Raw genomic sequence first — 144,179 nt, 5'->3', positions numbered from 1 at the left:
TGTAGGAGTGAAAGGATGAGAAGGTGAGCCTGTTTGAGTGCATGTGTGAGTGTGTATGGGGGAGCATGTTAGCAAACTGTGTGAATGTGGACAGAGGAACTTTTGTGTGAGTATATGAGTGAGAGTGTGTGAATTTGTTTGAATGTAGACTTGTTCCGTATCTGCAAGTGTGTTCCTAGGAGAGTTTGAGAATGAGGGGGTGAGTATGTACTTGTGAGTATGTGTTTTTGAAGTGGGTGTGTTGAAGGTTAGAACTTCCAGTTTGGGGTAAGAGGGTAGACAGCCACATCTGCCATTAGTCACCATTTGATACCATCTTCTGGAATGTTCTAACATTCAGAGCAGACTGTAACTACTATGGACATGGTGCTATTTATATTCAGACTAGTGATCAAAAAGTCTTGTGTTTCCTCACACCAGCGTGGGCACTAAAGCCTGGGTACTCTCCCTGCCCTGATGCTCCCTTGGCTGTGTGGCCATGGGTCCATCATCTGTCCTGGAGAACTTCCTTTCCTCAGCTGAGGAATGGCAGGTACCACCTCACTGGGTTGTGCTGGGAGTTAAACAAGATGGCATACCTTGTGTGCTCTGTATGGCACCTGGCACATAGTTAACACTCATCCATGGCAACTCTTTTGCGTGCGTGCGTGCGTGTGTGTGTGTGTGTCCATGTGCATGCGCAAATGGAGCAAGAAGTCAACGTCAGAGTCTTCCTCAGTCACCTTCCACCTTATTATTTGAGACAGGGTCCTTATCTGAACATATAGCTCACCAATTCAGTGAGGCTAGCTAGGCAGGGATTTCCTGCCTCTACCTCCCTAGTGCTGGGATTACAGGCATGTACCACCATGCCTGGCATTTTACATGGGTACTGGGGATCCAAACTCAGGTCCTTGTGCTTAGACAGCAAGCACTTTCCGCACTGAGCTGTCTCCCCAGCTCTGTGGTGGCTGTTAAAATATTGACAGTGAGACCGGACATGGTGGGGCAAGCCTTTAGTCCCAGCACTTAGGAGGCAGAGGTACGAGTATCACTGTGAGTTCCAGGCCAACCTCAAACTACACAGTGAATTCCAGGACAGCCTGGACCAGGGGAGACCCTACCTTGAAAAACAAACAAACAAAAACATAAAATATTAACAGTGAACTTGGACAGCCTGGACCAGGAAATCTCCTCATGTAGGTCCAAGGGGCTGGGGGCTGTTGAGAAGAGAAACTGGGATGGAGAATCGAAGGAGAAGCCCCAGCCAGGATGGTTAGGACACCATATCAGACAGAGACTCGTGACATTTGCTGGTGGGAAACTGTGGTCCAGTCACATGGGCAGAGCTTAGTGAAGATACTGTGTATGATGGCATGGTCCAAACTAAGGAGCACAGCAAGGGACGAACAGGGGCACATTGAGTGACTGGTGATATTGGGGAGTCACTCCTGAGAAAGTAAAGAAGGGCTGTGGCATGAGCTCCAGAGGCAGGGGCTTCTGGTGGAAGCTGAGTCTGAGGGTCAAACCATCACCATCCTTGGACAATCTGTCAGCAATGGAGCCATAGGACTGAAGATGCCAGGTTTATTGTCCTCTAATCTTCTCATCCCCTTGCCTATACCTCCCATTGTCTGAATAGATGCCCCCCCAATTGATTCAGGAGTTTTATCAAGACAGTAACTTGATATCACAGTAGGTGTATCCTATGGTCCAGCCTAAGGTGTGTGTCCAGGGGTGGATTTGGAATTCCAGACTAAAGATATGCAGAGTACCTGAACTTTGCCTGGAGTTTGCCTGGAGTCTGCAGTGTGCTTGTGTGTGGGGCTGGTGGTGGCACTCCCTCTTTCTGTCTCCCTGGGCCTCTGAAAGTGGGCCAACTTCTTCTGCCACCATGGAACTTCCCCTCTATCTGTAAGCTTCAAGTAAATTCCCTTCCCCCATAATTGTGTCTTGTCTGGAGGTTCCTTCCAGCAACATGAGGCTGACTCCTACAGAACTGGTATCAGGAGTGGGGTGTGTTTGCTGCATGATGACTCTGATCATGTAGATTTGGGTTATTTATTTATTTATTGAGGTAAGAGTCTCACTGTAGCCCAGGATACTATGGAATTCACTATGTAGTCTCAGAGTGGCCTTGAACTCATAGTGATACTCCTACCTCTGCCTCTTGAGTGCTGGGATTAAAGGCATGTGCCACCACACCCAGTGATTTTGGTCTTTTGGAACTTTTGCCCACTTGCAACTGAAGATGCCCTCCAGAGTGGTAAGCCAAGTATTATGGACTATTATGATGAGAGTTTGAAAATGCTAAGTGCAGAGGGAATTGTATTTGGAGGTTTGGCTTATGAATGTTCTAAGGAGAAGGGAAAACAGCAGAAAACCTTGTTGGAATTGGGCTACTGGCATAAGGGCTGGCTGTGTTCTGCTGCCCAGGGCCAGAAGTTTGATCAAGGTTAAATTTGTAATGGACTGATATGCTTGCCTAAAGATATGGGACTGGAAGATACAAGATTTAAAATTGAAAAAACTCAAGCAAGTTTAAAACTACTGGCACAAGGCTGAAGAGATTTCTTAGTGGTTAAGGCACTTGCCTACAAAGCCAAAGGACCCAGGTTCAATTCCCCAAGACCCACATAAGCCAGATGCTCAAGATGCCACATGCGTCTGGAGTCCATTTGTAGCAGCTGCAGGCCATGGCATGTCCATTTTCTCTCTCTCTCTCTCAAATAAATAGATAATTTTAAAAAATAATAAATAAAATTACTGTCACAGAAACTGGTTGTTGAAGCTGCTATTGTCAAACACCTTATCCATTTTAAGGAAGAAGGCCCATCTGCTTTACCTTTGAACAATGGAGAGAATACCTGAGGTGATCCACCCCAGAAAGACTGAATGATGGGAATGCAAACTCTTTTGAAAAGAGATATCTGTAAGAAAGAAATTTGCTCTTCAAAGTCACTGATTTATTTCATCCCTTAATTAAGAAAATGATTGTGGGCAGGAGAGATGGCTTAGCGGTTAAGCGCTTGCCTGTGAAGCCTAAGGACCCTGGTTCGAGGCTCGGTTCCCTAGGTCCCACGTTAGCCAGATGCACAAGGGGGCGCATGCATCTGGAGTTCGTTTGCAGAGGCTGAAAGCCCTGGTGTGCCCATTCACTCTCTCTCCCTCTATCTGTCTTTCTATCTGTGTCTGTTGCTCTCAAATAAATAAATTTTAAAAATTAAAAAAAAAAAAAAGAAAATGATTGTGTCTTACACACTTGGCCTTGGTTCCAGAAGCATGAAGACTGCATGGGGGGATGAAGTGCGCACCGCTCCAGGAGCTGCTGCTGAGACACGGCATGAGGCAGGGCGTGATGGCCCTGATATGCTGGCAGAGCCATTGGAGGATGGACCACTGTTTGCATGGAGACCCAAGGATGCTTTGGATATACCAGGACTGCACAAGGGATACCATGGAGTGTATTGTTGTCCTGGGATTGAAATTTTCCCTGGCTATTCAACCCAGCTGGGGGGGTGGAACTGTAAAGTCCAGAGACTCCTCAGTGGTCAGTGGCTATAATATTGGACTTGAACTGCAGGGTTTTGATGTTTGCTTGCTGGTTGTTGAGTTTACATTATTCCACTCTCTTCTTGCTATGCCTTATAGAAATTGAAAACGTCCATTCTGTGCCCTTATATACTGAAAATATATAACTTGTTTTGATTTTACAGGACTCGCAGCTAAGAGATCATCTTAAATCTCAGAGGAGACTTGGAACTTTAGAACTATCTTAAGTTGGTAAGGACTGTGGGGTCCTTTGAAATCAGACTGAACACAATATACAATGTGAGATGGTTATGAATATACCAGCGACCAGGGGCAAAATGTGGTAGTTTGAGTGGGTGTCCTGCAATTGATTCAGGAGTTTTATCAAGCTTGTAACTTGCTGTCACAGTGGCCAGATCCTATGGTCCAGCCTAAGGTATGTGTGTGTGTGTGGGGGGGCGGTGGATTTGGAATTCCTGTCTAATGAGATGCAAAGTACCTGAGCTTTGCCTGGAGCCCCTGAAGTAGGCTTGTGTGTGGTGCTGGTGGTGGCACGCTCTCTCTCTTTCTCTCTGTCTCTGCCTGAGCCTGTGAAAGGGGGCCAATTTCTTCTGCCATTATGGAACCTCCCCTCTATCTGTAAGCCTCAAATAAATTCCCTTCCTCCATAACTGTCTCGTCTGAAGGTTCATCCCAGAAACATGAGGCTGACTACTACAGGGCTGGACTCTAGGATCTGCTCCCAGTGACACCTCCTCTAGCCAGGCAGCCAGAGACCCAAGTTACAAGCTTAATTTCTATTTATTTTATTTTGAGAGGTGGGGGGGGTAGATACAGAGAGAACGGATATGCCAGGGCCTCCAGCCACTGCAAATGAACTCCAGACACATGCACCACCTTGTACATCTGGCTTGCATGGGTCCTGGAGAATTGAATCTACTTCCTTAGGCTTTGTAGGCAAGTGCCTTAACTGCTAAGCCATCTCTCCAGCCCCCAAACTTACTTTTAATAAAATACCTGACTCTATGGGAACAAACATTTACCTATCACATTCAAACTACCACACTGGGAATCCCTGGGACAGGAGGCTAGCTAGACTGCCTAAATCAGTGAGTCCTGGGTTCAACTGAGGGACCCTACCTCTATAAATTAAAAAAAAAAGCAATTAAGGAAGACACCTGGAACCAACCTCTGGCCTCCATGTACATGTGCACAGACATGTGCCCACACGTACCTGGGTACACACACACACATGACACATAACCATGCCAAAAATAAGTGAGGTACCTAGAATGACCATAGAGATTTATCTTGTCTAATATAAGAAAGGTCTCCAGGGCCACCATGTTGCATAACTGCAACAGCCACCAGTCACAGCATAAACAAAAGGGTTCACACTCAGTTTCACCCTCCTTGGTGTCAGAACTGATGTCAAAGGAAGTGAAGTCTTTCTGTATGAAAAATAGCCTCTTGGGCTGGGGAGCTGGCTCCGTGGATAGAACACTCTCTGTGCAAACCTGATGACCCAAGTTCAGATGCTCTGAACCCACATGATTCCTGGGTGATGGTGAGTGTGGTAGCCACTTGTTATCCCAGCACAGGGAGGTGGGGCAGGGGATCCCCAGAGCAAGCTGGCCAGCTAGACTAGCCAAATCGATGAGCTCTGGGCTCAAGTGAAGAGACCCTGCCTCAGTAAGACAAAGAGGAAAGTGAGGGAGGAAGACATCTGGTGTCAACCACTGGCTCCTACATGCACTCACATGTTCTTGTGCCCCCCCCAGCACAGACACACACACACACACACACACACACACACACACAAATAAACAAATGAATAAATAAAATTTAAAGAAAAGACAAAGAAAGACCATCCCCAGACACCCCCCTCAAAAAAAAAAATCCAAAAGACCTAGTTGCACATTTTAGTTGTGGCTGACTGATGTCCATCAGTCCACCTTGAGCCATGTCCCCTCTACTGAGAGCACACTATCAAGTATCTTCCTCGCTTATTTGGGGTTTGGAAACAGCCTTCAAGATCAAAAGATTGCTTTCTTCTCTCCTGGTTAGAAAAAACAACAACACTTTCTTTTCTTTTTCTTTCTCTTTTTAATTTGAGGTAGGGTCTCACTGTTAGCCCAGGCTGACCTGGAATTCACTATGTAGTCTCAGGCTGGTCTTGAACTCATGGTGAGCCTCCTATCTCTGCCTCCCAAGTGCTGGGATTAAAGTTGTGCTCCACCATGCCGGGCCAAGAAGAACACTTTCAAAATCCCACAGTTTGGTTCTGTAGAGCCCATTAGAGACCTGCAGGCTGACAAGGTTTTATTAACTGAGTGACCCTATTTCTCAGTTTCCTCATCCAGAAAGAGGTCATAGCCTATGCACTAATAATGATTACCAATGTGAGTGTCATGGCCACGAGTTGCCATGGTGACTATGCTCCAGTGTGAGGGGTCTTCACTGTCAACCTGACGAGATTGGAACCACCTGGGTGATAGGTAGGCACATCTGTGAGTGTGTCTGTGAGGCACTTTCTGAGAGGATTAGCTGAGGGGAGACCCCTCCTGAATGTGAGTGGTACCATGCTATGAGCTGGGGTCTCAGGTGGAATACAGAAGGGGGGAAGACAAAGGTAGCCAAATGCTGGTCCTGCCCCTTTCTGACTCCAGTCCACCAAGAAGGGATGAACAACCTTTGCCACCTGTGTCCATCACCCTGATGGGTCCACCGTCACGATGGGTCCACAGCCTTGCTGGGTGTACCACATGGGGCCAAATGACCAAGGATAAAACTCTTTGAAATTGTGAGCCCAAATAAACCTTTTCTCCTTTAAGCTCTTCTCTCAGGAATGGGTCCCAGTGATGATAAGACTGAGGGCTGTACACCTGAACTCTGGGAGTGACGGTTCTTTGTGTTGTCCCATTTCTCAGATGAGCACACTGAGGTTCAGGCAACTTACATAACAGGGATTCCAGACTATCCTGGTAAGAGGTAGGGCCAGGATTTGAACCTGAGTCAATGAAATCCAAGAACCCAAAGCCTTAAAAAATATTTTATATTTATTTATTTGACAGAGAAAGAGGGAGGGGGGAGAGAGAGAGAGAGAATGAATGGGAGTACCAGGGTCTCCAGCCACTGCAAATTAACTCCAGATGTATGCGCCCCCCTTGTGCATCTGGTTAATGTGGGTCCTGGGGAATCGAACCTGGGTCCTCTGGCTTTGCAGGCAAAGGCCTTAACCATTAAGCCATCCCTCCAGCCCAGAGCCCAAAGCTTTAACTCCCCTTAACAAGCCAACAGTCATGAACTAGGATACCACGGTTATCCATGGCAACCAAGAATCCAGTAAGAAGGGTTGGGAAGATGACTCGATGGGGAAAGTGCTTGCTGGGCACGCATGAGCAGCTGAGCTCAGATCTCCCAGAACCTACACAAAAGTGGATGCTCTGGCTGGCATTTCAGCACACCTACGATGGAAAGGGACAAGAGACCTTTCCCCAACGAAGTGGAAGGTGAGGGCCACCACCTAAAAGCTGTCCTGTAACCTCCACACACACTCTACAGAACGTGTACTCCTGCAATCACACACGCGTGCCCGCATGCACGTGGCCAGCAAAAGGCTTCCCGCCCTTCCACCGCGGCTGGTCTGGGACGACAATCTTGGGACTCTGCTGGGTCTCCAGGCTTCATGTGCCCTGCTAGCCGGTTCCTTCTCCTAAAAGGAAGAGCTGGCAAATGGGCCACCCACACCCAGAAGGCTTCACCCACAGGCACCGCCGTCCCGGCCCCCTAAGCTCAACCCAGCTGTCACCTCCTCCGAGAAGCCGCCCCTGGTGCAGCCAGGACTCTACCCAGGAACACCGCAGCCTATCTCCCTACTTATGTCCTTCTCGTTATGAGAATCGCCCCTTTCGTTTGCATATTTGGTGGCTCCTGGCCAGCGTCCCTTTCGCAGGATGCAGGCCACAGAGGGAAGGATTCTCGCTTGCCTTCTTCACCTGTGTTTCCAGAATCCAGAATGGTGCTAGACTAGGAACGAGATCTACAGAATGAATGCAGTCAACATGTGACTCATTGGGAGCTGAACGCAGAGACATTCCACCGAGCTCAGGAAAGAGGGGAGGGGATGGTGGAGGCAAACAGTGGCCAGGCCACGTCTTCAAAGCTCCCTGTCCCCATTCTCTCCCCTCCCCCACACTCATTCTCAGCCCTTTGCTCAGCCTCTATGGAGTGACAGACGAGCTCTGGAAAGTGTTGCTTTATGTGCTTTTAATTGTTTAGTTATGTACTTAGTTATTTAAGAGAGACAGAATGGGTGCCCCCAGAGCCTCCAGCCACTGCAACCTCACTACAGATGCATGCCATGTGCCACCTTGTGCATCTGGCTTACTTGGGTTGTAGGGACTCAAGCCTGGGTTCTTAGGCTTCACAGGCAAGTTCCTTAACCGCTAAGCTATCTCTCTGGCCCTGTTCATTTTTTTTTGTTTGTTTGTTTTTACTTTTTAAAGAAGCTTTGTTTATTTATTTGAGAGAGAGAGAAGCAGATAAGAGAGAGAAAGAGAGAGAATGGGCATGCCAGGGCCTTCAGCCAATGCAAACGAACTCCAGACACATATGCTACCTTGTGTATTTGGCTTACATGGGCCTTGGAGAATCGAACCTGGGTCCTTTGGCTTTGTAGGTAAGTGCCTTAACCTCCAAGCCATCTCTCCAGCCCTGTTCATTTACTTTTACTTTAAGATGTGTGCGCGTGTAGTGTGTGTGATGTATACACTTGCATGTGCAAGAGTGCGTGCCCCGTGTGCACACTGTGGAGACAAGAGAAGAATGGCAGTATTCTCCTCTATTGATTTTCCACCTTATTTCCCCGAGACAGCCACTCCCTGAGCCTGGAGCTGTTGATTTTTGGTTAGGTTGGCTGGCCAACCAGCCCCATCAATTCCCCCGTCTCTGTCTCTCAGCACTGAGGTGACAGAATGCCCCATCTGGGGGTTCTGGACATCATAATCATGTCCTCAGGCTTCCACAGCAAGTGCGCTCTAACCCACTGAGTCATCTCCCCTGCATCTTATGCCTCCCCCCCCCCCTTTTTAAAAACAAATCCCAAAGTCAATCACAGAGCCAGGCATAGGCAGGCCAGGGACATCAGACGTTCTGGTTCCGAATGCCACTCACACTCATGTGTGATTGTGACACGTGACAGGGCTTTCTACAGCCTGTCAGTCAACGAGGATGCTGTCAGACCTTCCTCCACAGAATCTCGATGCAGATTAAATGGGACAGCTGTGTACAGTTTAGGCCCAGTTCCATCATTATAATCATGCTTATGGTCCCCCAATAAATGTCTAATGCCTTCAATGCATTATTACTAAGTGGTTTAATATGTGCAAATGTGATTATTAATGCTTAAAGTGTGTCAGCAAGATGGCTTAATGTTTAAATGTGCTGTTATTAATATGTATTATTATTAAGTATTTTCATGCCTTAAATATATTATGAACTCTTACTAGTAAGTGACTTAATGGTGTAAATGTATTTTTAATGCTTTCTAAATAAACAAAATTTTTACATACAGAATCAGAAAAAAGGAATTTCCATCAGGGAAATGCAAATTAAAATTACATTGAGATTCCATCTCACCCCAGTCAGAATGGCTACCATCAGGAGAGCAGAAACGGGGCTGGAGAGATGCTCAGTGGCGAAGGCTCTTGCCTACAAAACACAACCCAGGCTCAATTCCCCAGTGCCCATGTAAAGTCAGATACATGAAGTAGTACGTGGGTCCGGAGTTCATTTGTAGCAGCTGGAGGCCCTGGTGTGCCTGCTCTCTCTCTCTGTCTCTCTCTCTCTCTCTCTCTTTCTCTCTTCTACAAATAAATAAGTAATTCTTTTAAAGACACCAAATGTTGTGTTTTCCAAGTACCATTTAAATTGAGGTCTGGACATAAGACTGAAAGTGTTCTTTTGTTTCAGGCACCTGAATTGAAGCTCTGGAATAAGAAAGTAAACAGTCATAACAATCATAAATAAAGACGTTTTGTAAACTTGAAAAAAAAATAAAAAATAAAAAAATAAAGACACCAAAAATTAACACATGCTGGTGAGAATCTGGCGCCAAAGGAATCCTTACTCACTATCAGTGGGAATGTAATCTAACAATTACAGAAATCAGTATGGAGGTTGCTCAAGAAACTAAACGTCCATCTACACTATGACCCAGCTATAGCACTCCTGGGTATATACCGGAAGGAACTGAGTCAGCATAGCACAGCGATACCTGCACACCCGCGTTTATTGTGACATCATTCATAAGAGCCAAAATGTGGAACCTGCCTTGATGCCCATTAACGGGCAAATGGACACAGGCTGTGATTCACGTATTCACTGGAGCACTGCTCACCCTTAAAGAGGGGTGAAATCCTGCTGCAGTAAGAACATGTGTATGCTGGTCACAGTGCATCCACAGGAAGCACACGATGAACAGGAAGTGGGGCTGGTCTCTCATACCTCCAAGCCTATCCCCAGTGACCTGCTTCCTGCAGTGAGGCTCCGCCTCCTGGAGCTTCCCCAAGTTTCCCAAGCAGCACCTGACCTGTGGCCAAGTGTTCAAACACATGAGCCTGTGAGGGACGTTTCACTCTTGAACCACCTAAAAACTACCACACTGGGCCCGGGACTAAAACCAGGGGATGGCTCAGAGAACCTGAGGCCTGGAGTCCCTGCAGTCACACAGACTCTGAGTAGCAAGTTACTGAAGGTTTCTTCTCTGAGCACTTGACTCCATACTCCCTGGGAGCCCAGGTGTTCAAGTCTTATGGGGCAAGATGGGCTGTTTGCCTCCTCTGACTTTCTTTCTTCCCACCACCCATCTCTCCTTCTAGTGTGCTTCACCCGTGCTCCAGGTTGGTATAAAGTTTCACTATGGAAGACTTGTGCACTGGGGACTCGGTCTCCAGCTGGTGGTGCGTTTTTTTTTTCTCAATTTTTATTAAAATTTTCCATGATTATAAAACATATCCCATGGTAATACCCTCCCTCCCCCCCCAACTTTCCCCTTTGAAATTCCATTCTCCATCATATCCCCTCCCCATCTCAATCAGTCTCTCTTTTATTTTGATGTCATCATCTTTTCCTCCTCTTATGATGGTCTTGTGTAGGTAGTGTCAGGCACTGTGAGGTCATGGATATCCAGGCCATTTAATGTCTGGAGGGAGCATGTTGTAAGGAGTCCTACCCTTCCTTTGGCTCTTAAATTCTTTCCACCACCTCTTCCGCATTAGACCCTGAGCCTTGGAAGGTATGATCGAGATGTCACTCAGTACTTCAGTCACTTCTTTCCAGCACTATGATGCCTTTTGAGTCATCCCAAGGTCACTGCCATCTGAAAAGAGAAGATTCTCTATCCAAAGTGAGAGTTGCGTTAGTATAAGGGTATAAATAATAAGAGAAGTGCTCACTGGGAAGTTTGATAAGCATAGTATATACATTTATGCAGACATCAGCAGGTGTTACACCCCTAGGGTTCATGCCTACCCCTGTTTTAATTTTTCAGTATCAGGGATGTGATTCCCCCCATGGAGCGGGCCTCCAGTCAGGTGGTGCATTTTTTAAAAATTATTTTTTAAATTTATTTATTTATTTGACAAAGAAAGAGGGGGAAGAGAGTGAGAGGATGAGCGCGCCAGGGCTTCCAGCCACTGCAAACGAACTTCAGACGCATGCACCCCTTTGTGCATCTGGCTAACATGGGTCCTGGGGAATCGAACCTGGGTCCTTTGGCTTTGCAGGCAAATGCCTTAACCACTAAGCAATCCCTCCGGCCCTGGTGGTACATTTTTGTAGGCTCTGGAACCTTTAGAAAGTGGGGCCTAGGTAGAAATCAGGTACTTGGGACAGGTCATTCAGGGAATCATGTCCCTGCTCCTCTCTCGTCATGCACTCCCAAGCGCATGGGGCCAAACCACCATGGACACAATCCTCTGAAACTGTGAGCCAGGAGAAATCCTTCCTCCCTCATGCTGTTTCTGCCTGGTGATTTTGACCACAGGACAAGAAGTGACTATTACGATGGAACTCGCTGTGACAGACATGTGAGACATGTGGCAAGTATGAAGGCACATCAACCCAGATGCGTCTGTGTTGTCATGGATACTGAGCCACATGGTCTGCATGCCCCCCCCCCCCGTGGCCCCTGGGACTGAAAGACTCACTCCCTACCTGCTGGGAGTGCTGCTGGGGGAGCGCTGCTTGCTGACAGTCACTCAGGAATTACCTGTGGCTGGAGGGAGCCCCTTCCCTCAAGGTCACATGCCCCACACCGCCTCAGCATCTTATACCCAGCGGCAGCTCCATGGTGATTCCGTCTACCAACTCAGGGCGACTCGGAAAAACTCTTGCAGTTCCTGCAGTGGGTGTGGGGGGCTGGGGGGAGCAGAGGCCCTGCTGTGACCACATCTCGGCTCCATTTCTCACGCTCCCTGTTCTTGGTTCTTTCCCTCGTGTTTCCTCAGCTGTTCGTCCCCAAGGTCCTTCCTAATAGGCCATCTTGAGCACTGACCTCCCCGTCAAAAGCAGTCTCCCAGCGACCCCACCCTGCAGCCCAGTGGGACGCCTCAAACTGCTATCCTAGCATACAATTGGAGGTCCATCAATATTCGCAGAAACATGGTCTGTTATTTGGGATTCTCCATGATGATAAGCAACAGAACCCCAACACAAGCCCATCCAAGCAGTAGGGGAGGAGTAACTCAAGGAAGGAGCACGTCAGCGTCCTGAAGGCCCATCCAGGTGCCCGTGGCGATCCCTCCTCCTCGTTAGCTTCATTCTTAGTCTGACCCTAGGAGTCTGAGACTCTTAAGTCCGCATCCATCAGTCCCACTTTTATCCTTTTATTCATTTATTTTTAGATATTGTTATTTAATTATTTGCAAACACGGAGGGAGAGAGTGAATTGGGTGCACCAGGGCATCTTGCCACTGCTGATGAACTCCAGATGCATGCACCACTTTGTGCATGTGGCTTTTTATGGGTACTGCTTTCAAAGCCTGCCTACCAAAAGTCTAGTCTCCAGCACCCACGTAAAGTCAGAAGCACAAAGTTACACATGCATCTGGAGTTCATTTGCAGTGGCAAGAAGCTCTGGTGCCCTTATATGCTGCCCTCCCCTCCCCCCTCTCTCTGTCTTTTTCCTTCTCTTTCCCTCAAGTATATAAGTAAAAATGTTTATTTTTATTGTTTTAAGTAGGGTCTCACTCTATAGCCCAGGCTGATCTGGAACTCACTCTGGAGTCCAGGCTGGCCTCCACCTCACAGCACTTCTCCTACCCCTTCCTCCCGAGTGCTGGGACTAAAAGCAAGCACCTTCACACCAGGCAAATAAAAATTTAAAATTTTTTCTTGATGTATCTCTTTAGGGCACACAACAGGATGCTTTGAAGTGTGTGGAATAACTCAATTGAGCTGATAATGCAACAGCAAACAGAACATTCAGTGGTCCCCAGACAGTGGAGTGATCTCTCTGCTCAGCTTTCAGATCTGACATTACGGGACTTTCTTTGCCAGCAGCATCCATAAAAGTTCCAAAGTTGAATTTCATTGGCCTGACTGAAAATCACAGGATCATCCCTAAACTAATCACTGCTTCAGAGGGATGGAATTTTCTAGGCCTGAGGTGCTATGCATTCTGGGAACTCAAAGAAACAGTGACTGCCCCTAAACCACAATGAAGTTGAGACTCAGGATTTTTTAAAAAAAAAAATAGTCTTGGGCTGGAGAGATGGCTTAGCGGTTAAGCACTTGCCTGTGAAGCCTAAGGACCCCGGTTCGAGGCTCGGTTCCCCAGGTCCCACGTTAGCCAGATGCACAAGGGGGCGCACGCGTCTGGAGTTCGTTTGCAGAGGCTGGAAGCCCTGGCGCGCCCATTCTCTCTCTCTCCCTCTATCTGTCTTTCTCTCTGTGTCTGTCGCTCTCAAATAAATAAATAAAAAATTAAAAAAAAATAGTCTTCCAGAAAAGCACATTCCATCACCTACATTTTCAAATGTGCAAGTAAGTGTTTCTGGAGCATCTTAAGTCTTCCCTGAAGGTGACAGTGGCCCTATCAGCCAGGAAACTAGGTAAGTACTGCCAGGAGTGGTGACTAATCCCAGCACTCAGGAGGCAGAAGTAGGAGGACCACTGTGAGTTCAAGGGCAGCCTGAGACTACATAGTGAATTCCAGGTCAGCCTGGCAAAGAGAGAGCCCCTACTTGGTAAAACCAAAGTCAAAAAAATAAAAATAAAAATAAAACAGTGCTTGTCAAATTCCTGGTTTCCTTGTGAGCTCAGTACTACTGTCACAGCCTTCTGGATTCATTCCCGAGATCATTCTAGAAGATGCCTTTCTGATCATTCCTTTTCAGGGTTATCTTTGTCTGCCATTCTAATGACTCTATGAGGCATCTTTATCACACCCTCTTGTCACTCATTTTTTAAAGTCTCTTCTGAGCACCCCAAGTATGAGATACTCTGGCTCAGGGCAGCTAGGTATGGATGGATTCAGGCTCCATCCTACAACTGACCACCAAGAGTTTGACCAAGATGTGGAACCTGCTCCAAGAGTCCTTGAAAAGGTTTATAGAGATTCCAGAACTTCACTCCCTAACACGGGTGTAACAGTAGCTTAGGATTGGAAACTTTCTTGTACCCTTCCTTGGGATCTCTGTCCATATGTCTCACTGATTTAGTTCATGTGCAGCCCTTCAGGTAAATACCAATTTATTTGTTATGAACAAAACAGGTATGTGTAAGAGGAGCTTCTTTAAAATACACTCTGGAGCTGTAGAGATGGCTTAATGGTTAAGGCTATTGCCTGTGAAGTCTGAGGGCACAGGTTTGATACCCCAGCACACACATAAGCCAGATTGTCTGGAGTTTGCTTGCAGTGGCTAGAGGCCCTGGTGCACCTATTCTCTCCCTCCCTCCCTCCTCTCTCAAATAAATAAAGAAAATATTTTTTTTAGAAAGACACTGTGGTTTGCTCAACGCTGGACAATTAGTGGGGAATGGAGCCAGGACTCAACCCAATGTCTCTTTGGCACAAATTCCCTTGTTGTTTTATTTTTATTAGCATGTATTCATTGTAAAAAATACTAGACTAGTTCTGAATTTTGAGTGTTGTGAGTAGTCCTGTGATAGACGTGGTTACTCGAGTATCTCTGTGGTATGCTGACTTGGAATCCTTTAGGTATACACCCAGGAGTAGCATAGCTGGATTATATGGTGAGCCACTTTTAGTTTTCTGAGGAACCTCTATACTGATTTCCATGGTGTGAAAATATGTGACAAACAACAAACACTAACTAGGACAGTAAAGTAGTGACTTTCCCATTGCTATGAAAGAAATTAAGGGAGGACGGGTTTATTTCATTCTCCGTTTGAGTCCCTCCATCACGGCAGGGAAGGCAGCAGTGGGTGGCAGCTGGTCACACTGCTCTCACCCAGTGACCAAGGGTCCTTTCCCTTCCTACACTGTGAGGACTCATCTTCATTGGCAACTTGACAATTTTGAATCATCATTCATGGAAGCATGCTTCTGGCTGAGTCTATGAAAGTGTTTCCAGAGCATGTAACCAAGGAGGGGAAGACTCAGGCTGAATGTGGGTTGCACCATCCCATGGACTGAGGTCTCCGTCTAAATAAAAATGAGAAAGTGGGCTGGAGAGATGGCTTAGAGGTTAAGGCATTTGCCTGCAAAGCCAAAGGATCCCGGTTCAATTCTCCAGGACCCATGTAAGCCAGATACACAAGGGTGAGGGGGTGGAAAGCATCTGGAGTTCGTTTGCAGTGGCTGGAGGCCTTGGTGTGCACAAGGTTGCAGACAGACCTGCCGTGGAGATGGGCACAAGGTTGCAGACAGACCTACAGTGGAAATGGGTACAGAAGGAGTTTGCAATATAGACAGTTACAAAGAAGCTGATGCAAAGTCACAAATATAACTGAAGATCACATAGATCATGTAAGTTTCTGCATGGCAATGTTCTTATTAACTCATAAAAAGAGCTGGGCATGGTAGTTCCCACCTGTAATTTTAGCACTTGGGAGGCTGAGGAAGGAGGATTGCTAGGAGTCTGAGGCCAGTCTGAACTGCACAGGACGTTTTGGAAACACAAAAGTAAAACAGTAACACGAAGCACGCAGGAAGAGTGAGCAAGGTGTGGAGAGCCAAAAGCCAGAGAGCTTCCTCTCCCGGCGATGTCTGTTTTCTGACACGTGTGTGAATTAAGCACTTGGCGCAAAGTAGCAGCTGGACAGACCTGTGCTGAAGGCAGCGAGATGGACTAAGGCGAGCTCAAAGGCCTCCTGACAGATGTGATGCTGCATGCGGGACCATTCTTCCACATGATGAATGTGAGGCAGCCAGGGTCCCCTAGAAACAGGATCCACAGAGAAGCACCCCCATCCCACTGCCCCTCCCCACTGGGCCCCAGAGGCAGCACTCAACCTCCCTCCTTTCAGGATGGAACCTTCTCAAGTGTTTCCTGACCCATTCTAAGTCTCTCACATCTCCCGCCTCCCCCCACAGCCGGCGCACCCTAGCCACAATATCGCCATGTCATAAATCACCGCAGCCATGTTAACTGCTTCTCAATCAATCTCTTCCAGGTGTTGCCTCAGATGGTCTCTCAAGGAGGGTGTCTCTCCCCCAAGGCTTTGGCGCTGAGAGCCTGCTTGTCTGGGAGCAGTTTAAATTCAGATAGTGCCTCTTCCTTCTGTGAGTCCCCTTGGTTAAAACCCAAGACTCAACAGATCGTCGGGGAGTTTTGGAAAACACCAGAAAGGACCAGATTGATTCTGGTGAGGCCCAAGGTGTAGGCTATCCACACCCTGAGGCTGGCTAGACATGACCAATATTTGACCCCCACCCCCACGTGCTCCACATGGACAGTCTCACCCCAAAACAGGGGCACGGAGTGGAAGATGTTAGGTCTATCCCAACTGGAAACTTGTTAAATTCAGAGTTTAGCATTTGACATGGACTGTCCTCTTTATGAACACTGAAGGCAAGAAGAGAGCTTTGCCCCCATAAAATTCCATTTTACGTTTCTTCTTTCCCTTCCTAGGTCGAAGACTTGAAAGTAGATCTTTGCTGAGGGGAGGCAGGCAGGGGCATGTCCATCCTTTCCATGACACCCCCTCTTACAGGACCACATCATCCATGATGTCTCTTGGCTGTCCTTCAGGATGAAAGGAGACTGAATCACTGAATTATCCCTTGGTACAGACCTGTCAAAAACGGTTTCCCAACCCTGTTGGACAATGATGGATCTAAGAAGGCTAAACCGGTGAGCTCCAGACCCATTGCTGCTGCACAACTGCCTTTAGCAAAGGTCAGGTTAACAGTCTACCACCCACTTATAGGGCCCTTACACAGGCACTTTTCACCTGTAAACCCACAGCAGTGTAAGCCCCAGAGCCAGCTCTCAATACCCTTCTTTCCAGCACAGAACCTTCTCAAGTGATTCCTGACCCAGCATAAGTCTCTCACATCTCCCGCCTGCCCCCACAGCAAGAAACTCTGCCTCAAAAGAGTAAGGTGGAGGGCTGGAGAGATGGCTTAGTGGTTAAGGCGCTTGCCTGCAACGCCAAAGGACCCAGGTTCAACTCCCCAGGACCCAAGTAAGCCAGATGCATGAGAGGACGGCATGCATCTGGAGTTCATTTGCAGTGGCTGGAGACCCTGATGCACCCATTCTCTCTCTCTCTTTCTCTGTCTCTCTCTCAAATAAATAAATGTACTTTTAAAAAAAGAGTAGAGAGTAACTAAGAGCAAAAAAATCTGGCCTCCATAAACACACACACACACACACACACGTGCACATGCACTCACAAGCACATAATGCACATATGAACATGTATACACACACACACACACACATACATTTTTGAAAAGCCTCAACTGTGGAAATATAAGTGACTTACTGCAAGTCAGGCCATCTGTTCATCCCATGATCAGACTTGAAATCCCAGCTGAGAATCAGATCGCGGATGGAGCTTCTGGGCACTAGACTCAGGTAGATGGAGGTGGGAAGGCACAAACGTGGCCGGGTCCCTCACTCCTGTGGATGTGGCAAGGCCTTGCTTTCAAGACTTACATCCCCAGGGGCCCGCACTCGGTAGCCGCAGGTGTTGGCTGCATACCTGCGTGGTGGCCGTGTGCCTGGGATTTTCCTGGACTTCCCCTTTGGAACTGAAGGACAGAGTCTCCCTCTAGGATCATGGTGTCAGAAATCACTTCATCAGCAGAAAGACATCTCTGCCAAGGTCATGCAGTCTTTTCTTGGCGTGGCTCAGATCCAAGGACGGCTTGATGGGGAGATACGAAGAACTGATTCTCTTGTCCCCAAATTCCAACTTGAAATCATTCTAGAGGGTCACTCCAGCTTCAAAGCTTGTGGTAGACAGACGCTAAGGGACGTCCAGTTATCCCTGTCTTTATTCTCATGTCTTTGGAGAGTACCCTCCAACGAATGCAGACGGGATCTATGACTCGTGTGTAGAATGTTGTAGAATGATACTGTCGCTTCTGTGATTATGTCTCAAATCACTGTAATGTCCACCCTGCCCCAGATAGCTCTGTTGGCCTTGATGAAGAAGGTGGCCATGTTGGAGGCCTCAAAAGTTGGAGAGATGACTCAGCAGTTAAGGTGCTTGCCTGAAATCCTAACCACCCGAGTTCGATTCCCTGGTACCCACACATATGTCTAGAGATTGTTTGCAGTGCCTAGAGGCCCTTGCATGACAATTCTCTCTCTCTCTCTCTCTTCTGTCTTTCTCTGCTTTGTCTAAACAAGGCCTGTTCTATGAGTGTAGGGCTTGGGGGGGGGGTAGGGGAACCTTAATCACATGTACTGATACACAGGAGGTCAAAGCCATAAGAATCAAGGTTCCTGGAAATAAAATCAGTGAAAAGGCATATTTTCTTAAAATATGTATCTTTAAAATGTGTGTTTTCCACCAAAGGATAACAGCAATTCCTAACCTGTTTCTTAGTTATCGCACCATAGGAAGATACTATCATGTTGAAGTCTAGTGTGTGTCTCATCACTGGTCTTTATAGTATAGAACAGATCAAAAGGAGAATCTCTGGTATCATCATGTACAAATGCCTCCATTCTCTTTGTGTTTTTGGTGCATATCTGCTAAGAAATAAATTTTTTAAAATTCAATAACAAATGTTACCAATATTCACAAGGTAATCATCATTTGGGTGCTGCTAAACTTTTACCTAGTATGTCAGGCTCATCAACTGGTGTAAGAGAATGCATTCAGTCAAGTATCTATTAAAACCTAGAGATATAAGTAAAACAATGTAGTAGTTTAATGAAGATTGTTTACATAACTGCTATACCAGAAAGCCATGGTGGAAACCCATCTGCATCCACAGGAACATACTTTGTTCTTCTGGCTGTAAATAAGTTGGATCAAACTGTCTTATTCACAATTCCAGCCAGGGGAAGGAACTAGTATTGAAAGACATAATGGCCAATTCTGTCTATAACTGATGTTTAGGAAAAAGCACTTTTCACTGTTTTAAACCGTCAAACAGTGATTTGTGAGAGATAATATTAACCTAAGCAGTCACTTTACAAGTCATGTTGAGACTTGGGTTGAGGTGTTATATTCTGAGCACATGTTATATTCATGAAAAACAAAAATATGGGAGAACCTTCTAAAAGAACCAGTATTTTAACTGTATAGTGTTGGGGACTTCAAAGTAGCAACAAAGGATGCTGAAAATGTGTTACTTTTACTTTGGTCAAAATTTTTATGATCCAATTTCTTAAAATTTTGTATTTTCAGTCTTAGAATTAGGAATATCTGTATGGATACATACATAATTAAAAGTGTAATTCTGAAATATTCAATAACTAAATTTGTTTTCCGGAAAACATCTAGTTTATTGTATCCAAGTTACATATTACATTAATCTGGCAAATGTCCTAAAAACAGTGTTTAAGCTATTTTAGCTTCTTTCCCTCTCCCTCAGGACATAAAAAAAGTGATCTTATATTAAACCGTATGTAGCCTCCTGTGAAAACAAATAATAATAAAATAAAATAAAATGAAATGAAAAAAAAAATAAACCAAAAAAGAAATAGACAACTCACCCAGGGCTCTCTATGGGGTCGGCTTCATGAGGACCTCACTGTAGCCCACCTCCCCCTCTCTCCACTCCTGCTTCCTCTCTTTCTCACCTCCTCATGGCACCAAACCATCACAGAGTCTACACTTCCCAGAGAACCCACTCTGGGACATATCCAATACCCACACTTCCCCTTTCCATTTTAAGGCTCAATCCCTGACTTTGTTTCCTTGATTGGGCTCAAAATGATGTTAGCCTTTAGGGGAGGCTGGCCCCAGCCTGTATGTAGATCAGTGGGTGGGTGGGTGGATCGATGGCTAGGTGGATGAGTGGGTAGGTAGGTAGAAGGATGGGTGGGTAGATAACTGGGTGGACAGGCATACTGGTGAATGGATGTGTAGTAGCTCTTCCTTCCTTGTTTCTGGGTGTCCCTTCCCTCCCTGGCTCCGCCACAGGTAGGATAGTTTCAACCCTGACCTACAAAGCCTCAACTAACATGCACGATCACATCAGGGCTCCCCAGTCCCTGTAGGTGAGCAGCGACATGAATGACCAGAGCTCTCTGGCTTTCCATAAGGTGTCTGACGTCCTCGTTGATGGGGAAGCGAGGGAGAGCTTGCGGTCCCCGCATGTGATGTGCCTGCCACCCGCTCCCAGCCGCCCCCGGAGGCACAGACAGAAGTGTCAAGCTGAGATGTCACAGAATCTCTTTTCAATTTTCCCGTGGCTTGCTCTGCTCCCTTAGGTCAGCTCACTCCCCTTCTGAACCTCCGGTTCGTCCTCTGTCCAATACGGCACTGGGCGGGGGTCCCTCGGGGTCCCTCCCCCCCAAATTGTCACTCTCCCCCCCCAATTGCCATGCTGTCATTCAGAATGTGCTTGTCTGTAAGTGACAAGTGAAACGTAACAATGTTAAAACACATTGTAGACAAGGAAGTAAACCTAACAGTATTAAAACATCGTACGCAAAAATGTCACTTGAAGAAAATGTCTGAAGATGAACATTCGCAGAGCAGTTGCCAGTGCTGGACAGTTCTATCAACTATGTAGGCATTTCCACTGCATTCTCTCTCCCGTACTTATTGCATTGGCTTCGTCTCACCCCTTTTTTCTCATAGTTCTATGATAGCTGCCAGAGTGCCCAATGTCACATGTCACCCCCGTGCCCACATCAGGAAGAACCAAGAGAAACATGTTTCCTTCCAACAAGGAGGAGTGCTTTCCTCAGAATACGGAGATGACTTCTTTATGCCAGGAAAACACACACACACACACACACACACACACACACACACACACACACACAGAGAGAGAGAGAGAGAGAGAGAGAGAGAGAGAGAGAGAGAAACAGAATTAAAGGACCTTCCCCATCACACACTTCTTGTCCTTCTCTAGCCTCTGAAAGTACCTCAGGTCTGAGAGCTCTGATAAGAATCCACACTTAGGGGGCTGGAGAGATGGCTTAGCCGTTAAAGTGTTTGTCTGCAAACCCAAAGGACCTCGGTTCGATTCCCCAGGACCCATGTAAGCCAGATGCACAAGGTGGCACATGCATCTGGAGTTCATTTGCAGTGGCTAGAAGTGCGCCCATTCTCCCCCTGCCCCATCTTTCTGTCTCTCAAATAAGCAAATAGAAATAAAAATAAAAAATATTTTTAAAAAGAATCTACACTTAGGAACTCAAGGTAGATAATTACATCTTTCATTTCTTTTTTAAGATTTATTTTTATTTATTTATCTGTTTGTTTGTTTGTTGAGACAGAGAGAGAGAGAGAGAGAATGGGTGTGCCAGGGCCTCCAGCCACTGCAAATGAACTCCAGACACATGTGCCCCTTGTGCATCTGGCTTACCTGGGACCTGGAGAGTTGAACCTGGGTTTTTAGGCTTCACAGGCACACACCTTACATCACTAAGCCACATCTCTCCAGCCCACATCTTTGAGTTCTTGATCAGTGCTTGGAGCAGGACCCAGCACACACTAGGCACACAGTAAAGCGAGGTATAACTGAGGACACGAAGGTGGAAATCACCTCCCCCACCCTGAGCTCCAGGGATTCCAGCATCATCCTCTGCTTTGAGCCCTTTCCCTTCCTTCTAGAGTCCAGATGGAGATCCTCAGCTGCTGGCCAGGGATGGGACAGCCTCCCTGGATCCCCATGTTCCCTCCCAGCCAGACACAGAGCAGCGCTGACTGATGGCAGAGGCAGTCTATGAAGCAAGGAAGAGAGAGAAATGAAGCAATTAAGCTCCTGGGTGTGACATTTATTAATGAGATGAGAGGCTGTCAGCTTGCTCTCCCATCAGCTGGCCTTGCTTGGGGCAGACATGGTGGCTAAGAAAACTGGGCTGTGTGTGGGGTGAGGGGAGGAGAAGAAGTCACTGCCCTCAGATTTGAGACACGCTGACTAGCCTGGGCCTGGGCCATGTGACTGAGAAAGGCAGGGCCTTGAATCCTTCCATCTCCCTGGACTTAAAAAATATATATATTTATTTATTTTATTTTATTTTTTGGAGAGGGAGAAAGAGGCAGAGAGAGGAAGAGAATGGGCATGCCAGAGCCTCTAGCCACTACAAACTCTAGATGCATGCACCCCCTTGTGTATCTGGCTTACGTGGGTCCTGGGGATTCGAACCTAGGTCCTTTGGCTTTGCAGGCAAACGCCTTAACCGCTAAGCCATCTCTCCAGCCCCTCCCTGGACTTTTAAAACCATTTTTATGTATGTATGTATCTATGTATGTAAGTGTGCACCAGGGTCTTTTGCAACTACAAATGAATACCAGATACATGTGCCACTTTTTGTATCTGGCTTTACATGGGTGCTGGAGAATCACACCCAGGCCAGCAGGCTTTGCAAGCAAGCACCTTTAACCACTGAGCCATCTTTTCAGCCCATGGACTCTTGGCAGCCTTACGTGACAAGGGAAAATCCCAATTTTCTCCTGTTTTGCCACTAAGTGTTAAAAACACAATTGACAACATGACTATATTCTCCTGGCTTGGAGGAAAACTGAGGGCCTGGGGATGAAGCTCAGTGGAAGGGCACTTGCCTAGTCTTGCAGTTACTTTCTCGTGCTGCACAAAGCACCCATTTAAAAGCAGCTGATGGGCTGGAGACATGGCTCAGCAGTTAAGACGCTTGTCTACAAAGCCTAAAGACCAGAGTTCAATTCCCTGGTGTCCACGTAAGGACAGATGCAAAAGGTAGCGCATGTAGCTGGAGTTTATTTGCAGTGGCTGGAGGTCCTGGTGCATCCATTCTCTCTGTTGGTCTCTCTCTTCTCTCTGTCTCTCCCCTTGCAAATAAATAAATAAATAAAATATTTTAAAAAATATTAAAAGCAGCTGATGGGAGGGAAGGATTTATTTTGGCTTACAGTCTCACTGGGTCACTTTATCACAGCGGGGAAAAATTGGCAGAGCAGAGGCCGGGTATCACCTCTTGTCACAGCAACTAACAGAAATCAGCAAGAGAATAAGTTGCGCTCTGGCATGGAGAAGCTGGCTAGAACACCCCTAAGCCCAACCCCAGCAATACACTTTCTCTAGCAAGGTTCTACCTCCAGCTGGGGAGCAAGCGTTCAAAACACACGATCTATGGGGAACATCTGATCCAAACCACCACACCTAACATTCAGAAGGCACTGGGTTTCATCGGCAGCACTGCTCACATACAAAGAATAAAAGAGAGAGAGGAAGGAAGGAGGAAGAACAAGCGGTAGGAACCCACTTCATCTTATGCCCTTGACGTCTCCCCAGAAGCCACCTGACAGGTTGCCAACACTGAGATGTACCCCCGGAATAGGTATAGTCTAAGCCTGTCCCATCAGGAGACATTCTGTCTCTTTGTTCCTATGGGTCTGGATTTTGAATTGGGACTAGAGCCCCAAGGTCTCTCTCCCTGTCCACATTGATTTCCACTGTCCTCAAATCCAGGAAGAGCTTCCTGCTTTGAAAGGCGATTCTAGAATCTAGAGTGGTAACAGCCCCCCAGGCTGGAGTGGATGGGCTGTGAACTAAAACAAGGATCTGATCTCTCTCTCTCTCTCTTTCCTTCTCTCTCTTCCCCTTTCTCTTCTCTGTCCTCCTTTTCTTTGTTCTCTTTTCCTTTCTTTCCTCTTTTTCCTCCCCCCCCCCCCACAGATAACCCGAGCTCAGGGAAGAGAGGAGTCCTCCTCTTCCTTCACATTTCTAGAGTTGGCCCTCAGCCTCTTTGAGAGCAGGGCAGTGTCCTGGCTCTGTCAGACTTTGTAAGCTTTGAACCATGCTGGAGAGAGAGGGAGGGAGGGAGGGAGGCCAGGTAAGAGCTGCGCCCGACAGGAAGGATAAGGGCGCCCGCCTGCCTAGTCTGGAGGAAGGCGAGATTCCCAGGCTCGGAAGGAAGGGGCCGGGAGGGTGGGGAGAGAAACCCCAGTGTCCAGCCAGCCTTGTCTCTTCAGCAAGATAAGCCAGTCCCATCCATCTCTCCTGACACTATCGCTGTTGTCTGCAGGACTGGCTGCTCCTCCTGGGAGAGGAGGAGGAGGAGGAAGCCTTGGGGGCGATGCTGGGGGAGGGAGGAGGGTGGGACGTGGGATAGATGTTGGGGACAGGGTACCCTACCTAGCCAGCTTCCCCCAAAGAATTGGAGTTGCAGATTGAAGAGATCACACCCTCCTTTCAGCCTTCCCCCAGCTGGCCTGAGTGCTGGGTACAGGGTGCTGGGTACCAGGTACAGGGGATGTGGTCCTGTCCTGGCACCGTACCTGGGCCACTCTCAGAGGACTAGAATCACTTGAAACTGCGACTTGTCTTCCTCAGGGTGTGAAGGTGGGAGCCGCAAAGAGAGAGGGAAGGAGGGAGAGGAGACAAAAGCCTGGTGCAGAGGCCCTGGTGGCCTCAGCTCTCGCAGCTCCAACTTCAGCCTTGGTTCTCATTGTGAAGTGGGTGGACTGCTCTCTCTGTCCCAGAGAGAATGAACCAGAGACCCAGGGAAGTTAAGTAACTTGCCTGGGGTTACACAGCTGATCAGAGGTCTTCCTGGCCCAGAATGGACTTCTGACCACATCACCCAGTTGTTTCGAGAAATATCACTGTTAGGAGACATCACACGGAGAAAGGGCTGCCTGAGCTGATCTAGACAAGACCACTGATCAAACTTGAAATCAGCCTCCTGAACCTTCTAGATCAACCCATGTGTTTCTAGTCAAATCCAGTTGGAGTAGCAATCCTGTTAAATTAGTGGAGACAGAATGCTACTCTCCCCCCCACATCTCCCCCCAACACACACACACACACGTCTCACCACCCTCCGGATCTGGTCACTGTGCCTTGTCCTTTCCCTGTCCTCTAGGGCATGTCTGACTACCCTTCAGCAGGATCCTGGTGGGTGAGAGTAACCAGTGTCCCCACTCAAGTCCCCGAGGTCTCCTCTCCATCTTGCCCATGGACCCTGTGGCCCCTCGGCTGAAATTTCCATACATCACTACCACCATCACCTCATGCTATATATAGAGCTGGGCCCAATCTCTCTCCCTCATTGTAGAACCCATCATGTGGTCCCTATTGCATATCACAATAGCACCCCCTCAGCCTTGAATGAAGCCCATATGACCATGTTTTAAAAGTATCATAACACACCTGGGTATGTGGTGCATGCCTTTCTTTAATCCCAGCACTCAGGAGGCTGAGGTAAGAGGATCACTGTGAGTTCGAGGCCAGTCTGGGACTACAGAGTGAATTTCAGGTCTGCCCGGGCTAGAGGGAGACCCTGTCTCCAAAGGGGAAAAATGTTTCATGAAGACTAGGGAGATGGCTTAGTCGGTAGAATGCTTTCTGTGCAAACATGAGGGTCTGAGGTCGGATCTCCAGTGCCCCTGCAAAAGCAGGGCAGTGGTGATCCGTGTCTGTAACCCAGTGCTTGGAAAGTGGAGATGGAACCCTTGTGCCTGCTGACTAGTTAGTCAGCTGAATCAGTGAGCTCTGGGCTCAAACAAAAGAGGCTTGGGGCTGGAGGGATGGCTTAGAGGATAAGGTGCTTGCCTGCAAAGCAAAGGACTCAGGTTCGATTCCCCAGGACCCACATAAGCCAGATGCACAAGGTGGTACATGCTTCTGGAGTTCATTTGCAGTGGCTGAAGGCCCATTCTCTCTCTCAAATAAATTAAATAAAAATGAAAAAAATTTAAAAAGATGTTTGATTAAAAAAATAAGGTGGAGTGCTCACTTCGGCAGCACATATACTAAAATTGAAACGATACAGAGAAGATTAGCATGGCCCCTGCACAAGGATGACATGCAAATTTGTAAAACATTAAAAGAGATACTAATGGAGAGAGGAAGGCGATATGATGGAGAGCAGAGTTGTGAAGGGGAAAGTGGGGGAGGGGAGGGAAACATCATGGTTTATTGTCTGTAAGCATAGAAGTTGTCAATTAAAATATATGTATATATGTGCGTGCATATATATATATGTGCATATATATATGGAGAGCTATTGAAGAAGACGCCTGATATTGACCTCTGGTCTCTATATACATTCATGTGTGTGGACCTATACACATGTGCCACACACATGCACTCATTCATGAAAGTATCATGAATGCTTGATTTCACACTGAACAGCCATGTGTCCTTTCTTCATGCCACAAACATTTCTGGAGCATGCTCTTCTCCAGCTGGGCTCTGAGCACTAGGGGCCAAAGACCTCACACAACTGCTTTCCCATTTCTGGCAAATGTCTCCCTAGATTTAAGCCAGACATACCGAGGTCTTGGTGACCCAATGTCATCATGCTGGCCTCTGGAACATTTGAGTCTGCTAAATCCTGATTGGGGTTTGGAGGTACATCAAAGGACTCAGGAGACACAGTCCTATAATCTTTGTTGTTAGGGTGATTATGCTGGTGTCATCAAATATATCCGCAAGCTGTGTGTGCTGGCACATACTTATCATCCCTGTACCACTGGGCAGCCTGAGGCAGGAGGATGGCAAGGTCAAGGCCCGCCTGGTCTACATAGCAAGGCCATCAATAAAACAAACACAACAGGGCTGGAGAGATGGCTTAGCGGTTAAGCGCTTGCCTGTGAAGCCTAAGGACCCCGGTTCGAGGCTCAGTTCCCCAGGACCCACGTTAGCCAGATGCACAAGGGGGTGCACGCGTCTGGAGTTTGCTTGCAGAGGCTGGAAGCCCTGGCGCGCCCATTCTCTCTCTCTCCCTCTATCTGTCTTTCTCTCTGTGTCTATCGCTCTCAAATAAATAAATAAAAAAATTTTTAAAAAGCAAAAAAAAAAAAAAAAAAAAAAAACACAACATACCACATCATGTTCAGAGAGCCCACGGGGTCCCCCATCCTCCTCCTGGCTCTTCACAACTTCTCCATCTGTCTCTGATAAACTTGCCAGCTCTCGGAGAGGACTATAACTGTCCCTTGGTTTGGCAGCTAGGAAGTTTAGGGACAAATCTACTTCTCCTACCTACACAGGGTGAAGGGTGAGGAGCACACATTTCTAAAATGCAGTGGGAGGGCTGGAGAGATGGCTTAGCGGTTAAGCACTTGCCTGTGAAGCCTAAGGACCCCAGTTCGAGGCTCGGTTCCCCAGGTCCCACGTTAGCCAGATGCACAAGGGGGCGCACGCGTCTGGAGTTCGTTTGCAGAGGCTGGAAGCCCTGGCGCGCCCATTCTCTCTCTCTCCCTCTATCTGTCTTTCTCTCTGTGTCTGTCGCTCTCAAATAAATAAATAAAAATTAAAAAAATAAAATAAAATAAAATGCAGTGGGATAAAGCCACTGTTTACGAAGCTCCTGGATTCTGGGGTTGGGGTGGGGACAGGATGGAGCTGGGTAGTTTGTCACAGTGCCATGACAGCCATTGAAAGAAGGGCTGGAGCAACCTGAAGCTTTCTGGCCCCATGGCTAGTGGAGAAGGCTGGCTTTAGACTGGGGAATGAGGGGGGGCTTCAAGGCCTCTTCTCTGGGCTCCTCTCCGTCAGCCTCCCTCAGGCCAGGCCCTACTTCCTCCCAGCATGACGGCTGGTGTCAAGACGGAGCGTTAGGCAGAAGTGGCACCATTTTTATTGTTGTTGACACGAGCTGGCTTCAGACTCACTATTTGGCCAAGGCTGGCCTTCAACGCCTGATCCTCCTGCCTCCACCTCCATAGTGCTGGCATCACAGGTGTGTACCGCCACGCCTGGCTATCCACCTCTGACGACTCAGCCTCCGCAGATTTGCAGAGAAGAGTGGAGTGTGCCTCTGCGATCCAAGACCCTCCCTGGCTTCCATCCTCAGCACTGAAAAACAGAAGGGGCTGGAGAGACGGCTCAGCAGTTAAGGTGTTTGCCTGCTGGAAAAGCCTAATGACCAGGATTTGATTCCCCAGTACCCATGTAAAGCCAGATACACAAGGAGGTACGTGCATCTGGAGTTCATTTGCAGCAGCTAGAGGCCCTGGTGTGCCCATTTTTTTTTTTTCTGTCTCCCTTCTATTTCTCTCTGATGGCAAATAAATAAATAAATAGATATTTTGAGATAAAGAAAGGTGTGGGTGTAAACTGAGAATGTAACTGTCTGGCCATGACCCCCACCTGGCCTCTTTCAGCTCAGCGACGCCACACTTTGTCAGCAGGAAGCCAGCGGTTGTCCCTGTGAAAGCAAGCCTGAAACTCCACCTCTTTTTTTTTTTTTTCAATTTTTTATTTATTTATTTGAGAGCGATAGACACAGAGAGAAAGACGGAGAGAGGGAGAGAGAGAGAATGGGCGAGCCAGGGCTTCCAGCCACTGCAAACGAACTCCAGACGCGTGCGCCCCCTTGTGCATCTGGCTAACATGGGACCTGGGGAACCGAGCCTCGAACCGGGGTCCTTAGGCTTCACAGGCAAGCGCTTAACCGCTAAGCCATCTCTCCAGCCCGAAACTCCACCTCTTACTAGAAGCACCCACACTCTGGAAGAGTGTGGGTACAGCAAAAGAGGGCCCCTTTGGGGATGAAGAGATGGTTTCGTAGTTAAGGCATTTGCCTATAAAGCCAAGGGACACAGATTCATTTCCCAGGACCCACATAAAGCCAGATGCACAAGGTGGCACACATGTCTGGAATTCGTTTTCAGTGGCTGGAGGCCTTGGTGTTGCCATTCTCTCTCTCCCTCTCTCTCTCTCTCTCTCTCTCTCTCTCTCTCTCTCTCTCTCTCTCTCTCTCCAATGAGTGAATAAATAAAATAGTTAAAAAGAGGGCCCTTGGGGAAAATTCGTTGTCACCTGAGCAGAATGGTTTGGCATGAGCTAATTACTACTGCCCTTCTGACTGAGCTCATTGCTATCTTTGGGTTTTCACTGTGGCTCATGGCAGGTGTATGTGTGGGTGTGGGTGTGTGTGTGCTGGTGTGAGCGTCTGTAGCATGTGTGTTCGTGTGTATGCATGCAGGCGTGCACATGGAGGTCAGAAGACAACATCTAGGTGGTGGGTCTTTCTTCCCATCTCACTTGAGGCAGTGTTGCAGTCAGGTTCACATTGCTGATGGAAATCACCCAACCAAAAGCAGCTTCTGGGGAAAAGAGGTTTGTTTTGGTTTAAAGGCTCAAGGGGAAGCTCCACGATGGCAGGGGAAAATGATGGCATGAGCAGAGGGCGGACATCACCCCCTGGCAAACATAAGGTGGACAATAGCAACAGGAGAGTGTGCCAAACACTGGCATGGGGAAACTGGCTATAACACCCATAAGCCTGTCCCCAACAATACACTTCCTCCAGGAGGTGTTAATTCCCAAATATCCATCAGCTGGGAGCCTAGCATTCAGAACACTTAAGTTTATGGGGGACGCCTGACTCAAACCAGCACAGGCAGCATCTCTTATTCTCACTGTTGCCACACTGGCTGGGCTGTGAGCTTCAGGGAACTTCTCCTGTCTCGGTTTCCTCTCTTGCCATAGGCATGCTGGGAAGGTAGAAGGCAGCCACGGCTTTCAGCTTTTGTATGGGCTCTGCGAATCTAAACTCAACTTCATACACCTGTGGGGCAAGTGCTTCGTCCATCTCCCTAGCTCTGGTATTTATTTTATTTGATACAATGTCTCCCTATGTAACCAAGAGTGAACTTGAACTCAAAATCCTCCTGTCTCAGCCTCCTTACTGCTGGGATTATAGGATTATGCCACTGTGTCCAACATGGCTTCGCTTACTTTTTTTTTTTTAGTACTTTTTAATATTTTATTTATTTATTTATTTAAGAGGCAGAGAGAGAGAGAGAGAGAGAGAGAATGGGCATGCCAGGTCCTCCAGCCACTGCAGACAAACTCCAGACACATGCACCCCCTGTGCATCTGGCTTACGTGGGTCCTGAGGAATCAAGCCAGGATACTTTGGCTTTGCAGGCAAACACCTTAACTGCTAAGCCATCTCTCCAGCTCTTTTTTTAAGAGTATTTTTAATATTTATTGGAGAGATACAGACACAAACAGAGTGGGTGCCTCGGTGCCTCCTGCCACTGCAAATGAACTCCAGATGATGTGCCACCCTGTGCATCAGGCTTTACATTATGTGGGTACTGGGGAATTGAACCCAGGATGTTAGGATTTGCAATCAACCGCCTTTAACTACTGAGCCATCTCTCCAGTCCCTCATTTATTATGTTTTCTTGTAAGCAGCCTCAAGTTCTTTGTGAAATCAGGAGGAGGTGAACATCCAAACATGCAACACCTGTTGTCACATCAGACTGAGCTGTCTTTGAGCACAGGACCTAGGGCTTTAGCTCCGTGGTTCATCCCACTGGGACGCTCAGCATCAAGACTGAAAACGCTGGGCTAGGCTATAGCTCAGTGGGTAGAGTCCCTGCCTGGCATGCTCAAAGCCCTGCGTTCCATCCTAACGCCACATGCCCTGGGTGTGGTGGCACACACCCGTGATTCCCACCCTGGGGAGGTGGAGGCAAGATGACCCGGAGCTCCAGGTTCGCCTGGGCTGCACAGTGAACCCCTGCATCCAAATGAAAAATAAAAAGAGGGCTGTGCATGCAGCTCAGTGACAGAGCAGTTGCCTAGCATGCACAAGGTCCCGAGTTCAATCCCCAGCCCTGACACAGAGACAGAAAGCTTTTTTTTTTTTTTTTCCTTTGCAAACCTTTGATCTGCCAAGCCAAGATCTTTTGGCCAAATGTGGCATCAAGGGATCCAACCAAACTAACTTGATACAGTCTGCGGTGCTCAGAGGCTGCAACCTGAGGGGTGTGTACTGGTCGAAGGGTGATGGGTGAGTCAAAGTATGGCAGCCTGTTTGAAGAGCATGAGAAATCCGCTCTCGGGGCCATGGTGTGGCTTCCTCTCCCTCGACCCAGTTAGCAGGGACTTCTATTTCTATTTTTGATGTAGGATGTGGCCAGTGAGCCAGAAAGGAAAAAAAAAAAAGCCTTATTATTTGCTCCTTGTTCTTAGAAATATCCAGAATACTTGGCCCACCAGTCAAACCCCAGTTCTGAGCCTAAACGCTAAATCCAGATATGTTATATATTTATTCAAGGCAGCAATTGGCCAGGAAACGACTATAAAACACACATTTTGAATAAAAAGGGGGAGATTTATGGTGCTTTTGCAAATCTGAGTCATATCTCTCTGCCTCCCCCAGGCCAGGATCCCTTAATCACTAACATACCCCCAGCTTGTACACTCAGTGGGCACACAATTGCTTCCTTCTGGGCCCAGCCCAGTGAAGGACGCGATGGGGAGTGAGTTGCCTTATCTGACAGTTGGCAAATGAATTGCCGGTTCATTCGGAGCATGAGTGGGGGGCTGGGGTTTTTCTCGGGAGGAAAAAAAAAAGATGGGGGTCCTTTCATACGGATCTTTGATCAGTCTGGATTTGACAAATTATTTTTCTAGGAATTTCTCTCTCCTTAATGCCATGGGTGGGGGAGATGGATTTACGGGTGAAGAATAGCTTTTATGTTTCAGAAATTAGAGCAATGTAAAAGCTTTCCAAGAGTAACCCCTTCTCTTTCTCTCTCTGTCCTTCTCCCTCATCTTTCTTCAACTGTACCCTCTTTAGGGAAAAGAAGCAGGTAGCAGAAGATAGAGTTGGCAAAAGACATTAGTCACAGCCGGGCTTCTGGCTGGTGACTTCACATTCACAAAAGAAATAGAAAAACTAAAAATACAGCTCAATCGCCATATACGATTGATATTGAGAAAGCAGTCAAGGCTTTTGCCCCATTTTCTTAGGCACCTCCTTGCCCTCCCTCCCTCTATGCTCCCCTCTCCTTTGAAATCTTGTTCTCGAGGCAATATTTAACCTGAGGAATATCTGCAATGTGTTTCGGTAAGATTCAAGATCCAACCCCATCACCGCTACCTCATGCCCACAGCTTCAGTGTTTAGCTAAACCTAAAGGCGGGCACCTTGAAGTCATTCCCATATGGAGGTCTTCATCAGCTGCGGTCCAACCTGAAATAAGAGAACGCATCTTCGTGCAGAGTGGCCCAGGGTCGCTGGGAATGGTTGGCCAGGAGGCACCATTCCAGAAGATCCTACGGTACGAACAATGCTCTGTTGATGGCCCGCTGCGCTCACTATAACTGCGGGTGACAGCTGGAGGGGAAGCCAGGGAGGTGTGAGAAAAGATGGCAAACTGTAGTCAGTACAGGGGACAGTCTCAAGGACCTAGGCAGAAGGAGCTGAGAGAGCTTTGTCAGGGACGAGGCCTGAGCCTGGAGACTCTTGGGTTGACAGCTTTACTCCCTCGATGCCAGTTTTCTCCAAAACAGAGCCTGAGACAAGCATTGGGGTACAGCGCTTTACCTAGTGAGGGACCTGGAAGCATGAGCCAGAAGGGAAAGAAGGGTGCACGGACATGTTTATGAACAGGCCACCTCCAAGCCTCTGCAGGGCTTTGGGGACTCAATGTCAAATTGCCAAATATTCAAAACTGCCTTCATTACTGTCTTGTTCATTACTTTTTCATTACTGTGACCCAGCATCTGACGCAGGAAGAAGAGTTTATCTAGGCTAGTTTCAGGTAACAGTCTGTCATGGTGAAACAGGCAAGGTGGCAGGAACTTGAAGCAGCTGGTCGCATGATGTCTGTGGCCAGGAAGCAGGGAAGGAGGAATGCTGATGCTCAGCCCACTCCTTTCAAAGTATATTTTATTTATGTATTTACAAGGAGAGAAAAAGAGAAAAGAGAGAGAGAATGGGTGCACCAGGGCCTCTGGCCACTGCAAACAAACTCCAGGCTTTGTGATCTAGCTCTACGTGGATACTGGGGAATCGAACCTGGGCCCTTAGGCTTTGCAGGCAAGTGCTTTAATGGCTAATCCACTTGTCCAGCCCCTCTCTCCTTTTTATTCAGCCCATGGGGGTGGTAGCACCCACAATCAAGGCAGGTCTTACCACCTCAATTTCGCCCCACCGCAACTAACCTAATCCAGATAATCCCTCATAATCATGCTCACAAGATCCTTGGTGATACTAGGTTCTGTCACATGGACCTAAGGTTGGAGTGTCTCAATACCAACTTATGTCCCTTGAGGCTTAAGGAGCACTGAGGGGGAGGGGATTCAATTCCTTGGTGCACATGGCCTGATACACACATACGCTGGGCACACATCTGTGGCCCAAGAAAGATTTCACACATAGTCATAGGCACTGGAGGCCAAAAGTCATTGGCACATATGTGAACTGCCCACCAAAGCCCCAGGAGATGACCTGGAGGATGGACCCAGGACGTGGCACTGGGCACCCACAGAATCTGGTGTGCTCCCCAAGGTTACATGCAATGAGAAAAAAATCAGGGTGCTGATCTGGCTGGAATAGGAGGTGTCTCTTCAAACAGCACCTGTGTTGCAAGCTTGGTCCTCGGCTGGTAAATCCAGTCTCGGACAGGTAGTTGGATCATGAGCGTTCAGACCTAGTCAGTGGGAAAAAAAACCACCGATGGGGTTTTGACTCAATTACCTTGCTGGAAGGTGGAAGAAAGTGTCACAGGTGAGACCTGGTTGGAGGAAGAAGGCCACTGTGGGTGTGTCATTGAGGACTGATTTTTATTCTGAGCCCCTCCCTCTTGCTTCCTGCCCACCATCATGGTGACTGCTTTTTGTCTCCGGCAGGCTCCCTGCTGAGATGGTTGGACACACCACGGCCCAGTAATGACAGTCAAGTGACGAGGGACTAAAGCCTCTGAGACTGTGAGCCAAAATGAATCTTTCCTTCTTTTTTAAAAAATATTTTTTAATGATTTATTTATAAGCAGAGGGAGAGAAAGAAAGAGAGAGGGAGGGATGGCATGCCAGGGCCTCTTGCCACTACAAACGAACTCCAGATGCATGCTCCATCAAGCGCATCTGGCTTACGTGGGTGAAAGAGAATTAGATTCAGGCTGCCAGGCTTTGTGAGCAAGTGCCTTTAACTGCTGAGCCATCCCCCCAGCCTCTTCCCTCCTTCAAACTGTTTCTTTGCAGATCTCACAGTGGAAAGAGACCTAACACACACAAAAGGAGCAGAAAGGAGGCAGATGAGAACCACCACCCCCAGAGGCTGGAGCAGTGTAGCTCTGCCCTAGCACAGACACTAAACAGCCCTATGGCCTTGGGCAACACGCTGACTTCCCTAGAGATGTGCCGGCCTCAGTTCCCCTTTCTCAAAAGACGGTGGAGAGGTTGGGGAGATGGCACAGTTGACGCACTTGCTGTACAAGCATGAGGGTCTAAGTTTGGATTCCCAGCACCTACCTATGTAAAAGTCAGGCTTGGGCTTCAGAAATGGCTTAGCAGTTAAGGTGTTTGCCTGCGAAGCCAAAGGACCCAGGTTCAATTCCCCAGGACCCCCATAAACCACATGCACAAGGTGGCACATGTGTCTGGAGTTTGTTTACAGCGGCCTGAAAGCCTTGGGCCCATTTTCTCTCCCTCTCTCTCTCTCAAAATAAAATTAGAAAAAGAAAATTAAAGAATTTTTTTTTTTAAGTCAAGCTTGGTAGTGTGTGTCTGTAAACCCAACACTGGGGCGGAAGGGACAGGAGGATCCGCATGACTTGCTGGCTAGCTGATCGAGCCAGATTAGTGAACTCCAGATTTAGCAAGAGACCCTCTCAAAAACTGAGGCAGCTCCTTCCTGCCAGCTAGCTTTCATTGTATCAGGAGGTGCCATGCAAGCTGCTGGGGGCGGGGAGAGAGCCACCAGCAATTCTGCACAGCTGTGGACACTGTGTACACCGCAGCCAATCTGCCAGGCAAGAGAGTCCCACTGGCGCAATAGTGGCATGAAGGTTATAGGAGCAACCAACCACTTTCTGGTTGGATTTGAGGCCTACTCCACAGGCCTGTACTAGAAATCCAGTCAAAAGCCTATGACCCGTGACATAAACCTTAGACTTTCGCAGGGCACCTACTACTGTGATTGTGCTAAACAAAGAGCATGTCAAATGGCCTTCTAAAGATCTACATTTGTTCCCATGGGTTGGTACTGTTTAAAGGTTTGGTGACGAGAATTTCTTACTACACTGGGCAGAGGTTACTGCCCAGATACACAGCTAGCAGAAATTTCTGAGGATAAGTGACTACAGTGTGCTCAGCCTCAAACAGGACATCTAAACCAGACCTCCAAGGCTCGGGAAACCTTGCAGAAGAGGGGGCAGAAAGAGTGGAAGAGCAGGAGGATGGGGAGCAGGACTAGGAAACACTGTCTTCTGGATATGGCACGACCATAACCCTCCTGATCTCACAGAGTGTTGTTTCCCAAATGGGAGTGAGCCTGCCAACGCTTCACCATTCGCACAGGAGGACCCACAGGCCCTATGCCTCTCAGAGTACCTAATGGCTGTTGGGAGGGGAAATCCGGTTCTTTAGCAGTGTAGCTACGGGTAAGTTGTCCATTCCACAGTAAATAACCTTTCGCTCATGATCAGGCAAAAAAAAAAAAAAAAAAAAACAACCAAAACCCTACTTTAGCTCAATGGGTTAAAATAAAAAAGGCTGGAGGGATGGCTTAGCAGTTAAGGCATTTGCCTGCAAAGCCAAAGGACCCAGGTTCGATTCCCCAGGACCCACGTTAGCCAGATGCACAAGGGGGTGCACGCGTCTGGAGTTCATTTGCAGTGGCTGGAGGCCCTGATGTGCCCATTCTCTCTCCCTCTTTCACTCTCCCTCCCTCTTTCTCTGTCAAATAAATAAAAATAAACTTTAAAAAAAATACGTGAAAATAAGATGAGGAATAATGGGGCAGAAGAACAGTATTACTGGGAAGGAGGATAAGAGAGTGATTGGAGGGAATAAGATCAAAGCACACTATATACATGTATAAAATGGAACAGGGATGGAAAGATTGCTTAGTGGTTAAGGTGCTTGCCTGCAAAGCCTAAGGACCCAGGTTTGATTCCCCAGTAACTATGTAAGCTAGATGCACAAGGTGTGCATACATCTGGAGTTTGTTTGCAGTGGCTAGAGATCCTGGCATGCTTTCATACTCATTCTCTCTCTCTCTTTCTCTCTCTCTCTCCCCATCTCCCTCTCCAATAAATAAGTAAATAAAATCTTAAGGAAAATGAAAATAAATAAGTAAAAATTTTAAAAAAACAGGACAAAAATCACACTGGAACTGATCTTGACGCTTGTCCCTACTGGCTAGCTGTCATAGAGCTGCAAAGTGCTAGACAGGCTGCGGGGAGGGGGGGGGGAGGGTCACCAACAGTCTTAACCGAAGAACACTGTGATCAAAATATATTATGTACATCAGAAGAGAAAACTTGGGAGGGACGAAGAGAGGGAGAGAGAAAGACCATCTTTTTTGTTTTTTGAGGCAAGCCCAACAGACTGGCCTTTTTGTTTCATGCCAGACAGAAGGGGGGATTGGCACACCAGGGCCTCCAACTACTGCAATTGAACCCGACACATGCGCCCCCTTGAGTGCATTGCGACCTTGTGAGCTTGCATCCCTTTGTACATCTGGCTTACATGGGACCTGGAGGGTTGGACATGAGTCCTTAGGCTTTGTAGGCAAGTGCCTTAACCTCTAAACAATCTCTCCAGCCAGAGAAAGGCCATCTTTAAGCAGCCATCTTTAATCCAGGAAACAGCCCTCACTAGAACCAGCCTTGATAGCATCATGATCTTGGACTCCCAGCTTCCAAAACTGTAAGAAATGAACTTTTATTGTTAAACCAACCCAGGCTGTGGTGTTTTGTGACAGTAACCTGAGCTGACTAAGTCACTCCCTTTCCAAGAGCTTGCTCTGTGGATTCAGACACACTACCTTTCCCAAAATTGCATCCACTGGCTCCTGCAATAAGTCTCTTGATAGTTATCTCTTATCTAACATCTATCTATCCATCCTTTCTATTTTATTTTTATGTTTTATTTACAGAGAGAGAGAGAGAGAGAGAGAGAGACAGAGATACAGAGAGAGAGGAGAGATGGAGAATTGGTGTGCCAGGGCCTCAGCCACTATAATTACAAGTCAGACGCTTGTACTACCTAGTGGGTATGTTCGACCTTGAGCTTGCCTCACTGTGCATCTGCCTAATGTGGGATCTGGAGAGTAGAACCTGGGTCCTTATGCTTTGCAGGCAAGCACCTTAACTGCTAAGCCATCTTTCCAGCCCTATCCATCATTCTTCTATCTAATCTATCCACCACCTATTATATATCCATCTATATATATCACCCATCCATGTTTATCATCTGTCTATCTACCTATCATCTATCAATCTATATTTATATCATATATCTATCTATATCCATCTGCCAATTATCTATCCACCTCTCTATCTGTCATCTGTTAACCTATCTCTATCCATCACCTCTCTCACACACGCACTCCTTATTTCTTTCATCCTCTTGGATTCCTTTTTTGAAGGACGCTGGTTGATGGACTGATGGACTACTGGAGCAGAGGTCTCCATGTGACTTATGCACAGCCCACCCACACGTGGCTTTGAATGCAGGTATTATGGAGAGCCGCTGGAAGATGAGCATCTGTGTGAGCAGTATTAAGTTCTCGCACCCCTGGGCTTCCGTAACTGCCACTCCCCAGCTGACCAGTGAGCTTAGCCTTGCCAAGACCAGCTGAGCTGAGCCAGATCAATAGACCCACCCATCTGACTCAAAGGCTCATGGGCAAGTTGTGACAGGTGGCTCTGAGGTGCCGTGGCTGATTGGTGGGCAGCTTTCATGGCTACACATCATGGTGTGTCTTCCTGAGTTCTCTCCTGGGACGCCCTATATGGAAGAGATTCCTGCCGCCACGGAGTCATTCCTTCTGGACATAACACAGCCATAACCTTCATGAAGCTCACTGGAGTGGTGACTGCAGAAGACCTTGGTCTGCTGTCATGGAAACAAAATAAGCTCAAATAATACAGCAGTAGCTAAGTATATGGTAATAGCAATGAGGCTGTTAACATTCCCTCCTAGGAGAGGTAGAGTGTCTCCACACTTCACCTGCCACTCCCGCCTGCCTCCTAGGTGCATGGGGTCTTAGGAGGTCTAGAAGATACCAGAATTAGAAGGTGGGAACTTTTTTTTTTCAAGATAGGGTCTTACTCTAGCCTAGGATGGCCTGGAATTCACTATGTAGTTCGGGCTGGCCTTGATCTCATGGCAATCCTCCTACCTCTGCCTACTGACTTCTGGGATTAAAGGTGTGTGCCACCCCATCCAGCTGAAGGTGGGTACGGTTTTCATAAGTCATCACCCATGCTGGGGTAGGACGTTTTGGTGATGTAGATGTTTTGCGGTCACCTATGTTTTTGTAAGTAATCCCAGTAAACTCACTGGTTCACCAAGTGGGGCATGGGTAAAATCATTGCTTTGGTCTGTCAGTGCCTTATCTGGGTGAATAGATGTTACTCGATGTCTCCCCAAGAAAAGTAATGCATCCCCTACCACTTTACACTTGTCATAACAGCTAAAAGATAACAACAATAGGTGATAATCAATGCCAGTGAGAATGAGGAGAAAAGGGATCTTCCTTCTGCTACAGTTGAAGATGAGATGCTGTGTGACCACTCCAAAAAAATGGCTTGACAATTTCTCAATTAACAAAACTTGAGTTCGCATACAATTCAGTCAGTGCGATCCCTGGCATTCATCCCATAGAAACAAAGACAAGCCTCTTCATAGCCTGGTTTGGAACATAACTGCAAGTTGGGCAGGGAGCCCCAAAGATACAGAGTTTATGAGACATCACCAATGGGGCGACAGTTTGGTAAGGCAACGGGCTCTGTGTCATCTATGCTGCTATAGGTCACCTGAATCGACTCACTGGCTCATTATGTTAGAGTTGGTCTGAATTGTTTCTTTGGTCTGCCTTGGGTTCACTATCTGGATTTGTCTACATCACCCTAGAGAACATGACATAATGTAGGCATGCTCTGTGACAGAGGCCTCACCTACTGGCGGACTCTGCCCTCCAGGAAGTCACTTATTAGTCCCCTTGTTCAGGCCACACGGAGTGCTGTGAGCATGCAGAAAGAACTAGAATATTCTGGTCCTCCCAGAGCCCTCCTGGCCCAGATACCTGCAGTTCTAGAAACGAGAAGAGAAGAGCCTGTCGCAAAGAATGCTAAGGAAAGAAGGTTCTCCAAACTGCAGGGCCTCCCAGGGGGAGCTGATGTCTGTTTGTAAGCCTGGATTTATCAAATACACAGAGAGGCCCAGGCGCACTTCCTGTCACCTCCCTTCGGGGATCTCACATCGTGAGGCAGAACCAAGGGCTCCCATTTCACAGAGATGGAAACGGGCTGGGGAAAGTAAGATGCTCACTTACTACAGAGTGCGCTGGGCTGCTAAGACTACAGAAGGTCTTGCCCGGTGGCTGCAGCCCCAGAATCACAAAGCTTCCTTCACTGTCCTGAGGGTGAAAGGTTGCAAGGATACACCACCCGTGGGATGCACAAGACACCCCAGACTCCATCTCTTCTACTGAGCCTATGAGAAAAGACAGAGCTAGTATGAACTCGTCCACCTAAGATGTCTGGAATGGCAGGCAAGCCACTCGGAATGGGCTCATTCAAACATGTCACCTGAGGTGAGAGCTTAAATGCTCCCTCCTCTGCACCACAGGGTGTCTGATGAGACCATACAGGTGAGCTGCTCGGCATGGGGACAGAGCGCATGCGCAGTAGTGAACAAGAGCCTCTATTACCACTGCTGCTACTTGGCTCAATAACAGCCAGTGACTCAAATGATCAGCCTCTGGGGATGTGAGAATGACTGTCCCCTCTTCATTGCCACAGAAGATCAGGGTCCATAGTCACCCACTGAACAAGCCAGCTATTTAAATGACTTTTTAAGTATTTTTATTTATTTGTTTGTTTATTTGAGACAGAGTGAGAGAGTTTGGGGTGCACCAGGGCTTCCAGCCACTGCAAAAGAGCTCCAGATGCATGTGCCACTTTGTGCTTCTGGCTTACGTGGGTCCTGGGGAATCAAACCTGGGTCCTTTGGTTTTGAAAGCAAGTGCCTTAACTGATGAGCCATCTCTCCAGCCCTTAAATGACTTTTAAGAAGACACTTGAGTGGGGAAATTATTTGTATTATTGTTGAAGGTGAGGACATTGGTGGTGGTGATGACGGTAATGGAGATCGTGATAGTGACTATTGTTTTTCCCAAGCCCCGCTGAGCACCTTTCTAGTACAAAACTAATAGAAGGGCTGGAGTTGATGCCTCAAAGGATAAAGGCCCTTGCTTGAAAAATCTGCCAGGCTGGGGTTCAATTCCACAGTATCCAAGTAAATCTACAAATATTTGCACATGCGTATTGCAGCTGCAAGAATCCCTGGTGTGCACATACACACACACATACAAACACATAAATAACTTTAAAAAAATCTTTTATTTATTTGAGAGAGAGGGAGATAAAGAGAAAGAGGCAGATAGAGAGAGACAATAGGCACACCAGGGCCTCCAGCCACTGGAAATGAACTCCAGACACATGTGTCACCTTAACCACTAACCCATCACTCCAGCCCACTTTAAAAAAAAACTCATAGAAGATCAAAGGTAAATGTCCCAATAAAAGGTGAGGAGGGGCGGGAGAGATGGCTTAGCGGTTGAAGCGTTTTCCTACAAAGCCAAAGAATCCCAGTTTGATTCTCCAGGACCCATGTAAGCTAGCTGCACAAGGGGGCGCATGCATCTGGAGTTCCTTTGCAGTGGCTGGAGGCCCTGGCATACCCATTCTCTCTCTCTTTCTCAAATATATATATATATATAGTATTTTTTTAAAAAAAGGTGAGGAGGAGAAGAGCGAAGGACAGTTACAATCACTGATAACAAGCCCTGACTTGTCTTTTTTTTTAAAAAAAAAATGTTTTTATTTACTTATTTACATGTAGAGTGAGACAGAGGAGAGACAGAAAGAGGATGATCACATGAGGGCCTCCAGCCACTGCAAACGAACCCAGATGCATGTGCCACATTGTGCATCCAGCTTTTTGTGGGTACCAGGGAATTGAACCTGGGTTATTAGGCTTTGCTGGCCAGCGCCTTCACCACTGAGCAATCTCTCCAGGCCCTAACTGGTCTTTTTATTATCTGGCAGTTCCTGGCATTGTCTTTGATCCAGGCGCCTGTGCTGAGCTCTTCATACCTCCTGAGCTCATCTCCTGGCTGGAAGCAGAGCTCTCTGGGATATGACCTCAGAGTACCCTCCTCAATGCGGGGGGGGAGCAAATGGGAGGTCATCGAGGTGAAGTGACTTCCTCAGGCTCACAGAGGCAGTAGGGGTAGAGTGAACTAACAACCCAGGTCACAAGGCAAAGGTGAGATAAGCAAATATCTGGTTCAGTCTTTGTGTCTGTGTGCGCTGTATTGAGTATATTTTATTTATGTGAGCCTATGTATGTATGAGTGCACACACACATGGCCCCCTGCGCGTGTGGATGTCAGAGGAGATGCTTGAGGTGCCCATGCTCCTCTTCCACCTTCTGCTTTTGGGGGGGTGGGGGTTTCGAGGTAGGGTGTCACTCTAGCCCGAGTACTGGGATTAAAGGCATGCGCCTCCGCGTCCGGGAGAGAGGGTCTCTTGCTGCTGAAAACGAGCAGCCATCTAGCCGGCCCGGACACTCCCGAGTCACCTGTTTCCACCTTCCATCGCGCTAGGCACAACTGAGCCACAGGTGTAAGCAGCCACCTTTAACCACTGAGCCTTCTCCCTAGCCCCCTGGGGATGTGTTATTTATTTGTTAATAAAGAAAATATTGTGAGCAAGAGAAATGGCTTAACAGTTAAAGTGTTTGCCTGTGAAGCCAAAGGACCCAGGTTCAATTCCCCAGGACCCATATAAACCAAATGCACAAGGGGCACATGCATCTGAGCTCATTTGCAGTAGCTAGAGGCCCTAGTGTACCCTCTCTCTCTCTCTCTCTCTCTTCTTTCTATCTCTCCTTGCAAATAAATAAAATTTAAAAAAAGAAGAAAATATTGTAGCCAGACGTGGTGGCACATACCTTTAATCCCAGGGCACTTGGGAAGCAGAGGTAGGAGGATCACTGTGAGTAGGAGGCCACTCTGAGACTACATGGTGCATTCCAGGTGAGCCTGGGCTAGAGCGAAACCCTATCTTGAAAAAAGAAAATTATTTCTCAGATGTATGTGTAAAGTATATTTAAAAATTAATGAGTTTCATGGTCATACTTAGGTCTTATCCCTAAGATATCACAGTGTGTAAATGCAGCCATTCCCAAATCAATTCCAAAATCCAAAACACTTCTGGTCCCCAGCATTTTGGAGCGAGATCCTTGGCCCGGGTTGGGATAATCCTCTTCTGAAAGCACAAGCCTGCTCAACTGTCTTGTGAAATTGATCAAAATTAGTTTGGAGCTGGCCATGGTGGTGCACACCTTTAATCCCAGCACTCAGGAAGGAGAGGTAGGAGGATCGCCATGAATTCGAGGCTACCCTGGTTCTCCACAGAGAATTCCAGGTTAGCCTGGGCTACAGCGAGATCCTACCTTGAGAAAATGAAAACCAACCAAACAAACAAACAGTTTGAGAGCTGGAGAGATGGCTTAGTGGTTAAGGGCTTTCCTGCAAAGCCAAAGGATCCCAGTTCAACTCTCTAGGACCCACGTAAGCCAGCTGCACAAGAGGGCACATGAATCTGGAGTTCGTTTGCAGTGGCTGGAGCCCTGGTGTGCCCATTCTCTCTCTTTCTCTGCCTCTTTCTCTCTTTCAAATAAATAAACAGATAAAATATATTTAAAAAAAATTAGTTTGCAAGGACATTACTGTTTAAATTTATTTAAATTGTGTGTGTGTGTGTGTGTGTGTGTGTGTGTGTGTGTGGCATGGTGCATGTACATGTGTGTGTAGCTGCACATGGCCTATATGCATGGGTACAGAGATCAGAGCAGAAGGTCTGGTGCTTTCCTCTGTCTCTCTTCACGTCTCCTTGAGGCAGAGTGTCTCACTGAAACTAGCGTTACTGTTTATCCATTAGACCAGCTGGCCAGAGAGCTCCAGCCGTCCTCCTGTCCTCACCCCATCAGGACTGGGGTTATACAGGAGTGTGTGGTCACACCCAGCTTTTAGGTGGATTCTGGGGATCAAGCTCAGGTCCTCATGCTTCAGCTGAAACCGGGCCCCTAAAAGGTCATTTCATCAAAAGCAAACTTTTCCTCAAACGAGACCCACAAGAATAAATATCTATGGATAGTATAGTCAGAGTGTATTCAGTGAAACCTTGCTAATTCAGTTCCTTAGGGACAGAAAAGCCATTGACCTATTTCTCCAATGTCCTGGAAAAAGGTGGAATTGTCATTTCTCAATGACTAATTCACACATCTTAGGAGCTCTTTGCCTAGGAAAGGTCCTGGGTGGGCCTGATTGAATGAATAATTTCTTTTTTATAGGATCTTTAGAAAATATTTTAGTTATTATCATTTATTTGCAAACAGAGAGAGAGAACATGGGCACGCCAGGGCCTTCAGCCACCGCAAACAAACTCCAGATGCATGCCCTGCTTTGTGCATCTGGCTTTACATGGGGTCTGGGGAACTGAACCCAGGTCTTTAGGCTTTGCAGGCAAGCATTTTTTTAAATATTTTATTTTATTTATTTATTTGAAAGAGAGAGAAGGGGCACACCACCTTGTACATCTGGCTTACATGGGTTCTGGGGAATCAAACCTGGGTCCTTTGGTTTTGCAGGCAAGCACCTTAACCATTAAACCATCTCCCCAGCCCTGCAGTCAAGCATTTTAACTGCTGAGACATCTCTCCAGCCCAAATGCATATCTTCTAATCAATGAGCCAATTATTTCTATTTCAAGGGGGATGTGACATGCTTGGTAAGTTTTGATAATTTGAGTGGTGTGTATATCAAATTAGGCAAACAGTGAACTGAGGGTGCAGCTCAGTGACAGAACATTTGGCCTTGGTTGTTCCATCCCTAGAACTACATGTGTATGTGTATGTATATATATATATATATATATATATATATATATATATATATATATATATATATATACACATTTATATAATATATATATTAGCATGTGTGTGCACATGCATTATGCCCTAAAGGTACATAAAATACTACATAATAATAATCCAGGTGTGGTGGTATACTCTTCTCATCCCAGCACTCGGGAGGCAGAGGAAGGAGGATCGCTGTGAGTTCGAGGCCACCCTGAGACTACATAGTGAATTCCAGGTCAGCCTGATCTAGAGCAAGACCCTACCTTGAAAAATTAAAAAAAAAAAACCTACATATTATCTTGCAGCAGTGCATATATATATACACATATGTATGTATGTGTGTGTATGTGTATCTACTTGCCCTAAGATGTACTAAAAATACATTATATTATCTCCTAGCTGTGCATGTATGTATACATGTATAAATGTATTTATATGTGTACACATATATTATGTAGCATTAATCTATTTGCCAATTAGATGCTTTGACCTGCCCCATGAAGTTACAGAAGACAAACTCAGTAAACCATGTAGTGGGGAAGGCTTATTGTATGACACAAGTCACTTTCAAGTCAGCTTATGTGATGCTTTGAGTCGGAAATGTCCCCCATGGGCTTATACTTTGAATGCGGTCCCCAGCTGGTGGCAGCACAATTTTGAGGTTGTGAAGACTTAGAGGTGGGGCCCATTTGGAGGAAATGGGTCACTGGAGGTGGGCCTTGGAAGGGGATACCCAGTCCTTAGTCCCCTCCTCTCTTTCTACTTCCAGTCTACCAAGAAGTGAAGAACAGTTTCCGCCCTTGCTCCCACTACCATGATGTCCTTGCCCAAGCACACGGGGCCAAGTGACCATGGACAAAACCCTCTGAAACTGTGAGCCAAAATAAGTCCTCTCCCCATGTAGTTGTACTTGGTCACAGCGAAGAGAAACATAACTGATAAAGTTGATGTTCATCAGTTGGCTCTTTCCCAGTGCCAGAATTAATTCACTTATTATAGGTAACTGAATTCCAGGCTTATAAACCCAGGGTTTACGTTCGCCTTCCTCACACAACAGTGTAGTGGATCTGAAATATTTCTGCAATCAGCAAGAGAAAGCAGATGGTATGCAAAATTCCCAGGCAAGCCTTTTCATTTTCTCTATTTAGCATCCCTAACTCTCTATTCAGTCAATAGAAGGAGAAAGGGGGAAAAAAAATGGGTGTTCAAATCCCTTGTACTTTTTTAAGCACATGGTGTTTATTAGGCATTAACTGTCACACAAATATAAGGAACGAGTATTTAATTCTCACCCACCCCCCCCCTTAGCAACATGAAAAGACAAAATTGCAAAAGACATTCACGTGCAAACACACTCATCCTCTCACAGACCTGGACATCTCAGTCACACAGATTACCCTGTTCTGTTTATTAGGGTCATTTAAAAAAAAAAAAAACAAACAAACTTTTTTTTTAATCAAAAAAGTAAAGCACATTCAAAACAGAGGGGAGAAAAATAAAACAACAATGCAAACTTGATTTTGAGTATTAATAAAATTAAAAGCTCTTGGTCAGCTCCCATGCTGGGTTTCATGTTATTACTTAATTAGAATTCCTATTTATAAATAAATAGTACCAGTAAAAATATTACATCTGAGGAAGCCTATGACAATGTATTACTTACATACATTTTTAGCACTGTTTTCAGCTGCTGATACACACGGTGGAGTTTCACAAGCCTTGGGGCGCGGGCCTGATTTCTCCTAGGAGACATCAGTGTATCTCACCCCTCCTTTAGCAAATGGTAGATTTGGCTAAACATCCATTTGGGGGTCGCCGGCGAGAAGGTTTGCAAGCTTGGGGCTGACTTTTGTTTTTATTTTTTTAATCACAAAGAATATTTATTTTGGCTTAATTTTCCGCCACAACTTGTCAGCGCAGAGCCCATACCCTGCTCTCATCACAGTTCCGCCCACATGTAAACCAGGGCCTTTTTTTTTTTCCTTTTTTTATTTTTTATTTTTTTTTTCTTTTCAGTTTTTCAAAGCAAGGTTTCCGGATGGGAAGCTATAGGCCACGCTCTAGCCACAAGACGGCCGGCTGGAGAGACCTGGAGCTGGGAAGACGTGGGGTTAAAGACAGGATGTGAGACGTGATCTAACTCCATCCGTGAAGAAGGCAACGCTGAACGCCATGGTGTTGGAGAAAGCAGAGCAAGAAGCAGGGGGAAGAGGAAATCAGCTAGGACCTCGGGGACCTTTGCAGAGGCATCACATGACGGAGGTAGGTACTTCGGTTATAGGATGGTGGCGCGTGTACTGTCTCAGGGCTGGCAGATGCAAGGGAGCCCCACAAGCAACGGCTTTGAAACGCACTTGCCTCCGAGCTCCCTCCAAATACGGGACTGGGTCCCATTAAGAAAATTAGAAGAAAAAAAAATATATTATTATTTATTATATAACAAGAGTCAAAGTCAACAACAACACCAAGACAGAGACAGGCTCTCACCATGCTTCGGGATTGAAAACTCAATGAGGCAAGATGTCTGGAACCCAAAAGAAACAATGAGGGAAGATGTCCTAGGTGGTGTGAATGTGACTGACTGATGGGGAGTTGAGGTTGTGAAGGGTGGGACTCATCTTAATTTGTTGTTTCTTGGTTTTGTTTTTTTGCTTGTCTTTTAGGTTTTGAGACAAAACAGCAGTCACTTTTTTTTTTTTTTTTTTTTTTGGAATGGTGGTGGCAGGCTACTGATTAGATCAGTGGCCCGCAGAGCCTCACGTGCAGACGTGACTGGGTGAAGTGAGCAGTCTTGTCCGTGGGGTCCTCTTTGTCACTGTCCCTCTTCTTTTCTCTCTCTCTCTCTCCTCTCTCTCTAGCGAAGGTCTGCACTTAGCTGTTCTCACTCCACTCTGGCACCATGCCAACGCCATGGACCGAGTGGTACTGATGTGGAGATAGGGTCCTGGGCACGCCATGTGAATAGAGGAACTCGGGGGGCTGGAGGCTGCCGGGAGACTGGAGGCCAGTCTGAGGCCCACACTGCCTGACCACAGGCTGGTGAGCCACGGATGTCTGGTGCTGAAACATTGTGTCCCCGAGCTGAGGGGAGCTGTGGTTGGTCATGCCAGCCAACCGAGGGACCAGGGGCCCCGAGGTGAAGTGAGCAGAGAAGGGCTGGTAGGAGAGGCGGTCCATGGGCTGCACCGCGGTGACTGTGCAGCTGCTGTAGGAGGGCATGCTGGGCCACGTGTTGCAGCTGATGTCTTCGAGGTTGGGAACCGGCTCGCTGGGTGGTGCAGAGCTGGCGTACATGCAGGCCTGCCGCTGAGCCGACTCAGTCCTATAGGAGGTGTTCAGCCCCTGCTGCTGGGGGTAGCCCGAGCGATAGAAGGTGTCCTCTTCACTGGGGGATGTCTCCATGTATGGTTTCTTATAGGGGTGCTCCGCGCTGGAACATTCCTCATCTGCAAAGTCAGGAAAGAGACCAGTGAGGCTGGTACCAGCCACCTGATGGCCACCTGGCCCAGAGGAATGGGGATTGAGCTTCAACCCCCCATTCTGATGAAACAGGGTGGACTGGGGCTGGGGAAGTGGCTCAGAAGGGGGCTTGTTTACAAAGCCCAATGGCCTGGGTTTGATTCCCCTGTACCCATGTAAAGCCAGATGCACAAAGTGACACAAGTGTCTGCAGTACGTCTGTAGGAGCAGAATGCCCTGGCACGCTCACCCCCTCCCACACACCACCACTTCTCTCCTTGCAAATAAATAAATAAAAATATAAATATAAAAATATAAATATAAAAAAGAAATGAAGTGTCATAGCACCCTTGGGCTACAGAGTTCTAAGTAAACAGCAGGAGCTTAAACTCAAGTTTCCCCATCTGTAAAATGAAACAGGTCCTCACAACACTTCCTAAAAGGGGAGCATTGAGACTGAGATGGAAAAGCATACATAAAGCACCCTGTCCTGAGCCCAGCATGAGGAAACATGCAATAAAACATCTGATGGTGGGCTGGAGAGATGGCGTAGTGGTTAAGTGCTTGCCTGTGAAGCCTAAGGACCCCGGTTCGAGGCTTGGTTCCCCAGGTCCCACGTTAGCCAGATGCACAAGGGGGCGCACGCGTCTGGAGTTCGTTTGCAGAGGCTGGAAGCCCTGGCGCGCCCATTCTCTCTCTCTCTCCCTCTATCTGTCTTTCTCTCTGTTCTGTCGCTCTCAAATTAAAAAAAAAAAAATTAAAAAAAATAAAACATCTGATGGTGATTTCCCCGCCCAGCATGTAAATTCCAAGATGGCAGGATATGGTCTGTCTTACCCGTGGGCATATCACCAAAACCTGATACCAGTAATACTGACAGTGGCACTGCACAAACAGTGATCACCGTGCCTGGCACTGTTCCAACCATTTAATCCCCACGACAACCCTGCAACATGCTTAGTCCCATATCATCGGTGAGAGGGAAACAAAAACACAGAAGAAACTTGCCCAAGGTCTCCCATGCCCAGGAAATGGTGGAGCCAAGGCTAGATCTAACTAGTCTGATTACAAAGTTCCTCAGTGCTCTTCAATATCATGCTACACGGAGAAGATGCCCAGTAAATACATGTGCAGCAGATGGATGGGCGTGCAGATGGATGGAAGGATGAAGTATAATTGGATGGTGGCTTTATACTTGAACAAAAACATGGGTGGATGCATAGATGGATGGCTGGAGAGATGGATGATGAATGGATGATGGATAGATAGCTAGCTGGCTGGCCAGATGAATAGATATATCTGTGGATGACGGGAGACATATATATGTACATATGTATAGATACATGCATACATATATATACATATATATATATATATATATATATGTAAAATGGGGTGGATATATGCATACTTGGAAGGACAAATGGACAGATGGTCAAATGGGTAGGATCTTGAATGAGTTCCCTTTCCCAGTGCCTTGTACAGCGGGCTCCTGGTTATAGTTACTGGGTCAGTACAAAGTAATGTTTCTGCTTTCTCCACAGATAGTCTCATCGCTGAGGGAGTCCTCTCCTTAGCCACTCTGGGACCATCAACCGTGAGGGACTGTGCTAGGCTGGGCTTTCTTCATGAAGAATATGGCATTTTGCAAACTGAATGTACACGCCAAGCTTTCCACACAACTTTCAGCGGGCACAGGGTTTCCCCAGGCTGGGAGGCCCAGTGTGTCTGGACTTGCATCTGGGTCTCGTGCTCATGCCTGCATCCCCCCTTCTCACTCACTGTCTTCGTCTGATGAGAGTGACAGTGTCTCCTGGGTGGGTGGTAAGAATGAGATTAAGAGTGAAGGCTGGAGAGATGGCTTAGCAGTCAAGGTGCCTGCCTGCAAAGCCAAAAGACCCAGGTTCGATCCCCCAGGATCCACGTCAGCCAGATACACAAAGGTGACGCATGCATCTGGAGTTTGTTGGAAGCAGCTGGAGGCTCTGGCACACCCATTCTCTCTATATACATATCTGCTTCTCTCTCTCTCTCAAATAAAGAAAATAAAATTTTAAATTAAGATTGAGCATGTGGCTCCTCTGACATCTTCATCAAGAGTAGCTAACATGGCCCAGAGTCTCACAACAGACTGAATCCGGGGTAATAGCCCTCAGCTGCTTCCTTCAGGGGGTGCCACGCTTGGGAATACCCACCAAGGTGTCATCTGCAACACACATGCATTCCTCATCAGTTTGACCCTCTGAACTAGTGATGATCCTTCCTCATCTTCTGGTCTCTCTTATCAATGCATGCTTTAAAAATTATGTATGGAGCTAGGTGTGGTGGTGCACGCCTTTAATCCCAGCACTTGGGAGACAGAGGTAGGAAGGTCACTGTGAGTTTGAGGCTACCCTGAGACTACATAGTGAATTCCAGATCCGCGGGGACTAGAGTGAGACCCTACCTCCAAAAACCAAAAATAATAAAAAAGTACAGAAATAAAGAAAGAAAGAAAGAAGAGAGGAGAAAGGAAAAGAAGGAAGAAGGCTGGGAATTGGCTCAGTTGGTAAAGTCCTTGCCACCCCTGCAAGAAGAACAGAGATTCCCAGCATCTGCATTTGAAAGAGAAAAAGAAACTGCCAGGAAACTCAGTGCTGAGGAAGTGAATCTCTAGGGTTTGCTAGTCCAGCTTAATTGTTGAGTTCCAGGTTTAGTGAGAGACCCTACCCAACTTTCACACGAACCTTTGCATGTGCCCCTGCACACACATACATATCCACACATGTATGAGCGTATATACACATGTTCACACACATAGACATGCCAGAAGGAAGGGAAGGAGAGAGGGAAATAAATTATGACTGCTTGGAGGTATGCAAAGAGAAATGAAACACTGGGAGCTAAGCATGACGGTATGTGACAGTGATTCCAGCACTTTGGAGATAGAGGCAGAAAGATCAGAAGTTCAAGGTCAGGTGTGGCTATGTAGTGAGTTGGAACTGTAGTACTCTGAGATCCTATCTTGAGAAATCAACCAGTAGGGCTGGAGAGATGGCTTAGCGGTTAAGGCACTTGCTTGCAAAGCCTAACGACCCAGGTTCAATTCCCCAGTGCCCACATAAAGCCAGATGCACAGAATGGCACATGCATCTGGAGTTTGTTAACAGTGGCTGGAGGCTCTGGCTTGCCCATTCTCTCTGTATGTCTCACATCTCTCTACCTCTGCCTGCTTGCAAATAAATAATTATTTTAAAAAAGAACTCAATCAGGGCTGGCGAGATGGCTTAGCAGTTAAGGCATTTGCCTACAAAGCCAAAGGACCAATATTTGATTCTTCAGGACCCATGTAAACCAGATGCGCAAGGGGGGCGTATGTGTCTGGAGTTCATTGGCAGTGGCCGGAGGCCCTGGCATGCCCATTCTCTCCCCCCCCCACCCCTCTCTCTCTCTCAAATAAATAAAAATAAAGTTTAAAAAATAAGATAAGGGCTGGAGAGATGGCTTAGAGATTAAGCGTTTGCCTGTGAAGCCTAAGTACCCTGGTTCAAGGCTCGATTTCCCAGGACCCACGTTAGCCAGATGCACAAGGGGGCACATGTGTCTAGAGTTCATTTGCAGTGGCTGGAGGCCCTGGTGCGCCCATTCTCTCTCTACCTGCCTCTTTCTCTCTCTGTCACTCTCAAATAAATAAATAAAAATAAACAAAATTTAAAAATAAAATAAAACAAAACTTTTCAAAAACAGAGATCAATCAATATTAATTTTTTTTTAAAGAACAATGAGCCATTGGGCCATCCCTGCCAGCCACTGTGATGGCATGAGGTCTTCAAGGAAGGGTACTGGACTAGACAATGGGAGGAAACAAGAGCTATTACTTATTGAGCACCTACGAGGTGGTCCCACGCTTGTTATCAGTCAGTTCCTTAAGGTATTGATTTGATTGCTGCTTCTCAGATACATAACCTGAGTCTCAGACAAGTGACTTGCCCAAGGCCATGGCTGTGAAGAGGCAGAGGGCATACTCAGAACCGGACCTGACTTTGTGGGCCTGCCTCCCCTTGCCTCCTGCCAGCTAGCTTTCCACTACGAGAGGCTCTTCACCTGGCCGGCGGACCCATATTCACGGGGCTCTCCTGAGTCCCAGGCAATGTCCCAGCTTCGGATGGAGCGGTGAGCAAGGAAGCTGTGATCTCGTCCTCATCCCTGCCCAGACACGGGGGCTGTGAGGAAGCCATCCACACACCCGTGATGCCCTTGGTCCTGGGCTGGTTTATACACCAGTCTTGGGCTTGGTGATGAAGCTCGGACTTGGGTTTTACCATGCAATGCCATGGGTGACGCTGTCTGCTGACGCCCACAGGGCACTCCTGAGCAGCCTCCTCCCTATGCAGTGCAAATTGCACCAGTGAAAGTTGTCGGGATTAACAGCAAGAGTGCTGTTACTTTTTAGCTAGACTTACATCTGGAATCCACAGAATGCCCCAAAATTTGGACAAACAAAACAAAATAAAATAAAAATAAAAATCAATGCAGTCTTTTCCAGGTATGCTACGCACACTATGCCAAGCATGCAGACGACTGAAGTCATCCAGATGTCCTCCTGTGGTCACGGTTTTATGTTCACCTTTCAACTGGGTGGGGACTTTTGGACTCTAAAAGACATTGCCACACTCAGTTTCTTGTTTCTGATCCTTTCCACCTCCGCCCTTGATTCCTTCCCTTCCATTTTGCCTTCCACCCGCCATTGGCGTCCATCTGAATGTCTCATTGTTACTGGACTCATAACCTTTGGGGTTTTCTTTTTTTTATTAATAGGGGCGTTTCCCTTTTCAATAATAGAACGTACAGCTGCAGGGTACCCTTGGCAAGAGAAAAAAAAAAAAGGAAAAAAATTAGAGGCAAATGATCCATTCTCAAATTTCTGATCTCCTTCCAGATTTGTTACAAGTGAAAAAAAAGGAGGAAAATAATAAGAAAAAGGCCAGAATACATTGGAAAATCGTAAAAATAATACATTCCAGTCTTTAATACCCCAAAAGATCTGATGCAGAGCCCTGAGAAAAACTCCAAGCTGGCTTGCTGATGAAAGCAAGTCCTGACAATTCTCAAATTCCTCCCAGGCTTCATCACACTGTAAAGAAATTCCAGAACAAGTGGTCCAAGCTTCAGGTCTATCATAATCAGTGCTCATCTGGGCTTGCCCACGTGAGGACCAGAATTCTTTCTTTTGATTGGCCAGCTTAGGTTTTGCTTCCTTGATTGCCGAAGGGACCGAGATGCAGTGTCAAGTTTTCTATGAAGATGGGTCTGGGACTTGGCTACAGACTGTATACTTGCAATTCCGTGGTAGTTCTCACAGTCTGACCACCCAATCACAGCACAGCGCAGTTCTGTGGAGAACTCTGGTGCCCTGGCTATCCAGATGTTCTTTTGACTTTGGATAAGGTGGCTTGAAGGCCCAGTGCCATGGCTCTGATGTTCCCTCATTCTGTGGCCATGGGTGAATCACTGGGGCTCTCAAGTCTCAGTCAAGATAGGCTAATCCCCAAACTTCCTCTGAGATTTGATTAAGGTAATACCAAGTGCAGTCTAATGTCTGCCTATCTTCCTCGCACAGTGAGTCAGCTCAGCACTTTGGAATCTCTGGGTTCAACTTTTATCTGTCTAAATAGCTCAGGTCTTCTCCCATTTTCTGATTTTCTTTCTGGGCAGCCAGGTCTTTGAAGGTCAATCCAACACTGGGCAGACTGGACAGATGGCTCTTTAGAGGTCACCCAGCACTGAGCAGACCAGACAGATGGCTCTCTGAAGGTCACCCAGCACTTGGAGGTATTGGGGGGGGGAGGGGTTTCTAGAGCTGGACGCCTCCCAGAGCCCCTTTCAAATCACTGATCTCATTGAGTGAACATAGTCACAGTCCCCAAGTGGGTCATCCCCCTGCCAACCCAGCTCATTCTGATAAGAGGCCTCTGTGGAACTCTTCACGACAGACAGACACCCTGCAGCCCCAGAGCCGTGGGCCGCCATTCCCAGAGAGGGACCTTTGGTGAGTTTCGAGGTTTCCATGGTTCAAGCCTCTGACTCACACAATAGTGCTGGAATAGACGTCCCCTGGTGCTCCATTCCTTCATGTAGTTAAATATGCTCATCCAACACGGAAAAGTGGTCATTGTTGACCAGGATGGATGGATTGGTGGATAGGCAGCCGACTGGATAAACAGAGAATGAATGGATGGTGGATGAATGCACAGATGAATGATGGATTCTATAATTGGATGGGTGGATAGATGGATAAGTGGGTGATGGATGATGGTTGTATAAATGGATGGACTGATAGTAGATGGATAAATGTAAGACAGATAGATAGATGGATATAGATTGACTGATTTTGTACATGTCTATTACACTTAAGTTAACATGGGAAAAACCAGAATAGTATTCAAGGACAATCTTCCACCAGAAATACAAAATACCAGGGTCAGACCACACGTGGCCACTCTCTGAAACCACTGAATTTCTAACTTCCTACTGGTTCCCCTCCTCCCCCCCCCCAGAAGAATTCAAATTCCATGACAGCAGGGTCTTTTTCTACCCTGTTCTCTGCTTCCATGGCTCAGGACATGCTAAGTTCTTAGTAAATATTTATTTAATGACTCCGCCCCACATCTGCCCCTCATCAGTCACATGACCTTAGAATCTGACCTCAGCTCTTAGTGTGCTATTTGCCCCCCTTGAAAAAAAAAAAAAAAAGAGGTTGGGACATTTCACTTCATCTCAGACTACCCTGAATCACTGGGTCAAAGAGAACACAAGACTGTTTAAAACACACTTGGCATTGAGCACACACACCCTCTCCCCATGCCCTCTCCGCCTCTGACTTCCCTTCTATACCAGTGGCTTTGCTCTTTGGGGTTGGTCGCCCATAGACATGCAGTAAGATTTGGGATGCGAGAAGAAAAGACAGAGAAACAACTGCTCTCCCAGGACCTGGGGTCCTGGATTTGATTGCGAGGCACTGATAAAAGCCTTTTTTCCCCCAGCTTTGCTGACTCAATCCATTGGGAAAGATAGTCTAGCGACAGCCAGGGTTCGAGGGAGGCCCCTAGACTGCAGACCCTTTGACGTAGCATCCAGGCCTGTCTCCCGGGCTGACTGGAAGGCAGGCAGACAATCAAGGGAAGTTAGATAGCAGACAGGCAGGGGCCTGGGGGGGGGGAGGTAAGGGGGGTGGGGAGCCACCCACGGAGTTATCACTTCCCGGGAATCCCAAACTGGAAGGAAGCCTCGGTGATTCCTTATCACCCTACAGTGTGGAGGCCGATGATGAATTGGTATTTTTGTTGTTTCTCCAGGCAGGGCAGACACAGCCTGACTTCACCATTCACCCCGAGCTCCCTTTGTGGGGTGGAGAGAGGTTGGGGAGGGCAGAGGTTTTCTGCAGGGTGCCTACTCCCTAGATTCCAAGTCCATGGGCCTCAGTGGGAAATCTCTTGAGTCAGGGCCCTCGCTAACAAAGTGACTTCAGAAAAATCCCTCATTCTCTCTGAGCTTCGGTTGTCAATGTGAGTGAAAGGAGCAGTTCTTTTTCACTTTCTTATCTCTCCCCAGCCCCCAAGTCCCGGTTCCAACCACCTCTCCAGCTCTGAGCCACCATCGCTGCCCTCACAGGCCACAGTCACCTCTCAACAGGTGTCTGGCGTCACTCCTGTCTTTTCCTATCACAGCAAAGTGTCCGCTTCTAAATGTGGGCAGACACTAGCCACAACACTTGCAAGACGGCCGATCCCTCCAATGGCCACTTGCTGATGTTCAGCTAGCACTTGAGGTCCTTAATGGAAACTGATGAGATACCAGCTAGCCCTGCCTTTTCATCCAGGACTCATTCTCCACCCTTTCCCCAGGGACTGGGATCTAAGCCTGGTCCACAGAGGTGGGGGATCCACACCCAGCACCTTCACGCATTCCTCTCTCTTTCCTCTTTGTGTCTTCCCTGACCCCGCAACCTGGCCAGGCACTCCAATTTGATATTCATTAGCCATTTATATATTTCCTTCAGGGCACCCATGATCTTGATTAATGCCATAACCTACTTGCATGACAGCTGCCCTTGGAACGCTGCGAGCTCCAGGAAGGGCAAAGTGATGGTTAACCTTGTTTGGTGGGATTTAGAATCACCATGGAAACAAATCTCTGGCCATGACTGTGAGGGATTTTCTAGATTAGGTAACTGAGGTGGGAAGACCCGCTTCACCGCAGGCGGCGCCATTCCCAGGGCTGGGGTCCTGGGCTACATATAAATGACCGAGCTGGCTGAGCACCGATGGTCACCGCTCTGCTTTGTGACTGCACATGCGATGTGACCTCCTGCTTCTACTGCCACATCTTCCTTGCCCTGAGGGACCAAAGCCTCAAGCTGTGAGACAACACTTACCTGTCTTCCTTAAATTGCTTCTTGTCAGCTATTTTTGTCATAGCAGTGAGGAAAATGACTTAAACTGGCAAGGGAGCGACTATCAATGGCTCCTGGCTACTCTGATGTGCCAGGAAGTGGATGGAGGCCCAGAAAGGGTGAAGCAAGTTGCCTAGGGCCAGCCAGCTGCAAACTGTCAGTGACTGACTACTTCTTCAGCAAGCACATCCCCTGTCCAGCCATGCCAACACCACCCCCCCCCCCCCACCGACCAAGTGGCCACCTTAAGTGGATGCTAAGTTCATCTGAGGATCTGGCAGGTGAGCATCGAAAGTCAAGCAGTCACATAATCAAAAAGGTTGGTTAGCTCTGCTTTCGAAGCCTGCCCAGGGCAGCCTTGCAGAAGGCGTGTCTGCGGGGGGGGGGGGGGGCGGGGGGGGCGGCTGCCGTAAATACTGAACGTAAAACGCACTGTGGTTCTTTTCCACTTCTTTCTCCGCACACATCCCCCACCCCCAGGTTTGGGTCTGGCACTGATTTAATCGACAGAGCTTCCTACTGCAAATTTGTGAGCTGATAATCAGCTGGTTCGACCCTATATCCAAAGCAGGTCTCTGGTGGAAGATGACGTTTTGAGAGGATAGTTGATGGTAACAGGGACAACAGAGTGGTGTTTAGCGTCCAGTGATGGTGATAAGAGTTTGCCGACCAAGCCCGGTTCAGATTCCACCTTCAAGAAGTACTGGCAGACAGGCTGGGGAGATGGCTTAGAGGATCAAGTTCTTGCTGTACAAAAATGAGGACCAGACTTTGGCTCCTCAGTTACTGCTGAATGGGTATGGTGGCCACCTGTAATCCCAGCACCCAAGGGGTGGAGACAGGGCAGGGCACGCTGGCTAGCTAAACTGATTGAATTGGTGAGCCCTGGGTTTAGTAAATAAAGTGGACAGCAATCAAGGGAGACCCCCAATGTTAACCTCTGCCTCTACGTGCACTCATGTGTACACACACACACACACACACACACACACACACACACACACACGTATGCACATGAAAAAATAAAAACAACAAAAGAACCACTGGCAAGCCAGATGTGTTGGTGCATGCCTAAAATCCCAGCACTTGGGAAGTGAGACAGGGAGACTATGAGTTCAAGGCCAGCTCCTTTCTGAGCCTCAGTTTCCCACCTATTAGGTGAGCTAATTGCAGCTGCTGAGTAACGCTGCTGCAAGCCTTGGTCAGAGACCAAATGAAGTAAAGACTTCCTTTGCCGTCATGCCCACGCTGAATGTCCAGGCCGACCCTGGGCTCCGTGGACACTCCTTCTCTCTCGCAGAGCTGAAGGAGGCAGACACACTCGCCACCATCTGGTCTCCAGCCCACCAGGCAGCAGCAGACGTGCTGGGAGTTAGTTGGGTCGGGGGCTATTAGGGGGACATTGTTCAGGCCTTGGAGATGCAAGGAGTTTGAATGGGTTCAGGTCCATCTGGCAGTCAGGCCTCATCCTAAGGGGAGGAACGTCGGCGCTGCCCCACCCATCCAGAGGTAAGTGGTCAAGCCATGCTGCTTTCCTGCCAAGTATTCATATTAATATCAGGGCCTGCAGGTGAGTGGCCAGTGCTAAATGATCAGACAATGGCCACGAGGCTTCCAAAGATTGTGAGGGCAACAGGTCAGACGAAAGACTACTGTTTAGGTGTTTTAAAGCCGCATAGTTGTGATGGGCTAAGCCCACCCTGGACACACACGGACACACACACACACACACACACACACACACACACACACACACACGGCCTGAGTCCTGTATCTTCACTCTGAGCTGATGAGACAAGTTCTACCATGAGCTCAAATGACAGTCTAAATTTAAAGAGAGAGAGAGATGAGGGCTAGAGAGATGACTTAGTGGTTGAGACACTTGCCTGTGAAGCCTAAGGATCCAGGTTCCATTTCCTAATGCCCACATAAACGTGGATGTACAAGGTGGCACATGCACCTGGAGTTTGTTTGCAGTGGCTAGAGGACCTGGTATGCCCATTCTCTCTCTCTCAATAAATAAGTAAATTTAAAAAGAGATAGAGGAGCTGGAGAGATGGCTTACTGGTTAAGGCGCTTGCCTGCGAAGCCAAAAGACCCAGGTTCGATTCCGCAGTGTCCACGTAAGCCAGATGCACAAGGTGGCACCTGGGTCTGAGTTCATTTGCAGTGGCTGAAGGTGCTGGCATGCCCATATTCATTCTCTCTCTCTCTCTCTCTCTCTCTCCCTCCCTCCCTCTGTCTCTCTTTCTCTCAAATAAAATAAATAAAAAGAGAGAGAGGAGAGAGAGATTAAGTAAGCAGTCCACGTGCACAAAATTTTCCAGTAGTGGGAGGCACCCTGAGTGTCTGATTCTGAACACCACAGGCTGGAAGCTCTCGGCCACCCTGTTGTCCCTCTGCATCACTGTCCCCCAGGACCACAGCTGTGTCTTCCCTCCCTCCTGGAACTCAGTGTCTGAAGTGACCACCTGTCTCCTGTTTGATCATAGCTGCCACCCACTGGGTGCACAGCATGCACTGGGTGCCTGGGGGAAACCTGGCACCATTTACAAAACGGGAAACTCGGGTTCTGCGAGGGTAAGATGCCGCCTGAAGTGGCACAACAGGCCAGTGCAGAGTGGCGATCCAGTGCCACCTGTGTCTTTGTGGCCTCGCTGCCAGTGCCCTTCTCATGCACCTGTCTACAACGCAGGGCATGTCTGGTGGTGCCCACCTGTCATCCCCGCACACTGAAGGCTGTGAGTTCTCTGGGCTAGCCTGGGTGACATAACAAGAAGCAAAGAAGAGGAAAAAGATACTCACGTGAACCAAACTGCCCATGTCATGTGGTCCTGGCTCCCAAAAGGAGCTGTCTTTATGTTTCCTTTTGGACCACTTCAACCAAGTCCTTCATTTCTCATTTGACAAAGAGACCCTGGGGTGCCTGAGACATGATGATGCTTAGCAGATTTATGGAGGGGTTACCGAGAAGAGTGTGTGTGTCTGTGTGTGTGTGTGTGGTGATCCGGAAAGGAAGAACTGCTCAGAATAGACACCAACATATGTACCTAAGAGGCACGCAGAAGCTTCAGAAGGTTCCTGTTCTATCACTCACAGTCAGTCAGTGCCTCCTGGGAGCTCCAGAAGTGACCTCCCCGCACTTGTGAGGGTGACGACACGAACTCTCATCGATTTGGGGCAGGCAATAGTGTCTCATCAGCAGGTAACTAGGGTCATCAAAACATATCTAAGGGCTGCAGAGATGGCTTAGCAGTTAAGGCTCTTGCCTGCAAAGCCTAAGGACTCATGTTCGACTCTCCAGGTCCCACGTAAGCCAGATACAGTGATGCCAGCATGCGACGGTGCACGTGTGCACAAGAGGGCACAAGCATCTGGAGTTCAATTGCAGTGGCTGGAGGTCGTCGTGGTGTGCCAGTTCTCTCTCTCCCTCATCCCATAGCCCTCTCTCATAAATAAACAGGCCAGTATGGGGCTGAGGGAATGGCTTAGCAGTTTAAGGCATTTGCCTGTGAAGCCTAAGGACCCTGGTTCGATTCCCCAGGACGCAAGCAAGCCAGATGCACAAGGGGGCACATGCATCTGGAGTTCCTTTGCAGTGGCTAGAGACCCTGGTGTGCTCATTCTCTCTCTCTCTCTCTCTCTCTCTCTCTCTCTCTCAAAAATAGATAAATAAGGCCAGTCTGTTGGGTTTGCCTGAGAAAAAAAAAGAAAAAATATATCTAAGGGCTAGAGAGATGACTTAGTGGTTAATGCCCTTGCCTGTGAAGCCTAAGGACTCACGTTCAACTCTCCAGGTCCCATGTAAGCCAGCCGCACAAAGTAACGCAAGTGCACAAGGTTACACATGTACATCAGGGGGTTCACATGGCTGGAGTTCGACTGCAGTGGCTGGAGACCCTGGTGCACCAATTCTCTCTCTTGCATTACATGTGTGTGCGTGTGTGTGTGTGTGTGTACAAGCTGAGAGCTGCAGTGTACTCAGTGGTACATACCCAGGCAGCATGCATGCATGAGACTCTGGGCTCCATCCTCAGTACAAATAATGAAAGCACACACCTGCAACCTTAAGTTAACCAAATCAAAAAGCAACGGGAATACATATATAGGATGATGTCATTTGTCTTAAAAGTCTAAGAATGACGTCTCTGTGCATATGTGTGGGATGTACATGCATGCTTTAGAACAAATAAAACAGAGAGCTGGAGAAATGACTTAGTGGTTAAGGTACTTGATGGCAAAGCCAAAGGACCCAGGTTTGATTCCCCAGGACCCACGGAAGCCAGTTGCACAAGGTGGTGCATGTGTCTGAAGTTCGTTTGCAGTGGCTAGAGGCCCTGGTGCACCCATTCTCTCCCTCCCCCCCCCCCTCTTTCTCTCTCCCTCTCCTCTCTCAAACAAATAAAATAAAAAGAATGAATAAAACAGGGCTAATCAATTCACTAAGTCTTCTCCAAGGAACTGCAAAGTCTATTAGGGAACCTTTCATTCTCCCTGCATGGTTTCGACGTCCCATCGCCTCCAGATTTCTGTATAACTTCCATTACAAACAGACAAATAAAAGCCCCTGTGCATAACCTGCCAGCACCCCGGGGAGAGAAGTGGGGGGGGGGGGCAGGGAGGGGCAGTGGCAGGGCTGCCAGTCTTACCTTTCCTCTTGCTGCAGTGGTAGATTTGGCTGTGCTCCTGGGCCAGGGGGTACGGGTTAGGTGGGGGCAGAAGGTCCTGAGAGGGGCCAGAGACGCCATTCTCACACTGATACTGGGATCCTAAATTGGATGAGGTGGAGACAGCTCTGGGCTCACTGCTGAAAGGACTGTGGTTGGAGGCCACTTTTTGCCTCACTGTGCTCCTGGGAACCACGGGATATTCTTTACTGAAAGAAAAAAAAAAAGACGAGAAATCATGTTTGTCAGCACTCTGATACAGATGTCCCCACTGGCTGGGCTACTGTCAAAGAATTCATCAGAAATGTCACCATGTAAGAAACAAGGGGGGCCGCCGGTAAGGAAAATGACCCAGTTATACTCACAGGCATCATATGCCAGGAGTATCTATATTTGGACACTAAATTTTCATGCCATATACATTAAACAAGTGAACCTATGAACAGTCCTGTACATATGCACAAAAGTAAATAACCCATCCCAGTTAAGAACCCTTCTCAGGCTGGGGGGGGAAGGTTCAGCAGTTAAGGAGCTTGCCTGCAAAGCCTAATCCCCCAGGTTCAATCCCCCAGTACCCACATAAAGCCAGATGCACAAGGTGGTGCCTGCATCTGGAGTTCCTAGAGGCCCTGGTATGCCCATTCTCTCTGTCTGTCTCTCTTCTCTCTATTTCTTCTCTGCTTGGAAAGAAAGAAAGAAAGAAAGAAAGAAAGAAAGAAAGAAAGAAAGAAAGAAAGAAAGAAAGGAAGGAAGGAAGGAAGGAAGGAAGGAAGGAAGGAAGGAAGAAAGAAAGAAGAGAGGGAAGGAAGGAAGGAAGGGAGGAAGGAAGGGAGGGAGGGAGGGAAGAAAGAATGCTTCTCTACCATCAGTGGAATTTGGAAATATTGTAACCTGATTACATGTCTTTGAATTCCCTAATTTGAAAGCGTGGTAAGCCCAGTCATTGAGACTTAACCTCGGGATGTTTATAAAGCAGACCTAAGTCTTTGCTCAGATAGAACTGACCACCTAGGAGGGTCACGTGTGGTTTCAGGCTCCTTCTGAGGTGAGCAGGTTTCCTGCTCACGTCTTGGGATGTTTGCTGAAGTTGCTGTCCTTCCCAACCCCGAGGGACCCACCTGCTCCAAGGCTCTGTTTTCCCGTTTGTAAATTTGAGATAATAAACCTCCCCAGTTCCAAGGGCTGCTGAGAGGAGACTTAGAAAAGTGCATGGTAACTATTGTTTAAGGAAGAGAGAAATGAAAGGAGAGGAAGAGATAGAAAGAGGACAGAGGAGATGAAAAAGAAAACAGCAGGCAGCAAGATGCAAACTCAGGCATATTTGCATCTCAGTTGCATCACTTCTGCATCCTCTCAGGTATCCGCTCTCTTCTTCTCTCTCTCAGTGTGTCCTCCATATTCCTTCTCTTCAGCTCCCAGACCAGCTTTCCCATCGTGTCCCGCCAGGGACTTGGGACCTTCCATTAAATCCCTTCTGGGAAGAAGGAACGACACCAGCAACTACAAGGGCAGCCAGGTAGGTGGGTTCGGGGGAGCTGCCAAGGAGGCACGGGGAGTGAGACCCTACCTCGAAAAAGTAAAAATAGGTAAGACTGGGCCTGGAGCTCAGTGGTAGGGGACTTGTCTAGCATGTGTGAAGACATTCGTCCCATCCCCATCACAGCCAAAAAACTAAACATAGCATTTTCACAGCTGCATGTGGTGGTGCATGCCTTTACTCCCAGAACTTGGAGGCTGAGGTAGATGAATCACAAGTTTAAGGCCAGCCTTGGCTACAGAGAGAGTTCTAGGCTGAGCTATAGGGAAAGATCCTGTCTCAAAACATAGAAAATAATAGTTCAGATAACTATATTTCAGTGTGATTAATTTTTTTTTTTTTCGAGGTAGGGTCCTACTCAAGCCCAGGCTGACTTGGAATTCACTAGGTAGTCTCAGGGTGGCCTCAAACTCATGGCGATCCTCCTACCTCTGCCTCCCGAGTGCTGGGATTAAAGGCATGCACCACCATGGCCGGCTTCAGTGTGATTAATTTTCTTTCTAGACTATGTACTTTATTTTGGGAAATTAATCATTATTTTGGGAAAAATCATGTTTTACTAATGAACCAGACACAGCCTCAGCCCTGTACAGGTTAGAAACCAGTGTTGCCCCAAAAGTCATGTATCAGGAAAAACTCCAAACTTCATGATTTTGCCATGACCTGAATTCATATGTATTATTTTCTTCTTCTTCTTCTTCTTCTTTTTTATTTTTTTGTGGTGGGGGGTTGAGGTAGGATCTCACTCTAGCCCAGGCTGGCCTGGAGCTCACTCTGTAGTCCCAAGCTGGCCTCGATCTTCCTATGTTGGCCTCCCAAGTGTGGAATTCCAAATGCATCACCACACCCAGCTCCAAATATTCTTTATTACAGTTTTGAAGCTACTCTTTGTTCTAAATGTATTTAGCTTCACTATAAGCAATAAAATCTGCAAGATGATGGGTTTATTTCCTCTAATACAATTAAAATAAATGCTGGCCTATTAAAGAGCACTTACCCACCATGCATGAGGTCCTGAGTTCACTTCCCAATGTCACAATAGATGAATGAATGAATAAATAAATAAATGGGCCTGAGGTGTAGCTCAGTGGTAGTGTGCTTATCTAGTAAGCACAAAGTTCTGGGTTATGGTGGGCATGGTAGTGCACGCCTTTAATCCCACCTCTTGGGAGGCAGAGGAAGGAGGATCTCTGTGAGTTCAAGGCCACCCTGAGACTACATAGGGAATTCCAGGTTAGCTTGGACCAGAGTGAGACCCTACCTCGCAAAACATAAAACCAGCAAACAAAACAAACAAACAAAAGTTCTGGGTTATAATCCAGCACCATCAGAAAATAGAAATTAAGTAAATAGTATACTTGCATTAACTCACATACCCATAAAACGTTCTGAAGAAAGCTGCCTGCATGAGTCCATTACACCCTTCCTATGGTGCTATGAAGTTATTACGATTTTTGTTCCCATTTTACAGATTAGGAAATGAAGTCCAGACAGATGAGACAAGCTGACTAGGGTTCCAAAACTAGAAAAAGACACAACAAGCATTCTAGACCAACTGTTTCCAAGATACTTCCTTCCATTTCGAAAGTACAATTTTTTTAGGGGAGTAGTAGTTCAGGGTTCAGGGCTCCCTTCTCCTACAGCTCAGGAGTATGACCATTTCCACTCTATGCCCCTGCCTTTGTCTGTCATGCAGAAGCATGCCAGGGTGACCAGGCAGGGGACACACAGTGTCTGCCAAGTTTCCATGAGACTACCCACCCACTCGTGACACACAGAGGTCCCCTGGCTGAGCTTCCTTGGGACCTGTGTCATCTAAAACCCCAGTGGGGCCATCCAGCACAGCTACCAGGAGGCGGAAAGCAATGGGATTAGCTTTATAGCTCTGGGCTTGTGGTTCAAACCATGTAATGGAAAGAAGAGAAAAGAGAGAAAGAAGAAAAAATACAATAATAATAAAACACTACCAAACTTGTCAAATTTCACTGCTAATCCTCCCTGGGTCCTCTGAGGTCAAGTACTGAGCTGTCTGAGCTCCAAGAGGAAGGGAGAAATCTCTTCGGCTTTGGATTTTTAATGGGTATGGTTTTTTTTTTTTTTAATTAAAGAAAATAACCCTCCAAAAATGTTGGCTGAGGGAATTTACAAGAAAGTGTATCAATACGCTCTATGGCACTCTCTCTTCCAGCCCTGCCAAACTGCAGAATTACTCACCCTGCAAAAGGCCAAACCCTGCTTTGATTATAAACAGTCCGTGAAGCTGGGAGGCACATCACCCTCCTAACCAACCACGCGTCTCTCACAGCCTGTCTCCTGTAAAGCACTGGAGACTCCATCCCCGCCAGGCATCAGGAACATCTCATTTAGTGCATCAGATGCAATAAGGAGGCCACCTGATAGGTGTCAGAGTGTGCCCTCCCCATCCTTGTGAGATGACAAAGAAGTCATCAGGACCCAAAACAGCAGGATGATTCCCCCTGTTCTCATCCATGACCCAGTCCATGGATCCTGTTAGTATATCTCCAGCAGAATCTCAAAGTCTCTGAGAGAAGATAAACTTTGCATCATGCTTAAAGAAGTAAGCACTTGGGAGGCAGAGGTAGGAGGATCACCGTGACTTCGAGGCCAGCCTGAGACTACATAGTGAATTCCAGGTCAGCCTTGGCTAGAGTGAGACCCTACCTTGAAAAACCAAAGAAAAAAAAAAGTAAGGATAAGCTGAAAAGCCCATGTTGGGTGTGTATGTATGCACTGCCACACCATAACCATCATCATCACTATCACCATCATCATGATCATGATCATCACCATCACCATCATCATCTCCACCATCATCATCATCTCCACCATCATCACCACCATCACCATCATCATCATCATCATCTCCACCACCATCACCATCACCATCATCATCATCATCTCCACCATCATCACCACCACTACCATCATCATCATCATCTCCACCATCATCATCATCATCACTATCACCACCATCATCACCACCATCACCATTATCATCACCATCATCATCATCATCATCTCCACCATAATCTCCACCATCATCACCACCATCACCATCATCATCATCATCATCTCCACCATCATCACCACCATCACCATCATCACCATCACCATTGTCATCATCTCCACCATCATCATCATCATCACTATCACCACCATCACCATCATCATCACCATCTCCACCATCATCACCATCATCTCCACCATCATCATCATCATCACTATTACCACCATCATCACCACCATCACCATTATCATCACCATCATCATCATCATCTCCACCATCATCACCACCATCACCATCATCATCATCATCATCTCCACCACCATCATCATCATCACCATCACCATCATCATCACCACCACTACCATCATCATCATCATCTCCACCATCATCATCTCCACCACCATCATCATCATCACTATCACCACCATCATCACCACCATCACCATTATCATCATCATCACCATCACCATCACCACCATCATTATCATCACCACCATTGTCACCACCACCTTCCTCTTTTGCATCATCATATTGTTAAGCGTCCCTCATGTTTCAGCCTCTATAGTGATTGCCTTCAGCTGTTTTCCCTCATTTGCTTCTGCAACACACGCATATGCTTACAGGTACCATGCAGATAAGGAAATTCAAGTTCAGAGAGGTTAAACAATTTACCACAGAGAGTACAGCTAAAAAGAGACAAAACTAGGCTGCATCCAGGGCCCACCCTACTCCAAAGCTCTTACCAACAAACTTAGACTTGATAAGCTCGTTTCCTCCAGACACAGCCATCCTTTATTTAAAGCACTAGTGAAGATGGAGTTTGAAGTCGGCTACAGCCAGTCAATGTCAAGATCACCCACCATCCCTATTGTTTCTAAAACTGCACTGCTCTAGGCTGGATCGATCTGCTCTACTTACAACCTGTTGGGAAAGCTCCGACCCAAGGCCCAGAGCACAAGACAGGGTCTGAGGACCCCAACTCCCCCCTTGGTGTTACAGCCCACAGACCAGACTCTCCCAGGCTCTACCCCACTCACATTCTGCTCCATGTACCTGAGCGTAGTGAATGATGCCATTGTCGCACGGTCTGGATTGTAAAACCTTACAAGGAAGTACTGAAACGCTGGGCCAAGCTGCACCCTGGGCCTGCCTCCGCTAATGAACTTCCCCAGAGAGCTCGCTTTTTCCTGCACGAAGGCAGCCAGCGCACTGAATTGGCTTTTTCATGGGAGCAGGTGGCAGGGTGCTGGCATGTTGGGGAATCTGTTTTGTTTTGATTTCTGCTTGTCATGCTTACCCTGTTTCTAGCAGGAGTTTTTAAAACAAGCGGGGCAGTGCGCAGGGGCCAGGGCCAAGACTGTGCAAGCCCTGTTCTTGTGTGAGAGTCCCTGTTCTTGCTGCTTTCATCTCAGACCAAAATTAACGGGGAGTATACAGCCCCCTCGGGAGCTTTCCTGACATATTCACCTTCACTTTTTTTTATTTAAAAATGTTTTATTTATTTATTTGAGAGAGGAGGGAATGGGCATGCCAGGACCTCTAACCGCTGCAAATGAACTTCAGACGCATGCACCACCATGTGCCACTGGCTGTAAGTGGGTACTGGGGAATTGAGCCTGAGTCCTTAACGCTTTGCAGGCAAGCCCCTTAACTGCTGAGCTGTCTCTCCAGCCCCCATCTTTGCCTTCTAATCTAGAGCTGGGCATGGTGGTGCACGCCTTTAATCCCAGCACTTGGGAGGTAGAGGTAGGAGGATTACCGGGAGTTCGAGGCCACCCTGAGACTACATAGTGAATTACAAGTCAGCCTGAGCTAGAGTGAGACCCTACCTAAAATAAATAAATAAATATTAATAAACAAAAATCTACTCTACCTGGGGTAACATGTATGAGCACAGCAGAGCATGGGTACACCCCATATGGTATACAGCTCAGAGAAAGTCAGGGCGTGTTCCTCTACACAGATTGTTCTCTGGCCACGTTTTTATTCAGTCCACAGCACACCAGCCGGGGTGAGGACAGGTGTACCACCTGGCTGGGAACCGGGAGGCATACACACGCTCTGTCATGTCAATTTCCTACCCACGCTGTATGGGTTGAGGAGTATTTTCCCCTTGTTTGTGACAAACCCTGGCTTTATTCTTTTATTTTTACTTTTTACATTTTTAAAAACCTTTTTATTTGAGACAGAGGGAGAAGGAGAGAGAGAGAGATAATGGGCATGCCAGGGCCTCTAACCACTGCAAAAGAACTCCAGATGCATGAGCCATCTTGTATATCGGGCCTACATAGGTCCTGAGGAATCAAACCTAGGACCTTCGGCTTCATAGGCAAGTGCCTTAACTGCTAAGCCATCTCTCCAGCCCGACAGCCCTGATTTGAAGCTATGGGGGGGGGGGTCATGTTGTCACAGCTAGTGGGGAGTGAGGGGATAGCTTCTTTCTTAGACTCTGATGCCAGGCTGTGTGGAAGCCCCTTACTTACACATCTAGACACAGACTTGGCCACTAGCTAGCCAGAGACTTCTTTTCTCCACACACCTGTTTCCTTCTATAAAATGGGGATAATAAAAACTACCCGTTGGGGTTCGTTAAATGGTAGATGCAGGGGAGAGGCTTAGCATATACGGGAATACATGACTCCATGATGGCCAGGTTGTAAGCCAAACAATATTTGAGGGAGGTGTGTGTGTGCAAATGCTTGTGCCCAGTGTGCACACATGCAGAGGCCAGAAGAGGACGTTGAGTGTTCACCTCTGTCACACTTCGGCCTTGTTTTGTGAAACAGGGTCTATTATTTTATATTACTATATTACTATTTTTGGTTAGACTACTGGTCAGCCAGCAAGTCCTGGCAATCCTCCTGGCTCTGCCACACTCAGTGCTAAGGTTGCAGGGGTGCACAGCCATGGTGGCTTTGGGGTGGTGGTGGTGTTGTTGGGTTTTGTTGTTGCTGTCATGGTTTCTTGAGGTAGGGTCTCTATTTTGTAACCCACTCTGTAGTCCAGACTGGCCTCAAACTCATGGCAATCCTTCCATGATAGCTTTATAAAAAAAAAAAAATTAAAATTAAAAAAAAAAAAAGATTTTAAGGCTGAAGAGATGGCTTAGCGGTTAAGGCGCCTGCCTATAAAGCCAAAGGATCCCAGTCCAACTCTCCAGGACCCATGTAAGCCAAATGGACAAGGGGGAGCATGTGTCTAGAGTTTGTTTGCAGGGGCTGGAAGACCTGGTACACCCATTCTCTCTCTCCACCTATTTCTGTATCTCTCTCTCTCTCAAATAAATAAATAAATAAATAAATAAATAAATAAATAAATAAAAGATTTTTTTATTTATTTAAGAGAGTAAGTAAAAGAGACAGCAATGCACTTTGTATATCTGGCTTTCATGGGTACCGGGGGATCAAACCTGGGTCCTTTGGCTTCGCAAACAGGTGCCTTAACCACCAAGCCATCACTCCCGCCCTATGATAGCTTTTTATGTGAGTACTAGGAATCAAACTCATGTCCTCATGCTTGTGCAGTAAGTATTCTTACCCACTGAGCCATCTCCTCAGCTCCACTTTAAAAAAAAATTATGTTTATTTTTATTTATTTATTTGAGAGCGACAGAGAGAAAGATGCAGAGAGAGATAGAGACAGAATGGGCGCGCCAGGGCATCAGCCACTGCAAACGAACTCCAGATGCGTGCACCCCCTTGTGCATCTGGCTAACATGGGTCCTGGGGAAACGAGCCTCGAACTGGGGTCCTTAGGCTTCACAGGCAAGCGCGCTTAACCGGTAAGCCACCACTCCAGCCCACCACTTTTGTTTTTTGAGAGAGAGACCAGGTTCATCTCAAACTCCCTGTCCTCCTGCCTCAGCTTCTCAAGTGCTAAGATTACAGGTGTGAGCCACCACCCTTGGCACATTACATTTTGGAAAAGTGGTTCTTACCTTAAAGGGCTCCCAGTGGTCTGTCTGAGCTGCTCCCTAAAGAGCAAGTATTTTAGGCTTCTCAATTTCTTTCTTTCTTTGTTTTTATTTCCTTTTCCTGTTGCTGGTTTTCTTCGAGGCAAGGTCTCACTCTAACCAGGCTAACTTAGAACTCAACTTTGTAGTCCCAGACTGGCCTCAAACTCACAGCGATCCTCCTACCTTTGCCCCCCAAGTGCTGGGATTAAAGATGTGCACCACCATGCCAGGCTTGGGGCTTGTCAATTTCTAGGGAAAAGTCTATACACACACTTACTACCCAAAAGGTGTCTGACATCCCCAAAATGTTTTTTTTTTTTTTTTTTTTTAGCAATCACCACAGAGGTGGCTCTGGAATTATGGTAAAAAAAAAAAAAAAAAAATCAGCAACCCACAACACAGGACACTGTCCTTTGTCTCACCTCCACCTACACAGGTTGAAAGCAAGGCCTGCCTCACAGTACAGCTGGGAGCCCTAAGGAAAAAGCTTCATGAAAAACTATTGACAATGGGACAGAGAGAAATCACCAGTGAAGATACCCAACAGTGGACACTGCAAGGCTTATACTTGGCCAGCCAGGCCAAATGAGCCAAGGGGTGCAATAGTGGCATGTCTGTTATGGGGAAAACCAACCACCCTCTAATTTCACTGGAGACCTATTCCATGGGAGGGAATACATCCCTGATACTGAAAACCTACAACAAGGGTAGTCATGAGCCCTAGGGTGTAACATCTGCTGGTGTCTGGCTAAATGTATATACTATGCTCACCAAACTACCCAGTAAGCACTTCTTTTAATGTTCATACCCATATATTAATGCTACTCTCACTTTATTTTTATTTTTTGGAGGTTGGGTCTCATTCTAGCTTAGGCTGACCTGGAATTCCCTGTGTAATCTCAGCATGGTCTCAAACTCATGGTGATCCTCCCACCTCTGCCTCCCAAGTGCTGGGATTAAAGGCATGTGCCACCACACCCAGCAACTCTCACTTTTTGGTTAGAGAACCTTCTCTTTTCAGGTGGCAGTGACCTTGGGATGACTCAGAAGGTATCATGGTGCTGGAAAGAAGTGACTGGAGTGCTCAGTACTGCAATATCTCTATCACACCTTCCAAGGCTCAGGGTCTATTGTGGAAGAGGTGGTGGAAAGAATGTAAGAGCCAAAGGAAGGGTAGGACTCCTTACAAGGTGCTCCTCCAGACACAAAATGGCCTGGATATCCATGTCCTCACAGTGCCTGACACTACCTACACAAGACCATCATAATAGGAGGAAAAGATCATGACATCAAAATAAAAGAGAGACTGATTGAGAAGGGGAGGGGATATGATGGAGAGTGGAGTTTCTAAGGGGAAAGCAGGGGGGGAGGAAATTACCATGGGATATTGTTTACAATCATGGAACTTGTCAATAAAATAAACAAATAAATAAATAAAATAACATTATTGAGGGGGAGAAAGAAAAACTATTGACATAAGCTGGGTATGGTGGTGGACACCTTTAATCCCAGCATTCAGGAGGCAGTAGTAGGTGGCTCATCTTGAGTTGAGGCTAGCCCGAGACTGCAGAGTGAATTCCAAATGAGCCTGGGCTAGAGTGAGACCCTACCTCAGAAAAATGATTTTGTGGGCTGAAGAGATGGCTCAGCAGTTAAGGTGCATGCCCGATAAGCCTATGGACCCTGGTTCCATTCCCCAGTACCCACGTAAGCCAGGTGCCAAGGTGGTACATGTGTCTGGAGTTTGTTTGCAGTGGCTAGAGTCCCTGGCATGCCCATTCTCTCTCATAAACAAATTAGATAAATAAAGAAAGAAATAAAATTTTAAAAAATGATTTTGGGGGCTGGAGAGATGGCTTAGCGGTTAAGCGCTTGCCTGTGAAGCCTAAGGACCCCGGTTCGAGGCTCGGTTCCCCAGGTCCCACGTTAGCCAGATGCACAAGGGGGCGCACGCGTCTGGAGTTCGTTTGCAGAGGCTGGAGCCCTGGTGCGCCCATTCTCTCTCTCTCCCTCTATCTGTCGTTCTCTCTGTCACTCTCAAATAAATAAATAAATAAAAATTAAAAAAAATGATTTTGGGAGAAGAAACAGGACAGTGTTAAGGAGAATCCTTCCAGCAGTAGAAAGCTGGAAGAACCTGGACTAAATTTCTTTCTTCCCAAACTGCCCCTTGAGCTTAAATGGCTTGTCTTAAGGCCTCACAGTTCCTGGGAGAAGTCCTGCAGGTGTCGCTGGGTCATGAGGAGGTAGGTAAGTCAAGAACATGCTGATGACCCGTGGTTCCAGTGATAAGCTCGACCAAGACCCTCAGAGCAGTCACTTTTGAGTGAATGCTAAATGATCTGTGTACTACTAGAAGACTCTTGTTTCTCCACTCCCAAACCTTTCAAACCCTACACTGGAAGATCTGTGGGAAAACACAACTGTGGGTGAAAATATTAACTATTGGGCTGGGGCGGCTGGAGCAGGAAGGGCTTGCTGGCAGGGGTGGGCATGTCTAGAAGAGTATTTCAAACTTGGCTATAAAGGCAGTCACCTGGGGAATTTACAGATGCTAAGGTCATCCTCCTGCAGAGTCTGACTCGCTGTTTGGGGCACAGCATGGGCGCTTGAGAACTTTAAAAGTTCCCAGGAGGAAAAAGTCTTTCACACACAAACACAAAAAAAAAATGTGGTGTGAGGGCTGGAGAGATGGCTTAGCGGTTAAGCACTTGCCTGTGAAGCCTAAGGACCCCGGTTCGAGGCTCGGTTCCCCAGGACCCATGTAAGCCAGATGCACATGCATCTGGAGTTCGTTTGCAGTGGCTGGAGGCTCTGGCATGCCCATTCTCTCTCTTTCTCCCTCTTTCTCTGTCTGTCGCTTTCAAATAAATAAATAAAAATAAACAAAAAAATGAAAATAAAAAGTGGTGTGATTCCATTTATACAAAATTCTTTAACAGACAAAACTAACCTGGGGTTGGGGAAATTGCTTAGGGTCAAAGTGTTTGCCTGCAAAACCAGAGGACCCAGGTTTGATTCCCCAGTACCCACTTGAGCTAGATGCAAAAGGTGGCACATGTATCTAGAGTTCGTTTGCAGTGGCTGGAGGCCCTTCCACACCCATTCTCTCTCAATCTGCCTTTCTCTCTCTCTATCTCTCTATCTCAAACTACTGAATAAATAACCTGGAGTGGAAATATCAGATCATCTCTTCTTGCAGGAGGAGGCAGGAGAGGGTTCTCGATTCCCATAGCGTTCCCTTCACAAGCACGCTTTTGGTTTTTTTAGAAAGCGGAAGGTGAGCTTCTGAGTATGCGTGTGTTTCGCTCTGCAAATCTAAGCTAATGACTCGTAGTAAAACTGCATCATAGTTAATGTCGTACACGTGGGAGGGTTGAGAGTGAAAAGTGCTCATTGCTGTGGCTTATTTCCAAAAGCTTCGGGAAAAATTAAAAAGGGTAGGTGGATGGACGGACAGATGGGTGTTTGATGGATTGGTTGGATAGACAGACGGATGGATGGATGGACTGAATGAATGGATAGATGATGGGTGATGGGCGTATAGTTTGATATTTGATGAATTGGTTGGCTGGATGGATGGATGGATGGACGGATGGATGGGATGAGTGAATAGATGATGGCTAGTGACTGGATAGATGGATATATGACAGAGCAGATACATAACAGAATGTTTGTTCTCAAACCCAGGCAATATGTCTTTGAGTGTTCACTGCATTAACCCTTCCATGTCATCTATACGTCTTAAGTGAGTAAGTCAGTAACACAGTGGGGAGGGCCCTGTAGGGGGTTCTGATGTTCAGTCAGGGTTGAGTCTGAGATAGAGGAGTGTCTTTTCTCCTAAAGAGTCCACAAAGGGACTTGGTTTCTTAAAATGTCATACATCAACCTTCCTGCTCATTACTTGGTCCGAAGGGATTATTCAGGGGTGACCAGAGGACACCTCCGTCAAGTGCCACTTGGGATAACTTTTCACAAGAAGACTTGTGCCCCATCCCAGATTCTCGGAAAGGGGATGTAGAATTGCTACTCAGACGTGGCTGAGCGGAGCCCACACACATAGAAAATAATAATAAGCTGGGCGTGGTGGCACGCGCCTTTAATCCCAGCACTCCGGAGGCAGAGGTAGGAGGATCGCTGTGAGTTCGAGGCCACCCTGAGACTACATAGTGAATTCCAGATCAGCCTGGGCCAGAGTGAGACCCTATCTTGAAAAACAAAAACAAAATAAAAGAATAATAATGGGCAGCAGGGAGTGTAGCTCATTGGCAAAGCACCCACAATTAATTTAAAATAAAGCTGGAAGGCTAGAGAGATGCCTTAATTTTTAAGGCACTTGCCTGTGAAGTCTAAGGACCTAGGTTCAATTCCCCAGAGCCCATGTAATCCAGCTGCACAGGGTGGCACATGCATCGGCAGTTTGTTTGCAGTGGCTAGAGACCCTGGTAGACCCATTCTCTCTCTTTTCCTCTCTCATTAAAAATCAAATAAATTAAATAATAAAATAAAAAGATAAAAATAAAGCTGGGAGAAGGATCTAAATATTTATTTATTGATTTATGAGAAAGAGGCAGAGAGAGAGAATGGGCATGTCAGGGCCTCCAGCCACTGCAAACAATATGTACCACCCCATGCATCTGGCTTTCCATGGGTTCTGGAAAATCAAACCCCAGGTTGTTAGGCTTTGCAGGCAAGTATCTTAACCCCTGAGCCATCTCTCCAGCCCCTGAATAGACTTTTCTTAAAAGACACACAAGTGGCCAACAGATGCCCAACTTCACACGCCCCGGAGGAAATGCCAATCAATCTCACACCTGCCAGGAAGGTGGCTATCGCAATGATGTGAGATAGCAGGTGTTGGTGAGGAGGTGGGGAGAAGGGAAGCCATGTTCACTGTGGGTGGGAGCATGCTTTGGCACAGCCATTGTGGAAAACATAATGGAGTTTCTTCAAGAAACTATAAATAGAACCACCATGTGACCTAGCAGTGCCTGGCTGCCTGTGATTCCAGAGAGAGTGGATCCAATGAGTATACTCCACATTCATCACAGCTCTGGGCATGAGCGCTCAGACATGGACACAACCTTAATCCATAGATGAAGGGATAAAGAAATGTCCAAAGATGCCGGGCATGGTGGCGCATGCCTTTAATCCTAGCACTCAGGAGGTAGAGGTAGGAGGATCACCATGAGTTCGAGGCCACCCTGAGACTACATAGTGAATTAGTGAATTTCAGGTCAGCCTGAGCTAGAATAAGACTCTACCTCAAAAAACCAAAAAAATAAAAATTTAAAACTTTAAAAAAGGTCAAAAGAAGGAAGGAAGGAAGGAAGGAAAAAAAGGAGAAAGGAAGGAAGGAAGGAAGAAAGGAAGGAAGGAAGAAAAGAGGGCAAGCTGGGTGTGGTGGTGGACACCTTTAATCCCAGCACTCGGGAGGTAGAGGTAGGAGGATCGCCACGAGTTTGAGGCCACCCTAAGATTACATAGTGAAAGACAGACACTACCTAAAAAAAAAAAAAAAAAAAAAAAAAAAAAGAGCGAGAGCTGGAGAGATTGCTTAGTACTTAAGGCATACTTGCCTGCAAAGCCTAAGGACACAGGTTTTAATTCCCCAGTACTCATGTAAGCCAGATGCACAAGATGGCACATGCATCTGGAGTTTATTTGCAGTGGCTGGAGGCCCTAGTGCACCCATTCTCTCTCTCTCGTAAACAAATAAATAATTTTTTAATTTATTTGAGAGAGAGGAAGAGAGGGAGAGAAAGAGATAGATAGAATAGGTGTGCCAAGGCCTTCAGCCACTGCAAAAGAACTCCAGATGCATTCACAACCTTGTGCCTCTGGCTTACGTGGGTCCTGGGGAATCAAACCTGGGTCCTTTGACTTTGCAGGCAAATGCCTTAACTGCTAAGCCATCCCTCCAGCCCATAAATAAATTTTTTTATCATTTAAATTTTTAAAAAGATAGAAAGAGAACAAGAAATGTGAAGGTAAGGTACTACTTGGCCTTCAAGAAGAAAGTCTTTCATTTGACAAGACATGAGGGAAACTGGAGGATGCTCATCCACGCATGGAAAGATAAAGGCCCCGCCCTTAGGGGGAGTCTAATGGCCGCCAGGGGCTGGGAGGTGGGGCGGGGAGGTGTTGGTCAAGGGATGCAAAGCTCTGCTTAGGAATCAGCTCCGGGAAGCCACTGTACACAAGGGAACGGAGTTGATGACAGTGTTCTCGACAAAGAGGAGCGACGTAAGTAAGCATCCCTAGTGAAGGAGGCAGGGGAAGAGAAGGCAAGAGGAGAGAGGAAGGGAAAGGAAGGAACAAGGGAAGAAAGGGAAAACAGGAAGGGTAAGGGGACAGGGGGAAAATGAAAAGGAAAGAGAAAAGAGAAGAAATAGTAATTAGGTGGGGTTATTGGTATGTTAATTGCCTTCCTTGTGATTACTATTTTATGATTCTATACATCAAAATGTAAGTACACCTTAAAATATAAACATGTTGTCAAGTATGCCTCAATAAAAATGGAAAAACTGGTTGAATGATCTAGTGTCTCCCTGAACCATCCCCCCACCGAGAAGCAAGGGTGAGAAGGTAGGACACACAGTGTCCCAGGAGAGGAGGGAGGAGGGAGACAGTGTTCCAGGAGAGGAGGGGAGGAGGGAGACAGTGTCCCAGGAGAGGAGGGAGGAGGGAGACAGTGTCCCAGGAGAGGAGGGGAGGAGGGAGACAGTGTCCCAGGAGAGGAGGGGAGGAGGGAGACAATGTCCCAGGAGAGGAGGGAGGAGGGAGAGACAGTGTCCCAGGAGAGGAGGGAGGAGGGAGACAGTGTTCCAGGAGAGGAGGGGAGGAGGGAGACAGTGTCCCAGGAGAGGAGGGAGGAGGGAGACAGTGTCCCAGGAGAGGAGGGGAGGAGGGAGAGACAGTGTCCCAGGAGAGGAGGGGAGGAGGGAGACAGTGTCCCAGGAGAGGAGGGAGGAGGGAGAGACAGTGTCCCAGGAGAGGAGGGGAGGAGGGAGACAGTGTCCCAGGAGAGGAGGGGAGGAGGGAGACAGTGTCCCAGGAGAGGAGGGAGGAGGGAGACAGTGTCCCAGGAGAGGAGGGGAGGAGGGAGAGACAGTGTCCCAGGAGAGGAGGGGAGGAGGGAGACAGTGTCCCAGGAGAGGAGGGAGGAGGGAGACAGTGTCCCAGGAGAGGAGGGAGGAGGGAGAGACAGTGTCCCAGGAGAGGAGGGGAGGAGGGAGACAGTGTCCCAGGAGAGGAGGGGAGGAGGGAGACAGTGTCCCAGGAGAGGAGGGAGGAGGGAGACAGTGTCCCAGGAGAGGAGGGAGGAGGGAGACAGTGTCCCAGGAGAGGAGGGGAGGAGGGAGACAGTGTCCCAGGAGAGGAGGGGAGGAGGGAGACAGTGTCCCAGGAGAGGAGGGAGGAGGGAGACAGTGTCCCAGGAGAGGAGGGGAGGAGGGAGAGACAGTGTCCCAGGAGAGGAGGGGAGGAGGGAGACAGTGTCCCAGGAGAGGAGGGGAGGAGGGAGACAGTGTCCCAGGAGAGGAGGGAGGAGGGAGACAGTGTCCCAAGAGAGGAGGGAGGAGGGAGACAGTGTCCCAGGAGAGGAGGGGAGGAGGGAGACAGTGTCCCAGGAGAGGAGGGAGGAGGGAGACAGTGTCCCAGGAGAGGAGGGGAGGACAGAGGGACAGTGTTCTAAGAGAGGAGGGAAGTACAGAAAGACAGTGTCCCAAACACAGTGGAGGGGGAGGTAGAGGGCCAGGTAGAGGTGAGGAGCATGGTCAGTTCCAAGGCGGCCAGGCAGAATACCCCCAAGTCTGGGGGTGAGTAGTAAGTGGGATCTGGTTAGCCATGGTGTCCTGAGTGCCAAACTTTCCCACTGCCTCTGGCTGGAGATCAGTCAACATCCAGGGACTTCAGTGCATTAGGAGTCCACTCAAAGAAGAGAAGGTGCATGCCGCTTCACTACGCATGACCAACACTGAGGTCATCTGAGCCCCGCCCTGCCCTGTGACATGGCCATACTTTGCTAGCTCCTAACCAAATCCCTTAAGTACAAATTGGGCATCCCAAATCCAAAAGTCCAAATGCTCCAAGATCTGAAACATCTGGAGCACCAACATGATGGTCCAGGTGGAAAATGTCCCACTTGCCCCGTGCCGCAGGCTGCGGTGAAATTGCATTATGTGAGCTGGACTTATGGCTAGGCGGTTAAGGCGCTTGCCTGCAATACCAAAGGACCCAGGTTTGCTTCCCCAGAACCCACATAAGGCAGATGCACGAGGGGGTGCATGCATCTGGAGTTCGTTTGCAATGGTTGCAGATCCTGAAGTGCCCATTCTCTCTCTCTCTCTCTCTCAAATAAATGAAATAAAATAAAAAAGTTTAAGTGCGGTAAGTGCAGGTTGGGGTGCAGCTGAGTGAGGGAACTCATTTGACAGGTGCCCAGTCCGGGGCTCCATACCCAGCAAAGACACCAACACAAACACATACCAAAGAACACGCAAGGGCAGTAAAAATGCACACCAAATCACCTTCGGGGCTGGAGAGATGGCTCAGCAGTTAAGGCACTTGCCTACAAAGCCTAACGACCCAAGTTCGATTGCCCAGTATCCATATAAAACCAGATGCACAAAGTGGCACATGTACCTGGAACTCCTTTGCAACAATTAGAGACCCTAGCTTGCCCATTCTCTCTCTCTCTCTCTCCTTATAAATATAAATAATTTTTAATTTAAAAAGATTAAGTTTAAAGGGGAAAAGTTGGCATGTAAAAGAAAAATCACCTTCAAGCTATGTACATTAGACATCCGTTGAGTTCTATGCGTGAAGCTGGGTCCTGATACCTCACTGCATATGTGTAAATGACTCAAAGTCTACAAAACTACAGAATCTGCTCGGCTTCTGGTGCCAAGGATGCTGGCTAAGAGATGTCCAAGCAGGACTCCTAGCGGTGGAGTGCCCAGTCATGCCAACTATGGCTTGGAGAGGAGCACGAGGTGCCATAGGAGGCTCTTCCAGGTTACTGGTTGGAATCCATGCTTGGCTTGCCCTCACTACGCCCACCTCATGCTCTGCATCTTAACCAGCCACATGACCCTGACAGGTCTGTCTGGCACGTGGTTTCACTGGGACATACTCCGTGTCATCACCCAGTGCTTGCTGGGACTCGCTGTGGGTCAGGCACCTAGCTGTGACTTCGCGTGGGCTGGACAGTCCTCAAACCTCCACACGTTCTTTGACACTCTGTCTAGGCAGAGCAAGGATCTTTGTCTCTCCTTGAATCAGGGCCACTGGAGTGAGTCATGCACAATTCTCAGCAGGAGTGACACTATGTGACTTCCAAGGCAAGGTCAGTGAGGGACATTTGGCTTCTGCCATTGTGGACAAAGTCCCTCTTGGACAGGTCACTGCAGACATTCTAGTGGGCAGCCTGCAGAAAGCCACTATCAAATGCAGGCTGCTCAAGTGGATGTCCTGAACATCCGGCCTTGTGCCTCCAGCCACGTGCCTCAGCCCACAGGCACTGCCCAGAAGAGCCCTTCCCAAATTCCTGGCCCTCAAGTCATGAGCTAACCCAAGCACCCAGTGACACTCAACAATCTATGGCTGGTCTTTCCAGCACAGGTGAGGTGCAGGATGCACTGAAGGGGCTTATCCATCTGCGACCACGGGACACCAGGGGACTTTGAAAGCCTCACATTGGCTGACCTGGATTAAGTGTCACATACAAAGACCATGTGGGCTCAAGTTGGGGACCAGGACAACAGGCAGTCAGGGATTGTTTGTTACACAGCAATGTTGATGCGTGTGTGGATCCATGCTTCCCAAACACCCATGAATTAAAGGTTCTGTCCCCAACCAAGGGTGCTATTGAGAAGTGGCAGGGCATTTGGGACCCTACACCCTTCTCAAATGCCATAAACTAAGCTGCTTCCTGGGCCATAACTTCCTGCCACAGTGCCAATGGCCCCAGGCAACAAATCTCATTGACCATGGACTGACTGAAACCTCTGAAATTATGAGTGGAAAGAAACCTTTCCTCTTTCTAAGTTGATTATCACAGGTGTTTTGTTGTAGTACTAGAAAGCTGACTCACACAGCACAAGAACATCACTTTGTTCCATGGGTGAACTGGCTGTGGAGGAATCTGTAATCACCTCCCATTTTATACATGAGTTGGGGAGTCCCATAGTTACTCATGGCTCCCCCAAACTCCAATCCAATGGTGCATACTTGAACCCTGGCGCCTCTGTGTTGATTCGTTTTCACTTCCCCAGTGCCTGGTACACAGCAAACACTTAATAAATGTGTGACATGAATAAACAGATTGACAGATCCAAACCTGAAAACATAAACAAGTCACTGGGCTTCAGTTTCCCCTTCTGCAGTAGAGGGAGGTTGGACTGCATGCTGTCCCATCTCTGTGAACATTGCATGCTCTGAGAGTGGCTCTCCTCAGCATTCTGCCCCTACCCATGCCCCTCTACAGTTGGCTTTCAAAAACCATTGGACTTGGACCCTTACCCTGGCTCCCTAGGCTTCTCTCATCCTCTGCCTTTGGTTTTCCTGCCCTAGGCCAGAGACCTTTCTTCCCAGCATGTGCAAATCTCAGCCTCCTGGAGCTATGCCTACCCCTTCATCAAGGCTCTCCTGGCCCTACTCCCAGCCCTGGACCCTTTTATTCTTTGCAAGTTCAGAAGTTGTCTGAATACTGCTTAGAGACTGAAGCCAAGTTCAAAGAGAGGAATGTTCAGTGTAAAACAGAAAAACAGGGTTCAGCTTGGATTCAAGGGCTGGAGAGATGGCTCAGCAGTTAATGTACTTTCCTGCAAAGCCTAACCACCCAGGTTCAATTCCCCAGTAACCACATAAAGCCAGATGCATGGCTGGAGGCCCTGGCACACCTATTCTCTATATCTGTCTCTTTTCTCTCTACGTCCCTGCTTGCAAATAAATAAGTACATAAATAAACCTATTTTCAAAAACAAAATGAGTGATTCAAACAACAATGGGCTGCCCACTCTGCTCCTTGTGCTCCTGTGATTTCATGTTACCTTTCACAGTGTTCTGCACTCTAGCCCAAGCTGACCTGGAATTCACTATGAAGTCTCGGGGTGGCCTCGAACTCACAGCGATCCTCCTACCTCTGCCTCCCGAGTGCTGCGATTAAAGGTGTGCGCCACCACGCCCGGCTTGTTCTCCAAATCTTGACACCAAGCCTACTGCGAGGTGATCAGTGGGTCCCCTTTCATCAGCTTTGACAACTTCCCTCTCTCCCTTCCTTCTTTCCTATTTCTGCCTTTTCCTTCTTTCTTTTCCTCCCTTCTCTCCCTCCCTCCTTACCTCCCTTCCTCTCCTCTGTCTTCTTCACTCACTCCCTCACTTCTTTTCTCCATTCCAGAGAACTTAGCCTCCTCTATACAACACCATCTATGAAACCACAGCAGCCCCCGCCCAGGGCTCTGAGCACCATGCGTCTCAGGGCTGAGATGCAGGAACGCTGTCTTTCCCAGGCCGTTTTCCAGTGGTAGGCAGCCATTCTAAATAACCTCGGTGCGTGTTTTCACTGCTGGCTGCACATAGGAGGTTTAAATGGTTTGACTTCTTCAGGCTCTGCCATAAGCTCTCCCATTTTATAATAAGCAATGATTTCTCCTGTAACTGGAAACCGTAAATGAAGGCTTCTGGAAAATAACTAAGACATCATCTGCTTTTTTCCAAACACTGAACCGGGAGAAGAGAGAGAGTGGGGCGCGTGCCCAGGCACTCGCCACTGGAATCCAAGTTCGTTACGTGGAAGAGCTAAGCTGAGCCTTCGGAGCCCAGCCCCTCTTCCCTTCTTCCAATTGCTAGAACCATAGCTGATTTCATCCACGCCTGCTTTTTTCCCAGAGCCAGCTGTCACCGGGTGTGTGGGGGACAGGAAACAGGATTACAAGATTAACAGTGAGCTGCCCGGTCCTGCCTGCCTGTTATCACAGCTGACTACCACAGCCACTGTCCCCACTTGTCACTACCTGAGGGGCTGCAACCGAGGGGTGGATCTATGGCCCAAAATAAATCCTGAACAAGGGCAGAAGTAAGAGACACAGGGCATTTCCCCCCAAACCAGCAACTTGCATCCGAACGTCCTGAAGGCATTTTCTCACATGATTCTTATGAGAACCTTGAAAAGTGGAGGCTACACTTATTCATGCCCATTTCACAGATGGGACACTGAGGCTTCCCCTGAGTTGTGTGTGTGTGTGTGTGTGTGTGTGTGTGTGTGTGTCCACACATGTGGTGATCAGGGAAGACATTGGCTATCCTCCTCTATGGATTTTCTGCCTTCTTTTCCTGGTGCAGACTTTTTCACTGACCCTAGAACTCCTCTTATTTTCCCTTAGGATGGCTGACTAGGGCTCCCCAGTAATCCTCCAGTCTCTGCCCACCTCAAAGCTGGGGACTGGACTTAGGTCTTTGCACTTATGCACACTCTTCCCCACTGGGCCATCTCTCCTCTTCCTTTTACATCTCACACCTGTCCTGTGAGCTTCCAGCGGCCGTGGGGTTCCTGTTTGAGCTTGTGGCAAGGAGGAAAGAGGAGAGAGATGCGAAGGTCCTTGTCAGTGGCAGGCTTACTCAGGCAGGGCAGCCTGGATCTCCCAGCTGGGCACGACTTTGGCAGTGACTATGCTGCCTCAGTGATTAGTGAGAGTCCGGAATTTCCCACTCCGAGGGCCACAGGCAACAGGACCCTTCCCAGCTAAGATTTTGCTGTTATGTCACCATCCTTCTGACCCTAGGTCTAAATCAAACATCAATTTCAAAATGTAGATACCTCGACCGAAAAAAATGTTTCAAATAATCTTTTGAGAACTTAGCTATTTTGGCCATAAAAAAGCACCTTATGAATCTAGTCAAGAGGGAAACCAACAGTAACCCCAGGAATGCATAGGGGTGTGTTGCACGCACACATGCCTGAATGCAATGCCATATTTGACTGTTCCTTTTTTTTTTTTTTTTTTTTTACAGCATGCAGAATTAGAACTGGTAACGCCTGCTATCTAAAATTAATTCCCACAGCACACAGTCCTAAGACCATGTTGAAGCCACAAGTTCCATGGGGTCTCTGTCTCCTTCTCTCTCTTTTTTTTTTTTGACTGTGTCTAACTGATCTCCCTTCTCATTTCTTCCAAAAAAGTGAAAGAAAAACATCCTCAATGATTTCATTTTATTTTGAAATCCTAAACCTGCCAAAGGGAAAAGACAAAAGAAAAACAAACAAACAAACACATAACTCTTCTTGGTGAAAGGGATGGAGATGGGGTTTCTAACCCTCTGGCATATGGCAAGATGGTCTGGAAGTGTAGTATCAATAGGTGGAGAGAGCATTTGACAAACTGGGGCATGCTTACTCAATCCTTTCAAATCAAACCCAATTCCCACCGTATCCATTTGCACACACCCTCACCCAACCTCTTCTATTTGTCACATCAGTGACTGGGATCACAGAATATGTAAAAAGATTGAGCCATTTTTAGCATCAACTTCCAAACCCCCAGTGCCCTGGATACCACATGGAGGCAAGTTCATCTGTATTTCAGCACCCACCCCCCTCCGGAAATCAAGTCATTAGCTTTCTCTCATTTACTGAGAGTTGTTGCCAAGAAGAAAAGCCTTCATCAGCTGTGACTTATTGTTGGGGGGGGGGGGACAGAAAGGGCTTTAGGAGGGGGAGACACAGCAAAGACTGAGCAGAAACTTGCAGCCTTGGGTCTCTAGAGGGCGAGAACATGCTAGCCTCACCTGGGCCTGGAAACATCCACCCGATGAAGGGAATGAGAAAGGCGCGTAGGTGGAGGGGGACTCCTTCTGTGTGCAGAGAGGCTGGTGCGGGGAGACAGTGTGCGGGAGGGTGTCGCGGAAAACACTTCCTACCTTTGCATGCGTGACATTCTGTGAAGCTCCATGTCGTCGCTGCCCCGGAAGCCCTTGGCAAAAGGATTGTTCTCGATCTTCAATTGCGTGATCTGAGGGGAGGAGGGAGAGCATGCCAGTTTATACTCGATTGTGACAAGAGGACTTCGGACAACGGGACAAGGAGTGTCATGGGAACAGGAACGGAAGGAGTCCTCGGAGAACCCCAAGAACAGACTTAAGCCAGTCCCATCAACGGGCCCCGCCACTCCATTCCGGTTCAGGCTTTGAAAAAATACCCTAGCTCACACTGCTGCTTTAAAAGTGAGGAGGGGCGAGGGGGAAGGGAGCCAGGCGTGGTGGCAAAGTAGGTGGATAGTCATGAGTTCGAGGCCACCCCGAGAATACATAGTGAATGCCAGGTTAGCCTGGACTATAGTAAGACCCTACCTCGGAAAAACAAACAAACACAAAAAAGCGGGGGGAGGGGGCTAGGGAAGAACTTAGATTTGGTTTGTCCATTAATTCAAATATTCTGCCTTGTTCCAACTGTGTGTGCATGTGTGTGTGCATTTCAGAGAATCTAAGCCTCAACATTTGGTCCCCTCCTCCTTGGAAAGTTATGCGAGTTGTCATGGTGACTGCAGATCCCACATGGTCATCTCCCACTTGCAGAAAACATGTCCCTGTCATTGTCTTCCTGAGTCCTGCCACACTCACTTCCTAGTTCATAGTGTCATCGGTTCACAGAGCGCTGGCTGGCCCAGGTAAATGGCACCCAATAAAATAAATGCAGATTCACGGGATGGTCCCGTAGCAGGCATCCCACTGCCCCAACCTTCTACAGTTTTCTAGGGAAGAAGAGCATTGTCTGTATTTCTGTCTACAAAGCTTGGCGAAGGAACAAGGTCTTTTTGAACATTGTAGTTCCAGGCCCAGGACTTTAATTTAAACCATCAACACATACATAAGCATGAATGAACAGTAGCAGATCCAGGTGACAGCCGGCGTCCACATGGAATTTGCTAGAACAATTTCCTAAAAGCTGTGTGTGAATTGAATTTTCGCACATAGAATCATGTGACAGACACCAGAGCGTCATGACTCCACTGTTAACCATGTAAGGTTCCCTTTCTGAGTCATTGTCACCTCTCAGTGACATCTGCTCTCTGGTTTGCTTAAGATTTTTTTTTTAATTTATTTTTGCAAGCAGAGAGACATGGAGAGACAGACAGAAAGAATGGGCGTGCCAGGGCCTCCAGATGCTGCAAATGAACTACAAATGCATGGGTTACTTTGGGCATCTGGCTTCATGTGGGTACCAGAAAATCAAACTTGGGTCCTTAGGTTTTGCAGGCAAGTGCCTTAACCACTGAGCAAACTCTCCGGCCCAAGATTATTTCTTTGACTTAAATCGAACCACTTTTTATTCAAGTATATTTTACCCAGAAATGTTATGTCATATCTCTGTACAACTAACTAAAATTTGGTTGTACTAGAATCACATGCTATTTAATAAAAAGAAGACAGCTGGAGGAATTTCTGTATACCGGTGTCCACAGAGAACTCAGATCCCCAAGTCTGTGTTCTGGTTGCAAGAAGAGATTAATGCCGTGAGAGAAGAATTTGGAACTAGCAAGTCCTGAACTAAGCTTGTCTATCTCGTACAAAACCAGAGTGTTGACTGAAAAGCAATCAACTTTCCCCCCATAATTCTATCACGTTCAAGTATCGCTGAGAACATCTCACCCACCCAGCAGCATACAGACCTTAAATGACTCTGAATTTGGGGGTTATTCTTGGATGGGGAGTGGGGAGATGGCTTAGTGGTTAAGGCACTTGCTTGAGAAGCCTAAGGACCCAGGTTCAATTCTTCAATACCATGTAGGCCAGATGCATGAGATGGCACATGCATTTGGAGTCTGTTTGCAGTGGCTAGAAGCCCTGGTATGCCCATTCTCTCTCTCTTAAATAAATAAATAAAATATTTTTTAAAAAAAGTAATGGAAGGGCTGGAGAGATGGCTTAGCAGTTAAGGTGTTTGCCTGCAAAGCCAAAGGATCCCAGTTTGATTCTCCAGGTCCTAGGTAAGCCAGCTGCACATAGTGGTGCATGCATCTGGAGTTCCTTTGCAGTGGCCAGAGGCCCTGGTGCACCCATTCTCTCTCTCTAATAAATAAATTAAAAATAAAATCTTTTAAAAGAAATAATGGATTTCTCTTTCTCTGTGGTTTTTTATTTATTTTTACTGAATGTGGTATATGTATATATACATCCACCTTGTGTTGGTGAGCAGAATCTCTCACTAACTTGCAACCCACTAGTTCAGCTATGTGGCCAGCAAGCTCCAGGCATCCTCCGATCCCTAACTCCCCAGCTCAGAGAATACAGGTGCATGCTGCACCGGCCTTTTTACGTGAGTGGTGGGTATCTGAATGCTTGAAGGGCAAGCACTTTTCTCCCCAGCTCTGAGGATACACCTTCTCATTTGTCCATCTGATACATGGCATGTTCTATTTCCGGAAAAGAGGACCTGTGACTTTTTCTTCTAAAGACAATCCTCTTCAATGAACATACGTGACTGCAGGAGGGTGGGGGGTGTGGCTCAGTGTCACTGCATATGCCACATGTGTGAGCCACTCAACTCCATCCATAGTACTGCGAAAAATGAACTTACATACCAATGAAATACTATATGCTCGGAAATGGGTTCTGATTCATCATATTATATACAATAGCATTTTTTTTTTTTTTGATTTTTCGAGGTAGGGTCTCACTCTGGCTCAGGCTGACCTGGAATTCACTATGGAGTCTCAGGGTGGCCTCGAACTCTCAGCGATCCTCCTACCTCTGCCTCCCGAGTGCTGGGATTAAAGGCGTGAGCCCCCATGCCCGGCTACAATAGCATTTTTAATGATACTATATGGGGGCTGGAAAGATGGCTGAGAGGTTAAAGGTGCTTGTTTGCAAAGCCTGAAAGCCTAGGTTCGATTCCATAGTAGCCAAGTAAAGCCAGATGCATAGAGTGGGATGTGCATCTAGAGATCATTTGCAGTGGTAAGAGGCCCTGGCAAGCTCACTGTCATTCTCTTTCTTTCTCTCTCTCTCTCTCTCTCCCTTCCTCTCTCTGCCTTGTTTTGTTTTTTGTTTTGTTTTTCAAGGTAGGGTTTTGCTCTAGCCCAAGCTGACCTGGTATTCACTATGTAGTCTCAGGGTGGATTCGAACTCACAGCGATCCTCCTACCTCTGCCTCCCGAGTGCTGGGATTAAAGGTGTGTGCTACCATACCCGGCTCTTCTTTCCATAGTTTTTTTTTTTTTTTTTTTTTGGTCTCTCTGCTTTTTTCTCTTGGGGTCTAAATAAATAAACAAATAAATAGATACGGTATGATTCCAAGTACATTCCATTCTAGGTCAGTGGTCACTGGGAAGAGAGGAGGCAGGAAGGAATGAACAGAGTTTCTTTTGTTTGTAATATTGGAAATGAAAACCAGCACCGTGTGTGCGCTGGGCAGGTGCTCAACCACTCAGCTCTACTGCTTAGGATGGTGAAAATACCGCACACTCGTTCCTATGTACGCGGACACATGCGTACCTATGCACAGGTGTGCGTATGGAGGCCAGAGCACTGCAATGCTGGGCACTTCTGAGTCTACAGTTGCCCCAGCCCGCAGAAGCACAGCCCTGAGAGCAAATGCTCTGTAAATGATGGCTTTGATGACAACAGGCCTCTGTGGAGTCGCTGACTTAACGAATGTGCCTATCTGCTGGGGGGAGGGGTTCCTGATAGAAGAACTGTGCACTCCCCAGTTAGCTTTTTAACCTGTCGTGGAGGCATATACCCCTAATGTGACTCCAGCACAACGGAGGCTGAGGCAGGAGGATTGTGAGTGTGAGGGCAGCCTGAGCTATACAGAGAGATGCTATCTCAAAGAGAAACAACAACCACAACCAAAAAGTTGATGGGAAATAGTCTTTAGGGGATAGGGAGATGGCTCAGTGGCTAAATTGCTTGCCATGCAAGCATGAGGATCTGAGTTCAAGTCTCCAGCAACCACTTAAAAATGCCAGGCATGGTGGAGCATTCTAGTAATCCCAGCACTGGGGAGGCAGAGACAAACAGGTCCTTGAGACTCTCTGGCTAGCTAGACTAGCTGACTAGAGGAGTTCTGGATTCAATGAGAGTCCTTAAAGAATGAGCTAGAGAGCAACTGATGTCAATCTCTGGACTCCACGGGTACATTCACACATAGGTACTCATGAGCACATGCATGCCCCACATGCATATGAACATGTATGCACTTACACATGCCAAAAAAGGTTTCAAATTGCTAAGTGTTGCTTTCCTCATTTTCTTTAAAAACTGCACCCATGATTCAGCTTGCTTGCTTTCTTTTTCTGTTTTGGTTTTTGTTGTTGTTTGCTTTTGTTTATTTTTTTTCAACTATAATTGCACTCTAGTCCAGGATGACCTGAACTTCACTATGGAGTCTCAGAGTGGCTTTGAACTCAAGGTGATCCTCCTACCTCTGCCTCCCGAGTGCTGGGATTAAAGGCATGCACCACTATGCCTGGCTTGTATTTTTTTCTTTCAAATATTTATTTTTATTTATTTATTTGAGAGCTACGGACAGAGACAGAAAGAGGCAGAGAGAGCCAGGCGTGGTGGCACACGCCTTTAATCCCAGCACTCGGGAGGCAGAGGTGGGAGGATTGTGAGTTCGAGGCCACCCTGAGACTCCATAGTGAATTCCAGGTCAGCCTGGGCTACAGTGAGACCCTACCTCGAAAAACCAAAAAAAAAAAAAAAGAAAAGAAAGAGGCAGAGAGAGAAACAATGGGTGTGACAGGGCCTCCAGCCACTGCAAACTAACTCCAGATGCATGAGCCCCTTTCTGTATCTGGCTAATGTGTGTCCAGGGGAATGGAGCTTCGAACCGGGGTCCTTAGGCTTCATAGGCAAGCACTTAACCACTAAGCCATTTCTCCAGCCCTTGTTTTGTTTTTAATTTTTTGTTCATTTTTATTTATTTATTTGAGAGTGACACAGAGAGAGAAAGAGGCAGATAGAAAGAGACAGAATGGGCACGCCAGGGCTTCCAGCCACTGCAAACGAACTCCAGATGCGTGCACCCCCTTGTGCATCTGGCTAACGTGGGTCCTGGGGAATCGAGCCTTGAACCGGGGTCCTTAGGCTTCACAGGCAAGTGCTTCACTGCTAAGTTGTCTCTCCAGCCCTTGTTTTGTTTTTTTGACTAGGTTGATTTCTAACTTGAGATCTCCTGCCTCTGCTTCCTGAGTGCTGGGATCACAGATGAACTTTGCTGTGACTGGTTTTATTCCTGTACTTTTCTGGTTGTCTTGGACATAAGGAGGGAAGTCTATAAAACCCTTTGACAAAACAGTCCTTTAGCCAAGCATGGTGGCACACGCCTTTAATCCCAGCACTCAGGAGGCAGAGGTAGGAGGACTGCTGTGAGTTCAAGGCCACCCTGAGACTACATAGTTAATTCCAAGTCAGCCTGGGCCACAGTGAAACCCTACCTTGAAAACCAAACCAAAACAACAACAACAAAAAAACCCCCAAAAACAGTCCTTTATATGGGCATATCTATATACAGTCTTTTTATTAAAAATTTTATTATACTGTTTTTCTGTAAAAGACAGTTATATTAATCAGTTATATGTAAGTAATTCAGTATATACACAACACTGATAATTTGCCTGTAAAAATTTACATATTTTAGCCTTTGTTCTATAGGTATTACTGCAAGGGGAAGAAGAGGATTATTCATTAATTATGCATTATTTTTATTTTTAATATTTTATTTACTTATTTGATATATAGAGAGAGGCAGATAGAAAGAATGGGCATGCCAGGGCCTTCAGCTATTGCAAACAAACACCAGATGCGTGTACCACCTTGTGCATCTGGCTTATATGGTAGCTGGGGAATTGAACATAGGCCCTTACTTAGGCTTCACAAGCAAGTGCCTTAACCGCTAAATCATCTCTCCAGCCCCATTATTTTTATTTATTGCTTTCAGATCTGTTTTTTTAAATTTATTTTTGTTTATTTTTATTTATTTATTTGAGAGCGACAATCAGAAAGAGGCAGAGAGAGAGAGAGAGAATGGGCACACCAGGGCTTCCAGCCACTGCAAACGAACTCCAGACGCGAGCGCCCCCTTGTGCATCTGGCTAACGTGGGTCCTGGGGAACCGAGCCTCGAACCGGGGTCCTTAGGCTTCACAGGCAAGAGCTTAACCGCTACGCCATCTCTCCAGCCCCAGATCTGTTTTAAGAGTCTAAGAACCCCTTACCTAAAGAAGTCTCTGGACCACTCAGATTTTCTCATAACAGAATGCAACCCAACAAATCATTCTGTTATGAAAATGAGCTCACAAAAAAATTGTCTGAATATTAGATTATTTTAAGTCTGGCATGGTGGCACACCACACTTTTAATCCCAGCCCTTAGGAGGCTAGGCAGGAGGAGAGAGAGTTGAAGGTCAGCCTGGGTTACACGGTGAGCCCCCATCTTGATGATGACGGTGGTAAAGATACCATCTAAACAGGGGTGGAGGGAGTCCTCAGGCCTGCCCCACCCCAGCCACAGAAGTTGGTGTCTGAAAATACTGAGGTCAATAAGGGCATGAATCCAGGGCTGAATTAGAAGCCAGTCTACAACTCCACTGTTCCGGTAAGAGCTCAGGACCAAAAATTGCCCTGATGAAAAAATAAAAAATGTGGGTTTTATCTTACAAGAACAAGACACAGGAGAACTGGAGAAATGGCTCAGTGGTTAAAAGCTCTTTTGGGGCTGGAGAGATGGCTTAGTGGTTAAGCACTTGCCTGTGAAGCCTAAGGACCCTGGTTCGAAGCTTGGTTCCCCAGGTCCCACGTTAGCCAAATGCACAAGGGGGCACACGTTTCTGGAGTTCGTTTGCAGAGGCTGGAAGCCCTGGCGCGCCCATTCTCTCTCTCTCCCTCTATCTGTCTTTCTCTCTGTGTCTGTCGCTCTCAAATAAATAAATAAATAAATAAATAATGGACAAAAAAATATATAAAAGCTCTTTCATACAAAGCCTTCCTGCTTGAGTTCAATTCCCCAGGACCCACATGAAGCCAGACACCAAGTGACACATGCATCTATGATCCCAAAGCATCTACAAGAGAGAGAGAGAGAGCTACTTGGGACAGCTAGACTGGTGTGTGCTCTCAGTGGCAAGAGGCCCTGTCTCGAAGAAGGTGGAGAAGAGCACAGCCACCTCAAGGCTGTCCTCTGACTCCACACTCATGCAGGGCACACACACGCGCAGTCACACACTCACATGCGTACATGGCATACTTCCCCTGCAAATAAGTAAATACTTATTTCCGTTTTGGGTGTTTAAAGGTAAGGTCTCACTCTCTGGCCCAGACTGACCTGGAATTCACTATGGAGTCTCAGGTTGGCCTCAAAATCACAGCAATCCACCTACCTCTGCCTCCCAAGTGCAGAGATTAAGGGTGTGTGCCACCATACCCTGCTAAATATTTATTTTAAAAAATAAATAAATAGGGCTGGAGAGATGGCTTAGCGGTTAAGCGCTTGCCTGTGAAGCCTAAGGACTCCGGTTCGAGGCTCGGTTCCCCAGGTCCCACGTTAGCCAGATGCACAAGGGGGCGCACGCGTCTGGAGTTCGTTTGCAGAGGCTGGAAGCCCTGGCGCGCCCATTCTCTCTCTCTCCCTCTATCTGTCTTTCTCTCTGTGTCTGTCGCTCTCAAATAAATAAATAAAAATTAAAAAAATTAAAAAATAAAATAAAATAAAATAAATAAATAAAAAGGCCTTTTGCTCAAACTGCTCTACCTTCACTATACACTTACTTATAGGTTCACTGGGTCCCAATTCTTGAACAAATCACCATAGCTGATAAAAATATGACTGCAGGGGCTGAGAAATGGTTCCATGGTTAAAGATGCTTGCAAATCCTGACATCAGGGATGCAATTCCTTAGCATCCATGCAAAAGAAAAAAAGTGGCTCATGCATCTGGTAGTTGTTTGCAGTGGTAAGAGACCCTGGCACACCCATATGCACTATATATATATGTATACATGAATGTTGTCAGGTGTGGGAGTATACATATATGTTCCCATCACTTAGAAAGCTGAAGCAAGCCGGGCATGGTGGCATACACCTTTAATCCCAGCGCTCGGGAGGCAGAGGTAGGAGGATGACTGTGAGTTCAAGGCCACCCTGAGACTACAGAGTGAATTCCAGGTCAGCCTGAGCCAGAATGAGACCCTACCTCGGAAAACCAAAGAAAAAAAAAAAGAAAGAAAGAAAGAAAGCTGAAGCAAAAGCGATCATGAGTTCAAGGTCAGTCTAGGCTAAGTAAGTTTCAGAAAAAGAAAAGATTGTATGTGATAAGAATAATTTGTTTTATATGAATATATACATGCACAAACACACATATATCCATATATATGGGCATGTGTGTGTATCAATCTTAAATATCCTTTTGGCTTGTATTGTGTGTGTTTATGTGGTGTGTGTGGCATGTGCACGTGTATGTGCAGATGCGTGCACCCAGTGTGCACATGGAGACCCAAGGAGACATGGGTGCCCTCCTCTACAGCTTGTCTCTCTTTTTTTTTTTTTTTTTTTATAAAGGTAGGATCTCACTCTAGCTCAGGCTGACCTGAAATTCACTATGTGGTCTCGAACTCACAGTGATCCTCCTATCTCTGCCTCCTGAATGCTGGGATTAAAGGCGTGCGCTGCTTTCTAGTCAGCAAGCCCCAGCAATTCTTTGCTTTCTGCCTTACTGTAGGACTAGAGTACAGGTATGCATGGCCATGCCCAGCTTTCTTTTTAAAAAAATTTCTTTCTTTCTTTCTTTGAGAGAGGGAGGAGAGAGGGAGGGAGGGAGAGAATAATATATATGTGTGTGTGTGTATACATATATACATATATGTATACACACACACACACATATATATATGTATACACACACATATGTATACACACATATATATATGTATAGACACACACACACATATATAGATAGATAGAGAGAGAATTGGCATGTCAGGGCTTCTAGCAAATGAGTTCCACATGCATACACCACTTTGTGCATTATTTGACTTACATGGATCCTGGGAAATTGAATCTGGGTCTTTGGCTTTGCAGCCAAGTGCCTTAACTGCTAAGCCATCTCTTCTCCATTCCTTCTTTTTAAATTTATCTATTTTTATTTTGTATATATTATAACAGGCTATACTCTTTTTATCACCTTGTCCCTGCTCCGGTTTCCCTGGGGCCCTCCTCAGTGGGGTTATGGTGTTCGCTGTGGGCTCAGGAAACCCTCAGTCGGTCCATGCCCAGCTTTTTAGCGGGGTAGTAGGGAACCACCTTGGGCAGTCTCGGACTCTCGGGCCCTCATGCCTAAGTGGCTGGTGCCCTTGCCCACTGAGCCATTTTCCTACCTGCATGGAACACAAGTGCTCCCCCTGGCCATGGCCCTCAGCCCTGACATCCCAGCCCCCCACAGGACTTACTAATCACCCCTGAGAAAAGCTTCCAACAAGCTCATCTACAGGTGAAACATCTTCTTTCGCACAGGTCCACTTAGACCATCACCTTCTCTATAAAATTCCCTGCCTTGTGGGCCACATGCCAGCTCTCAGGTCCCCAAATGGACACACCTGGAAAGCCCCACATCTACCAAAAAAAAAAAAGCTCCACGAAAACTGGTTTCTATTTGCCATACAAATGCAGTCAGTCCTTCCAAACTCAACATCAAACCGGATATCCGGGGGAGGGGGAGGGGAGGGGGGCAAATATAAATACCAGCTCCAACTGGTGAGACAGCGGTTGTAAAAATTAATGAGAATAATTGTTGTGAATTCTTGCTTTTGACAAAAAAAAAAAAAACCCTCACGAGGGCCAAAAATCTTAATTATGTCTGTCTATTAGGGGTTCATTTCCTGGTCCCAACCAGAAAGCTCGTACCTCATAAATATGGGCTCCATATACAATGATTTAAGCAGGAAGAAAATGGCCCCTGATGGGAAAAGTCGGCTAATATCAGGAGGATAGGCATGCTTGCATACACAGCCATTGTTGAGAGAGCCTGGAAAGGAACAGACCATGTGACTGGTGTTTAACACCTAAATAATTCTAGGGATTGCTCTGGGAGCTGCTGACAAGTGCAGTGAAAAGCTTACAAAAACTTGTTTCACGGAGCGCACGTCGCTGGGGAAGATTCAAGTTTTTAAATATCTTGCTCAAGCTGTCAGCCATCTGGGGAAATAACTCCCAAATCCAACTTGGGCTCACAGCTGGGCTGAGGAGATATATATATATATATATATATTTGCATTTGTACCCCTGTGCTCTCAGGGTATGTGACTACAGCCCAAGAAAGATGTCCTTCCACATATCTACCTATCTACCCCTACCTGGCACCTACCTGGCACCTACCTGGCTTTGATGGAGAAATCACATCATGAAGCCATTGAAACCTTAGACCCAACAAATGTTGCCTGTTTTTTTTTCTTTTCCCCAGGTCATCTTGACTGTAAAATTTCATTCAGATATATTTTTTTTTTCTTTCCCCTACTCATTCATCCAAAGGAAAATACTAGACAAATAGTTCTTGAATTGACGACATGATCGGGAAATAAACCACCAAAACCACAAAGACTAACATTTGTAGTTAGTTTTCAACCGCAGTAATAAGAACTTATTTAAAAGTCTCAGTCTTTCTCACATTCAAATACAGCCAGGGAGCAATGCTTGAGTAGACAGTTTCCGAAGGTCTCAGTTCTGAATGGGGCTAACTTGTTAATCAAGCTAATTGGTTAAGTAGTCAACGACTCAGTGCTCACTGTGGGGTGGGGAGGGGGGAAGCAGGCCCTGCATTATGCATTTCTGGACAGCATTCCATTACTCACAGCAGTGCTAGGAAGTGGATGCTCTTGTCATCCCCATTTTACAGATGGGGAAACTGAGTAAGTTCCTCTCTCTCCAAGGTCAAGAGGATTTGAACCCTCAAATGGCCCTCAATCCACATGGTGGTAAGAACTCGGCTGGCTTCTACCCATGACGTCAGAAGTCTCAACGACCGTTCCAGGTGAAACAATAAAGCACTCAGCCTGGGTCCACAAATCACGAGCAAGCTGGCCCCTTATTTAAATCACACATCATATATCCATGCGGGAGAGGGTTGCGAGGGTCTTGAAGCTGACTGGAAATGTGCTTTGCTTTGGACTTGCTCTTTATACAGAAAATTCATGACTTCGGGACTGTATAAGTAAGAAGTGGGGAAGACCTCATAGAAGACAGAGTGACAGAAAGATGTCTGCCATGAAATCCCTCTTCTACATGTCTAGAATTTATCCAGCTGCCTGAAAAGATCCTTGTGTTCAAACTCAACTAGACTCTCAGACTTATCCAAAAGAAAACAACAGAAAAGAAGAGAAGAGAAAGAAGAAAATAAAGCAATTCCTGTGCATGAACATGTGTGGTCATCAAAGATATATCCATATGTGGCTAGTTGGAGACACACACAGTTTGTGAGCATTGAGATCTACAAGCCTCCAGACAGTATTCAACTCCCTCCCTCTCTCTCTCTCCCTCTGTCTCTCTCTCTCTCTCTCTCTCTCTCTCTCTCACACACACACACACACACAGCAGGCACCCTTCATTACATAGATTGCTCAGTAAATACTTTGAAAATAGTAATGTGGGGGGGTGTTGGATATATTTATAGTTTCTCTGGTATGGCCATATGTGAAACGTGACATTATATGTTCCAGCGAGCCAGGAGGGTAACTCGGTGGCAGAATACATGCTTAGCATGTTTGAAGCTATAAGTTCAACCCCGGCACCAAAAAATAATAATAATAAAATAAAAAATAAATGGTATATTTCAAATATGGCATGTGGCACCGCTCAGGAGGCAGAGGTAGGAGCATTGCTGTGAATTTGAGGCCACCCTAAGAATATAGAGTGAATTCCAGGTCAGCCTGGGCTAAGGTGAGACCGTACCTCAAAAAACCAAAATACTAATAATAATAATAACACACACACATATATATACATTTGTGTACATATATATATATATATATATATATATATATATGTATGTATGTATGGCATGTGATACATGATGATTATAGTTGTGAGCAAAGAGAGAAAAGAGAAAGGGACTTGGAGTTTCCAAAAACTACCCACCCCCGTGGTTCTGCCCCAGCACGATGACAACGTACAACTTAGAAATCCCCCTCAGGAGCTGGGCATGGTGGCACACACCTTTATTCCAGCACTCTGGAGGCTGAGGCAAGGGAATTGCTTTGAGTTTAAGGCTATAGCCTGTGGTCTGGAGAGACGGCTCAGGCACTTGCTTGCAAAGCCTAAGGACTTGAGTTTTGTTCCCCAGTACCCACATACAGCCAGATGCACAAGTTAGAGCATGTGTCTGGAGGCCCTGGCATGCCTATACTCACTGTCCCTCAAATACATTAGTAAATAAGGCAGCCTGGAGCTATAGAGTTCTAGGTCAGCCTGGACTAGAATGAGATCCTGCCTTGAAAAAAAAAAAAAGAAAGAAAAAGAAATTTCCCTTAAGGACCTAAGCACTTACATGTTATTTTCCCCCTAAATTCATTTTCATATGTCCATCCCCTTCCTGTTCTTCCTTTATGAAGCTGGGCTTTCCTGAGGGATGGGAAGTGGAAATCTAGAGTGTCCTTGGATCCCGTGTCAGGTCTGGGAGCCTTCGAGTCTCATCTAACTGGGACCTGAGCTGCCCCTACTATCTTCTCCAGGGATTCTGCCACAAAGTTAAATGCAGGTTTGCAGCACTGATAAAAAGAAACAGGGGTGCTGGTGGGATGGCTTAGCAGTTAAGGAGTTTGCATGCAAAGCCAAAGGACCCAGGTTCAATTCCTCAGGACCCACGTGAGCCAGATGCACAAGGGGGCGCACGCATCTGGAGTTTGTTTGCAGTGGTTGGAAGGCCTGGTGTGCCCATTCTCTCTCTCTCTCTCTCTCTCTCTCTCTCATTCTCTCTCTCCCTCTTTCTCTGCCAAATTAAAAAAAAAAAAAATAAAAGAAACAGGTTTCTAGAAGCAAAACTGATATTCACCTGAAATAGTTTTATTTGCAATGTCATCTGACTTCATGGTTTTGTTCGCATTTGGGTGAGCCAATAAGGGACAACTCAGAAAAGGCTTCCTTCCCCTTTAAAAAGTAATTGTGTTTTGGAGGGAGTGGGTTTCTTCTGGGGGAAGAGAAGGAAGGTCTCTGGAGATCTGGAAGGGACCATCCATCACAGCTAGCCTGGTCACCAGACAGTCTGAATTCGAAGACTGTCCACAGTATGTTGTAATAGCATTATCTACCTCCCAGCCTGCACCAAAATAGCCTTCCCAGATTTTAGGGGGCTAAACTGGCTTCTGACTCTCTGGTCTTCCTGCCAGACTCATAGCCTCATGGCCTCCCCCACTCTGGCTTGGCTGGGAGTTGGGGTGCAGGTACCATGGAAGGAGGAGGGGGGCACTACCATCTGCATAGTCCTCGCTGCCCTGTGACCTACCCTCTTGAGCCCACATGGACCCCTCCCACGTTGCCCTCCTACTTTTCCACTTGCTCCGTTGTCACTTGAGGTACAGCCCCTCCCACCCCACAAAAAGAGTAAAGGGAAGAACACTGGCTCCCCAACAGACAACGTCACCCCCATAAAAAGTGACACTAGCCACCCACCCCAGCAAAAGCAACCTTCCTTCCCACTGTGCGTTTCATGAGGTCCGTGGGGCGTGTTTTGTCTATGTTTAAGCATGGATCAAATCTATGGATTCACAGATTTGATTCTAACTGGGGTGCATGCCTGTGAGAGAGAGACACTGGTGCCTTGTCCCTGAATGCCAGGAAGGCAGCCGCAGCCCTTAGACTATAGCTCCCGCCCTGCCCAGCACCCTGGGGTAGAAAGAAGCGCTGAGCTATTAAGACAAGATCTCGGTAGCCCTTCAGCCCAGAGATCCAGCGGGGGCTGTATTGTAGTCATGCCAGCCAGCAGACGGCCCCAGGTGCTGGCTGCCCGAGTCCAGGGCTTACCTTGTGATTCTGGTAGGATGTCACTGCAATAAAGGCTGTCTCAGGAAAGACGTGAGTGCAGAACGCCGTGTTTTTTGAACCGAATCCATTATTCTCGTCTGCTTTCACGATGTGTAATCTGGGCTGGTATTTGTGCATGGAGTTTAGGATAATCTAAAAATAACAGAGAACATGAGATTGTAAAAAAAAAAAAAAAGTAATCAAGACTCCTTTGTTTCCAGATAAATCCCAGCACCCCCCCCCCCGCCATACACCACCAATTAGCTTTGTTATGTGGACTCTCAAAAAAAAAAAAAGTCATTTCTTCTGTTTTGAAAAGGGTCCAGTGATTTCATTTAAAAGAAACATTTCAAAAATGACAATTTCCAACCAAAAAAGTCGAGGTAATATTCCAGGAATCTACCCGAAGCCCATAGGGTAGTAAATCAGGATTCTTAATAAAGTTTGCTTAATAAATTAACTCTGTGTGCAAGGGCACTTCCCGTCCCCAACAGGAGCCCAGCGAGTCTGGAGGGAGGAGGGGGGGGGGGCCTTGAGAAAGCTGGGCAGCGGGGGTGTTGTGCAATGACACATACAAATACCGCCCCCCCAACACACACCAGGAAAGAAAGAAAACCTCAAAGAATGAAAAAGTAAAGAAAAGAAAGAAACTAGATACTTTCCAAACTGCAAAAGGCCATGAGCTTGCTGGATAGACTTGGTGGGTGGGACAGACCTCAGTCCCTGGCCCCTTGTTAGACAGAGTGGAGTGGACCAGGCAGGGACACTGGTGGAGAGAGAGAGGAAGGGAGGGAGGGAGAGGAGCCTGACTGCCTTCACCGCGCCCCCCCATCAAAGTCAGCAGGGACTGGCCACCCAGCCCGCTCCCTTTCTCTAACTTTTATCAATATTTCGAGGGGGCGGGGCATAGCCACATGATCTGCAAATTTGCAACCCTACTGTGTGTCTTTCCCCTGCCTAGTGAGGGCTACACTGAGGGCGCAGATCAGCACACTGCTGGTGCTGCCAGGTTATCAGTACGAGCGCAGCGCGAGCATTAGTGTTACTATTACTATTGAAGACTTTTCTTTTCTGCCACAGTCAGGCCATTTCCGAAGATAAGCACGGTGATGAATAAAACCCAGTATGAAGCCTTCGAGGAGGCCGGCACCTTTAATCCTAGCACTCAGGAGGGTGAGGGGGGAGGATCGCCAAGAGTTCAAGGCCTGCCTGAGCTGCAGAGTGAGTTTCAGGTCAGCCTGGCCTAAAGTGAGACCCTGCCTCAAAAACAAATTAAATAAATAAATAAATGCAATCAAGTAATTAAATAAATTAATTAATAATAAAACCGTGTTTGTTTTGCAAATGACAGATTTGAACGCTTAGGCGGGGCTGTTTAGCACTAATTATTTACGGAATGCACTTTGATCCAAGCTCTTGGAATGGGCGAAATGACCACATTAAACCCTCCCCAAATCTGGCCTGCTCCCCCCCCCACTCCCGCAAACCCCACCCCGGGGGCCCCAAACCCCAGAGGCTGGGGTTGTCCCAGTGTCTTTGATATTTGCATTTTTGACCCTGGGGCAGGATCCGGGGATCCAAGCCCGAGGGGGAAGGGCGCGAGGTGTGGCCTGGGATCCCCACCCGGGCCCTGGAGCTCTAATCTCAGTCCTGGGGTCCCGACCGCCTCTCCGGGCCCGATAGCGACGCCGGGCCAAGGGGCGGCGGTGGCGACAGAGAGACGCAATGGGGCCCCTGCGAGCCGCCACCGGTCCGGCAGGCGCAGCCATCGTCCGGGCTTATCCAAATTGCTTTGACGGCCGGGGACAGTGTGAGGGCATCAGAGTGAGGGCGATCTAATGGCTCTTAATTTCATTAGGGAAGGTCCGAATTCAAAATCCACGATTTGGGCGAAAGCACTGCTCTCCGCCCACTACACACCGTTGCCCTGGGCTTCTGAGAAGTCCCCCAAACTTGGTAGCAGGACAGTGTGCCTTCACTAGCAATCTACCCCCAGAATGACCCAGAAGGCAACGCCAGAAAAGCAGAGGGGATGCTGGGCGCTGAAGTGGAATTGGGGAGCAGTTTTTACTTCCCAATTCTTTTCTCAGAGATAACCCACTACACACACTCAAGAGTACCAGCTCCCACTAGGATGGACCCCAGCAATGGTCCTTTACAAAATGATCCTATTGCCCCCACGTCCTCAAATCTAAAGTGTCAGCACCCCAAAAGCCCCCCCCCCCCGGGTCATTTTTGTGCCAACAGCATAAGAACCAGCAAACCGGTTTCCTCAGGGGACAGGAGTGAGGTCTCCATTCTCATCCTAGATTCTGGTGGCCTCAGTCAGTCCACCCTGGGACACCCCCCCACCCCGCAGGATCATTTCTCATTTGAACAACCTGTCCAAATCCATTCTACCCAGCTCTCTCCTTTCTCTAAACTGGAAACCATGCACCAACTGGGCTAGACAGGGGATGGCTTCAGAAAATAGAGACATCCTCAGATCCCTGTCCCCAGATACAAGCTGTAGGGCCTTGGGCCAGCCACTTCCTACCCCTGGACCAATCCTTTGGCTCAAAGTTGACCATTTTTTCTTCTTTCTCTCCAAAGCATACTAAAGATGCCCAAACGTGAATGAGTGACACCATCCACAGAATGGAAACACCTAGCAAAAGGTTCTAAATGAAGAATTCAGAAATGGTTCAGTTCTGGTGATTATTCCCAGCCAAGACTTTTGGGGCTGTTTCTCCAAAAATCAGTGTTGTGCCCTTTGTGTTCCTCTAGAGAAGAGGTATGAGGTCGGGATCAAGTTTCTACTAAAAGCTATGTGCCATCTTGGGGGTCCACACTTGCATCTACCAGTGGCAAGAAATTCACTGGGGCCCTGTCTTGAGGCCAGTCTAGAGTACAAGTTTGGGACCTGGGCCTAAGTTTGTCTACTCTGACCATAGTAGGGGACGAGAGAGCTGGATATTGAAGGGGGGGGGGAACCAGATCTGCCCAACGGTATCAAGTAAAGGATTCACCCCTTAAGACTTGTCTAGCCACTTGTAAAAGTGGGGGGAGGTGGCCTGGACTCTCTATCTCACCTGAGACAGTCCAATAACAAGGCAAAATTTAGACGGAAACTGGGGAGCTATACGCTTCCCATGGCCTGCACTGGCTACCCGCTGGGCTACAGCACCCATCCTCACAACAGGGGCTAGGGCACAGACCGGCTTCCCACACCCCACCACACCTGAGCCCAGCTGGAAGGTGCAAGTGCTGAAGACCAGCCTCAGGCCAAGGGGACAGAACCCTACCTCTAGCCACCAGGGAAAGACAGACCCAGGGTGGTACCACAAGCAGGAGAGAGGAGGATGCACCCGTGGAGACAGAGGAAGAAGAAGAAGAAAGAGAGAAAAAAAGACCAAGGGAAATGTGAACTGAGGATATGAGAAAGAAGAGATAAGGAAAGAGAGAAGAGATGGGAAGAGTAGGAGAGGAAGAAGTTCAGAGCAAAAAGTTAAAAGAATGACCCCGACATCACATCACGGCTCACACCTACAGTCCCAGCACTCAGGAGACAGAGGCAAGACTGGCCTGTGCTACATAATAAAACATTGTAATAAAAATGGTGAGAGGGGAAAGGAGGGAGAGAAAAAGGAAAGCAAGAGGGATCAACCCAGGAGAGCTGGAATAGAAGCACAGAAAGGGAGAAGCGTGGGATCCAGAAGCTAGAAAAGAAACTTCCAGGCAGAGGGAGAGAGTGAGAAGGGAGTCTGAACCTCAGGATACAGGACCACAGGGCGAGGGACTTACATGCCCAAATGGGTCCAGATGGTTGTTGGTGAGCTTGAGTTTCTGGAAGGAGACAAGCTGTCGCATCCAGTGTGCTCCGGTGGCCGGGGAATCCGGGTGCACGTAGAGACGGCCTGGCATGGCAGGCTCGGCTTTGCCAGTTACGGACCTAGAAGGAGGAGAGGGTGTGCTTCAAGATGGGCACTGGTGCATCCTGGGTGAGAGGTGCTGAGAGAGGAAGGATCCGGAGGGTCTACCTCCTATCTCTTTTAGACTTTTGCAATCTCTACTGCCCCATAACACATCTGGCAAGCACTATGTCCAGGCAAGCCTCCTGGCCTGGCTCTTTCTCTATGCGCCCCATTTTCCGCCCCCCACCCCAGAACTTTCAGTTTATTCTGCCCACAAACCCTCTGTCCGCAGGCTCTGAAAATCTGGCTGTGCAAAAGATCCTGAAAACTCCTTAAGTGCGTTCAAAGGGGCCTTCCTCCTCCAGGCCGTGTGCTGCTGGCAGCTGAAGGAGCAACGGACCCCAGCAACGGGCCTCTCCTCTCCCAACTGTTTAATTCCCGTGCCACAGGCTGGTTTTTCAATTTCATTTAAAAGCCACGCTCAAAGCAGGTTAGCCATAAAAAAAATAACTGTAAATGGTTTTACGTCTCCAGAAATTCGTCCAGCACTTGGTAACAATACGTTTCTTTAAAAAAAAAAAAATTCCACAGTCCATGAGTGCAGCTTTAGATTAGGGCACCTCATTTCCTGTCAGCCTCAGTGTTCTCCTCTATAAAATGGGAGCTAGTAGCCTGCAGTGCCCTGGTCTTGTAATGCTCAGCTGGATGCCGTGGACTAAGTGTGCATAACCCTCCCTCCAGCACACAGTAAGGGCTCAAACAATGTTTACTGGTGCCTTGGCAGGAATGGGGAAGGTATTCCACTCCCCCCCCTCCCATGCATACCATTTATTATCTGCAAATTTATATCTGTGGTCATCGGCAGGAACTATGTCCATGAGGAGGATGTACTTCGTTTTGGGATTAAGGCCAGTCACCTTCACTTTGTAACTGGGAAACATCCGCCTGGGACAGAGGGACACACACAGAGAAGCGAATTAGCGCCAAAACTCACAGGAGCTCGATCCCAAATTATAATGGAAAACCAATTCCTTCAAAAATGTTTTAAAAAAAACACACACACACACCACAACTAGACCCACTCCATTCTCACCAAAATCCACCCCAGATTTCCTCTGAAGTTCTGAGGAGGAGAAAAAGCTAAGAGATACGTGGGGAAGCTAGCATGAGAGTGTGGGCGCTTTGGAGAAGAAAATAGAAACCAGGAGGCTGCTGTTTATGGCGGCGCAGTGGTTTTGAAGAAAGCCTGAGAGAGACCACTTGCAGACCTTCCTAAATGCTCTCCCCCAAACCAGCCACCTACTGCGAGGGAGGAGAGGACGGATCGCTAGGTACGTGCCAGGTGCTGTCCTGTGGGTACAAACCTGGTTCTCTGTTGCCAGGGGCGTCAGTTAGTGAGAGTCCCTAGTGCTTGTCTCTGGGTTAGCTCAGTTGGTGACCAGACATGTGTATCTCTAACAGAAGTTTACTCTTCGAAGCCCCTGGACTTCTCCAAGATGCCTGATATACTTCCCTGGATAGCTTGATCTCCCCAAGCCTTAAAAGAGCAATTCCAAACCTTCCCAGGTTAGGATTTTTTAGCAAAAGCCTGGGACCTGTACTAGACTTGGATCCCTAGAAAGTTAAAACCGACACACTCCAGGTTACCTGTTACCTCACACCAGGGGTGCTCCTCCCTACTGTGCCTCCGCAAGCCAGGGATCTTAGGCTGGCTTGGAGCTGGTGGGCAAGTCCTTGGAACTCGGCTGACCCAGCCTTCCAAGGAAGGAGTGAATGGAGGCCTCCTTCTTGCAGCTCCAGAGCCGAGGCCTGTAGGTGTTTATCTGCCCAAGCACCGCAGCGTGCAGGCTTAGGTGCAGGAGACCCTGCAGGCCTTTTATAGTTAAAACCTGCTCTGCTCAGACATGGAGAAAAAGGCACCCTGGCTGGGTCTCTCCTTCCTGGGCGGAATGGGAAAGGGATCTCAGCTCCCTGGTATAAACACACTGCTGCCTCCTCGGGCCTTAGGCTGAGCAGGGAAGCCGACATTGTTTAATTTCAAATAATAATAAATGTCACTGCTGTCAGTTTACTGCAGGAGGATTCGGCTGGAGAACCAGGGTGTCTGGAGAGTCAGCACCCCGCCCTCCACCTTCACACACCCAGGCATGGGCCTACCAGTCTGCAGAGAGCACACTCAGGGCCTGCTGTCCCTTGAACCACAGGGAGGAGTGAGGCATGGGTAGGCGTGCAGCGAGCAGGTCCCCGCGCCTGCACCAGCACCACCGCACAGAGATCCAGAGCTGCGGGGCTCTGCCCCCCTTCCTCTCCACCCGCCCCCCATGTCTCTGCGAGCTTTGAAGGCCAACTCCGGAGTGAGCGTCTTGGCCGAGCAGCCGTGTTTATCGGTGTCTGTGTATAGAGCCCCACGGAGCCCTCACTTAGTTTCAAAGGCTTCGTCTGCTCTCTTATAAACAATGAGAAGAGGTAGCGAATACATTCAACAATTCGGAGTTTGGCAATCGGGTGGGACCCTGGAACTAGCCCAAGGTCAGGGAGGGTGGGAAGAGAGGTGGGGGCCAGGGACCAAGTCCAGATCTATGAATGCAAAGCCCTTTTCCACTCTGCCTTCTCTGTTCCCCCCACCCCCGTCTTTCCTTCCTTTCCTCTTTCTCTCATTACTAATCTACCCAGATAGCTGAGCTCCAGTGCTCCCTCATTTCTTCCTACATAGAGGTGGGAGAAATGTCCCGTTTCCAGAGGTGAGCATTTGGTGTCCCCCACCCGACTGGGAACTGGGGGGAGAATTCTCCCTGTACCTCTTTAATCAGATGGAAAGTGAACAAAATATTCTCTCTATTCTTTCTTCCTCTTCCACAGAACTTTTTCTTCCTTCCCTCCCACTTACCCCGCTTGCCCTCTATGCCAAGCCCGGCTCACCTCCCAGCCTTGGTGATGATCATTTCTGTACCCACTTCGTGGAATTTCAACCACAGTTCTCTTTCATGGAGGAAAACTTTGATTCCTTCCATACCCTGAAAGAACCAGAGAGAATTCAGCCTGGAGCCTGGTTCTACTGGCCCTGCTTCTCCAAACTTCTCCCAAACTCCAGGACAGTGTCTTCTTCCTCCCCACCACCTCCCACCCACTGCAGCCTATGAGCTCAAAGGTTGTGAAGTGGCTGTAGGGTACGGCTTGATCCAGGCTCTAGGGCATGGCAGTAGCCACGCTGTCCAGGAACTGTCCTCCAGCAACATGCCTCCTGCCTTTTGAGCCACCAACATAAGCCTTGAGAGTCATGACCCACCACTGAGCTCCTCTGGGAAGAACCAGGCTGGCAAATTTTACTCTGCTAAAGCAGAGATACAGTGGTGGGGGGGGGGGGAGAAGAAAGAGGAAACTCAATCTGGAAAATCCCAGTGTGATAGTCTCCTATAGACACCCAGATGTCCACTTGCAAAACATACGGATATGCAAATTCTGTGTGTGTACCGTGTTATTGTCAGTCACGGCACATACATGAAATTTGCAATTTAGCTTATTTATTTTTGAGACATAGCCCAGAATGGCTTAGAACTTATTACACAGCCCAGGCTGACATCAAACTCTTGGTGATACTCTTGCCACAGTCTCCTGTGTTGAAATTATGGGTACTTGAGCCACCATGCCCAGCTGGAAATTTCAATCAAAAGTCTATATTGTGGGCTGGAGAGATGGCTTAGCGGTTAAGCGCTTGCCTGTGAAGCCTAAGGACCCTGGTTCAAGGCTCCATACCCCAGGACCCATGTTAGCCAGATGCACAAGGGGGCACATACGTCTGGAGTTCGTTTGCAGTGGCTGGAGGCCCTGGCATGCCCATTCTCTCTCCCTCTCCCCCCCCCCTCTGCCTCTTTCTCTGTCTGTCACTTTCAAATAAATAAATAAACATTAAAAACTCCGTATTGCCCACAGTCCAGAATAAAAATACGAATACTAATATTAATAACTCTTCCAGCTCCTGCTCCCCACATCTACCATCATTCACCTTCTAGCAATTTTGATTTGATGCCTTGTGACATTTTCGCTTTCAACTAAAAGTTATTTTACAAAACCAATGCCAAAAACACAGCTGTAAATTCTTCATTTTGAAATAACTAGTAATCATTTAAGGGATGGATCTACTTTTCCTTAAAAGAAAAGAATATGGAAGTTTCCCAATATACTCTCACACTGCGCTGCTTCTGTAAAAAATAAAAATAATTTGAAAAGCACACCAACGCACACTTTTCAAGAAAGTCTGGGGGAAAAAAAAAGTCTTGGAGGGCATCAAAATCTAAGGAAGGGTTTTGGCATCTATACACACCTCTGACCAAGTCACCCTGCTTTGTGTCCTATGACAAGTGTTTAAAAATCATGGGGTCTTCGGAGAGACACGGGGAGCGCCCAGTGCGCTGGGGTTTGGAGCACGGAGAATGTACGGTGGGTCTCCTTCCTCCCCGGGGGCTCAGCTTCCAACCAGGAGAGGGGGCGACTCCCTGTACCATCTCCCAGCCTGGCGCAGGGCCTCTCCGCCAGACAAACAGAGAGCGCGGCGCGCCGCGGGTCCAGGCATCCGGCCGGGCCAAGCTGGCGGGCGGAGACGAAGGCTACCAAAGATCTAAGGGGTCAAGCCATCGCTCACGCTGGCCTGAAGCTGCCCGCTGACCCGGCCCTTAATAAGGCGCACCTAGGGCAGCAGGAAAGGAATTATCTGGGCCATTGTGAGGTGACCCCCAAATAGTCAGATCAACAATTCTTCAACAATGTAAATGTGTTTCCAAAAAATCCTCACGCCCGGCGAAGATAATCGCCAGGATACCGTGGATTGGGATATCGTGGTATGAGAGACTGGGGGTGGGGGGGAGCGAGGGAACAGAGAGAACTGGCCGGATTGAGTAGGAATTACAAGGAACAAGAGAAATCATGGGCCGTGCCCCCTGGTCCCCGCAAGGCACGCAGGAGAGAAACAAGGAAGGCTGGCTCTGGCCTTGCGCGCGGGCTGCCTGGCCCTGAGTTTCTTACCTGCTGGGTGAAGGCAGCCTGCGGAGATGAGGGGGACTTGCTGGGGGCTCCCAGCGCGCTCTCGGGTTTGGAATCACAGGACCGGTCTTTGGAGTCGGGCTCTAGAGGCGTGTGTGCCAGGCCAAAGCCATCATCCGCGTCGGCCATGGTGCGCCCAGGGCCCTGTGCCCGCGCCAGGTTCTGTTCTAAGAACAAGAGACAAGAGACTGATTCGGTTCTAAACAGCGAAGCAGCCGCTAGGACCCCCCCCCCCCGAATTCCCAGCCCCCAGCACCCGCTGAAGGAGGCTGCAGAGCGGCCTTTTGCTATTGGCATTACTTTCTGACCACGCACGATCACTCTGGAAAACACAGGGAGGAGGCGGTGAGGCCCGCATCTCCCCTGCGCAGGCTCTGGGCTTGATAAGCGAGCTGCCCGTCAAATTTGTCTGAACTCCTGGAAGAGCCAATAAAGATAAGGTATTTTTGGAAGCCATTGGGTAGGAACCCAAAGCAAAACAAAACAAAACAAAACAAAAAAACACCCCAGTGTCCTTTTCAAGAAATTTTCTAAGTAAATTACAGAAAGTCATTAGAGCTCTTTTTCCTAAACCTCACAAGAGGATATATATATATATATATACATATATATATATTTCCCTCAGTAGGCAAAAGGGTAGAAATGTAACCCGGCTCTTGCAAAAACCCAAAGATACAAGAGGAACAAGGATGGCTAATGGAGACAGCAGGTTCAAAGGAAAAGACACTCACATCTCTCACTTCCCATGGTCACAGGCCTTCATGTAAAGTCATTGAAAATTAAAAGTCCTTTCCTCTCCCCGCGCCCCCCCCCGCCCCCCGCCAACCTTAAGTAGGATTTGTTTTTAAAAAAAAATAAGTAAGTTTAAAGTAGCCACAGAGAAAGGCAAAGGGAGAAAGGCGCCAGGCGGCAGATGGGAGAGGCGCCTGCCGCCGGGGTCTGATTCTCCCTGCTTTCTCTGCTCTCTACCCTGGGCAGGCATTTTGTGGGCTTCCAGGCAGACGGGAGCTTCTCGGAGCTTCAATCGGCCTGGATCTCCGAAACGGCAGTCGTGGCTCGGGATCCCATAGAATAAAATCGGCCCGGGGCCCCGGGATAGCTGGTGAGTTGTGAGCGCTGAGCGGGCCTCCCAGATCCATGGCTGCAGCCCAGGGGCAGCTCAGGGCAGCCGGAGGACGGAGCCCGCACGGTGACCGCCTGCCTCCTCGCTGATCTTCCAATCCCCCTCCACCACCCCTTACTCTCTAAAGGAAGACTTTCGGCCACTACCCCAGCCTGAAGATTGTGCTTGTGGGGGGCGGGGGGTGTGCAAGCGATGCCCGCACAAACCTAGCAACTGCTTAGGCAAAAAAAGCTCCTCCATCCCACCCCGTTTACGGTGGCCAGAGACAGCTTCCAAGGCCCGAGTCCCCAGCGGGTTTCTTTTCCCACCCACTCCTCCAGCCCCTAGGGATTTTTTTTGTGTGTGTGTGTGTCGGGGGGAGGCGGTGATCGGAGCCCCACTGAGTGCTCGTAACAAAACAAAGCCGGGCTGGAGCCCCCCACCGGCTCTCCCAGTCACCGCCGGCCACTGGCAGAAACCCACCCAACGCCCTTGCCCAGGGTCCCGGGGAAGCTCGAACAAGATGTAGTTTGACAGAACCAGGCCGAGCGCCCTGCAAGCTCCAACGCGACTCCCCCAGCCTCGGCAGCCTCCCGGGCTCCGCTTGCCGGCGAGGTCGGTGCAGCAGCGCCAGGCGTCGTCTTGCAAGCCCAAGCTGGGCTGGGTGCGGGGCGGGCGTCCGCCATCCGCGCTCCCCGGAGCCGGCGACTCCCTCCCCGGCCTCCCTTGGCCAGCCGCGGGGACCTGCGGACCGTTACCTCGCTCGTGCAGCCGGGTGCATTCACCACCGCCCCTCTTCCTCCTAGCAGAGGAGCCGGCGGCCAGGCGGGGGTGCTGGCATGGTGGTGACTCCGGGGTTTAGGCTGGAGGTGGTGGCCGTGCCTAGCTTGGCCGCCACTGCCGCCAACTTGCCCCCGCGTAGCACCCGCCGCCGGAGCCTTTGCAGCCTGGTGACTGGCCACCTCCGACACACACCTCCTCTGCGGCTCGCTGCTCGCTTTTCCCTAAATACTTGCAAGTCGTCAGGCTTCACAAGGGTTCCAAAGAACTCGAAACAGCGGCTCAGGAAGCACCCAAAACCACATAGTCTCAGTGCTGGACTCAATCCTTGCACCCACCCACCCCCCCCACCCCCTCCGCCAGGGAAGAGAAGTTGGGAGACAAGCAAGAGAGAGCCCCTTGGGAATGGTCCAACTCCTTTCAGAGATCTGCTCTCTGGGTTAATGTTCCGGAATTCGAGGTAAGACTCTCTCCCTCCCTCTCTCTCTCTCTCTCTCTCTCTCTCTCTCAGAAATACAAGCCCACTCAACTGAGCATAGTGACGTTGAATTGCCTCGATGCTTACAAAGTTCTGAATTTGCCTATCCAGCTAGCTCCCCCCGTAGCACACTGCCCCACTCTCTGTGTCTCTTTTTCTCTCCCTCTCCCACCCACAATCCCTCCCTCCCTCCCTCTCTCCCACTTTTTTCACTAGATTTCCCCAAAAGCTCAAATCACACACTCTCAAATCCAGACCTGGCCGTTCCCCACCCCCACTCCCTTCCCAACCTTCTTGCATCTCTGTTGTGCTGAACCAGTGGTTGCTGAGAAAGAAAGAGGAAAAAAAAAAAACCCAAAACACAAAACATGACCAAAAAAAAAAAAAAAAAATCGGCAACTTCTCCCCTGAAGCCCAGCAATTTCAGTAACCCAGCCCTTCAGAGAACCCGGCTGGCTAAACGTACGCACCCACCCACAGGCCTCCTCCGAGGCCGCCCCACCGCTGTCTTCAGTGCTGACCTCAGATGGAGAGCAGTGTGACCCTTCCTGGCCCCATGGAGCCAGGGCTGGCGGCCCTGACATCTCTCCCTCGACCCCAACTCACCACCCACCCCCATTGTCAATGACTAGGGGTGAAGGTGCCTTGGGATGGGGGCCAAGATCAAAGATGCCAAAGAGATCACCACTGATTCTCCACCCTCCACCCATAGGGGCCATCAGAGGGCTCTGGCTAGAGATATATACAAGGCAGTGCCCCGGGTTTATTAAAATAATCAACCGCTCACAGGGACCTGGATGGGGTTTTTATCTCCCCCTGCCCCTCGCTTTGCCCTTCCTGCTTGAAGCCTGTTGTTCTGGGGTGAACTGAAACAGTCAATAGATACATAAACACAATCTGCAGGTCCTGGTGTGGGCAGCGCCAGGTTGGGGGCTTGCAATAAAGTCCGAGGTCCCATTCTGTTTCCCCTTCGGGCTCACTCTGTCTTGTTGTTTTCTGGTACTCCAACTGGGGACTGGAGACTGCAATGGCCAAGGTCTGGAGAGAGGGGAAAGGACCCCCCGGAGGACTGGATGGGTGACTGGTTAGCCATCTGCGGCTACAAAATCAGTCTGTCCCTGCAAAACTCTCCAATGGACTGCCCACTAAATGTGGGGCAATGCATGGAAGGAAAAAAACTAACCTCACACTTTTCCGGTTTGTTTTCAAGCAGCCCTTGACCCAGGCGGGTTATTTATTTGTGCAAACACCTTTACTCTTCCAGAATGTCAGCGCCACATAGGCCTTTGGGCTAGTTCAGGGTGCAGTCCCAGGTTGAGGAGGGAAAACCAGGAAGAAAGCCTGATTTTCCACATCTCTGGTTGACGGAAGGGGAAATCCAGAAAGACCGCTCCAATCCCTTTACATTTGCAGAGATTTGCGGATAAAATTCATTCCCATAAATACTCTATAGGCCCTTCCCGAGAGAGGAGAAAATCCGGATTCTTCCAAGTAACAACCCAGCCAGATCAACTTCCTTCACAGAGCTTAGGAGGTGCACGGTGCGGGCCGCCAAGCAAAATCTCTCTCCATCTCTCCATCTCTCCATCTCTCTCTGTCTCTCTCTCTCTCCCCTCCTCCTCTTCCTCCTCCTCACCTATTAGATAGGGGGTATCCACTCTTGCAAGTGACAAGGAAAGACAAAATGCAAGATAGCACACTCCTAATTTGCTCTACAATATTTACACTTGGGGGTGGGGGGAGATTCAGCAAGGCTGGTAGAATGAAAGCTGGGGTCCTATGGAAAAGAAAGATATATCTCCCTCTTGTTTCTCCCCAGTGACACTCACCTCCAAAAGTCTCACCTCTTCTTTCCAGCCCAGAAGACAGGACCGTCCACGCACTGAATCAGGGAGCTCAGAAGAATTTTGAACGGGATTTATTCGCTCTCCCCCCCACCACCACCAAAAAAAGATTTCTCCCCCACCTTAAAAAAAATCTGGGACTTCTTTACAGCTTCTGCCCAAAGGAGCAAGTACCTCCCAGCTCGTAGTTGGCTTGTGCTCCCTAACAAATTAAATATTGCTGTTTATTACCAGGCATACCCCAATAAAATAAAGAGGCAACCGGTGATAGCAACTATCTCACCAGCCGCTGCTCCTATAGGACTTGGAAACGTCACCAGTCACGCAACCAAGCCCGCGCCTAGTCACGCTCGGCTGGGGGGGCAGTGGCGGGAGATTAATTTCTCTCCATCTTCTACCAGCCCAAGGTCTGCGAAGCCACAAGTCAAGGCTGGCTATACCCAGGGTGAATAAATAAAGAAACAAACAAACCCAGCACCCTCTGGAGAGGGAGTGGGGCGGGAAACAGAGATGGGGGAACAAACACAAGACAAATAGAGAACCGAGATCGATTTTCTTTAGACAGGGGGAGAGAAAGTGGATCTCTGCGACGTGAGGCCGGAGGCCGCCTCAGCCTCCATCGGAAAGAAAAAGGAATTGCCCCGAGGTGTCTTGCACGAGGCAAAGGATTCTTATCCGTTAATCATTTTTTTTTCTAATGGGGAATGCTTGGCAAATGAATATTGAAATGCCATTTAGAGGGTTCTATTTGGGATGCGGTAAGTCAGCATCCACTGCGTACTTATAGAGAAAAACAGACTAGGGGATATATAAGTAATATATTAGTGGAGAACAAAAAAACAGGGTAAGAGAGAGAGAGAGACCTGCCAACGTTCCTTGCAGAAAAGCTTTTCTGCTTCTTCATCGAGGTCCTGGGATGCAATTCGTCCCCGAGTGGCCAGGCGGGGGCGGGGTGCGAGTGGGTGGTGGGGCTTGGGGGGCGCTGGGTGGAGAGGGGTGCTTTCTACATAGAAAAAAAAAAATTACAGTGCCCGGGCCCTGTAGAGGGGCGAGCCACTCTATTTAGCTTTGTAATATCGACAATTATTTTGAATTTGATCAATGGGCATCGACCTCTAAGTAGCCGGGTGGATATACGCAAGTTTTGTTTTGTTTTGCTTTTGCATGCATGCATGCATGCATTTGGAAATCCACTACGTGGAGTTGCGAAACGCACCGCGTCGACGCCCCTGGCGGCGCCGAGCCCAGCGCAGGGCCTGCGGCGGGCGCGCCGGGGAGCCAGCCCGCGAGCGCCGGGCCTTCCGGAGGGGTAAGTTCCCCGCCCCGGGACTCCCCGGGCTTCGGCGGTTCCATCCTGGGGTTACGCGCTCCCCTAAGCCTTCCCCCCCTCCCACCTCCCGGCTGTTTGTCCCCGAGGCATAGCCCGGCTCGAGGCTCGGTCTACCCCGGGGACGGCAGCAGTCAGCCGGCCCAGCAGCCCGCAGAGCCAAGGTCAGGCCCGCGGGGACAGCGGACAGCCGCCTCCCCGGCGCGCGCGGGCCAGCCGGGCGGCCCGCAGACCTCGTGGGTCCCGGCCCTTCGCCCGGGCTGCACCGTCGCCCTTCCCGGCTTCGCTTTCGTTTCCCAAGCGACCCACTCGGTCCCCAAGTGCCAGATGTCAAGAACGCAATCCGAAACGCTTCTCCCAGACTCCCTGACCGACCCAAGGGAGGGTTCCTAACTGACCACCACGCCGGGAGGTGGGTGGGCGGAAAACCGAGGCCTAGGCCCCGCCGGGCGCAGACAAGGAAGGCGAGCGCCTTTCGGTTTCCCGGTTTTTCTCCCCATTTCCAAGGCAACTACCTGGGCCAGCTGGAAAAAGATTCTGGGTGCCCGGAACCACACACTCACTTCCAAAGTCCTGGAGAACGCTTGGCACACAGAAAAACAAACAAGCAAACAGACAAAACCAACAACAACAACCAAAAAAAAACCAAACATGAAGACCCCAAATGGATTTTATAACCCCCAACTTTTTCTCTAATCATTTGGACGGCCAACTCTGGGCCATACATACCTCTCTCCCTTCTTTCCCCGGACCCGCACTTCCCAAAATCTGCTCCCATCTGGGATTTTCTTTCCCCCCTACCCCTCTGGGGGGGGGGGTTTAATACCTCAATGAAAACGATCTTATTACTTTTAAAATATTTTTAATGCAAAAGAAAAACTAAAACAGCCAAAAGAAAGATTTCTGTTGATTTTTCCCCCCGCATTTTTTCTTCCATTAAAAAAAAAATCATGTCCAAAACTAGCATCTGATTTTCCTGTCTTAGAGGGAACAGGCAAGAGTATGTAAGTTCCATCTCGCTCCCAGTGTGGCCCTGGTCCTGCCTCACCCGGGTCTCCACCGAGGTCAAAAAGTAGAGAGCAGTGCAGAGGAGCCTGGGAAAGTTAATCAGAATTATAACAATGGAGACAAAACTAAACTTTGGCCAACTCACTTTGCAGAAGGAAAAGGGTCCCAGAGAGGGTAGGAACTTCCCTTTTTTCCCCCCTTAGGAGATCAGTTTCCCTCTTGCCTAGTGAAATTTGGCTTTATTATATATTTTTTTTTCCAGGACCATTGGAGCATCCTTCCTGATGTTTTATTCAGCTCTCAGCTTTTCCCCTCTTTGGACCTGTGGGAAGAACATTGGCTGTGATGATATTCAATACGCGATATTCTTCGCCAACATTCCCACCAACAACTGCTATTGCTATCCCAGATTTCTCATGTTTGAATGCCCTGTCTCGCTCACACTAACAGTAAGGAGGTGGGGAATGCCAGTGACTTTCTAGAGAACCGCTGACCAGGACACCAATGTAGGGGGATTGGCACATCCCATGAGCAGTGGAGGTGGCCTCTGAGGGTCACTTGGTGGCAGTCTGGCCTTTGTCCTTGGCCCCTCCAATGTGAGTAGTCAGCAGTGGGGAACGGACCTGCAGTGGCTGTAGGACACTCTGAACCTGGGAATAGAAACCACACTGGCAGACGGGCAGCAAAGAGCCCACTGAAAACCCCGCGGGCACTAAGTTTGCACCAATTCCGAGCCTCTAACACTCAGGATAGTACCTCCACTGCTTGGAGTGTAAGAGAAGAGCTGTCTGGAAGCCCCTTCCCCTTAAGGACAGGGTGCCCGCCCTTCCCCAGGTCTCCCTCCCGGGACACTGGAAAGACACCCTGTCTACAATGAAAACTATTTTTCTTGTTCTCCTACAGGGTGTGGGCTGGGGGACGGGGGGTGGGGTGGGGGGGGGGGAGAAAACAAGAAAGAAAGGGAAATTAAAGTCACAAGTGTTAAGCTCACTCAAAGGGCTGGATTCAAAACCAGAGATGAAACGGCATCTCCAGCGCCTGCTAACTACAGGCCTCCTTCCAGCCAGACTGACCGGGCATGGCCCCGGAGCAAGGCAGCCTCACTGGAGAGAATCCATGCCCGTTTCATACAGGGTTGCATTTAAGGGGAGGGACGTGGATCCTCCTCCGCGTCAACACAGGACTCACCGGTGCAGGAAACAAAGGAATGAGCAATTGTGGGGGTTGGGGGGTGGCGAGGGGTGGCGGTGATTACTACTGAAGCTAGACACCTTCACATCAAAATGGGCCAGGTGAGCGGTTTGAGAAATTCCTAAAGTCTGATCAGAGTTTCCGACCAGGGCGCGCCAGGGTCAAGAGGATCTAAAACGCTATTTTATCCACGCGCTGTAACCAACCCAGTGTGCCAGGCTCTAATCCTTGCAGCCCTCCTGGCCCCTCTTTCCAGGGAGAAATTTGCCCGAGCAGAGACTGTGGGCCCCGCAGCTAGAGGAGGCAGAGGAAGTACACTCTTGCCTGGAGCTGCAAATGAGAACTCTAGTAATGACCTTGAGCAGCTGAAGGGAGGCAGATGAGGTGAGGAGGGCAGCCAAACCCCAAAGTGGAAGGATCCGTCACCAAAGTGATTGCGTGGTCGAGACCTCTAATTTTTCTTCCCCACCAGCCTGGGCTGCCAGCACCCCCTCCCACCCCCAGCTGGTCCCCTCCAGCTTGCCTCAGCTGGGTTTCTGGGAACAGCCCTGACAGAAAGCTCTGGAAGCAGGAGCTGAGATGTATCTACCCTCCACTCCAATCACGACCTAAGAACATTGGGGAGCCATGGACCCAGGAAGTTCTCGGAGTGTTCCTCCCCAGAAGACCCTGGGTTTCCTGGCTACCATGGCAACTTGGGAGTCACTTCCAACAAGCTCAACAATGGGGAGTGTGGGACAGTCCGTGGGGAGGCTTAAAGGCCCTGCGCTGCCGCCCTTTGCTTTCCAGAGTAAAGAAAGCTCCTCTTTAGGGAGAAAAGAGAGTTCAGACCAGCTTGGTTGGGAACCCCTCCGCCTGTGGTGCAGAGCCATGACCTTAACAAGTAGAATATATCAGCAGGCCTTGGGGAACCTCAGTGGAAACCCGAACCCCCCCCCACACACACACCAGTGAGGACATGGGACTTTAGGAGTGGCGCCCTTTTTCACTCCCCACCCTCTGTTTCCCCATTGCATCTGGCTCCCCAGCCACCCAGAGCAGCTTCATGGATGGAAGAAACTAGAAAATTTGACATATTAATGTCTACAATATCTTACTGAGGCACAGAAAGTTACACCCCCTATTCCTCTTAGAGGAAAAAAAATGCTTGATTGTGGACAACATCAAAGTAACATTAAAATAATATTTCTGTTGCATTGCTTTGCTTTTGAAATCTGCAGAGATGAGAGGGGGAAAAATGGCCTTTTTTGGGGGGGAAGGGGTGTCGGTGATAATACAAACCAAATTTTCTGCATGGGGTTCTGAGGTAGCAAACTTCGAGAAAGTGTGAGAAAGAACTGTGGGTGTGAGGAGGTGCTGATCATCTTAGCAGGGGTCAAAGGAGAGGAAGAACAGGAAAGGGCTCCCCAGAGTGGGGTCTAGGTCTAGGTACCCACAAAAATTTGGATTGCAGGCTAAAAATGGATTTGTCCCATTCTGTGGGCGGACTCCATCCATCTCAGAATTAGTCAGGAAACAAACGATTTTTATTTCTTTTCTCCAATTCTGATGGAGCAGCTCATGTCCTCCCCCCTTCCCAAAGTTCCTGGCTGATGTGGTACTACTGATGATCTCATGTCAATCCAGTCTCACAGCCTGGGAGGCGCTTGTAGGTTGCTTTCCTGGCACCCAGGTTTTTCTTACTCTCGGCATTTTTTTTTTTTTTTTTTTTTGACACAGGGTCTCAGATAGTCCAGGCTGACCTGAAATTCCCCGTGTAAGAATGAGGGCAACTTTGAACTTCTGATCCTGCTGCTTCTCCCTCCCTAGTGCTGGGATTACAAGAATGTGCCAGGAAGCTCTGTTTATGGGGTGCTGGGGATCAAACCCAGGACCTTTTTGCATGCTAGGCAAGTATTCTATCCACTGAGCTATACCCTTCCCCGCCTATTGCCAGCATTTTCCCATTGATGTTTCCTCAAGAATCCTGCCTGTGTCTACACAAAGAGAAATGGGACTGGTTTTAGTTTTTAGTTGAAGTTGTAGACTAGTGAACTTTTTCTGCAGGCCAGGCAAGAGCTAGAATCCAAATAGGAGATGATTCAACAGTCCTCAGTTGTGTTTTTTTTTTGGTTCTTTTGAAACATTTCCAGGGCCCTGTCCAGGGTCACAGATGAGTGGGATCTGACCCCAGTCTGTGTGCAAAGCAGACCCCCAGAGGGCCTGCTTACCAGAGGTCTGTTGGGCTGGGTGGGTGTAAGGTATTCTAGGCTGGAGGCAGAGGCTCCTCTGTCCTAGGTGAGAGGTTCAGCCCCCCTCCCCGCCCCCCCAGGACCTGGCTGGTCTAGAAGTCCCTGGCTTCATGGATTCAAGGGCATTTAGCCTACGGGATCGAGGATGGAAGATGCTAAGGTTTCTCTTTCCAAACCTAAGCACTGTGTTCCCAAGCCCTGGCCCATGTTCATCAAAGCCTGTACACACTGTCCCCCCAAAAGAGCGTGGGAGCAGTATTGGGTGGGCTGGCTGAACTGGCCTGGAGGGAGAGAATGTGTATCTGACTTCATTTTATAATAAATAGTTTTATTTATTTCTTTGCAAGCAGAGAGAGAGAGAGAGAGAGAGAGAGAGAGAGGGAGGGAGGGAGGGAGGGAGGGAGAGAGAGAGAGATGGGGGAGGGGGAGAGAGACAGAGAAAGAATGGGGGCATCAGGGCCTCTAGCCCCTGCAAAGGAACTCTAGACCTATGTGAGCCACTTTGTGTATCTGGCTTTACGTAGGTACTGGAGAACTGAGCCCTAGCTGCTAGGTTTCCCAAGCAAGTGCCTTAACCATTGAACCATTCCTCCAGTCAGTGACTTCATTTTTCTTTTAAGCAAATATTTAGGCTTAGAGAGGTTAAGGACTTGGCTCAGGTCACACAGCCCCTGCAAGGGAGCACCCAGCTCCCTTCCTTTCTTGAAAGGGAGCCCCAGCCCAGGGGACAAGGCCTTTAGGTATGCTGTAGTGGCTGTGGACTAGCCAGCTAAGGAAGTCCCTGGGCGGGGCTGCTGGGAGTGCCAACCTCCTGATGGCTTCCTAGGGTCCAGGAAGGGCTTGCTAGGCCCAAGTGGGGTCAGAGGAAAGTCACCCCACAGTCTAGAGCTCACAGGGCCTGGGGCTGAAGATGAAGGGGGGTGGGTGCCTAGCCTGCAGCCCCTCCCCTAGCCGGCCTTGCCCTCAGCTGGCTCCTCATTTCCTCAGGCAGCCTGTTTGTGGCTCAAGTTGTTCCAGGTTCACAGAGGCTCAAGATGTGCCCTGGGGGCCTGGGAAGTCCACATCAGGCAGGGGAGAGAGGAAGGAGGTTGGGGCTTCAATTCTGGGACTAACCCTTTAAAATGCAGCAGCTCCTCCTAGGCTTACCTCCTCTGGAGCCTTCCTCTCCCCCCACCCCCCACACATAATGCCTTCTCATGGAAACTACCACCTCTCCAGATCGAGGGCTCCCCTACCCCATACTAGCAGACTCCTTAGAGGTCTCCCATCAACAGTTCCCACACTGGCCCTTTATACCAGAGTAGATGACCCCAGGATGCCAGAGACCAGCAGATCTAGAATCAAGAGCAGGTCCTATTTCCTTCCGGTGAGTGACCCTTCCCCATCTCCAGTTCCAGAGCTTCTCCCTGGAAAGGTCCTTGTACCGCATTGCGTGGCTAATGGAACAAGGTCCTTGAATCATACCATGTTGGCCTCACCGTGCATTGCTTTCAGGCTGAACTCAAACTCGTGATTCTCCTGCCTCGGTCTCCTAAATGCTGGGATTATAGGTATGTACCACCACACCAAACCCATCCTTGAAAATCTTACGTATGTCACTTATGTATGTCGCTTGAGGAGGGACTTGTGTCCTTTGAGGCATGTAAATATACACATTTAAATACATTTCAATTTAGAATAAAAATACATACATTGAAATGCATGCATTAAGTTTTGTCTGTGTTCTTCCTTATGTGAAAACACCTGTGAGCTGTGGTATATGGGGCCCTGGGTAGTGTGAGCATGTGTGCGGCTGCGTCCTTGTGGAAGGCATGGTGTGTGTGGGGCTGGGGATGTAGAGGGGATTATCTGAAGGCACCTCCACTAAGAGCTAAGCATCAGCTTGGCTCAGACGTATGCTGGGCTCATCAACTATTGCTCAGGGCCTCTCCGTTTTTATCAGCCACTTTTTTTTTCATAAGTAACTTTTATTTATTTATTTGAGAGAGAGAGATAGATAGATAAACAGACAGAGAGCGAGATTAGGCACTGCAAACGAAATCCAGACATGTGTGCCGCCCTGTGCATCTGGCTTACATGGGTCCTGAGGAATCGAACCTAGATCCTTTGGCTTCGTAGGCAAGTGCCTTAAAAGCTAAGCCATCTCTCCAGCCCTATCGGCCACTTTTAAGATGATTATTTTTTACTGCAGCTCCAGGTGGAAGACTGAGGACAAGCCTCTAGCAGGCAGTTCCTGCGGGGCCTCGCTCGCTCTCCCGGAGGCCAGAGGGGCTGTCTATCTATATTTGGAAACAAATTCCACAACCACTTCCTGGGAACTAGACAAAAGGTGCCTGGGAGCAGAGGGTAGAGTTTTCCAAGTGCAAGCCTGCCCCTGTGTCTCAGCCTGCAGGGACGCCCGCGCCCCCATCTCCACCCTGAGCAGGCTGGCAGGACCAGCTGTGTGATCAGAGGTGTGTGAAAAGTGGGGAACATACAGTGGCCTGTATGGGAGGCACAATGGCTTCCTCTGCAGCCAGAGTGAGGATGAGGGAGCAAGCAGTGCCCGCCCCAAGAGTCCTTACAGACTCTTTAATTCTGGTCCTCGTTCCCCCCCCCCCCCTCCGTGTGCAGGCCTAGGGCTCTGGGGGGGTTTGGCCTGGTCCCCCTGTGCTCCAGGACAGTGGGAGGAAGCTGTCCCAGTAGCCGGGCTCTCACTGTTGCCATCACCTGACTCTGTCCCTAAGGGATTGAGCAACAAAATGCCCAGGACCCAGACACTTGGGGTCTCTGAGCGCAAACACAGCCATTCTCACCACCCACCGCAGACACAGTGTAGCAGTCCTGCCTCACAGGCACGTAGCACACCCCACCACGGCGGGACGTCACCCCGAGCTGGGTGTGTCGGTTTGGCACAGGTGTGAGCACATACGCACGCAGGTACATGCCTGTGTTCTTACATGCACGTGATATGCCTATACTCAGATGCACGGCTACACAAACATGGTGTCACGCTCACGGTCACCTCCAGCAGCACCCCAGGATCACACTGATTCTGTCACCCACACACTCCCATGCTCTCAAGCATGCTGCGGACACACACACCAGGTTCGGACACGAGACCAGGATCACTCACGACCCACGGTCACACGTATCCTCAGCAGGACTTTTTCATGCCCACAATCACACACCACAGCTTCACCCTGGTCACTCTCCTGACAAACAGCACAGCTGTGACACCCGCTCACAGTCACTCATGCACAGCTACTTATGCAGGGTTTTTTTTTTGAGGTACAGTTTTCACTCTAACTCAGGCTGACCTGGAATTCACTATGCAGTCTCAGGCTGACTTCAAACTCACGGTGATCCTCTTACCACTGCCTCCTGAACGCTGGGATTAAAGGTGTGTGCCACCATGCCCAACACTTTACACAGGATAGGGCTCACTCTAGCCCAGGCTGACCTGCATAGTCCCAGGATGGCTTTGGAAACTCATGGTGATCCTCCTACCTCTGCCTCCCAAGTGAGTGCTGGAACTAAAGGCATGCGCCATCATGCCGGGCCTGGTCTTGAACTCTTGGTCCTCTTGCCTTTGCCTGCCAAGTACTGGATTACAGGCATGTGCCACCTTGTCCGTCTATCCATAATTCACAGTACACAGCTTTGTGCACAAAGTCAACTGCACTTGATGACCAAGCAGCCATGTCACATGTCACAATGACAGTCCTTCACCTCAAGCCACAACCACAAGCTAGGAACCTCAGCGTTCACTAGCAGAGCTCTTTCATTTTGTATGTGGAGAAAAGGAAGTCCAGAAGAGGAGGGGGAAGGGGACTGCTGACGTTCCCTGAATCCCAGAGCAGAGCCAGCGTCACCTGTCCCCTTACAGACTACACAGCAGTGACCTCTGGTAGAGGACAGAACTCCCACCCCATTGTCCATCACTACTTTCCCACCTAGTCTCCTCTCCAGCACCCCAGGGTGCTGCCTGCTACAGAGTAAACATGAGGTAGCAGACCATGCCCTGTCTCTCCTCAAAACCCTCTCCAGGGCTGGAGAAATGGTTTTGCTGTTAAGGCACTTGCCTGTGAAGCCTAAGGACTGAGTTTTGATTCCCCAGAACCCATGTAAGCCAGATGCACATGGTGGCACATGTATCTGGAGTTTATTTGCAATGGCAGGAGACCCTGGTGTGCCCATTCTCTCTCTCAATCTGCACCCTTCTCATAAATAAATAAAATATATTTTAAAAACCCTCTCCAAAGAATATCTGAAACATGTTGGTGTTTTTTGTTTTTGTAGTACCAGGCTGGCCTCAAACTCACAGTGACTCTCCTACCTCTGCCTCCCAAGTGCTGAGATTAAAGGTGTGCACAACCATGCCCAGCCTGAAACATTCTAGAATAAAAAACTCCCTAGTCTCCATGTCTAAAGGTTGTGCAAGCCAGGTGTGGTAGCACACACCTTTAATCCCACCCTGTGGGAGGCAGAGGTAGGAGTGCTGCTGTGAACTCAAGGCCAGCGTGGAACTACACAGAGAGAGTTCCAGGTCAGCCTGGGCCAGAGCTAGACCCTGCCTTGGGAAAAGAGAAGACAAGCACACAAGAAAACAAAGGCTGTGTAGTTGCTGGTTCCTGCCTGCCCTCTTACCACCTGCCCTGTCTTCTTTCTGCCCCTTAATCCCACTTTCCTGTTTTTCTTTTTGATTGTGTCAACGTTTCATCCCACATGCCATTCCCTCTCCATTCCCATTTACCTTCCGTGCCATCACCCAGTTTTTAAAAAAATATATTTTTATTTATTTATTTATTTATTTATTTATTTGAGAGAGAGAGAGAGAGAGAGAGAGAGAGAGAGAAAGGGAAATAACGGGCATGCCAGGGGCCTCTAGCCACTACAAATGAACTCCAGATGCATGCGCCGCCATATGCATCTGGCTTTACATGGTTACTGGGGAATCGAACCTGAGTCCTTAGATTTCTCAGGCAAGCACCTTAACCCCTAAGCCATCGCTCCAGCTTCCATCACCCAGTTTTATTCTTTTTGTTTCCCATAGCACAGAAGAGTTATTTATCTTAGTCATCTCTTCATCTGTACAGAGGAGCTGGCAATAGCAGACCCCACCCCCCCCACACACACACACAGGATTGCTGTGAGGACTCAGCGAGTTTCTGGCCCTCGAACCCAGAGCACCTGGCATCCCCGTAAGCCTGACGCATTTGTTATTGCTTTGTGCTCCATGCTTGTTTATTGTTACTGTGCTTGTCACATAATCGGCCTCAGAGAAGTATGTGGTCAATCAAATATATGATGCTATATATAGCAGACGTTCTCGGACCCGAGGATGTGGGGACACGTACGAAGCATTTATAAGGAATTAATAAAGTGTACCGGACCGGCAGCGCTCTCCCCGCTCCCTGCAATAAAAAGACTAGAAGTCTTGATGGTGAGAAGTTTAGAGGGCAAAATAAAGCTCCCTGCTGTATGTGTCTGGACCAGGCGACTCCAAGCTGTTTGCTCTCTCTTGGCCTCAAGCTCCCCTTCATCTCTGCCCACCCATCGTTTATCTCCTATCGCGGCCCCTTCAAGCCCTTGTCCCTTCGGTCCCCTCTTCTGTCTCTTCCCAGGAGAAGGAGGCAGCAGATGGGAGAAAGTAGTATTTTTATAGGCTGATAAACCCCTCCTTATCTAGAGAGCTCTGTCCCATCCCTTTAGTGTCCCTATTTGGTCCTTTGCCCACCGGAGCTGCAGACACGCTGGCGAAGGTGACCTCAGCCTCCTCCCAGGGCATCCTCCTGGGCTCTCCCTCAGTGTCTGTTCTTTCCTGATGTCCCTGCCTCCCCCCCTCCCCCCGCCCAAAGGCTCCACCAAACCTTTGCCCCAAGCATCTTGGAGGGAGGTGACAAGAGATGGAGAGAAGGGCAGGGTGAGGGAGGGTCTGCAACGTCCCCAAGCGGGTTAGCTGTACCACTCTTTAATGGTGCCAACTATATTAAATTCTGTACTCCGGCAGTCTCTTAAATCCGTTTACGGCCCATACTGGACCCTGAGCTATAATAATAATAAAAATAAAATAAAGGATTTATGCATCCAGGGTGTTGCCCGTCGCTGGCAGAAAAGAAAGAACCATTTCTAGCGGGTTTTGCTTGGCCTGTCGCCCACGCTCTGACCTCCTGGTCTCCTGGGTGGAGGCTCCCAGGGGCAGGAAGGAGAGCCTGGCTCTTGCTGAGCAAGATTTAAAGGACTCTGAGGAGAAAGAGCATTTGCCAGGTTTTCCATATCATGGTCTCTTCACTCCCCTCTCTTGGGCTCACAGGAAAGGCTTCTCTCATCTGCAAGACCCTAGAAACACCAGAGCACAGACATGGAGGGAGATGACCCGGGTGAGAAATATGTGCAGAAGAAGCCAGGCCATAGGGAAAAGCTCCCGGGCATGGCTATGAGTTCAACTCTTTTTTTTAATGTTTAAAAGTTTTTAATTTTTTGCTTATTTTTATTTATTTCTTTGAGAGCAAGAGAGAGAGAGAGAGAGAGAGAGAGAATGGGCGCGCCAGGGCCTCCAGCCACTGCAAATGAACTCATGTGGCCCCTTGTGCATCTGGCTAACGTGGGTTCAGGGGAATCGAGCCTCGAACTGGGGTCTTTGGGCTTCACAGGTAAGCACTTAACCACTAAGCCGTCTCTCCAGCCCATGAGTTCAATTCTTGACCCCAACTCTTCCTCACTTACGCATGTCGAGCGAGGATCCTCACTTCATCCAGCCTCAGTTTCTCAGTCATGGGCAATGGGATGCTGTGGAGACTGTCCGGTCCTCAGACAAAGCGGTGTGCGCAGCAGGTCTCAGCAGCGCAATGGGTCACTGTTCCCCTGAGGCGTGAGCGTCACTTCCTAGTACCCGCACAGAGAAAGCAGAGCCTCCTCCGACCCCAACTTCTGGTAGATGAGAGGCAGGGAAGGGTAGCAGGAGGAGGTCACATGCTCTGTGGCCACTCTGGGCTGCAGACTCTCTGGCCCCAGGTCCAGAGGAAGGGTGGGGTGGGGGCTGGCCTTCTGAAGCCCTATTATCTGGGGCCCAGCCACGCTGGGCTGCTGCAGCCTTCACTCTATCGCGGCCCAACACTTAGCAGTCTAAACTATCCATGCACTCCCAGGCCTTCTTCCCACGGGGACAGCCCTTTGGGGGCAGGGACTATGTACAGAGTCATCTCCCAGAGCCCAGGCCATCAAAGACTCATCCCTGAGGGCTGTGGGTGTGGCTTAGTGGTAGAGTACTTGCCTAGGATACTGGAGGCCCTGGGTTCATTCCCAGGTACAGGAAAGGGCAGGGAAGGGAAGGAAGAAAAAAGAAAATAATTCTCAGGCTAAAGAGATAGCTTAATGGTTAAGGCATTTGCCTGCAAAGCCAAAGGACCCAGGTTCAGTTCCCCAGAGCCTGGGTAAGCCAGATGCACAAGGTGGCGCATGCATCCTGGCAGGGGGGTGGTCTCTTTCTCTCGCATAAATAAAATAAATAGATATTTAAAAAAAATTTTTTTTTATTTGAGAGCGACAGACACAGAGAGAAATACAGATAGAGGGAGAGAGAGAATGGGCGCGCCAGGGCCTCCAGCCTCTGCAAACGAACTCTAGACGCGTGCGCCCCTTTGTGCATCTGGCTAACGTGGGACCTGGGGAACCGAGCCTCGAACCGGGGTCCTTAGGCTTCACAGGCAAGCACTTAACTGCTAAGCCATCTCTCCAGCCCTAAAAATTTTTTCTTAAAAAGAATTCTCATCCACCAAATGGTTCAAAGGTGCAGTGGAGGCTGGGCATAGTAGCATGCTCCCATAATCCCAGAACTCCTGCAGGTATGTGACCTTGCCTCAAACAAGCAAACGAACAAAAAACAAACAGAAATAGGCTTGGGGAACAGGACCTCTGGCCGCTCACTTCTAGAATTCATTGTTGCTGTGGCCAGTGTCAAAGGCTCACCAGGAGCATCCTCCCACAATTCCCCACCACCACCACCCCTTGCTCTCCATCAGGAAACAGAAAGAGCGCACTGGGGACCCGTTGCAGACTGTGCTGAGTGATCCAATTGTCCCTGACGCCTGTATTCCCTTGCTCGGTAGGTCATCCCTTTCCAGTGGCTCTGGCCTTGGCCCCTGTGACTTGCTTTGCTAATGAGGCACTTCATGCATTTCCAGTCCTGTCATCTCACAGTGAAAGTCCAGCCAAGGTCAGCAAAGCCACTGTCCCGGTCCACTGCCCCTCGCCCACAACTGGCCACAAACACCCAAGTAAACTCCAGTGGACAGACCCATGCAGCTGACCGATGGACTCACCAGCAGAGATAAATGTTGACTGACATCTGTGGTGGGGATCATTGTTATATGGCTTTGTGGTTATTCTATTTATTTATTTGTTTATTTTGACATAGGCTCTCTCTCTCTAGCCCAGGCTGACCTGGAATTCACTATGTAGTCTCAGGGTGGCCTTGAACTCTCAAGGATCCTCCTACCTCTGCCTCCCAAGTGCTGGGATTAAAGGCTGTGCCACCACACCCGGCTTTTAGGTGGCTTCACTGTTTCAACCTGATACAAAGCTTAGACTCGATTCTATCCCTGTCTATTCCCATATCAGGTTGGTGACCAGAAAGGGATTTTCATCCGGGAAGTTTAATTTCAGAGGCTTTAATTTCAGAGGTTATATGAAGCCTAACTAGAAACAGGTTGGTGTAGCCAGGTGAAGTCTTTAATCCCAGTACTCAGGAGGCAGAGGCAGGAAGATCATGAGTTCAAGGGTAGCCTAGTCTACACCATGAGAGCCTGTCTCAACACATTAAAACAAAACAAGCAAAAATTATGTGAGTGTGTCTGGCTTCACACCATGGGAAAGAAACTGATAAGACTTTGGTATGAACAGGTCTACTCTGAGGACTTTTCCTGGATCATCTGCATTGTTGTGTAGATCTGGTTCCCGTGAGGTAAAGGGTCCGAAGCAGCTGTGCGATTTTCCACCACAACCCATCACCTCCTTAAAGTACAGTGCCTGTCTTCCCTTCCTCCTCCTCAGCCCTTACACAGTGGGCAACAACATACTGTATTCCTCAGCTGCAGTCATTGGTTCAGCAACTGGCATGTGACCAAATTCTGTCCAATCAGAGGTGATTGTGAGCCTTTAGACAGAAATACTACGCCTTTAATCCCAGCCCTCTGGAGACAGAGGTAGGAGGATCCTGGTGAGTTCCAAGAGTGAATTCCAGATGAGCCTGGGCTAGAAAGAGACTCTACCTTGAAAAAAGGTAAAAGAGAAAAAGAAAAGGAAAGGAAAAGGGAAGGAAAGAAAAAGGAAAGGAAAGGAAAAGAGAAGAGAAGAGAAAAGGAAAGAAAGGAAAAGAAAAGAAAAATACCAGAAAGGGGCTGGACAGATGGCTCCGCAGTTAAGGCACTTGCTTACAAAGACTGCCAGCCCAGGGTTCAATTCTCCAGTACTCACATAAGCCAGATGCACAAAGTGGCTTATCTGTTTGGAGTTTGTTTGCAGTGACAAGAGGCCTTGGCATGCCCATTCTTTCTCTCAAATCAATCAATAAATAAAATAGTTAAAAGGTCAATGGGGAGATTATGATTAGCATACATTATATACATGTATGAAAATTGTCAATATAATAATTTTTAATTTTTTGTTTTATCAAGGTAGGGTCTTGATCTAGCCCAGACTGACCTGGAATTCACTATGTAGTCTGAGAATGGCCTTGAACTCACAGTGATCCTCCTACCTCTGCCTCTCAAGTGCCACCACGGCCGGCCTTTTCAATTTTTTAACAATATTTTTATTTATTTCCTTGCAAGGAGAGAGGGATAGAAGAGAAACAGACAGAGAGAATAGGTGCACCAGGGCCTACAGCCACAGCAAATGGACTCCAGATGCATGCTCTACTTTGTGCATCTGGCATTATGTGGCTACTGGGGAATCAAACTTGGGACATTAGGCTTTGTAGACAAGTGCCTTAACCGCTGAGCCATCTCTCCAGCCCAATAAAAAGTTTTTAAAAAGAAATACTGGAGCCGGGCGTGGTGGCGCACGCCTTTAATCCCAGCACTTGGAAGGTAGAGGTAGGAGGACCGCTGTGAGTTCGAGGCCACCCTGAGACTACATAGTGAATTCCAGGTCAGCCTGGGCCAGAGTGAGACCCTACCTCGAAAAAAAAAACGAAAAAAAAAAAAGAGAGAGGAAAAAAAAGAAATATTGGGAAGAAAATTGGCCTTGGGTATTTTGTTTGTTTTTGTGCTGCTGACGATCAAACCCAGGGCTCAGAGCATGGGAAGCATGTGCTTTACCGAAGACTTCCCAGCTGCTCTGGCCTTAGAGTTTTGAGGATGGAAACCTTAGCACTGTTGTCACCATATTATCACTGTCAGGGAAGAGTTTATTCAAGCAGGCAAGTGAGCCTGACAGCCCCAAGAGCACAGTGTTTTATCTACAGAAAGATAATCATAATGATATGCCCTCACAGAGTTGATGTGAGGCGTGAGCGAGATAAGAAATGAAAACTCAGGCTGGGGGGATGGCTTAGCAGTTAAGGAGTTTTCCTGCAAAGCCAAAGGACCCAGGTTCGATTCCCTAGGACCCACATTAGCCAGATGCACAAGGGGGCGCATGCGTCTGGAGTTCATTTTGCAGTGGCTGGAGGCCCTGGCGCGCCCACTCTCTCACTCTGTCTCCCTCTTTCTCTATCAAATAAATAAATAAACAAATATAAAATATAAAAACAAAGAAATGAAAACTCTAGGGCTGGAGAGATAGCCTAGTGGTTAAGGCGCTTGCCTGCAAAACCAAAGGACCCAGGTTCAACTCCCCAGGACCTACATAAGCCAGGTGCACAAGGTGGCACATGTGTCTGGAGTTTGTTTGCAGAGGCTGGAGGCCCTGACACGTCCATTCTCTCTCTATCTGTCTCCCTGCCCCGTCCCTCCCTCTCTCTCAAATAAATAATTAAATGAAAATACTTTTAAAAATGAAAACTCCGGCAGGTTGTGGTAGCACACACTAAATTCCAGCACTTGGGAGGCAGAGGTAGAAGGATTGCTGTGAGTTTGAGGCCAGCCTGCGGAAGAATGAGACCCTTCCTCAAAAAAAAAAAAAAAAAAAAGAATGAATGAATGAATGAATGAAATGAAAACTACAAATGATCTGAAAACATTAGCTATTGTGGTTAACTTCAGGTAACTGAGGATCTAAATCACTTTGTGATTGCCTGTTGTGAGCATCCTTTTCCATGCCTGTCTCCCCTCCAGGACCATGGATCTGTTTCTAAGGGCTAGTGCAACAGAGAGGCTTAAATGAGAGACACGTATTACCTCACATGCACAGAGGACATGGCAGATAGCTGTCTGTCCCTCTACCCTGACCTCTAGCATTGTGGCCACCCTTGACATTCCTTAGCTGGAAGATATATGGTCCCATCTCTGTGTCCACCTGGTGCCTGTTTGTGTACATATCCCCTCCCCCCTTTTTTGGCTTTTTGAGGTAGGGTCTACCTCTAGCTGAGGTTGGCCTGGAATTCACTATGTAATCTCAGGGTGGCCTTGAACTCACAGCAATCCTCCTACCTCTGCTTCCCAAGTGCTGGAATTAAAGGTGTGCACCACCACACCTGGCCACATTTCCCCTTTTTAAGAGTTCCAGTCATAATGGGTGAAGGCCTATCAGGATGACTATTTCAGCTACATTACAAGGAGAAAGCCCTGGGTTTCACACAAGGTCACATCTGAGAAACCTGGGCTTAGGACTCTAGCAGATGAATACAGAAGGCAATACCATCCAACCCTTCACAAGAGGACATTCAGGATGCTTTTAGGGTTGGTCTGGATGATTGACATATTGGGGGGGGTGAACCTCACAGTGCTGGAACCCCAGGAATTTTGCTTGTTTTGTTTCATTTTTTTATCTTTTTAAAAATTTAGTTTAATTTATTTATTTGAGAGCAACAGAGAAAGAGGGAGAGAGACGGGGGGAGGGAGAGAGAGCGAGAGAGAGAATGGTTGCACCAGTACCTCTAGCTACTGAAATTGGACTCCAGATGCATGCGCCACCTTGTGCATCTGGCTTACGTAGGTATTGGGGAATTGAGCCTTGAACCGGGATCCTTAGGATTCACAGGCAAGCACTTAACAGTTAAGCCATCTCTCCAGCCCTCATTTGTTTTATCTTTGAGACAGGGTCTCGTGTAGCCCAGGCTGGCTTCAGACTCGCTATATAGCTGAGGGTGTCCTTGAACTTCTGCTCCCCTGGTCTCTACCCACCCACCGCCAAGGGCTAGGACTATGGGTATGCCTCACTGCATCCAGTTTCTGCAGTGCTGGGAATCATACCTATGCTCGCTAGGCAAGCATTCTACCCACTGAGCCCCAACCCTGGCCCTTATGATCAGACATGTTGATTGCTGTTTTGTTTGTTTGTTTGTTTTTAGAGGCAGGGTCTTGCTTTAGCCCAGGCTGACCTGGAATTCACTATGTACTTTCAGGGTGGCCTCGAATGCACAGTGATCCTCCTACCCCTGCTCCTGAGTACTGGGATTAAAGGCGCATGCCACCATGCCTAGCTTGATCAGACTTTTAAAACGGATTGTGGAAGAAAGACTATAGGTATTTGTATGTGCCTGGCTGTCCCTGCCTCTGTGTGACCCTGGGTAAGTTCTGGCAGCTTCAGCTGTCTGTGCTTTAACGCAGTTTTGGGGAACAAGAAGGGTGTTCCAAGATGTACATGTGGAGCTGGGGTTGCAGAGATGGCTCAATGGTTAAGGTACTTGCCTGCAAAGCCTAAGGACTGAGGTTTGACTCCCCAGTACCCATGTAAGCCAGATGCACAAGGTGGAGGTCTGGAGTTTGTATGCAGTGGCTGGAGATGCTGGCATGCCCATTCTCCCTCCCTCCCTCTCTCTCTCTCTTTCTCTGCTTCTTCCTTTCTCTCTCTCTCTGTCAAATAAATAAGTAAATAAAATGTTTAAAAAAATAAATGAGGATGGCTCAGTAGCTACAGGTTTTTACTCGCAAAGCCTATTGGTCTGGGTTCAGTTTTTCAGCAAAGTAGCAAAGCACTCAGGCTTGTGAGTCTGACATTTGTTTGTAGTTTGTTTGCGGTGGCAAGAGACCCCTTCTCAAAGATGGAGCACAACAGTCACCTCAAAGTTGTCCACTGGCCACCACATGTGTCCCTCAAATAAAGAAAAAAATATTTTTTTTTACGATTTTAAATGAAGCCAGGCAGGGAAAATTTGTGTGCATGGTATGAAGTCATGAGTAATATGAAGATGGATTAGAGCCCAGGGACCTGGGTTCAGATCCCAACACTGACAATTGCCCAGTCTGGTCATGGTGGTTAATAAGCGACTTAAGGTCTCTGACGGCTGGAGAGCAGGCTTGGCAGTTACAGGCGCTTACATGCAAAGCCTGATTTGATTCGCTAGTTACCACGTACAGCCAGATACACAAGACGGTGCATGCACCTGCTCTTCTTTTGTAGCATATAGAGGCCCTGGTATGCCCACTGTCCTTCCTTTCTGCTTGCAAATTAATTAATTATTTTTTAAAACACCCACCGAACCTAGCTCTTTTGCCTCCTCTTGGTGTTGGGGTGGGGGGTGGGGGATGCTTGGAAGGCAGGGGCAAGAAAGGATCCCCAAGGTCAAAAAGTACATTTCAAATGGAGCTCAGTAGCTAGATTTCCCTGTCCCGTTCAGGAGTCTCTGTCACGGCTCAGCACATAGACATGCAAATTTGAGTGGTAGTGAGTTCATTAAACCTCCTGGGCCCTCAGTCTCCTCTCCTGCAAAATGGGTGTTTCAGTACCTGCCTTCTAGCCTTGCTGAAGGGAGTAACTGGGACGCTCACATGTGGCGCTCTGCACACCCTGGCAGAAGGCTGCCAGATGTGGAGGGGCCAGCCACTGCCCTTCTTTCATATGCCCCATGTGTAGAAAGAGAAAACCTAACCTACAAAGAAAAACCTGCAGGCCTTTTAAGAGGGAAAATCAGCCTATTCTGCACAATCTGTTTCCAGCCTCTATAACTTTTATCAGAAAACATGAGACTGTGAGCAGCCACCACGTACAGCCAGAGCAAAGAGGAGGAGAGAGAGAGAGAGATTTCTGACAGCCTGGAACAGGGAGCAACCCGCTAACTAGGCATTGTGAAGAACGGCAATTACAGTGGAAAATCAGACCAAACGTGCCAAGCTGAGCTCAATGCCATTCCCTAACAACGCCTCCAGCTTAAACTGGCATTTAGTTAATATCCCACAGCTCTACGCCTGAGAAAGAAATTTAACAGATGTGGGTCTGAGCTATATACCTGGAATTGACTGGATGCCCTAACCCCACCTAATTCCAAAATCAGTCTCCAGGGCTACCAAGCTAGCCTTGATGCTGGAGTCGCAGCACAGACCATCTCTGCCCTCAGGAAGTTGATGCTGTGCTGGCGGGGCTGCAGCTCCCTGGTAGAGAGCATGCTCCGGATGCAAGAGGAGCCAGGTCCAATCCTCAGTACCAGACGGGAAACCAGCAGCTCAGATTCTAATGCCATGCTGACTAGCCACAAAGGGGTTCACACCACCCACAGCAGGTACATTGTCCTAAGCTTTCTCTTGAAAGCTCTGACCTGACCATGAAGCTCTTTGCTTGTACAAAGTCGACAATCTACCTAGACTGAAAAATAGAGATGATACACATACTTACATACACATACATATGCTTACATACACATATACTTACATTCATACACACATGCACACATAGATGGATATACACATACTCACATACATGAATGCATGTGCACATGTTTACACATATGCATGCATACCTAAGCACACATTTATGTCCATGCTTACATGTGTACATTCATGCAAATTCATAGCTCATGATACAGACTTAAGAAGTACCAAATGCCCAGTTTACTTTAACTCAAACATGTGAAGTGGGCACTAAACTTGACTCCTATTATTTATTTATTTATTTACTTGAGATAGAGAGAAAGATACAGGGAGACAGAGAGAGAATGGGTGCACCAGGGCCTCCAGCCACTGCAAATGAACTCCAGGTGCATGCACCTCCCCTTATGCATCTGGCTTACATGGGTCCTGGGGAATCGAACCAAGGTCCTTTGGCTTTGCAGGCAAATGCCTTAACTGCTAAGCCAGCTCTCCAGCCCCTTGTCTCCTATTTATAGGTAGCGACATTTCAGGATCAGCACATAAGACTGACCTGATTTAGTAAAGACTTTCTCGAGGACTCCTCCAACCATTGGTGGGGAGTAAAAGACACTTGTTGGGCTGTATTTCAGGCCATGAAATATTTCTAGATTAAATTGGAATATGGGGTACTGGACACAGGCTGAGTATAAACAGTTTGATGAAGGGAAACAGGAGCCCGAGTGATTTTTGCAGGAAGGCCTCTCTGAATAGGTCTTGCAAGGGTGACCCAAATCTGGAAGCAGATCCCTGGAAATACACCGAGTGGAAATGACCTGAAATGGGCAGAAGGCTGGACAGTGACCCTCACTGAACGACGCTGCAGTTACAGAGGACACTGGAAAGGCCTCCCCTAAGGTCCCCTTTTGCGGTCCACAGTTCTGGAAGCCAAAAGCTCGGAGCTATCAGGCATCTAGGTGAGAGAGCTGTCACATTCTATAGGATGAAATGCACTGCCCACAAAATGCATTTGGAAAAAAAAATGCACGTGGAAGGCCAGGTGTGGTGGCACATGCCTGTAATCCTATATGGTAGTTTGAGTACAAATGAATGTCCTCAGTAACCTCATGTGTTTTTTGATTATGATTAAACTTCCTACTTAGTCTTCAGCAGGTGGAGCCCTGCCGGAGGGGGTAATGTCACTGGTGGGGGGGGGCGCATCTTGAGTCCAACTCTACTAGGTGTGTTGAGAGCCAGCTTGAACTGGTGCTGGATTTTGTCTCTCTGCTACAGGCATATGGAAGTGAGCCAGCCTCTCCTACCATGATGAAGCTTCTCCTGGAATCTGTAAGCCTGAGATAAACCCTTTCCTCCCACAAGTTGCTTCTGGTTGGTTGTTTGTCCCAGCAACGTAAAGGTAACCACAACATCCCTGCACTTGGGAATTGGGGGCAAGATGATTGTAAATTCTTGATCAGCCTGAGCTACACAGGAAGATCGTGTCTCAAACAAATCAGGGGCTGGACCTGGAGGGATGGCTTAGCAGTTCAAGCATTTGCCTACAAAGCCAAAGGATCCCGGTTCGATTCCCCAGGACCCATGTTAGCCAGATGCACAGGGGGATGCACGTATCTGGAGTTCATTTGCAGTTGTGGAGGCCCTGGCATGCCCATTCTCTCTCTCTCTCCCTCTCTTTCTTCCTTCCTTCCTTCCTTCCTTTCTTTCTTTCTTTCTTTCTTTCTTTCTTTCTTTCTTTCTTTCTTTCTTTCTCTCCCCATCTTTCTCTGTCAAATAAATAAATAAATAAAAATAAAATATTTTTTAAAATCAGAGGCTGGAGAGATAGCTGTGTAGTTAAAGGCTCTTACTTACAAAGCCTATTTCCCAGGTTCAATTCCCTAGTACCACATAAAGCCAGGTGCACAAAGTGGTGCATGCATCTGGAGTTTCTTTCAGTAGCAAGAAGTCCTGGTGTGCCTCTTCTCTTTCCATCCCCCCTCTCTGTCTTCTCACAAATAAATAAATTTAAATATATATTTTTTAAAAATCACATGAGGGGGCTGGAGAGATGGCTTAGCGGTTAAGCGCTTGCCTGTGAAGCCTAAGGACCCCGGTTCGAGGCTCGGTTCCCCAGGTCCCACGTTAGCCAGATGCACAAGGGGGCGCACGCGTCTGGAGTTCGTTTGCAGAGGCTGGAAGCCCTGGCGCGCCCATTCTCTCTCTCTCCCTCTATCTGTCTTTCTCTCTGTGTCTGTTGCTCTCAAATAAATAAATTAATTAATTAATTTAAAAAAAATCACATGAGGGCTGGAGAGATGAGTTAGCAGTTAAGCAATTGTCTGTAAAGCCCAAGGACACCAGTTTGAGGCTCAGTTCCCCAGGACCCACGTTAGTCAGATGCACAAGGGAGCGCATGTGTCTGGAGTTCATTTGCAGTAGTTGGAGACCCTGGCACACCCATTCTCTCTCTATTTGCCTCTTTCTCTCTATGTCTTTCACTCTCAAATAAAAATAAATAAACAAAAAAATCATGTGAAAACATCAGGCAAACTGACATTTCTAGACTTTTTCTAGAATGAGTTAGGATTCTTCAGAATTGTCAAGGTCAAGGCTGCCAGATTAAAGATGAAGAGTGACGCATCAATTCAATGTAGTGCAGGGTCTGAAATGTGACGCCTGTGCCCGGGTTCCCAATTACAGTGGTCAGATCCCCACACTAACCATTTCCAGGAAAACTGGCCACCATGAAAGGTGAACTGTGGGTTCTGGAGAGGACAGAAGCGACACTGATTTCTGATTTGGTGATGATGGTCGCATTTGATAAGATCACATCTGTGTGTTCAGTGAACACGCGCTGTTGAATCTGGGGGGCGGGGGGATGTCTCTAATTCAGGCAGTTCAGTAGAAATTCTATGTATGGGGCCTGGGAGGTAGCTCAGTGGCCAGAATGATTGTCTAGCATGCATGAAGCCCTGGGTTCCACCCTTACATAAAGTGGGTGTTGTGATGCATACCTATGATCCTAGCAGTTGCGAGGCAGAGGCAGGAGAATCAAGGTCAAGGTCTCCCTCAGCCAGTTCAAAGCCAGCCTGTGCTGGGATACATATGACACCATCTATCTATCTATCTATCTATCTATCTATCTATCTATCTATCTATCTATCTATCTATCTATCAGCTTGGGCTGGAGAGAGGGCTTAGCACTGAAAGCACTTGCCTACAAAGCCTATCGACCCAGGCTCAATTCCCGAGTACTCACCCAAGCCAGATGCACAAAGTGGTACATGCATCTAGAGTTTGTTTACAGCAGCTGGAGACCCTGGCACACCTATTCTTTCTTTCTCTCTCTCTCTTCACTCTATCTCTCTCTGCTTGCAAATAAATAAAACATATTTTCAAATAGTCTATGTATGTGTATATCTATTATATAAATACATAAACAGAGCCAAAGATGCGGAGGCATTGTTAGGGCCTTTTGATTCAAATATGCCCAAAGCCTGCATACCCTTAAGACTTCTCAGTTTCATGAGCCAATAAAATCCTCTCCTTTAATTTTTTTTTTCTTTTGCTCAGGCAGGTTAAGTTGTCAAGTTCCTGGGGTCACCCGCACATTGCATGGGTCTTGCTGAAAATTGTCACCTCCTATCAAGTGACCATCACCTGCTTCGGAAGATCAATGCACAAAGCCAAGAAAGGCCCCGTTCTCTGACCGATCCCATCAGAGAAAGACGGCTGTGGTTCTTAGCCTCTCCTCCAGGTCTGTTTGCTCCAGCCATCCAAACTCTCTTCTCCCCCGGGGGAGAACAGTTTTGACCTCATTCTAGAGTGGTCACTAAGTACAGTCTCCATGGTGACAGAAACACCCGTCCCCTTACATGAGGAATGGTGAGTGACACTGGTGTCTCCTTCCTGGCCAGTGGCATCCGTAACTTGTGCATAAAGACTGGTGTGAATGTTGCACTAAGGGGTGTGTTTGGGAGTTCGCTGAAGCTCATAAATAATCTAGGTGAATAGCAGAATGGTGTCGATGAGCACGTGATGGGGGCATGGGGATAACGGTATTTTCTAAGACAGAATGGTGGAGAAGGAATTCTGGCATGAACATTCATTTCCCAGACCTACAAAATGAGGAACCCTTTGATCACACTCACTACATCTTGAGCCATGAACCTGGGCCAGAAAAATCTTTAGAAGACTTTAGTCATAGGGAAAATGACTGCATTTGGGCTGGGGGTATAGCTCAATGATAGAACCTGCCCAGGAATGAATGGGGACTGGCGTTCAAGATCTACCACCACAAAATGGGAAATACAGTGTTTAAAGAATGTGTGGAAGATGAGCTGGGAAATGGCTCCACAGTTAAAGGTGCTTTCTTGCAACACCCGACAGCCTGGGTTTGATGACCCAATGCCCATGTAAAGCTAGATGCACAAAGTGAAGCAGGTATCTAGAGTTCATTTACAATGACAGGAGGCCTTGGTGTGCCCCCCCTTTCTCTCTCCCTTCCTTCCCTTTCTCCTTGCAAATAATAAACAAATAAAATATTTTTAAATGACAGCACTTCATTAAGCCCTAGACTCCTTCCTAACCTCAGAGTTACAGTGGGTCAGAACCATTGGTGTGTGTGTGTGGGGGGGTCACATTCCTGAGTGACAGCATGTTGTGAATCTACCCAGAAGATGACAAGATGGGACTGCTTCTTCCCAGGCCTCATTGTCACCTCTGCCACCACCTGAAACTTGGATCGAAGTAGATTGACCACATGTGTGTGGAGCTGACCTCCCTGGGCAGAGGCCGGATCCTTCTATTTGCTTCCTTACAGTCCTGGGAACTTGTGTATTTGCATTGCTAAGGATGGAACCTTGGGTCTTATGCATGCTAGGTGTTGCAGTCAGGTTCGCATTGCTGGTAGAAATCACCCAACCAAGAGCAGCTTGTGGGAAAAAGAGTTTTATTTTGGCTTACAGGCTCGAGGGGAAGCTCCACGATGGTGGGGGAAAACAACGGCATGATCAAAGGGTGGACATCAGCCCCTGGCCAACATAAGGTAGACAATAGCAACAGGAGAGTGTGCCAAACACTGGCAAGGGGAAACTGGCTATAACACCCATAAGCCCACCCCCAACAATACACTGCCTCCAGAAGGAGTTAATTCCCAAATCTCCATCAGCTGGGAGCCTAGCATTCAGAACACCTAAGTTTATGGGGGATATCTGAATCAAACCACCACACTAGGCAAGCAGTCTAACACTGGGCCAAGCTCCCCAGTCCCTCACTGGTGGGATCTAGGCAGGTGCTCTACTGCTGAGCCACACCCCCAGCCCGCAGGCATTCATTATGCACTAGATGTGAGCACTTACAAACCCAATCTCACTTAATTCTCACAAGGCCATCAAGAAAGCACTGCTGCCTGTACTTAACTGAAGCTCACAGGATTAGGTAACTTGAACGTCTTGCATTGTCGCCAACAGTGCAGACAAGGTTCCAGTAAGGTCTTGAGGGTCAGCAAGCCCTGAGCTCTTAGCTGCCACCCTTGGGTGTGCCCATGTGATTCTGTCTATAGCAGATAAAGTTTTCAGAGGAAAAAAGTTAACACTTATATATTTGAAGGTAAACTATATAGTTTAAGAAAGACTGACGTACTAAATGCAGCTTCAGAGACTCGGAAGTAGATGTTTAGCTTTAGAAAAGTAATTTAAAAACAAAGCAGAGAGATGTATGGTGGTGGCCACTTGCAATCTCAGCACTTGGGAGGTGGAGGCTGGAGACTCAAGAGTTCAAAGCCAGGTGTGGTGGCACACACCTTTACTCCCAGCACTCGGGAGGTAACAGGATCGCTGTGAGTTCGAGGCCACCCTGAGACTACATAGTGAATTCCAGGTCAGCCTGGGCTAGAGCAAGACCCTACCTCAAAAACAAACAAACAAACAAACAAAAAGAGTTCAAAGCCAGCTTCGACTATGTAACAAGTTCAAGGCTAGCCTGGGCTACATGAGACCCTGCCTCAAAAAAGAGTTGGTGGTGTTTACTTGTGGGAGAAATCATGAGAGAAGCTCAATGTTAATTGAGATTTGAGGAATAGCAATTTCTCGAACATAAGGGTCCATACAAAGACCAGAAAAAGCTACCAGTCTGCCTTCGGTCACCTTGACATCCACACACATCTCCTTAAACTATAATCTCCAAAGACCACGATGGGCCTGGGCATGAGGAGAGCGCATTTCGGTGGACCCAGCTCTCAGGAGGCTGAGCTAGAAATATCACAAGATTGAGGCCAGCCTGGGCCACACAGCAAGTCCTTGTCAAGAACGTGAAGAAAGAAAAGAACGAATGAAAGAAAGAGTAAGAAGGGCAAGAAGGAAGAAAGGGAGGAAGGATAAAAGAAGGGAAGGAAGGAAGGAAAAGAAAAAAGGGAAGGAGGGAGGGAAGAAGGGGAAGGAAGAAACAAAAGACAGGAGGGAGCAAAAGAAACATTAAAAAACGACAATAAAAATAGGTCCACTCTTTCCCTCTTAGGCTCATGAACTCCCCTTATCTTTGAATAAAGTTCTTTTTTCTGTACATTTTTTTTTCTTCTGAAGACACTGGAGCCTTATTCCCGTCCCTTAGACCACTCTGCCACACTACCTAACTTGTACATTTTTCTGTACAAATGTATAGCACCCATTCCATCATTGACCTTGCCTTCTCCCTCCCTCCCTGTCCTTTCCCTCCCTCTTCCCCTTCTGTCCAGCTCCTCCATTCCTTACCCTGCCAGCCCTCACACCACAAGGACTTGGCTGGAAGCACGTCTGACCACTGGGTGAGCCACTTCTCCTCTCCCTCCCCCAGGACATCTTGTGTTGTTTCTTTGCCACCGAAGGCAGCCAGCATCTTTCATCAGCTCCTCACCACGGATTCTGGGGTTTTATTAGCAAAAGAACATGGCCCAGCTCCAGTTGACATCAATGGGGTCCCAGCGAGGAGCAAGACCCAAGCATTTCCTGTGTAGCCCCAACCTCAGACAAACCAGTTTGAAGAGAAGCCAGTTGGCTTGAGTGGAGCTACCAGCGAGCTATTTTTGACATTAAAAAGAAGCTGAATTTAGCTGATAACTGATTAAAGAAATTTTAACCACAGTTAGTTGGGGGCTCTCTTGGCAGCGGTGGCAGATAGTCAAAGGCAAGATATTGAATCTGATCAAGCAAATTATTTGGAGAACAACTAATTGCATCAGGCATGTATCAACTGTTTGCAAAACAATTGTCTGTTTGCTTTCTTCTCTTCCATCTTTCTATGACCCACACCCGTGCAAGATAGTCAAACAAAACCTTCACATTGCCATGCGCCCGAACTTGGCGCAGCAAGGAGTAAAATCCCATTAACACTAATAGAGCCAGTTCCTTTCTCCTCCTAAAGTAAACTCATTTCAAAGGTTAAGATAAAAATTCTCTGAAATGTTTTGGGTGTGTGTGCTACGGGAAAATAGTTTCAGGATGTCTGGCCAAATCTCACATCCAGAAAATAATACCTTGAAGGGAATTAATACCCTCTAAGGGTGCTTTGGGCCTTTTATTATTTTACTTTATTTAATTGTTTACTCATTCTGTGTTAGGGATGGAACCTAGGGCCTTGTGCGCACTAAGTCTGTGCTTTACCACTGAACTCTCAGCCTCTGGTCTTTTATTTTCAGTATTTAGAAAGAATTCACCCCTTTTCTCTGAGGATCCTCCTCCCACTTCCATGGAAAAAAAATTTTTTTTCATAGCAGACTGGTCTTATGAGGTAAGAAAGTATCTTTATTTTTCCTTGAGACCTCAAGAAGGAGATACCCGGAAATTCCAAGAGATCCACCCTAGGACTGCAGACATCCATTATCCCAAATAATGCCCACTTCTTTTCCGGCACCTATTTCTTTTGGTCTCCTCTCTGCTGTGTGGAGTGGTTAGGTATCAAAATGGAACCAACATTTCTGTTGCTTTATTTGCAAGCCGATAAAAATGGATGACAGCTAAGAATTGCTCAATTAAGTGCTTTAAAAAAAATCTTTTTTTTTTCTTTATTTTTTTTTTGGTTTTTCGAAGTAGGGTCTCACTCTGGTCCAGGCTGACCTGGAATTAACTCTGTCATCTCAGGGTGGCCTTGAACTCATGGCAACCCTCCTACCTCTGTCTCCCGAGTGCTGGGATTAAAGGCGTGCGCCACCACGCCTGGCTAAATCTTTTTTTTTTTTTTTAATCAATGTTGGAATTTTTTGCCCTTGACTAGGGTCTGGCTCACATGGTATGACACAATAGTAATGTTATTACTCCAGAGAACAGCTCCTGGCTGTTGCCTCTGCTCCACCTCCGTCTTTAATATATGTATATGTATACTATATATTCAGTAAGATACTTAATTATATATTAAAATATAACTTAAGTATTTTATTATATATATTTGTGTGTGTATACATGTGTATGGGCCTCTTGTGTTTGCAAATGCACCCCAGACACATGCACCACTTTTGCATCTGGATTTCCGTGGGTACTGGGGAATGAAACCAGGGCTTTGTCAGCAAACGCCTCTAATTGGTGAGCCATCTCCCCGGCCCATCCATCCCAATCATTATGAGCTTGTCTGTTATGCTCTGTTCTCCACAGGAAACTGAGGCTCGGCAACAAAAGGGCTGGCTGCTCCCAAGCCCATGTGAGCAAACGCCGACCCTGGCAGGACAGTGAAGACCCTGTGTGTGGTGCCCACTACCCAGCAATTCTAGTCTTGGCTGCCCATTCAAAAGCAGACCCTTGACCAGAGGATCATCACTGACATACCTATGAAGACATAAATAGAAAGATGCTGTCTGTACCCGTCCCAGAAGTGGCTTAAAATGAGGAGAGACTAAGAATCCACCAGCAAAGAAGGGCCTGGGGGGGAGGGGCAGGCAACTCTGCCTGCCTCACCCTTCTGGTCTCAGGCATGAGGGAAAGAATAACAGCTACGTCACAGGTTCTCAGACTCGTTGAATTGTTCCTATGAGCTGGTCAGACGGGAAGTTCTGTATGTATGAGCTGCAAGGGTTATTATGAAAGTGATTACTACATTGCAATTAAAATGAACTAACTACATTTACATGATAAAAATTATAAAAGCCAGGCTCATGTTTTTATTCTCTGAACTTGGGAGGCTGGCATAGGAGGAGCTCCATGAATTCAAGATCAGCCTGAGCTACAGAGTGAGTTCCAGGTGAGCCTAGGCTAGAGGGAGACCCTGACTCAGAAAAACCAATAATAATAATAATAATGATAAAAATTAAAAAATAGAAATATACAACTAGATGTTATTTCTAGTTATTAAAACAAGTTAAACTCAGAATATAATGTTACACATAACCAAGTAGATTGTAGGATTTTATTTATAGCACAATATTTACACAAATAAAAAAGACAAGGGGGAAAATTTTGTCTTGCTTAGGGAGAAGAGCAAATTTATAAAAAATATAAGAATAATACACAGTAGATAATTTACCAACCTTATCATTAGTGGTTATGTCTCAAAGGAACCGATATGGAATAATTTCAGAAGAGGGGAAAACACTTCAACTTAACAATATTTTGCTTCTGTTATTAAGACACCAATTTGGGAGTCTGGAGAGATGACTCAACAGTTAGAAGGCATTTGCTTGCAAAGCCTTCTGAGTCATGTGCAATTTACCAAGACCCACATAAATCTGAACGGGCATTCATTTGTACCATCCAAAAACCCTGGTGTGCCCAAACATGTACACACACAAATAAAAACACATACAAACACAAATAAATAAATAAAAATTTAAAAAACAGGTTTGAAGTGAATAAAAACCACATGTTCATACGCGTTTTCTCTGGGCATGAAGCATACAGGTATAAGTAAACGCTTTCCCGTAGTTCGACACTATTTCAAGCCTAAAGAAAGTTTCCACAAAGTTTACGTTGACATTGCTGCAGGATGCTTGCACATAACCTATTTGTCATCTTGCCATCCTCTTATTTTCTTGGCTTCCTTCCTGAGACAGAGGAGGGATGGGCTTTACTTGCTAGTGGCTAAGAAAGACAAGCCTGTTTTGCTCTCCAACTGTGCAATGACTTCTACAAAGACTCGTGGATTCATGACCATCTAAAGAAAAGGGCTGAACGACATAATGTCCATAGGTACATGTAGCTCAGTGACACCCTCCCTATTTGGCAGGCCCTGAGGGACCCCACCCCATTACCACCCAGGCCACAGAAGAATGCGGGGCATATTTTACACCGAGTTAGCATTCAATTTAAGTAATATTTAATCACAGTATCAAAAAGGAGTGCAATTGCTAAGCATGGCGGCGCACACCTTTACTCCCAGCACTCAGGAGGATCACCGTGAGTTCGAGGCCACCCTGAGACTACATAGTGAATTCCAGGTCAGCCTGAGCTAGAGCAAGACCCTACCTTGGAAAATCAAAACAAACAAACAAAAAAAGGGAGTGCAATTTATCTCAAATAATTCATTTCAAAAGCCTGTAGAGGGTTGAAGAGATGGCTCAGTGGTTAAGATGATTGCTTGCAAAGGCCTTGGGTTTGATTCAGTACCCAGTAAGGCCAGATGCTCAGTGGCGCACTCATCTAAAGTTCGGTTGCAGTGCTTATAGGTCCTGATGCACCCATTTTCTCTGTGTGTCTGTTTCTCTTCTCTCTGTCTTTGTGTGTGCAAACTAACTAACTAACTAAGTAAGTAAAAAAAATTTAAGCCAATAGATTACAGTTCATGAGTAGCCTTCAATGTGCAAATGACACCAGCTTTTAAATAGGACCACAGGCGTTTTCAAGTTTAAATACAGATTTCCTTCCTTCCTCACTGAGGTCTAACCCAATGGCCAAATGCAGACACTTGCCTCAGCTGCTCTCACAGAATCCACAGAGACACAGTCAAAGAGTGCAAGCAGAAAATTCCCAGACACAGCAAAACCACCTACTGCTCCGCCTAGAAGAAGGCAGGAGGAGAAGGACGCCAGCATCTGACCGGTTCCCAACACAGCAGGCTGTCAGATCCCTGTGGGTGCCGCAAGCGTGGTTCTTCCATTATTTTCCTAGTGGTGGGTCGCATGAGCATCACAACAAGGAGATCAGAGACGAAAGTGTGACTCCTCATTAAAGTAATAGCAGCTAAGATTCACTGAGTGTTTTATTTGTGCCATATAAAACCCTAATTGCTTTATATCTTGCACGAGACATTTAATCCTCATAGGAAACCTTAAAGGAAAAGCTGAGACATTAGCCCCAAGATCACAGAGCTGAACACTCAGGGACCAGACAGGGGGCACACCTGTAAAATGGGGCCAAGTATGTGGGTGCAACCACTTGGTGCTCATACACTAGGCCATATAATGTGACAAAAGTTTACGTTCAAGTTCAAGTAAGGTGACATTGATTATGTATAGATTAGGTCTGGGGCCACCACAGGACCTGAGGAAAGGAGCTATGGTGGAAATGAGTTTAAAGTGTAGAACTTTAAGCCGGGCGTGGTGGCGCACGCCTTTAATCCCAGCACTCGGGAGGCAGAGGTAGGAGGAGTGCCGTGAGTTCGAGGCCACCCTGAGACTCTATAGTGAATTCCAGGTCAGCCTGGGCTAGAGTGAGACCCTACCTCAAACCCCCCCCAAAGTGTAGAACTTAAAAAAATATATTATTTATGGGCTGGAGAGATGGCTCAGCGGTTAAGATACTTGCCTGCACATCTAAACAACCTGAATTCGATTCCCCAGTACACATATAAAGCCTGATGCACAAAATGACGCATGTATCCGGAGTCTTCTTGCAGTGGCTGGGGGCACTGGTGTGCCCATTCTCTCTGTCTCTCTCTTCTATCCCTCTCTGCTTGCAAACAAATAAATTATTTTAAAAATATTTATTTACTTATTTGAGAGAGAGAGGAAGATGGAGAGAGAATAGGCATGCCAGGGTCTCTAGCCACTGTGAATGAACTCCAGACACATGTGCCACCTTGTGCATCTGGTTTACATGGGTCCTGGGGAATTGAACCCTAGTCCTTTGGTCCTAAGGCAAGCACCTTACTGCTGAGCCATCTCTCAACTTTTACAAGTAACATTTAAATTGTGTGTGTGTGTGTGTGTGTGTGTGTGTGTGTGTGTGTGTGTGTGAGAGAGAGAGAAACTAGCACACATTGAGTACCCTGGTTGCAGAGGTCCCTAGGGAGACATCCTAAGTGTGTTCAAGACCATTTGTTAACTTGGCCACGACTCAGCTCCATCTGCCACAAATTGGCTTCCTGATATTTTCCTGGGCACTACTGTGTCAGCAAAGGAATGCATTTGAAGTCTGAAGGCATCACCTGTCCAAGCAAAATCCTCAGATAAGAGGAAATTTGGTGACGATGTTTAAGGCTCCGTTCAAGAATTGGGGCCCCGCATCCAGATCTTTTTTTTTTTTAATTTTTTTTTAAAATTTATTTATTTGAGAGCGACAGACACAGAGAGAAAGACAGATAGAGGGAGAGAGAGAGAATGGGTGCGCCAGGGCTTCCAGCCTCTGCAAACGAACTCCAGACACGTGTGCCCCCTTGTGCATCTGGCTAACGTGGGACCTGGGGAACCGAGCCTCGAACCGGGGTCCATAGGCTTCATAGGTGAGCGCTTAACCGCTAAGCCATCTCTCCAGCCCCCGCATCCAGATCTTAACAGGGAGTTTTTCCAAAGCCAAATTCTCACACCCCATCAGGGCTTAGCACTGGCTCTGGTTTGGAATGAGGACCCACCAGGATTGATGGGAACCTGTGTGACAGAGAGCTGGAGAAAGGACTAGAGACCAAAGTCCTCTTGACCTGCTAACTCAGTCCCCAGAGGGTTTGCTGCAAATGGGCAAGCCTGGCTCACCTCTGTCCCCATCAAGTCCACCTTCCAGGGCTACTGTGCATGCCAGCAATTTATCTTTGGGTTGCCAAGGTTGCTGCTTTCCAGAGCGCCCTCTCTCTGTCTTTCTCTTTTGATGTAGGGTCTTGCTCTAGCCCAGGCTGACCTGGAATTCACTATGTAATCTCAGGGTGGCCTTGAACTCTCAGCAATCCTCCTACGTTTGCCTCCCGAGCACTGGGATTAAAGGTGTGTGCTACCATGCCTGGCTCACAATTCTATTTTTATTTGTTCAATTGTGAGTGGTGGGAGATGGGGAGGAAATTAATGGATGTCAGAGGGGCTGAAAAGTCCAAGGCAAAGAAGTAAAGGAGGGAGATGCGGAAGCAGAGTGGAGACAGGTTGTTGTAACTTGGTTTAGACAGATCATTTGAGTTTAAGGGTGTCTTTACTAGGTATGTGAGCATGGAGAGGAGACGTGCTTTGAAGGGCCTCAGTGTGCGCACCTGTAAAATGGGGCTAAGGAGCTGATGTGTGGGTAGGGACAGTGTCCTCAAAGCATTCGGCATAATTTCTCAGCATGTGGTGAGGGTATGTGAGCCTGCAGCCTGCTGTCCTTCTGAAAGGGAGAGGGGAAAGGAGAGAATGTGACTCCAGAGGGTTGCAAAAACAAGAACATGAGGGCAGCAACTATTTCTTACTG

The 144,179-nt window shown here is 47.8% G+C and overlaps 1 protein-coding gene and 1 non-coding gene across 3 annotated transcripts; one reads left to right on the top strand and one right to left on the bottom strand.

Moving 5' to 3' along the window:
* Window positions 1–25,830: 25,830 nt before the first annotated feature.
* LOC123454272 lies at window positions 25,831–25,937 on the top strand. Its single transcript, XR_006633257.1, has one exon. It is a non-coding gene; the product is annotated as a U6 spliceosomal RNA (small nuclear RNA).
* Window positions 25,938–46,462: 20,525 nt separating this feature from the next.
* On the bottom strand, window positions 46,463–110,243 carry Tbx5 (T-box transcription factor 5). Of its 2 annotated transcripts, none has more exons than XM_045132691.1 (9): window positions 110,219–110,243; window positions 106,012–106,196; window positions 103,912–104,006; window positions 101,818–101,937; window positions 100,883–101,030; window positions 97,100–97,252; window positions 83,014–83,105; window positions 60,556–60,782; window positions 46,463–47,462 (listed from the first exon to the last, which is right to left on the bottom strand). In XM_045132691.1, exons 2-9 carry the CDS (start codon window positions 106,156–106,158, stop codon window positions 46,888–46,890), a joined length of 1,557 nt encoding a protein of 518 aa, XP_044988626.1. In that variant the 5' UTR covers window positions 106,159–106,196; window positions 110,219–110,243; the 3' UTR covers window positions 46,463–46,887. The 2 variants fall into 2 exon arrangements, with proteins under 2 accessions (XP_044988626.1, XP_004664213.2); XM_004664156.2 differs by lacking the exon at window positions 110,219–110,243 and adding an exon at window positions 107,890–108,042.
* Window positions 110,244–144,179: the final 33,936 nt, after the last annotated feature.

This window comes from Jaculus jaculus, chromosome 13, assembly GCF_020740685.1.
Source record: "Jaculus jaculus isolate mJacJac1 chromosome 13, mJacJac1.mat.Y.cur, whole genome shotgun sequence".
NCBI lineage: Eukaryota > Metazoa > Chordata > Mammalia > Rodentia > Dipodidae > Jaculus > Jaculus jaculus.
Note: the sequence above shows the minus strand (reverse complement) of the source record. Positions and strands in the feature narration are given on the sequence as shown.

What these genes read in the sequence shown, in the direction of transcription:
- Tbx5 (XM_045132691.1), bottom strand. Translation starts at nt 106,158, where the DNA reads ATGGCCGACGCGGATGATGGCTTTGGCCTGGCACACACGCCTCTAGAG. An exon ending in AAATTTGCAGATAATAAATG is followed by an intron (nt 101,031 to 101,817) that starts GTATGCATGGGA and finishes TCCTCCTTCTAG; the next exon opens with GTCCGTAACTGGCAAAGCCG. An exon ending in ATCTGGACCCATTTGGGCAT is followed by an intron (nt 97,253 to 100,882) that starts GTAAGTCCCTCG and finishes TGTTATTTTTAG; the next exon opens with ATTATCCTAAACTCCATGCA.